Source organism: Cnephaeus nilssonii (genome assembly GCF_951640355.1).
Source record: "Cnephaeus nilssonii genome assembly, chromosome: 11".
Classification (NCBI taxonomy): domain Eukaryota; kingdom Metazoa; phylum Chordata; class Mammalia; order Chiroptera; family Vespertilionidae; genus Cnephaeus; species Cnephaeus nilssonii.
This window is the reverse complement of record NC_137082.1, coordinates 5,443,154-5,586,458: the sequence shown is the minus strand read 5'-3', so window position 1 is coordinate 5,586,458 and position 143,305 is coordinate 5,443,154. Positions and strand designations below refer to the sequence as shown.

The 143,305-nt window shown below is 47.4% G+C and overlaps 2 protein-coding genes across 4 annotated transcripts in view; one reads left to right on the top strand and one right to left on the bottom strand.

The window, feature by feature from the left end:
* The window catches only part of VAPB (VAMP associated protein B and C), a 61,185-nt gene extending 14,538 nt beyond the window's left edge, over nucleotides 1–46,647 (top strand). The window contains exons 2-6 of the mRNA XM_079785186.1: nucleotides 22,947–23,099; nucleotides 36,388–36,491; nucleotides 39,616–39,696; nucleotides 41,797–41,973; nucleotides 44,431–46,647. Coding sequence (XP_079641312.1) covers nucleotides 22,947–23,099; nucleotides 36,388–36,491; nucleotides 39,616–39,696; nucleotides 41,797–41,973; nucleotides 44,431–44,589 — 674 coding nt within the window. The 3' untranslated portion in view covers nucleotides 44,590–46,647. The remainder of the gene's footprint in view (nucleotides 1–22,946; nucleotides 23,100–36,387; nucleotides 36,492–39,615; nucleotides 39,697–41,796; nucleotides 41,974–44,430) is intronic.
* A 12,626-nt stretch (nucleotides 46,648–59,273) lies between these two features.
* On the bottom strand, nucleotides 59,274–109,764 carry APCDD1L (APC down-regulated 1 like). 3 transcript variants are annotated; one of them, XM_079783446.1, is made up of 4 exons: nucleotides 109,535–109,764; nucleotides 68,454–68,592; nucleotides 65,219–65,771; nucleotides 59,274–61,382 (listed from the first exon to the last, which is right to left on the bottom strand). In XM_079783446.1, the coding sequence occupies exons 1-4, from the start codon at nucleotides 109,581–109,583 to the stop codon at nucleotides 60,612–60,614; spliced, it is 1,512 nt and encodes a 503-aa protein (XP_079639572.1). In that variant the 5' UTR covers nucleotides 109,584–109,764; the 3' UTR covers nucleotides 59,274–60,611. The 3 variants fall into 3 exon arrangements, with proteins under 3 accessions (XP_079639572.1, XP_079639571.1, XP_079639573.1); XM_079783445.1 differs by lacking the exon at nucleotides 109,535–109,764 and having other exon boundaries at nucleotides 68,454–68,863; XM_079783447.1 differs by lacking the exon at nucleotides 109,535–109,764 and having other exon boundaries at nucleotides 65,219–65,714; nucleotides 68,454–68,863.
* Between the last annotated feature and the right edge of the window lie 33,541 nt (nucleotides 109,765–143,305).

The window sequence follows — 143,305 nt, the reverse complement described above, 5'->3', positions numbered from 1 at the left end:
CCCTCTGCACCTTTTTAACTATTCATCCTTGGAGGTTTCCTTTGTGGACCCATGACTCCATCTTGTCTGGTAGAATATAACATGACTTGTGCAGGGTTGATTTGGTCACCACTTACTAAAAGCTTCCTATGGGCCAGGCACTGAGTTGGGGACAAAGGAGGAGTCCTGGCCCTTAAAGTTCCCAGCCTCTCTGTAGTGTAGGAAGAGAGGAGAATATGGAGACCAGACGCTTATGGGCTGCCCACATTGGGAGCTTAGAAAAAGCTGTGTTAATTCCACTTCATTGTTTGAATCTCATAGAGAAGGTGACATTTGAGATTTGTGAGTTGGCGAGCTTATACTTGTGTTAGCTATTTTTCTATAAATGCCCATTTAATTCTTACAACAAGCCTAGGAAGTGGATATAGCTATGAATTAGAGGTGGAGCTGGAATTTGAACCAAGACTTATCTTGACTGCAAAGCCCATGTTCTTTATGTTGGCTATATTTTTTGCCTTAAAAGATGAGTGGGAGTTTGACTGACTAGGAAGGCCCTCAGTTGTCTTATTTATTATGTTGTTAGGAAGATGAAAGGAAGTCTGGAAATAGGATCTTGGGAATGGAGAAAGAGGATTAACCCTTTGCACTCGCTTGCTTTTTTCTTGATTCCTTTATTCTACTCAGGGTTTAATTTTTTAAATACCCCAGATTTTACAAAGCGTGGCAGTAGAATAAAAAACTGGAGTTTCTTTTCATACAAACTTATTTATTTGGATTTTTTTATATTTCAAATTATTGATACATTCAAAGAGTATAAAAAGAGCTGCTACCGATGCTAACCGTGTCAAGTCACACACGACATCCGAGTGCAAAAGGTTAAAAGAGAAATGAGACAAAAAAGAAAGGAGCTTAATTGTAATTGTAATCTAGTAATGGCCTCTTTGGCACTGCTTACATGAAGTACAGCGTTGTTATGGAACATCAGTGGCCCAGTGCACGAAATTCATGCACATTAAAGGGAATTAATTAGAGGAAATATTTTAATATTGCTATTTGCCCTTTCTCTATAATAGAAGTGTCAGAGATGAAAGAAAATTAGTAAAGTGCATATGAAAATCTTCCTCATGTCAGAGTCTGGGGTGTGCTGCGGAACCCAGAGTCAAGTCCCTGCCCACCCGCGTGCGCCTAAAAATCACGTGGGACCCAGACCCGGCCGGTCCCACCCCCGTCAAGCCCCACTGGGCGGGGGGTGCACCCTCAGGTCCCCCGGCCTGGCGCCGGTAGAGGGTGCAGCCTCAGGTCCCCCATCAAGCCCTGCCAGGTGGGGGGGTGCAGCCTCAGTTCCCCTGGTGCACCCTCAGGTCCCCCGACCCGGTGCAGGGGCGGGGGGTGTGGCCTGAGGTCCTCCATCAAGCCCTGCCGAGCGGGGGGAATAGCCTGAGCTCCCAGTCAAGCTCTGCGGGGCGGGGGTGGGGGAGCGCAGCGTGAGGTCCCCTGGTGTGGGAGTGTGTGGCCTGAGGTCCCCTGTCAAGCCCTGCCGGGTGGGGGGTGAAGCCTCAGGTCCCTCGCCCCGGCCTGGCGCCACACAGCCTCAGGTCCTTGCTGATCGCTCATTATGGCTCGTACGGGAACCCTGCCTTTGCTGTGGGCGCAGCCATCTTGTGTTATGGGAACCCTGCCTCTGCTGTGGGCGCAACCATTTTGTGTTACAGGAACCCTGCCTCCACTGTGGGCGCAGCCATCTTGTGTTATGGGAACCCCGCCTCGCTGTGGGCATAGCCATTTTGTGTTACGGGAACCCTGCCTCCACTGTGGGCACAGCCATCTTGTGTTATGGGAACTTGCCTTTGCTGTGGGCGCAGCCATCTTGTGATCACATGAGGGTCAATTTGCATATGACCTCTTTATTTTATAGGATTAGAGTGACTAATTGACTTAATTTTTTTCTACCAATTTCTGTTTTCCCTTAAGAATTTGTATCCTAATTTGATCAATTATGATTTTGTCATTTATTTGTGTTGAAAATTAAGTGCTAATATTAACACTATCTCCCCTTCTACCACCCTCTCACTACTTGAATTCATTTATTTCCTTGATGTCTGCCATCACAATGTGTTTTAACTGGGTACTGACTTAGCCTTTTAGTTACATCATTCAGCACATACACTAATAAAAGAGAAAGATGCAAATTGACCGTACCTTCATGATGCCCACCAGCCAATCAGGAGTGAGTATGCAAATTAACCCAACAAAGATGGCGGGTTAATTTGCATACAAGGCACAGAGCAGCCGGGGGTGGTGACGACGCAGGCGTTCTGTACTGCCCCAGCCACTCCGGGCCTCTGGGCAGTGTGGGAAGGTGGAAAGATGGCTCCAAGGCAGTGCCAGCAGCCAGGGGAAGGGAGGCCCATTCTGGCACAAATCTTCCTTCATCGGGCTTCTAGTTTATAGTATAGTAGGAAAAAGGGAAGGAAGGGAGTGGTACCTACCTGAGAACTCAGTATTATTATCTCCATTTTAGAAATTAGAGAACCTAGGCCCAGGACTTGGCAAAACGTGTTGATTTGCATCTCGGTCTTTCAGTTCCTAAAGCTTGTGTGCTTTATGTCATGAAGGGAGGCTTAAGTTTCTACCCTTTCCATCACTCAGAGACACTCAGCTGATCTCTTCAGTTTTGATTTCCTCTTTTGTTGGAGGGGGAGACTTGAACTCAGTGCCTCCTGGTGTTTCTTCCAGCTCTAGCTTTGAGAGGTTAGATTCAAGTTTAGTTTAGCTGAAGAAGAAAGATGGAAAGCCCCTGAGGACAGAAACGAGCTTGCATTTCCCATAATACCTACCTACCAGTGCTTTGCCTAGTGCAGTGGTCGGCAAACTCATTAGTCAACAGAGCCAAATATCAACAGTATAACGATTGAAATTTATTTTGAGAGCCAAATTTTTTAAACTTAAACTTCTTCTAACGCCAATTCTTCAAAATAGACTCGCCCAGGCCGTGGTATTTTGTGGAAGAGCCACACTCAAGGGGCCAAAGAGCCGCATGTGGCTCACGAGCCACAGTTTGCCGACCACGGACCTAGTAGGCTCCCAGACATTTAATTAACGAACCCTCTTGTTTCTGTTTAAAAGCTCACTGCTCTGTTAACCTTACCTGAGTATTTTTTGAGAGATTTTCATCCAGTTTTTTCTGCACCACCTCAAATTTTACAGTTTGTTTATCATGTGCATGTTTTATTTATGTCTTATTCTTGGTGTGCTTCATGTGGGATATAACTCAGGACTTGGTCATCTTTTCAGTGTTTGGTATGACCATTTGAAATAGAAGCATACACAAGAATAAAAAGAAGGATTTTCTGAAAAACAAAAGGTTTTTCCTTATGGAGGCTTATTTGAATTCTCATTCTGTTGGTTGAATTGATTTGTTGGCATATAAATGTATCGTGATGGACTGCTCTGAAAATCTAACTTCGTGCTTTTTGACCTTTTTAAAGTCAGACACTGCTTTACTAATTGGAAGAAGGAAAGCAATGAATCACTCCTTGGAGAATCTGCAGATGCACTCACTCAAAACTTCCTTTGCAATTGAGGAACAGGAGGATCCAGCTGACTGATGGGTGCCTGGTTGACCTCAGGTCTTACCCAGAGGATGGCAGAGGTGGAGAGATAGGAGATGTTACGTAGAGGAGTCCAGAGAACACTTGGCCAGTTCATTTGGGTTTTTTATTTTCTTATTTTTAAATGAATGCCTTTCCCTTTCAAAGCAAGATTGTTCCTTTCTTTTCTTTATGTACCTATAGGAGCACAGCACTCGGCAGTTAGTCCTCTGCAGTAAGCATTTGAGTGTCTTCCACCTTTAAAAAGGAATAATTGCTTTCTCAGTTATTTTGCTACTGCTGTCTCTTCCCTTCACTTTCCTTCTGACCCTGGCAAATTTCTGGAAATGGTAGTCTTAATCTTCATTTTCTCACCAACCATCCACTCCTAAAGTCATTGCCCAGGAGCTTAATGGATGCTTCATTACCACATCTGGTGTTGCATTTTTAGTCTTTGCCTTATGTGTGCTCTCTGTAGCATTGACACCTGTTGCCATTCTTGACACTCTTCCCTTCACCTCCCTAACCACTCTCTTTTGGCTTTCTTCCACCCATTTGTCACTTTTGCCCAGTTATCAAGTCCTGTTGATAATGCAGAGGGTTATAGCTTTTACCTCTCCCCCTTCTTACTCCTCTTCTCTTTCTCTTAGTTTCCCTGCCTCCCTGTCTTTTACCCCTTTGAGGAGCTCTTCTGCTAGTACCCCTGGCTTCTAACATCACTTAGGATGATCCCAGGCCTGACCCAAGCCCATCAATAGGCTTCATATGCAGCATGGCCCAAATTATACTCCTTACTATTCATTTTCCTTTTTCTCTAAACCCTCTCTTCCTGCATGTATCTCATTGAATGGTACCCGTACCTACATAGCTGACGAACTTAGAGACTTAGAGAGCCCAGGACTCAAATCTGCCCCTTGTTCCTTATCACCTTTGTGGCCGCCTCATTTTCCCCTGGATAATTGTAATAGCTTCTTAATTGGTCCTCCTGTATGAGTCCTCTCTTTCCTCCAGACTGATGACACTTTCAAATATGCAAATCTGAGCTTATCTCTTGCTTGCTTAAAATCATTAAATGTCTGCCCAGTACCAAAAGAATAACGTTTAAATTCTTTAACAAGACTTAGAAAGTCATTTGTGCTTGTCATCCTTGCTCTCTCCAACACTAAATGCTGGTCACTTTTTTCTCTTCTACAAACTTATGTTTTCATGCCTCCTCCCTTCCGATTTCAGAGTCAGAACTGCCTCCTCACCCCCTGTTCTTTACCTCTACCATTCCCATCAATTATGGTGTCTTGCTTTATTTGTCAGCCTATTTCTGGTGTCTTGAATTTCTCTTCTACTTAGTCCTTCCCAGTGTCTATGAACATGCTTAAGTTGTCCCTTCTTAAAAAGAGATCACATTCCTCTAGATTGTCCCCCCCAATTAAGCAAATGCCCAGTCTTCTACCACAACTAAATTTTTGGAAGCGATGAATCTTTGGTTGGTTGTTTATGTCTTCAGTTTCCTCTCAATTCTGAGACTTTACCCCTCTATTGAAACCCTTCTCAGTTCACCAGGTTTCTTCCTGTGACATTTGTCTTTGACTTTTCTGGTGAGCTGCCCACTTCTTTATCACTTTACTCTGGATGTTGACATTTTCCAGGCTTCTGCTCCATTTAACTACCTTCTGAATGTTACTTCATTAATAATGCCTTCAGCTCTCACTTCTACACAGAAAACTTCCAAATCTCTAGCTCTAAGCAGATCTTTTGATCTCTACACTTGTCTGCTTAGTGGACACCTTGCCTATCTGATTGTCATGAAATCACTTCAGACTTAACCTATTCTACATTTGCATCCATGGTTTATTTTCTTGTTCCCATCCAAAGAGTCTTCCATATCTTGGGAATGGCCTAGCATTAGGTGGGTAAGCCAGAGATCCTAAACTCATCTTCACACTCCTTCCTGTACACCTCTCACATCTACTCCGTCCATTTTCACCAGCGAAAATCCTGTAGTCTTTGCTTCTCTTTACCCCCTGCCATATCCTGAGTATAGCCCTCTCCCTTCAGGATTATTGCCCATGTCCCAGCTTTCTGTCTCTAACTTCTCCCTGCTTCCCTCATCCTTCACACTATCCTATATACAGTATTTAGAGTCATTTTTCTAAAATTGAAATTTGAGCATGTCATTTCTTTGTTTTAAACATTTATTGGCCGCCTAGTTTTTACAGGTTAGTGGTCAAAATTCTTAGGCCAGCATCAAAGCCTTTCAAAATTGGGCCATACTTAAAAAACAAGACAAACATACAATCTCTTTTAAACGACAATATTTACAAGCTGTTTAGAATAACACTCAGACACACACACACACACACACACACACACACACACACACACACACACAGAGACATGCCGAAAGTACCAGTATTTTATATTTTTAATCCTCACCTGAGGGTATGTTTGTTGACTTTAGAGAATGAGAAAAGGGGAGAGAAAGAAGCATCGATGAAAGAGAAACATCGATCAGTTGCCTCCTTTATGTACCCTGACCGGGGATTGAACCCACAACCTAAGTATGTGCCTGACAGGGAATAGAACTCGAAACCGTTAGGTGTACAGGACGATGCTGGAGCTAGCCATCTGAGCCACCATCCAGGCAGTATAGGTATTTTTACCTCTGGTTTATACTGAATGCCAGTAGAGGTGATGAGTACTTCTTTTTAAAGCCTATGATCAGAAAAGGGAAACCCATTTTCCTTCCTCACACCTACCTTCCTAAAATAATTTTTAATACTTTTCCTTCCATTTCCTCATACAGAGCTCATTGCCAGACTTATGTAGAGTTAAAATGGTCAGTTTTTACAATTTATTTTTGCTTAAGCTATATATATGCTTTTTAAAAGCATAAGCACACATGATTTTCCCCCATTTCTCACCTTCATTCACTTCCCTCATGCCCCTTATACTCTAACCATGTGGTGTCCCCTATAGAGGCCCTTTGCACTTTGATCACATCACACCAGGGCTTTTCTTACAGCTCAAAAGGTTATCTTTTCAAATACCAGGGCTTCCCTCAGTGTTCAGCTCTCTGCCCTCTCCACCCTCCTGTGTTCACATAAAGCTTCATATCTTTATTATAGTATTCAATGCAGTAAGAGGTAGTATACAATTATGCAGTTAAGAGTGTGAATTCAGGCCTGGCTGGGCAGCTCAGTTGGTTAGAGCATTGTCCTGATACACCAAGGTTGCAGGTTCAATCCCCGGTCAGGGCACTTATAAAAATCAATGAATGCATAAATAAATGGAACAACAGATCTATGTCTGTCTGTCTCTCACCCCCTGCTTTCCTCCCTCTCCCACTACTTCTCCTCCTTCTTCCCTCTCTCTCAAAGTCAATTAAAAAAAAAAAAAAGAGTGTGAATTCAGGGGCCAAACTGCTTGGATGTGGATCCTGGATCTGCCACCTAAAAGTCACATGACTTTGGATAAAGTATTTAACTTCTTCGTGCCTCAGCTTCTTCACCATGAGGTATATTGGGATGAAACGAGCTGACATGTAAAGTGCTTAGTGTAGACCTGCACTGTTAGATATTAACTAATGTCACTATCACTTGATATTTTTTTTTCAAGATAAATGTAACTTCAGAGCCTCAGTCCCGGAAATTCTTATTCATTAGTTCTGGATGGGTCCTGGAATGGTCCTCCAAGGACATTTACTGTTTTCCTAGGGTCTGGGCAGGCTCAGCAGTGTCATTTCTAGCTTGAGGGCCTAGCACAGTACCTGGAGCTTTCCTTCATCCATTACCTGTTGGATGCCTACTGTGTGCCAAGTATTGTTCCAGAATCTTGAGTGGCAGATGATAAAACTGACAAAACGTTTGCCTTGTGGAGCTTATCTGGTGTGGGGAAGATGGGTACTAAATAAAGGAAATATATATAACTGTGGTGCTGGATAATTGATAGGTGCCAAATGGAGGGGGAGAGGTGCAGTGTAAAGGGGTTTGGGAGTGGATTCTGTCTTAAAGAGGGTTATTGGGAAGGCCGTGTGTCTGAGAAGGTGATATTTGAACCAAGACCCTATATAAAATGAGTGTGCAAGTCGTGCACACATTTGGGAGAACAGCATTCCAGAAAGAGGGAAGGTTAAGTGCAAGGCCTCAAGGTGGTGATGAGCTTGAAGTATTTATAAGGGACAGCAAAGTCATTGTTCATGCAATTGAGTGATGGAGTGGTGCTATAGGAGATGGGCTCAGGGAGGAAGGAGGAATGTTCCTGGAGGATTCTGATCAAGAGTCCATTTTTAAAAGAACATGGCTGGGCCCGGCTGGTGTTGCTCAGTGATTGAGCATCGACCCAGGAACCAAGAGATCTTGGTTCGATTTCCAATCAGGGCACATGCCCGGGGTGCGGGCTCAATCCCTAGAAAGGGGGTGTACAGGAGGCAGCCGATCAACGATGTTTTTCTCTCATTAATGCTTCTAGCTCTATCCTCTCTTCCTCTCTCCCTAAAAATAAGTAAAATATATATTAAAAAATAAAAAGAACATGGCTGGTGTGGGGAGAGTTGGCTATGGGAAATGAGTGGGTGCTGCCATGTGTGGAAGTGGTAAGGCCACTGTAATAATCCAGCCCAAGAACAGGAGAGGATCTGGCATGAATCAGGGTGGTGGCGTGGGGAGAATGTGGTAAGAAGTGCTCAGATTCCAAATCGATTTTGACAGTAGAACTGAGAGAACTTGCTGATGGTTAAGTGTGCGGTTGGGGGAGGAAGAGAAGAAACTAGGGTGACTGCTTGTGGCCCAAGCTTAGGTGAATGGTGGTTTCTCTTCCTGAGATGGGAAGCAGTGGGTTTGGGGCTCGAGTGCAGTTTGGACATGATAAACTGGAGATGCTTAGTTCACCTCACTGGCAAGTTGAGATGGGGAGAGGGTCAGGTTGCGGATACAAATGTGGCAATCAGCTTATTGTTAGAACACAGGTACTGAGAGATTAGGGTAAGCCATTTCAAAGAGAAGGTATTTGAGCAAAATTTGAAGAATGAGTATGATTTCCAAAGGCAAACAATAGGGAAAATAAAAAAAAAATATTTATATCCAGGTCTCACGTTCTTTTCCCCTGGCTTCTTCTTTTTTTTTAAAAAAAAAATATATTTTATTGTTTTTTGTTTTTTTTTACAGAGAGGAAGGGAAAGGGATAGAGAGTTAGAAACATCGATGAGAGAGAAACATCGATCAGCTGCCTCCTGCACACCCCCTACTGGGGACATGCCCGCAACCAAGGTACATGCCCTTGACCGGAATTGAACCTGGGACCTTTCAGTCCGCAGACCAACGCTCTATCCACTGAGCCAAACCGGTTTCGGCTCCCCTGGCTTCTTGTTGAATTTGTTCAAAGGTTGATAACCTTTTTTCACCTTAAGCCACTTAGGTTCTCTCCTGAAAAGGAAGCCAGAACAGATTACATACTAACTGATAAGCAACCAAATTCCGCTATTCTTCAGTGTTTACAAATTGAAAATTTAAGTTGGGCCCTAGTGGTGAGGAATGTGCAGTGTGTTTTGCTTCACTTTATGCGTCTGCTATGAATTGGGATGTGTTGATTTTGGTGTGTGCACTTTCGTATGCTGTCTGTCATCTCTACCGAGCAGTCAACGTTTTGGGGCAGTTTTACTTCCACTGATAGTGACTTTATTATGTACTTGACACAAACTGTTAATTTATTCAGTCAAGTTAAAACCACAACTGCAGCCTTGAGAAATTGGGACTCTTCTTTTCTCTCGCATTAGTCATATCCCTCACTGGTGTCTGTCTTGACTCCTGCTTTGTCTGAAAAAACAAACACACACACACACACACACACACACACACACACACACACACCCCAAAACTAGTCATGCTTTGCCACTCTCCTATTTAGGTAGAATTTTATTTGAAGTAGACTATTGCTTATCTTTCTGTTTACTTTCATGATAACTATAATCATAAATTCTGCACAAATTTTGATCCAAATAGAGAAAAATTACTAGATATTTGTTAAATTCAGTGGGGTAAAGATTGTGCATTAGAAAAAATTCAGTTTATTAAGTAGTCTAAGATCCTTTTCGAGTTGATATATAAAATTCATACCAGTCAGGTATGCTTACCTTAAAACAATCTTAACCTATATACTATCATTTGTCTTTGTGCTGAAAAGGGGTAAGATGTATGTATGAAACGTCAGGCCTGGTATTATACTTTCAGCCATTTTTCTATTTAGAAAAGGGGTTGCATTAAAGAAGAATAGTCATAGATTTTACCTCTAGGTGGGTAAAGTCTTTTAGTCTTCAAAGTTCTTATAATAGATTTGGTTAAAATTTTAGGTTTGTATTTGTCTTGAATTAATAAGAACACTACTGCTCTATACTCAATGTAGGTACATTGGTTTTCAACAATTGCACAATTCAGGATCCCTGTATTTTATACATACAAGGCATTCTGGGCAAGTAGGAGTGTCTCTAAAAAGAACATTGTCTGGCCTGACCACATTTTAGTTCAATGGTTGAGCGTCGACCGATGAACAAGGAGGTCACAGTTTGATTCCCGGACAGAGCACATGCCCGGGTTGTGGGCTCCATCCCTCGTGTGAGGCATGCAGGAGGCAGCCAATCAATGATTTTCTCTCATCGTTGATGTTCTGTCTCTCTCCCTCTCCCTTCGTCTCTGAAGTCAATAAAAAATATATATTTTAAAAATAAGAACATTGTCTGGATCTTATGTAAACTACAGTTAGCTTCCTTTATTTGGAAAAAAATTTAAATGCTGAAAAATCCTACCTAATAATATCCTACCTAATAATAGACAAATATGCAAATTGACCATACATCCGACACACCCCACAAGCCACGCCCACCATCCAATCAGAGCGAGCATACAAATTAACCCAAACCAAGATGGCTACAGCCACAGAGAGCAAGGTTTCCTAGGTAACAGAGGAAGCCAAGCTTTCTGCCTGCCCTTGCCAGGCCTAAGCCTCCACTCAAGCTACAAAGTTTCAATTATAGAAGGTAAACAAATTCAAATAAATGGCGGCAGAATGGAGCTTGAGAGAGCAGGCCAGGGTTGCCAGCAGCAACAGGGGAAGCAAAGCTTTCCCCACACCCTGGCCGGGCCCACCCGCTTAAGGCAACAAAGTTTCAATTATAACCCCAACAGAAATGGCTGCCGGCCTGGAGGGAGCCCCAGGCTTGGCTCCGCTCCAGGCTACAAAGTTTCAATTGTAGAAGGAAAATAAATTCCAGATACCAGGGCCTCCACTTGGGTTGCCAGGGGGCGTGGCCGGCCCGCAAACCACCACAGGCCCCTCGCTCAGGCCACCCCACGCCCCAAGGGAACCCCCACCTGATCCGGGACACCCTTCAGGGCAAACCAACTGGCCCCCACCCCTGTACCAGGCCTCTATCCTATCTAATAAAAGAGTAATATACAGATTGATCATCACTGCAACACACAATATAGCTGCCCCCATGTGGTCAAAGATCCTGCCCCCATGTGGACACAAGATGGCCACCACAAGATGGCCAGCAGGAGAGGGCAGTTGGGAGGCACCCAGCCTACAAGGGAGGGCAGTTGAGAAGGACCAGGCCTGCAAGGGAGGGCAGTTGGAAATGATCAACCCTGCAGGAGAGGGCAGTTAGGGGTGACCAGGCCGGCAGAGGAGGGAAGTTGGGGGCAAACAGGCTGGCAGCAGAGTGGTTAGGAGGTGATCAGGCTGGCAGGCAGAAGCGGTTAGGGGCAATCAGGAAGGCAGGCAGGCAAGCAGTTGGGAGCCAGCAGTCCTGGATTGTGAGAGGGATGTCCGACGGCCCGTTTAGGCCCGAGCCTAAACGGGCCGTCGGACATCCCTTGAGGGGTCCCATATTGGAGAGAGTACAGGCTGGGCTGAGGGATAACCCCCCTCCGTGCACGAATTTCGTGCACCGGGCCTCTAGTACAGATAATATAATAAACACCCCAATACAGAATAACTAAATGTCAGCAACTTATTATATTTTGTTGTAAATCTTTAATAAATAAACTTCACTGAGAATGTAAAGACATGTCTGCCCTCCTTATCTGCCCATTCATGCCCCTCTCTTTTTTACCCTCCAGAGGAATTTAGTGTGAACTATTTCTTTTTTTTAATATATTAATTAATGCAATATTTTGGCATACTAGTATGCATCACTTAACATGTTTCTGAGACACATCTGTTTTTGAAATATAGATCTAGTTCATTCTTTTCAGCTGTATAGTACTTCATAAGAATTTAGCACACTTATTATTAATGAGTTCTTTATTCTGAATGACAATTGCTTATCTGTTAACATAAGCTACAAGTAAGTATCTTTTAGTTTCCTTGGCTGTTCTTTGCTGTCTAGCTTTATGTCTTTTTTGGGTAGCTTTCCTGAGTTTAATCTTGGATCTTTCATAGCACTTCCCACCCACTGGATATTTATTTATTTAATATTTTTATTGATTTCGGAGAGGGAGAGAGAGAGATAGAAACATCAAATATGAGAGAGAATCATTGATTGGCTGCCTCCTGCACGCCTCCCACTGGGGATCAAGCCCGCAATGTGGGCATGTGCCCTGATCAGGAATCAAACCATGACCTCCTAGTTCATAGGTTGATGCTCAACCACTGAGCCACGCCGGCCAGGCCACCCACTGGATTTTTACGCTGCAGTAGAGTGCCTTGTGATCTAGTTTTCCCACCTGTGTGACAGACTGAGTTTTATTTCTTTCTGCTCCAAAGGAACTAGGAAGCTGGAGAGCTGAAGAAGCAGTCTGAAAGGTTGGGACAGGCTATTTCAATCAGGCTGGCTTCTAGTGTGCCTTTAATGGCATCATTAGTGAGTATGCTTGGTGTTGATTTTTCTTGCTATAATAATGGGTGTGATGTTTCTCAGTTGCTGGCTGTCTCCTGAGGATACCACGGAGGTTGCTTTATTAATTTAGGATACATTACATTCTAAGATTTCTTCAGGAAAGTTATATGTCTATGTGAGGGTTCTTTATGTGTGGTTATTTCAAAATAAGAGCTACCCAATTAGGCTTTCTGCTGAAATATTGGAATCCAATGTTTGCCATTAAAAACACATTGGTTGCAAAGTTTTATTTGTTTCTAAAGCATCAATTTAATGTGTAAGCTACCAATTCAATCAAGAAAATAGATTAAAAAAAAAAACTTCTCTCAGTGTCCTTAATCTTGAATTTATGGCTATTTAAAGAGCATGCCCTCTCCGAATTTCTGTTACTATGACTTTTTTCTCTTCTTCATTTTTTCGAAGGGAAACTTTAAACAAAATTATCATCCTATCTAATAATAGAGTAACATGTAAATTACCATCACTCCGCTACACCCACGATTGGGCGGTGGGAGGCTGGGGGGCGGGACTCGGGGTGGCCTATCCGGCCATTGAGAGGCACGGATCCGCTGCCACTGAGGGGGGCTACCCTGCTGTTGAGAGGCTCAGGGGGCGGGACTCCCGCCCCCTGTGCCTCTCAACGGCCAGATCTGCGGCCGCTGAGGGGACCTGCCGCGGACACCCAGCTGTGCCTCTCAACGGCAGGGTAGCCAGGTGTCCGCGGCAGCCCCCCTCAGCGGCCGCGGACCATCAAAAGTGGGGGAGCTGGGTGCCTGTCTGCTCCGGCACCAGGCCTTTCAGAAGCCTCCGCCGAGCCGGAGGCTTCTGAAAGGCCTGGTGTGCCAGCAGACAGGCACCCAGCTCCACCGTGAAAAGCGAAAGCGTGTAGGGGACCCTACACGTGCATAATTCAGTCATGCACTGGGCCTCTAGTAGACTAATAATGATAAAAGCATTATTGACACAAAAGAACATTTTCAAAACCTTCAACCTGTGTACAAACAGCACAAATTTACCATGACTTGAGATCCAAGTTGTGGAGTAAGCATCTGTTCATAGGAAACGTGCAGAGTCAGAGTTGAATTGCCTCTCAGGAATCTCTCGTGTTCATTCACACTGCACACCTTTTTATTATGGAACAGTTGCACTGTTCTAAGCTCTGGGCATCCAGGGAAGAATGGGACAGGAATAGTCTCTCTTGTGAAAGTTTACTCTAGATGGGAACAAATAAAATCGGAGTTGATCCTAAGTCCTGTGCTGAAGATGAAAAGAATGATAATGCTGGTGAGGGAGCAACAGTTGTCTCAGTGATCATTCACCCAGAACTGGTTGTGCATGCAGGGGGATGCATGCAGGAAGAAGAAAACCATTGCTCAAAATAGAAGGATGGCATGGCCATCCTTTCATTAATTCAGCCAAATTACTGAGCACCTGCTCTTTGTTTGGCAGTGTTCTGGATGCTGATCATCTGTATTGAACAAGAGGGACAGAAAAGTATCTGTGTTCATGGAGATTCTATTCTGGAAGGGGAATCTATATATATAAAAAGCCTGTGTCCATAACACCATAACGACCAAACGACTGGTCACCAGGAGGTGCATTGATGGGTCTCCTGGCACGGTGGGTTTGGGATCTGGGGTCTTGTGTCGCATGGCCCACAGGCTTCGATCACAGCAAGGCTGGCGGCCGGTGGGTGGGCGGGGCCGCACAGTTTGGTGCGCTGGGCTTCTAGTACTTACATAAACAAGAAAAGAGGTAATGTGAGGGTTGGTGCATTGCAGATAGGTAGGGAAAGCAGGAAGCAGTAGGATATCTTTAATGAAAATAGACTGCCAAAGGATAAATTTTAAAGACATCTATAAGATATTCAACAGATTTTACTTTATACTGTCCATTTCCCCCATTTTAATATACTTTTCCCGTGCACAGAACCTACTGTATTGAAACCTCAAGCATAATTTTATTGTCTTAACAAAATCCATCATCAGCCCTAGGCTTCTGGAGACAGATTATTACCTTCTCAGAAGGTAATCTTTTTAGAGTTGAAGTGAAATATGGTTAACTTGTTTTTTGGAAGGTTTGAAGAAAGGAGAGATATTGTACCTAAATTTTGTTTGCAAGAGTATAAAATACAGCTCTTTTTATGCAGAATGAAAAAAAAATACTGTTGTGGAGATAATAACTTTAAGTTTATATCTGGAAAGCTGAGACCCGATAGATTATATATCAAATTGCTATATAACGTATTTGGTAACACATATAGTTTTGAGTTTTAAAATACTGTAGCTGCATCAGGAAACATATTACAAAGGAAGGGTATGTGTTTCTAACACCAGAATTTAATGAACTCTAAAAAAAGAGAAAATCAATCTCTTTGCAAAACAAAGCATCTTTATTCATTTTATATATTTTATTTATTCATTTATATGCATATTTTATATATATATATTTATATATATATTTAAAATGTTGGGGGTGCTACCAAAATATAACTAATATGAAGGCCAGATACTTTTTTCTTCCTCTTTAAAAAAATAGTTTCTTTTAATAGCAGTTTTAGGTTCACAACAAGACCCAGTAGAAAGTATAGAGAGTTCTTATATGCCCCTGACCCCACACATGCACTGTCAACATCTAGCACTAGACTGATATATTTTTTACAATAGATAAACCTACATTGACACATCATTATAATCCAAAATTCCTAGTCTACATTAGGGTTCAATATCGCTGTCATACATTCTGTGAGTTTTGACATTATAGTATCATGCAGAATAGATTCACTGCCTATCTATTTATTTTTCCCTCCCCTCTCAACCCTGCCTTTTCTAGAATGTTATATAATTGTAATTATACAGGATGTGGCCTTTTTTCAGATTGGCTTTTTAAATTTAGTAATATGCATTTAATATTCCTCAAGTCTGAACATGATAGCTTATTTCAGTGCTTAATGATATTTCATTGTTTGAATGTACCACAGTTTATCCATTCATGTACTGAAGGACATCTTGGTTACTTCCATGTTTCGGTAATATGAATAAAGCTGCTATAAACATTCATGTGCAGGTTTTTGTGTGGACATGTGTTTTCAGCTCTTTTGGGTAAATATCAAGGAGTGAGATTGATTGCTGGGTTGAATGGTAAGAGTATGTGTTTTTGTAAAGAAACAGCCAAACTGTCTTCCAAAGTGTCTGTACCATTTTGCATGTCCACCTACAATGGATGAGAGCTCCTGTTCCACATCCTTGCCAGGGTTTAATGTTCAGTGTTTTAGATTTTGGCTATTCTTTTTATTTTATTACTAGAGGCCCAGTGCACGAAATTAGTGTCGGTTGGGTTGGGGTCAGCTGGCCCCACCCCCTGGCCGAACTCATGATCGAGGCAACAGTTTGCATATTAGGCTTTTATTAAATAGGATTATTATTATTATTGATTTTAGAGGGAGGAAGGAAGAGAGAGAGACACACACACACCTCATTGTGAAAGAAAAACATCAGTTGCCTCCCACATTTGCCCTAACCAGGGTTTGAACCTCACCTGGGTATGTGCCCTGACTGGGAATCCAGCTTACCACCTTTTGGTGCGTGGGACGTTGCTCCAAGCAACTGAGCAACACTGACCAGTGTGATTTGGCTATTCTAATTGTGTATTGGTATCTCATTGTTTCATTGCTGTTTTTATTTGCAATTTCCTAATGATATGTTAACCATCTTTCATTTGTATATTTTTTCCCATCTGTATGTTTTATTTTCCATCTGTTTATCTTTGGTGAGGTGTCTGTTCAGATCATTTGCCCATTTTTAAATTGGGCTGTTTATTATTGTTGAGTTTTAAGAGTTTTTTTTTGTATATTTTAGATGACAGTTCTTTATAAAAAATGTCCCCCCCCTCCCCAAATAGTATGTCTTTTGCAAATTTCTTCTCTCAGTCTATGGCTTACTTATCTTCTCATTCTCTTGACAGTATCCATTACAGAGAGATGTTTTTAATTTTAATGAAGTAAAGCTTATCAATTATTTCTCTCATGGATTGTGCCTTCCTTTGGTGTTGTATCTGAAAAGTAATCGCCAAATCCAAGTTTATCTAGAATTTGTGTGTTATTTTCTATGAGTTTTATGGTTTTGTGTTTCATATGTATATATATATGTGTATATAAATGTGTATATATATATATATATATATATATATATATACACACACACACACACACACACATATATATATATCTTTTTTTAAAATATATTTTATTGATTTTTTACAGAGAGGAAGGGAGAGAGATAGTTAGAAACATCGATGAGAGAGAAACATCGATCAGCTGCCTCTTGCACACTCCCTACTGGGGATGTGCCCGCAACCAAGGTACATGCCCTTGACCGGAATCGAACCTGGGACCTTTCAGTCCGCAGGCTGACGCTCTATCCACTGAGCCAAACCGGTTTCGGCTATATATATATATCTTTCTAGTTGAATTGCTGAGTAAAAATAAAATTATATATTTACCCCTTAAAAAATTCTGTGCTGTTATTTACAAATGTGGTGATATGATATGCTTTAGGTTATACAGATAAGGCCAAGAATGAGTTTTGAGTTCACTTGGAGTTTTCACTGGTACCTTTTACGATTGTTGGGACCTGAACTCAAGAGCTTTGCTATAGTCTCCTCCTGCTTGGGTCTGAATGAACAGTTACAGAAAAATACTTACCCACGTAGAGACCGTGACATGTTTAAAGATTTGATGGAATACTTTTTCCATAAAATGCTTTTATATTTCCTGGTTGATAAGTTTATCTTGCCATTTTAAAAAATATATATTTTATTGATTTTTTACAGAGAGGAAGGGAGAGGGATAGAGAGTCAGAAACATTGATCAGCTGCCTCCTGCACACCCCCTACTGGGGATGTGCCCGCAACCAAGGTACATGCCCTTGACCGGAATCGAACCTGGGACCTTTCAGTCTGCAGGCCAACGCTCTATCCACTGAGCCAAACCAGTTAGGGCTAACTTGCCATTTTTAATGAAATTTTCACTATCTGGAACCTGAACTCTTACTGTTGAGAAGTTTGCTGGATTGTGACCTTCTTTCCTTGACCTTGAAACCAGCACTTTGTAATTCTAAGGCTCCATTTTTATAAGTAAGACTGAAAAATTGACTGTTCCTCTTTTCACTTTTAATGTGATGCATATTAGTGCTGACATTGTATGTTGTTTCCTTTCTAAGGTCTGTTCTAGATGTCTTACTGTCTTAAAATACTTTAAAATGATAATAAGTCAAGGCTAGGTGTAGGAAATACAGTAAGTCGAAAGGTTTTGTGACTTTTAAGTGAAATGATATATAATGACCAGTTTTACTGTGGGCTAATTGGTATGAAAAAGAGCTAAGTTCTTAAGGCGTTATAACGAAATAGTGTTGAGGACCTGCTGTAATTTATACTGTGTTTAGCTTTATCTAAATAACCTTTCAGATCATGTCCAGGAATTCAAACTCAAGTTAGTTAATGCTATTCATGAGCATCTATCAAACTCAAGAATTTTGACAGGTGAACATGCCTAATAAAAAGAACATTAGTCCAGTTGTTAAAGAGAAGAAAAATTAAAATTTAAGCAATAGTCCTAATTTCTTCCAAAATCATGTTGTTTCATTTTTTTAACCTCCCATTTCACATTTAGGTCCTTAGTTCCTAGTTTTGTATAAACATTATCTGAAATAAGGAATAGAAGATTAGAAAGAAAATGATTAAAAGTATGTGCTGGGGTTCTAGAGATACCTAATCATCTTTTTCATCTCTTAAAAGAAAAAAAGCCTAATTTTGAAAGGAGATTTCATTTGTAAAATTGACTCTGTACTTTATAAGCAATGTTTAAATTCATAGGTGATAAATATGCATGTTGGTATAGTAAAGTCCCATTTTTTACATAATGCTTTAATGGAAATGGCAGTTTTATGAAATGAAAGTGACTAGTAAAAATCTGAGTGATGTTCATAAGCCTTTACATCATTTTTATTGAGGTTTTTGTGTATTCTAATTCATTAATACAGGGGAAAAGGAGAACACTAACATGGTTTATTTCCTATAATTACTCAAATTGAATAGAATTTATTTTCAATAAAATTCTTAAGAGTAAATTGCCAGGGGTAGGGAGAGAAGGGTTGACCTGTTTTTTATAAAATGTCTTGAGTTTTACTCATGAGACTTTGCTATTTTACCAGTGATGTTGTTCACTTGCATATATTTTCAGTATATTTCCCTCCAGATTTTTACAAATTATTACCTATGTAAGCCCAAGAAATCCCTAATAGGATTGAGTATTGAAGAGAAATCTGGGATATTTATTTTATCCTGCTTATTACTACAAATACTGTCTTTTAATAATTTAGACTACTTCTTATGTGATGCATATAGGTTGAAACACTATTGAGATTGCTGTGTAATAAATTAACTGAGGTGATTTCCAAAGCAGTTTAGTATTTACAGTTACAATTGGTTTATTTTTTTGTGGAGTACCTTGGAAGAAAAGGTCAATGTAAGGGATAAACAAATACAGCAGGCCCTCAATTAACGTTGTTTTGTTCAAGGTAGTTTCAATATAATGTTGATGAGATGCCTCAGGAACTGAGCTCTTGTTTATATCAATTAGCCTGTGGCAAAATTGGTTTCATTATATGTCATCTTGCTTAAAGTGGCAGGACATGTCTCCGATGTGAAGTAAGGACTTAAATATACTTTAAAAATTTAGGCTCCCCAACTTCATGAAGTAAGGTGGGGAGGAGACACTAGAAATTGAATTGAAAACAAGTAAGTGTTCTTAATTTCATCACAATCTTACTAGCATGCCTTTGTTTTGCTCTCAGTATACTTTAAGCCACCTTAGAAAAATCGTGTTTCTTTTGTTCTGTGTGTAGGCAATTATGAATTCTTGGCATTTGATCTGAGGCAGAATTTTGTTGAAACTCATAACTTTAAGCTTATGTCTGGAGAGCTTTAAGACATGGTAGTTTATAACTCACCTTCAAATGGTCAGTAAATACTTTTTTTATCCCCAGGCTTTACATTTGCAAGCATATCCCTTTTTAGGTGAGTCTTTGTGTAGACACACATTTTTGCCTGTTTTTCTCTCCTTTCCCCCAGCATTGTGGGGCTACTTGAGCTGGAGCTATGCCAATGGAGTTCTTATGATTGGTGATTCTTAAGTGAGGGCCAGGGAACGTAAGTAGGGGGTGATAGTGCCTATATAGGTTTGTGTGTCGTTTGGGCGCGAATGCATGTATGTGTTTGTTTTCTTTGATCCCAGAAAACTAGAGTTGTGTTCAGCTATTCTTTTTTTCTTTCACCATTGCTGAAGTGATCTCCACCCGAAGCAAGTAGAGAGGACTTCACGGGAGCTCAGACTTTCTCCATCTTCATTATGAGTCAGACTGCAGGTTTTGGAGAGTGGTGAAGGGTAAAGTCACAGAGAGCCGCTGCCTCTATAATCCCCAAACACTGCCTCAGCACCATGTGTCCTGTTCCTCCCTTAATGCCAAGAACTTAATACAAGGATGGAGTGCTGTCAGCATCTGGCTTTCCTCCTGGTAGTTGAGAATCCTCTTGGGCCACAGGGTACCTGCCCTCCTGTGTAAGCATTTATTTTGCAACTAGGAGCCCAGCGTGTGATTCGAAATCGCACGGCGCCACCCACCCTCGAGTCGCCGGTCTGGCCCTGCCTCGCTCTCCAGGCCCTGTAGCAGCCGCGGCCGCTGCTGATCAGGCCCTCCCCTAGCGCAGGCGTGTGGAGGCCCCTGCCACTCCGCCCCCGACGCTGCTACGCGGGCAACCTCCTCCTGTCCGGTCCACCCATTGCGGCATCCTGATTAATTAGCATATTTCTCTATTATATATATTTCTATTTATATATATAGATAAGGAGATGACTTAGAGTGTAGAGAGAGGGTTGTTTGTGCTGGAGTCAGTAGGTCAGATGCACTGTCAAGGACTCCGCTTTTCTGCACATCTGGCCACAACTGCATTTACCCAATGCCTCCCTCTCACGGCTTCCAGCCTGACTCCCAGAGAGAGGGCTGAAGGCAGCACTTATTGGAAAGGTAAACAAACGGACAACTTCTCTTCAGGCATTTCATTGTTGGAGGTGTCATTGCCCATGAAATGAGAATAGCGTTCAGTACAAGTAACCCCAAAACAACCAGTAGTAGAGTTGGTTCTTTTTTTTTAATCCTCACCAGAGGACATTTTCTCTGTTTTTAGAGAGAGGGGGAGGGAGGGCGAAAGAGAGAGAGAGAGAGAGAGAGAGAGAGAGAGAGAGATTGTTTGCCTCCCACACACACTCCAACCCCAATCAGGGCTGGGGATCGAACCTGCAACCCAGGTACTTGCCCTTGATGGGAATGGAACCCAAGACCCTCTGGTGTGGAAGCTGACGCTCTAACCACTTACCCACACTAGCCAGGGCAAGCTGGTTCTATTTTAATGACACATGCATCCTTAAAAATGACCATCCTCTGTAAATAAATAGCACAGTAAAAACCACACACACAGAGGAAACTAATAAAAGCAGTAGCAGTTTTACACACATTAAATGGGTAGGAAATATAGAAATATTACAGTTAAATACGGCACTTTACCTCAAAAGACCTGATGTTTACCCATGGAAGTGGGCATCTGAGGAAGGAGGGTCACTTGCTATCGAGGGGACTATGGGAACACCAGGTGTGATGGGCATGGCTCCTAACCCAGAAGGTGGACAGAGGCATGGGTAGTGGTTGAGGTGTGTCGGAGGTGTGGATTTCTGTGTGACATGGTTCAGCAGGGTGCAATTTTCTGTGTTCACCTAGCGTTTCTTGCAGACAAAATCACGCATAAGCAAATGTGGAATTCATTTTATGCTCAGATTGTCCCCCTAATATGCACATCAATCACATTGGAACAAATTCACGGTTTCAAAATAAGCTTTATAGTAGAACCAACTGTAGTTTATTTAATTTTGGAATTGAGTTTCTCTTCCTTTTTTCCTTTCTATCATTATTGATTTCTTAATTTATATTTAAGTTGAGCCCATACCAGATTAATTTTCATACCCTGAGCACCTCTAGTGCAGAGAAAGCAGCCTGAGATTTTAATTTTGCTAGTGGTAATCTATGAGGTAGTTTCACCTTTGGTGAAGGAATCTCTGTATATCTGTGTCTATGTGTACACACACACACACAAAACTTTCCTAGATGGCTGGCATGGTGCCAGAGATAGAGAAACCGGGAACAGTATTATCCTTATCTTCACAAGCTTATAGTCTCATTAAAAAGTTGTCAAGTCATAGATTTAAGTGTCTTTGTTGGTTGGGTCTTCTTAGAGAACATCTGACAAAGCATCATTATGTATTCGTTAGTTTATGAAACCACACCCACACACACCTTCCCACCCCATCTCCTATATCCTTGTAAAGAGCTTGCCTAGAGGAAACACAGATGATGTTATTGATTTACATGGTGAAAAGATATAAATTTGAAAAGGACCTAAGAGGTCTCATAGTTCAAACTTCCCACCTAACTTCTTAAACCCAGTGGTCATATGTCCATGGTATATTGGTAAATGGGGAAAAAAAAGCAAGTTTCAGAGTAGTGTGAATAGTATGATCCCATTTTTGTTAATGTTCTCTCCCTGCATGCCTATGTATGTACTGTTTGTATGAGCATAGATGATATGGAAAGATCTCCCATATTGTTACCTCAGGGGACAAGGGAAAGCTTATTAACTTCCTCTTTATACATCTTTTATTGTTTGACTTGTTTTAAGAAGCATGTTTTACTTTTTTAATTAAAAAATCTAATAAAGTAGAAAATGAATAAATAATAATAAAATATACCCTTAGGGCACTGAGCTTTCTTTCAATCTTCCCAGTAGCCTGGGTAGTTAAAACTGAATGTGATGTTTCAGGTGTGGGCTGCTCAGCAGGACTATGAACTTGCTGTAGCCCAGATGTCATGGACTCTAGGGCAGTACCACTATATTGTTTATAGACCACTAACACCTCAAAGCCTTTCTTACATCTGCCACTTTGTGCACTCTACCATTGCACAGGTCTGGCCCTTTACACTCTCCCCTTGAGCTTTTCTCTTGTTATTGTGGAAATCAGTATTCAACATAGGTTAAGAGCTGGCCTCGGAGTCAGGCTGCCTGGTTGTAGAGCCTAATTACCACTAACTAGTGTTAAAACGTAGACAAGTAATGTGTCTTCCCAAGCCTCAGTTTTCTCATCTGTAAAACAGCAATAATCATAAAGTTGTGAAGGATGTTAGAATGCTCACTAGATGCCTGGTAGCAAGGTGAGAACATGTGAATTTTACCTGCTACTGTTAATGCATTAACCTCGGTTCATCTGTTATTTATGATAGTGAGATAGTTTTGGATCTCAAATCTTCCCTTAACCATATTCCATTATCCCTCCCAACCTCAGACTCTAAATCAGTCTTCTGGACTTTCCTCCTGAGATCCCCAATCAGTCTCTCTCTCTCCTTCCGTAGGTCCCTTCACTGATGTTGTCACCACCAACCTAAAGCTTGGCAACCCAACAGACCGAAACGTGTGTTTCAAAGTGAAGACCACGGCACCACGTAGGTACTGCGTGAGGCCCAACAGTGGGATCATTGATGCAGGGGCTGCGATTAATGTATCTGGTAAGTCCTGAGATTGGAGGCTGGAAGGGTGGACTAAAGAGGCCCCCTGGAGCCAGTGGGATTTCTTAAAGGTTGTGTTTGCAATGTAGCAAAATAAGATGTAGATTTCTCCCCCCAACCCTCCAAGCTTAGTGGGTCCCTCTCACCTGTTGTTTTTCCATAATTAATGCCTCTTTAGTTTAATGCTTACAGCCTTTGCGCCTCAATGCTTAGAGGAAAATTGCAGTGGTAACTTCAGACTTCAGAATGAGTTTGATTTTCACTCCCTTGAAATTTGCCCTTCGGCAATAAATAAAAAAGGGCCAAACAAACTTAATTTTACTTTGTGGGAGAAAGCTAAATGGAGTTATTTTCTTATTTAAGCTAAATGATTTCTGACATTAAGCTCATGTCATTTCCAATGACTGGTAACTGCACTTTACTGATTGTGAAAAGCTAAGGGAGACAGGGCTAAGGAAATTGGAATATATTCCAGGGTGTGAGTTTTGTTCCTGTCTGATGGGTTTTTCCCCTTCTGTCTGAGAGGGCATATATTTTCCAAAGTCCAACTTTTGAAAAGATGCTGGTAAAGTGCCCAAATTGGGAATTGAATTTCAGAATTAAGGAGATAGAAGTGATGGGTTTGACTTTAATGTATTTTAGAAATGGAATAAACTTTTAGCTCATTAGAACTTTGATCCAAGGATGCCTTTGTGTTTGTGAGGAGCTGTGTGGGCGTGTGTGTTTATCCTTTGAGTATCTTAGGAGACAGAGCCACAGCAGGCTCTGCATCATTAGAGGCCACTACTTGTTGGAAATGGGTACCTGGCTGGCTTTTTCCATGACAGATTTTGATTATGATGCATTTGGCTATTCACTTGACACCTGAAAGAAAATGATTCACTTCTTTGGAAAGATATGAGGTGTTTCATTATCTGATCATTTCTGCAAGCTCTTATTCCCTGCATCCATCGGTCTCTCTCATTATGGTGCGCCCACACCAGCTGTCCCCCTGTGCACTTCTCTCTGAGGCTGCAAAGCCTGATCTGGACTCTTGAGTCAGCTTATTATTATCTAGGAGAAGTCAGGAGAGTAGGAGCCCACATTTACTGGGGTTGTCCAACACTCTGGGCCTGCACACGCATTATCTCCTCTAACTTCTGTTCTCTGCCCTGTGAGGAGTGCACTGTCACCTCCAAGACAGACACTACTGGCTGTGAGCTCAGGAAACTAACAAGTAACAGTAGGGTGTGGATTATTCTGTCTAGCTCTAAAGCCCTAGCTAGGTCTTTGACCTGTAGCACCCTGGAGAATGGAAGTGGCCCAGGGTGTTGGTGTTTCTGTAGTCTTGGTTGGTTCCACAGGTTTAAAAACACATGAGTTTCCATTTTTCTGTTGAAATTAAGGGCAGCCTAATCTTTCATTCCCTTCTTTCATTGACTTTTTTTTCTCAATTTCTGTGCCCATATCAAATTTGAGCAAGATTGTCAGTAGATGAGAATTACCAATTTTCACAGTAACTGTGGGAGCAGCAACATGGTTTTCTGAATAAAATAGTCTCAACAGGCAGTTGTACAGTGTTGATGTTCTTTCTGATGTTATAAGTGTGTGTGTGTGTGTGTGTGTGTGTGTGTGTTTCAGAAAGATCCATCCCTCTCCGTCATAGAAATGTTTTTTAAAGTAATAACTAACCTGGGCATTTGTTTTGATTTATGATTACCTGCTTAAGGAAGACCAAGACATTGTGGGTGTGGCCTTCCTTTGGCAGATCACTGCATGGTCATCTAGAGCAAGGGTTGCCAACCGGTGGGAGGTCCGAAAGGTTGGCGACCGCTGATCTAGAGTCCTTGGGTGGTTAGTGGCAGAGCTGGTATTTGAAGCCAGGTGTCTTAGCTCCTGATCCAGTGGCTCTAAGCTGCCTCAACAGTTTTAGGGGAAGGTCCCACTTACAGCTGAATGCCAAATATAAAGTGCCCTGTTTCTCAGCATGTGATTTACTTGGTGAAAAGCAATTGAATAATAAACTATCTGTGTGTCTGCAAGCTTTCCTTCTAGATGGGAAGGATTATGTTTGCACATGGAAAAGGGCTCCTTGGTTTTTGTTTGATGTGTATTTATCTCAGTGATTGGGTGCCAGTGGGTGAGGTCAGATGTCGGTGCATTTCCAGGACCGCCCCACCTGTTGCAACAGGAGGCTGACACCCGTTTATTGCAATTTTATGTGCTGAGGGGCTACTGTATCATTAATCAGACATTCAGGTCTTGAGATAAAAGCACTGCACTTTTCTAAGGGTCCTGAGTGCAGCTACACAGTGACATCTTGGCGAATATGTGGTGTTTTCGGGTTTCTTTGGGGGAGAAAACATCCTCAAGAAACATCCAAAGGTCAACCTTCCCTTCTCCCAGGTGCACGTGTAGCCAAGCTTGGTCTCACCCGCTCTACTCAAAGATTTATTTGAGGTCTGGAAACCTGAATAGCAAGCCCAGTTCTGCTGTGTAACTTGTAGCTTGATCTCTGGCCAATCAATCAACCTCTCTAGGTTGCGGTTTTCTCATTTGTAACATGGAGAGTAGTATCTGCCTCACAGAGTATTTACCATGCTGCCTTAACTGTGGGCATGGTACAAGGGAGGGGTTCCACTAGCCTTGATGTAAACTGGCTAGTTTGTTGTAGGTGGATTGTACATTCTTGAATTGCTTTTTAAGAAATAAACTAATTCCATTTCATTAATTTTTTGACTTTTTCTAATTTCAATAAGAAATTTGTATTTTTCTTCTTTCTATATTCTTCATTTGTTTTATAGTGAAAAGCTTCTAGTAAATTTTCAGATATAATCTATAGAAAGGTGGCCATTGAATCAACTTAAAATACTGCCAGGACTGCCCTGCCTACCACGCAGAACGTCACAGCATACCTGAAGAGGACGTGGTCTACAGGACTTGTCTCACTCATCTGAAAAACTGTGGGATGTGTAGCTGTTAGGGAAGGTTGTAAATCACTCCTGGAGAGGGGAGTGGGCAGGGAAACAGAGCATAGAGCATGGAGCGTGGAGCTGGCCAGAGCGACTGAGGTTTTGAAGGCCCACGAACAAGGTTGTGATGTGGGAGCAAGAATTTCTAGCTGTCAGATGTTTTTCAGACACAACCTGTGAGGCTCTTCTCAGCTTTTAGAAAACCAATATTCAAGGGACCTTACTTTTTTAGTCAGAAGTCCAGATTCTGACCTTTTATGCTATTTTCTTTATAAGATGGCAAATCACTTATTAGGTCCTTTAAAAAATCCACCAACTTTGTTTTATAAACTTCAGTGGTAAAGTTATGGGTGGAGATAGGCATAATCTAAACTTTTTGTGCCAGTAGGTGGAAATGTGGGGGCATCCCAAGGGGTGTTTTGGAGCTGTCCACACGGGCCTCTGATTTGAATTCTTTCATTTACACTTTACAGAGGTACTCATCTCCTCTCATTCTTACAGTAGCCCCTGCAGGGGTCCATGCCTGTTGGATGAGGCATTGTAAGGGGGTAGGAGGGTGGCAGGTGTTTTGCTGTTTCCATTAATTGACCAGAAGGCCATGATTTTGGCCCCTTGTTCTCTGATACACACCATCTACTAGAGATGGTTTTGAATTCAACTCTGGACCTCAGCAAGATAGGCACACTTAAATGGAGATCGGAGAAGAGGATTTGGATCTCCCCCACCCCCCCGAGATTTTAAATGCAAGGAAAATAGAACTTTTTGAATTAATGAAGTGTTTGAAGCAGTGGGGGGTCTTCCCATTTGTTCTAGCTTTACAAAATTAAATCTATTTTCTGAACTGTCTAATGGGAAAATATTTTTAAGGTAGATAATTTCTGAAAATGTCTTTGTGGTAAGCTGTTAATGGTTGTGGATTTTTTTAATACTGCAGTTTAATAATGAGGGAGTTTTCCATTAATATTCCAAACCATGTTTGCCAGCGGATACAGCAGGTGAAGTGGTAAAATTATGGGCCCATCAAAAATACTTACGCTTCCTGTAATATGATATTAAGTTTAATATTTTTATAACCTTCACTGAATTCTAATTTCACTAAAGTAGCAAGCACACTTCCATTTGCAGTTCAATTATGCACATTGGTTGCCTGTGTACCAAGCAAATTAGAAATGCAAAATCTCTCTGTGTTAGGAGGGGCACTGGGAAGAGTCATTAAAGTTACCAGTATTTAGGTACAGATACACTTTACTAAGTATACCCTGGGAACTGGAAATGGTTGAGAGACAAACACACACAAATCTCCTAGTGTCTGAATATGTCATTTAAATTATAATTCAAAGAATCCAGGAGCAGTATTCAGCCCTTTTCAGCACTTATATCAGTCACATTTAAAGCATAAAGTTCTTCCAGTAAAATCCTGAGGACAGACAATGAATATCAGCAACTCTTCTTGGATGGAAACATTGGTCAATTAATGTAATTGGGTAGCATCACAATTGGTAATTAATTCTTTTAAGAGTTTGCTGACTCAGCGTGATGGAGCTGTTGGCTTGCCCTGGACCAGCCAACCTTGGCTGCAGCTTGTAGGTGACCAGCACCAGAGTGCAGTTGCACTGCCCCAGAGGAAGAAGTCAGGTGTTGTCTGTCTCCTGCTGATACATGGGAGCTACATTTGTGGGGTTTGGACATCTTCACAGCCATGTTCTTGTTCGTTTGCTCATTTGTTTTGGAATTGAAGTCTCTGATAAGAGAAACATTTTATAAATGGTTTTCATGAACCAGGTTTATTACTTTTAGATAAGAACAACTCACATTCATATGTAAAAGGTATCTTTAATCTTTTTCACCCACATGAGATTCTAGATTTATAAAAAAAAGGAAATTACCAACAAAAATTCAGCCTAATTGTGCTTTTAAATATTTTTTTAAAGTTTGCTGTAATATTTAAGTTTCTTAGGAAGAATTCACGGTCCAGAGTGAATGGAAAGGGCTATGAGAGGCGGCCACAGTGGGGGCTGGAAGGAGCACTACAGAGAGCAAGTAGGGAGAGTTCATAAATGACAGAGGGGCCTGGACTTCCTTAAGCATCAGGCAGACCGTTCTTCATGTTCCACTTGACCATTGTAAGAGACCTGGTTTATAGGTTTTACTAAGATAGGGCACAATGGGTGCTCATGCTCACAGTGCAGGAGTGACCAGGGAGAGGCTGTTATAGTCTACTGTACAGTGTTATGGGAGACAGGAAATAATGCTGGAGGTTTGGGAAAGATGTATATTTAAAAAATATTTATAAAAAAGGAGTGAGCCTTGTTCTCTGACCAGTGCCTGCATACGCCACATGTTATTTTCCAGTGACACTGGGCACATTTGTATCCATCTCTGCACAAATAAATTAGACTATGAGAAGTTGGTTATCTAAGACAGGCTAGCCTGAACTAGAAAAGACACAAAGACAATTCAGTGTTAACTTATTTATAAGTAGATAAATTAATTATTTACCTGCTAGACTCATAGTTCCATCCATAGGTCCCTGGATAGGCAGAAGGGAACGTAGTGATGTTTTCAAAACTTTGAGAATCCTAAAGGAAATAATAAATTTACTCATGATAGGGTACACATTGTAACCAAAATGTTGAGCAGCTTCACTTTTGGCTAGAATTATATTGCCTCATTGTGGTAACACTAGTTTTCTTAAGCTGATCATGAGCTATGGTTTGTCTCTGATTACTTTAAAACAGTGCAGCAGTGACTTCATTATTACACCATGAATGCAGTTCGGAAGAGAACAGTCTTTCGATATATAGGAAAGGGAAAAGAAAAAGGGACATCGGTGACCAGGAGACCGGAAACTGTGCCTTAGACAGTGGGTAGGATAGTGAGCAGCTCCAGGTAGTAGGAGAGAGGAGAAGCTGGCTGATTGAAGGTCTTTGTGCTGCCCTAAGGAGATTTCCAGAGGGAGCCACATAGAGGAGTGCTTGGAGCCACAAGATGGTGCACCTCCATGAACCAGTGGAAAATGCAGATTAATACCCAGCATGTAAACATCAAAACATAAAGTCCTGTGCTTGGTCTGACCAAGTAGGAAAGGCAGACCTGTAAGAAAGGAGCTTAGGAGTCTGAGCATCCAACAATGTCCACTTACAGAATAATGCCTGCTGTGGGAATGAGGTTGTGAGGTGGCATTCCAGCAGGAGCTGCAGTGTCAGGAGGTGCTGTGTGGCCTTTGTTCTCCGGGTGTGGTCCCTGGACCGGCAGAGTCAGCATCTGCTGGGAACTTGTTAGAAATGCATGTTCCCAGTCCCACTCCAGACCTGTTGAATCAGAAATTTTGGAGGTGGGGTCCTGCCAGCAAGCAGTCCAGGTGGTTCTGATGCATGCTGAAGCTTGCGACCCTTCCTTACAGTGTGAGTAGTGGGTTTAACTCTGAAAGGTGTGGTTTATTGAGATGTGAGTTGGGCAGGGGGACATGCCAGTCAGGGTCAATGATAGGAGGAAACTGACTGGTAATAACAGAATCGTTGGGTATGGGGGTAGAGGCAACACAATGTGCACACATGTTGGGCCGGCAGGGGCCTGCTGTAGGGTCGTACCAGGAGATCTGGGGAGAACCAGACTGAAGAGTTGAATTGATTGTCTTTGCCTGCACAATGGGAGGTTTTGATTTGAGGAATATCATGGTGGTGCCTAGGGTGTTTAGGGGGAGGTAAAATTTGTAGAGGTTATAGGGGTGTATAACTAGAGTAACCTGGTTGGGAGAGAAACTGCCAAGATCTCTGAGGGGGAGAATCCAGATGTCAGTAGAGGCCTGAGCTGAGATGGGTCATGTAAAATGAGAAGAGACATTTTGAAGATAAGATTCTGAGATTAAAAAATAATAAAGCGCACGCTGTGGTGCTTGTTAGACTTTTATTCATTAGCTGTTACCATTGTGGTGCAGATGAAAATGATCTGTGACGTGCTTGGGTTCTCATAGGAAGCTGTAATGCTGCATTTAATCAAGTCATCATTTCTCTGAGGTATGTGTGTCACTTGTGCATTAAGTAGCATATATTCTACATTTCTTTCTTTTGAAGAAGGTCTGGTCTTATTGATCCAATGTTTTATGATCCCAAAGGCCTTTTTTTTAACAGGATCCCACTGTTGCGATCTGTAGTACGGCAGACATCGTATCATAAAGTGTTAATGTGGGTGAGTGGTGACCGGGTCTCCAAGCTGTCTCCTGGTAACAGGCTTCTTTTTAATGTAGTATCAGCAGATACATTTTAAAAGTAGGATAGATGGTTCATTTAAGAGGGTTTTATCATCAGTGTCTCTGGTATTCAAGTGAAATAAATTAAGTTAATGGGAGGCTCTTTTATAGCCTGTCAGGGTAAAAGTACATAATTTCTGTCACAATTTGCATGTACGGAGCTGAAAGAACAAACGATTAACAGCATTTATTCTGTCATGTTCTCATAAAGTTCTGGCTAATAGGGTATAGCAAATTGAATGTGACATGAGATGATGGGGGCTGAGAAATACAAACTTTGGACATGAGTTGGAGGCCATGTTGAGCAGGATGGGTATACTGAGGCACAGCAGGGGTCATGAAGTTTTACAAAGTCTAAGTGGCCACCCGACCTCTTTACTCTTTCTTGCTGATTTGGGAGCCCAGAAGGAAAGGAGAGCTGGTCGGTGGAACACACCTTCTTTTCCACTTGCTGTTCGAGGCCGAAGGAGAGTGATTGCCATGAGGAAGGGTTATAGCCACCTTTACCTCCTGAGCTTCCAGTAAGTTCTCCTGCAGTTCAAAGTTTTCAACTCTGGCCAGCCTCCCTAGTGCACTGGGCACCCGTGTTCCTATTTCATGAGGGCTGTCTTTGCAGAAGGGATATCTGACCTGCTACCTTGGCTGTCTTCAGTGCTCCCTTGTGATTATTGCTTACCACCATTACACCCTGCGCACATTCTTGTTTAACACAGAGGTCTAAATGTAAGTTATACCCTCTCACAGGTCTTCCTGATTGACACTGTGGTGACTTGGCAGGTAGGGTATGCTAGCCTGGGGCTGTGCTGATAACATCTGTAAGGTCCACAGGCAGCAGTGGATCTCAGACGGTACCCTCTGCAGAGGTGGAACAAACAAGGTGGTTTGGTTAGAGGAGCGCAGGGAGCCCTATCCCTTTCCTGTAAGGGACACGTGCCTTCTGATACCACCGAGTCTCGATCCGTTCCAGAACTCAAGGCTGAGTTTGTGTGAAACTGCTCTCAGTTTTAACTGCAATTTCTCCCAAGCAGGGTACTAGACCGCTACCAGTGTCTTCACTATTCCACCAGACCATTTTCCTCCTGCCGAGCCTGTGAGGCAGCTTGGTGTAGGGTGATGGTGCTCAAACTTTCGTTTCAGAACCCCTTTATATTCTTAAAAATGGAAGACCCAAGAAGATTTTTGTTTGTGGGTTGTGTCAATATTTATCATATTGTAAATTAAATTGAGAAGTTTAAAAAATATTAATTCATGTTATAATCACATTAATAAATTAATTACATAAAAAATGTAGTGAGAAGACTGGTGTGATTTGCAAATCTTTTGAATGTCTGGCTTAGTGAAAGACAGGTTGGATTCTCCTCTCTGCTCTTGTAGTTAGTCTCTTGTAATGTGTCATTTTGATGAATGTGTATGAAGAAAACCACTTTTAAAAAATTTATATATCTTTTATGATTTTTTACAGAGAGGAAGGGAGAGGGATAGAAAGTTAGAAACATCAATGAGAGAGAGACATCGATCAGCTGCCTGCTGCACACCCCCTACTGGGGATGTGCCCGCAACCAAGGTACATGCCCTTGACCGGAATCGAACCTGGGATCCTTCAGTCGCAGGCCACCGCTCTATCCACTGAGCCAAACCGATTAGGGCAGAAAAACCACTTTTTACCATAGAATATGTAGTTGGAAAAGGGAAGAGTATTTTTAATAGCCTTTTCAGATAATTGTGGACATTATTCTTTGACACTACACCAAAACTTCACTTAGTGTAGTGTGGAATCTGAAACCACTGTTTCTCCAAAACACATTGGTCTCTCTTGCACTCTGATTGGATTATGCATTACTAGTAGTCCTGCACATGAATCTGTGCGCCAGTAGCTCTCTGCAGGGCTTGGCCGCTCCGCGCCCACTGCCCAGAGGCTCTCCGTGGCCCAGAGGCCCATCTGCGGCTGGGCGTGGAACACTTGCCTTGTCGCTGCGATTACAAAGTAAGCATTCCACCAGGCCGCTCATGCTGCCCACTCTCAGCACCCATCCCCTTCCCCCCCTTCCCCCCCCCCCCCGGACTGGGGGGGGACTCTGATGGGGCTGAGAGCACTGGGCGCCGCCATATTTGTGACAGAGTGATGGTTAATTTGCATATTACCCTTTTATTAGATAGGATTATGTTAGCTGAGTTTATACAGGTCTCCCAAATGTTGACACATCCTATATAATAAAAGGCTAATATGCAAATCTACCGAATGGCGGAACGTCTAATCGCTATGACATGCACTGACCACCAGGGGGACAGACGCTCAACACAGGAGCTGCCCCCTGGTGGTCAGTGTGTCAGAAGTCGGGCTCATGGCTGGAGAGCGCAGGGGCAGTGGCGGAAGCCTCTCCCACCTCCGCGACAGCGCTATGACCTCTAGTTTTATTATATAACATCAAAAAATCACATTCATGACTATTTCCACTGATCTCATAGAAAAGTCTTTAAGTACTTGGGAAACTGGGAAGCTCTTGGTGACAGATATAAATTTTCCAAGATTCTAATTTTTGCCTGGATTTTATCATTGACCACAGCTATTATAAGCTGTTTTCCTTGAATGGGTAGACTCGCTTCATTCCTTTTCAAGAAAACATCTGCCATATACCCAGATCTGAATAACCATCGTTTTCAAGTCCATGAGCTAGCATCCCCAACCAGACAGATGCACAGGAGCTTTTCCCAGAGAGCAGCAGTGCTCTCTGTGCGAGAGCTGCCATGTACTGTCAGGTCTGGGCGTGAGAAAATTAATTCATGGCTTCATCAAGGGCATTCTTCTGTGAAACTCGTCTGCTGCAATGCCTGATACGGAGACACCAGCACTGTCTGGTTCCTGCTCGGTGGCCAGCAGCTTTACCCCGGCGCTTTTGTGCCAACATCACTTAGTGTCAATACAATAGAATAGGCTCATACTATCCTGGTATTATCATGACTTAATGGGTCACCCAATGGGGGACCCTCGGGGTCTGTGGGATGACACTCTGAGAACCTATGGTGTGGGAGTCGGACTCTGGAGACAAAGCAGGTGTGTAATACTGACTGGCTCTGTCATTTTTATGCTGCCATGGGACCCGAGTGAGGCCACATGTTCTTTCTAAGCCCTGTCTCCTCATCTGGAGAATGAAGACATGGGCTTCTTCGACCATTTGTTGTGAGCACTGAATGGTAGAACTAATGAAATGGGCCTGTACAAATGGGGTTAGTACATAGCAGGTGCTAGAGAAGGTTCCTTTCCTTTCCTTCTTAGAACATTGGTTCTAGCCGAGCAGAGGTCTCTTGGCTGTTCTCTCACTTGCAATGCCTTGATGAAGGGGGAGCAGAATGGACAGGGAGCAGCAGAGCTTCCTGGGTTGTTTAAGCAGGGAGGTCTTAGGTTCTTTGGACCCATCAGTTCTATATGGATGACTTAGTGTAGTTTGAGCCAAAGAGCCAGCTTCTGAGAAAATTAGCAGTCTTCCTTTCGCTCTCATCTTCTGGGCTTTGGGCTCTTTACTGGTAATCCTGGTTTAGCCTCAGAACTCTAGGGTGGAGTGGAGGAGAAGGGACCCTTCAGGGGCCTTTCACAGTGGGAAAACCATCTCAAGGAAGAGGCAGCTTCTGCTACAAGACCTGTGCCCTGCTGGAAGTCTATAAGTGTAGTGTGGGACAAGGTTTTCCCAGCCAGAAAAATACTGGAGCATGATTTTGTCGCAGCCAAGCGAAACCCGAAATGCACAAAACCCAATTCCCTTCAAATTTTAAAAATGAACATTAATCTGACAGTGGTTTGAAGACTGTGGCCCACCTTCAAAAGAGGTCGACAGTTCCTGTCCAAGACAGATCCCATTGAGTCTTTAGTTTATCGTGTATTATCTTCCTTATTGCCCTGAGGGTGGGGGTGGGGACACACTATTTAGCTTTCAGAAGAGGTTGTGGTTTTGACCTGTTAGTGGGTTCAGTGTCAAGCCCGGCGTGTCATGGTGTTCCAGGTCTTTCTGGGAGAGCTCTTGCCCGCTCAATGGTGCCTGGTCCAGAGCTGCTGGCAAGGACTTTTCCAGGAGAAAACCATACCCTGATACCTGCAAGAATACATTCCGAGTGCAGTGGCCCTGTGTTTGAAATGCCCTTAGTTCTCGCTGCAGATCTTGGGTACTCAGGCTGAACATCCTTATTTTACTAATCTTTATTGGTAGCTAGACTTGGTATCATGTGTATACAAGCCCCGAATTTTAAAAAGCATTGCGCATGTATTAAATTTTGTCCTGAAGAAGTATCCCAGCAAGGTTTCCTGTAGCTCAGAGCACTCGGATGTGATGGGGGTAGCAGAGCTACCTGGGTGACTGTACACTAAAGCATTTAAATTGATGTCTTGTTAGGTTTTAATAGACTCTCTCTGTCCCCAAGATAGAAAGGACCCCTGTACCCAAAGATGGATGGGGATCTTTGTATTTCTGTTCTCCATCATGTGTGGTTCTGTGAAGTATGCGATGGTGGGCCTGGGGTGCAGGTGAACCCATCTCATATTGCAATGACCAGTGTGGCAGAAGCGGGGCTGGGCTGCACTCTGCTGTTTGTCTTCTTGACGTTGTGACCTTGAGCAAGCCAGTTCACTTTGTTGAGCTCCAGCACCTTCATATGTAAACTCAGTCTTAGGACACTTGCCCCTTATGTGCTGCAGGGGTTGGTTGGTTGTGAGGCTTCAGAGGAAGGGCTGAGAAGCCGTAAGATAGGGTTCAAGGCAAGAGAACACTGAAGAGTGCCCAGAGAAAAGGTGAAAGGTGAAAGCCTTCCTCAGGTGGAGGAGGACAGAGCCTGCCCTGTCAGAGGACAAGGGGCCAGTCCCTCCTGGTGGCTGTGAGGTTGGCTCTGCCGGCAGACCACCTGCATTTTAGTGCTCACGTCTCCACGTGTGACCTTACCGTGCTTCCGTTTTGTCCTCTGAAAATAGGTATCAAAATAACCTCCGCAACAGTACCTGCCCTTAAGGATTACATGGATAATAATAGGCCGAAAGTCCAAGCCTGGTTTCTGACTATGGGAAATGCTCCGTCATGTTAGCTCTTACTACCATTAGGACCACAGTAGGCTTTCCCCACATGCAACAGTGTTTTGTTTCAGAGACATAACTAGATATGTGGTGTAGCCAAAGCCTGGTAGCAACCACCATATTTTAGAGCAGCCGTCATTTAACGGGGTAGGTCCTCAGGAAGCCAGTCAGAACAGCGGGCACCTCAGTGCGGTCGGTGAGTGTGAGCCTTTAAGGGAGCTGTTATGTGAGATTCCTCTAGGCCAGTGATGGCGAACCTATGACACGCGTGTCAGCACTGACACGCGTAGCCATTTCTGATGACACACGGCCGCATGCCGAGGATGAAACATTTGCTGCTCCTGAGGATGAAACATTTGCGACTAGAGTCTTGGAGTTAGTTTTTTTCTCAAAGTGACACACTACCCGAGTTATGCTCAGTTTTTTGGCGAAGTTTGACACACCAAGCTCAAAAGGTTGCCCATCACTGCTCTAGGCCCTTTGGAGAAAAGGGGCGTATCCATGCTGTGAGTGTGCTGCTTGTGATGAAAAATTTACAACATTTTATTGGCAAAACTATATTTCAAACAAAAACCTTGATTACCTTGCTATGGGAAATAGGACAGAGAAAAGCAAAAGCAATTTCTTACATGTCTTGGATTATTCTATTTTAGTTCCTAAAGAGATTATTTGGGTGTTTTCTTGAGCAAACAAGCATGTGGTGTTTCTACCTGGTTTACCTGTTCTGTGAGGGCTGTAGGAGACATTGTTGTCAGGTGTGCGATCAGTGGACCAGGATTCAGAAGCCCTGGGTCCCAGCTCTGCCACACCCTGCTGTTCGACCTCGGGCAAGTCACCTAACTTTTTTGGACCTCAGGTTTGAGACCTGAAAAGTGGAGAAGATGCTGGTCATCTTGCCCTGCTCACTTCACCTGGGGCATCATGAGGCTCAGTGAGAGAATCGGGTAAATTGCTTTACAACCAAAATACAAGTATTAACAAATGGCTGCTGGTAACCAAGTTCTGACCCTCCTAATGAAATATTTTCTTTCTCAGTGATGTTACAGCCTTTCGATTATGACCCCAATGAGAAAAGTAAACACAAGTTTATGGTTCAGTCTATGTTTGCGCCAACTGACACTTCTGATATGGAAGCAGTAGTAAGTACTGAATGCTTCTTACTTTTTAGTATTCAATGATTAGGGACAGAATTGTGGGTGCATGCAGTTCACAATATGTTAGAATTGTTTTAAAGGGGAATGTTGTTTCCAGGGAGGTTTTTACTCTGGCTGCCTTTATGGTTTTCCTAAAAGCTTTGATATTTTACATTTTATGTAACTCTAGAATACTGTTCTTCTTTGACTTTTGTATCTCAGTTTGCCTCAGCAATTCCTTGTTCTGATGGATTGTATCTTGAATGGTTTGTGGGTTCTCTCCCTTTCCTCCCATCTTGTGCCCTACAGAAAAGGGCACCCATTCATTACCATGTCTCTCCCACTTCCCCCGCCTTTAACCACCCCCCCCCCCGGAACTCCCCCCCCCCCCCCTCGAATTCAGGGGGATGTGAGCAAGGTGAATACTAAATGTCCTCCGCCCTTAAGAGGTTTGTTCCCCCCTCCCCCCCTCGCTTGGTCCTGGTAAGCATGATTTAAAAAAAATTTTTTTTTAGGTTCTTGCATTTTTTTTCTGCTTAAATGCATGTTTAACTAATTTTGGTAAAAATAAGATGATTTCATTTTCATAAAATAAATGATACGATATTATTGATTTTGCTGGAAAAAGGGTGTAATGGAAATTCCAAAAGTAAGCTTGTTATACACTCAAATAAATGAGTAGGCCTTTGGTGCTGTGAGTGTGAATCACAATATACAGAGCAGCTTCACCATCCATCGCACCGGCCGGGACAGGTGTCTGGTCCTCACAGAGTGGGAAAGAAGGGCAGATTGCCTCAGTGTTTCCATCACTCCAGCCTGCCAACCCAAACTAAGAGCTGCAGTCATCCAAGGAATGCCTGCAAGTTTGAGTTAGCTGTGACTCACACTGTCCTGTGGTTTTCTCTCTCTGAGTTTGATACTAAGGGCTGTTTCACACAGCTCACCTTTGTGTCTCAGAATCACCACACAGCCTTTTCTACTGGTCTTGGAAAAGTAAACCGATCATCTTCATGTGTTTAACTTTGGGGCTGTAAATGGAGGAGAAGCCACTATTTGGGGGTTTGAGAGAGATCAGTGATAATGGGCCATCTTCCTTTGCATAAGAACAATTATTGAGGCTACTTTTACTTCCTAGAACACGATGTGTCATTTCGTGTTAATTTATGTAATCAAGAAAATGTATGGCAAGTATGAAATAAGGAATATCTGAGAATATGTTCTATTTGGCTTTTGTTGCATGGCTTACTAAAGAGAGCATGGGCTTGGGTGTGGAGCTGAGGTCTCCCTTTTACTAACACTGTGGCCTTGGGCGATTTCATTAACTCTCTTGAGGGTTTGGTCACCTGTAACATGGGGTTAAGGGCCTGGTTGATGGGTTGTCATGGGATGAAATGTGCTCTGTGTAGAGAGCACCTGGCAGTGCCTGGCTCTGTTTCATCTGCTGTCACAGGTCTGGCACTCTCTATAGTCACGGTGAATCTCACTTCTTCACATGGTAATTTTTGTACCAGTTTTAAAGATGTTTATATGAAATGTGCATTGTAGAACTTTTGGAAATACAAAAATGAAAAGTTACCTGTAATTTGTTATACTTGACCTAACCACTGTTAATGAATGAAGCCTTGAGCTTTTTTATTTTATTTTAAAATATCTTTCTTTTTATTTTGATATACAGAAAGTTGAAAAAATGGTACATTAACCACTCATATCACCTTTACCTAGATTCACCATTTAACATTTGCCACATCTGCTCCATTTCTGTCATAAGCTTTCTTTTCTACTGAACCACTTAAGGGTAAGATGCAGACTTCACCCCTAAATGCTTCAGAATAAGGCCAGTCTTCTATACAGCCACATACTGTTATCCCAGCTGAGGAGTTAACATGGATCATATTGTCCAGCAGAGAAACACACGTTACAGTGTTTTTCAGTTGTTCCCCAATGGCCTTTAGTTCTAGTCTGGTAGAGTAGTCTGGACCTTTTTAGTTTTTCATGACTTTGAATTTTTTAGAGTCCAGGCCAGTTGACTTGTAGAATGTCCCACATTCTCGATTTGTCCAATTGTTTCCTCATGATTAAATTCAGGTCAAATGTTTTGTGGCAAGAATATTCCATATGTGATGTCATGTATGTATCATTTCAGAAGGCATTTAATGCTGATTGTCCCTCTGTTGGTGACACTAAGTTTGATTACTTGGTTGCAATGATGATGGCCAACTCTCTCCAGGGTCAAAGCACATTTGCCCCTTGTGGTTAATAACAGAATCTGTGATGCGCTGAGTAAACTGGTGCTTGGACTCAGCAGCAGTCCTCTTCCCAGCGGCCTTAGCATCCAGTGATAGTCCTGCTCGATGCTCTGACATGCATGTTTGCCCAGGAGCAGACTCAGAACATCGATGTTGCATCTTCACTGACTTTCTGTGGATTTCCCATGAGTGAAATGCTCCTCGGTGTCCTGTGAACGGCATGCTGCTCCACAGAGAAACTGCCAGGGTTTATTGGCAGTTCACACCCTGTTGTCTTCATTCTTGGTTCTTAGTACCTGTGTTGCTCCAGCTGCCCCTGCCTCTTGGTCCTGGGGCAGGGCTGGGGGAGTCTGTTCCTTCTCTGCATTGTAACCTCTGATGGACTGGGCTGCAGTTCTCAGAACACCCGAATCCCATTTTCCACTTCCAAAGGAGGAAGAGTAAACCAGGAGTGCAGCATCCCAGAACAGGGTTTAGCCAGGAAGCCACCTGCACCAACAGACAGACGGAGGAGGAGAGCAGCAGAGGCGGCTTGCTGGTTAATGTGCCCTGTTGGTAGTTGGCAGCATGGATCCAACCATCAGCCATGGTCTTCTCTCTTCTAAGTGCTTCCCACAGACTAGCAACAGGGGGGCATTGGTTGACTTTGAGGAGTTAGGCAGCAAGACTGGGATTTGCGAAGTGTAATAAATATTCAGGAAAGCTATTATATTTAATCTTGTCATGTTGAAAATATTGAAATCTCAGCAGACTTAATTTCTTTATTTGATATATATCAGGGCTTTCTCATTAAGAGTATTTTTCTGAAATTGTCAGTTATAGGAAGAAAATTATTCTTCCAGCAGCTTTATAATATCCTGATTATTAAATTTAAATTGTTTTAGTGGAAGGAGGCAAAACCAGAAGACCTTATGGATTCAAAACTTAGATGTGTGTTTGAATTGCCAGCAGAAAATGATAAACCAGTAAGTATATTTATAGTTAACAATAATTGAATGTTGCAAGCTGATACTTATTTGCATACCATCTCCTGCAAAACCAAGATTTAAGTTGGCAAATTATTTTCCTCTTTCTGATGCATAAAAAAACACTTAAGTCAACAAATAAGTGAGCCCCCACAAAATCAGCCTTTGAAAGACTTGCAGAGAGACAACTAATTGGAATAATTTTTGCCCTTGCAAAGTACAACCTGTTGGCTGTGGAAATGTTATAAATCCCAAAGAGCGTCTTTGACTTGGCAGAGTTATAGGTCGCTCTTACATGGGGTAAGACTAAAACAGGGAATAATTTGCCATTTATCATGGTGCTTGACAGACAGGTGTTAAGCACGTAGGGTCTGTTGTTTCACAAAGAACCTAAAGATTCTCCAGTCTGCTCTTTCCCTCAGCACCACCTCTCTATCCCATAACCCCACTTCCTGCTGCTGTCAAACTTGCTTTTAGAGGTGGGGTCTCCACTTCAGACTAACATGGGGGCCCCATACTCTGCTGTGGGCTGTCCTAGGCCTTGTAGAATGCCTGACTTCTGCCCACTAAATACTGGTAACTCTTCCTAGTCCTGACAACCGAAAATATCTCCTGACATTGTGAAATGTGCCCCCCCCCCCCCCCCCCATTGAGAATCCCCTGTGCTGTCTGAGGGGTGAATCCAAGGAATGGCTTCTCCCAGGCTGCCGCTCACTTTTCTCTCTGTATAAAACCGAGGGATTGGCCTGGCATGGCCCTTACTTGATTCCAGTTGAAGACAGAAGACTGAAATGCTAGTATGGACTCCCTTCAACCTAGTCAGAAAAACTTAAATTGTATTAAAAACACAATTTGAAGCCTAGGCAGAGGATTAGCTACCCTGGCTGTTAATAGCTGAGACCTTCTGAGAACATTACCCATAATGACCTCCAGGAATGCTCTGGATCTGTGCCAGAACTACTTAGTATGTTCTTTCTGCACAGTCACTGACATGATCATTATTCTGTTTCTTTGAATTGCACATTATGTCCTGGGAAGGTCAGTTTTGGAAGTTGTGAGACCTGTATTCTGGTCCTAGCTCCAGCGCTGTGATACATTAGCTTTGTAGATTGGGGCCTTGCCTTATTGTGCCTCACTCTTCTCATCTGGAAAATAAAGGCTGGAGCTAGATAGGTCAGTAGAGTTAGATGAGTAGTTCTAGGTTACTACTTGGAACCCCACCACCCAGGACAGCTCTCCCCAGTATACCTGAGCCTCTACGCCAGGGATCCTCAAACTTTTTAAACGGGGCCAGTTCACCGTCCCTCAGACCATTGGAGGGTTGGACTATAGTTTTTTAAAAAAAACTATGAACAAATTCTTATGCACACTGCACATATCTTATTTTGAAGTAAAAAAACAAAACGGCAAAAACACCCGCATGTGGCCCGTGGGCCGTAGTTTGAGGACGCCTGCTCTACGCCACTGGCTCCCCCTTCTATCCTCTCCCTGCCCTCTTCCCCCCCCCGCCCCCCACACACACACACACTGACACATCCCTAGTCAGTCTCAAGATGATTCCATAACACAGGGAAATGGGGGGGGGGGGCACATGTGGCTTTCCCAAATTGAAATATTGCAGACACTGCACTCATTCCACCTTCATCCCAGCTTCCAAACTCTTAAGTTTATGAACTAAATGCCCCCTGTGTCCTCCCTGGCCTCCCACCCCTGCCCAGCCAGTCCTAGGATGTTCAGATCTTCACAGTGACAGTAATTTGTGGGTAAGAGTTCCTACGCTTGCACAATTACTGCATGCTAATTTTTGCATGGTGGGAGTCTGATGGTACCATACATACAGACTTTTCCTCCTCCTCGGAAGCATTAGTCTCGGCTGGACTTGGTTATTTGCCCTTCTCCATAATTTCTGGGACCCAGTTGCTTTAGATTATTAATATTAAGAGACTAGATGAAGTGATCCATTTTTAAATAAACGTGACATCTTGCAGTGTGGATGAAAGGCTGCCACGTATGGTGTTGCTGAGAGCTACTTTACTTTGCATAAAAAAGTCCTTTATTACATAGTTGGTGACACTTGGGCTTTCATTTATTTCTGAACAGCATGATGTAGAAATAAATAAAATTATATCCACAACTGCATCAAAGACAGAAACATCAACGGTGTCTAAATCTCTGAGCTCTTCTTTGGATGACACTGAAGTTAAGAAGGTGATGGAAGAATGTAAGAGGCTGCAAGGCGAAGTCCAGAGGCTGCGGGAAGAGAACAGACAGTTCAAGGTAACAGCATTTCCTTTTCTGATAACCTGAGAACGGGGGGCTTCTTCCTTCTTCCCTAGGATCTTGGGGAGGGAAGTTGATGAACCCCTGAATTCGTAGGCTTGTTTGTATTTGCACACTTTTCTCCCAGAGAGTAATTCCATAGCTTTCATCAGTTTCTCAAAGAGGCCTTGAACTTCCCTTCCCCCCATCAAGAACCTGTGTCTATTTAAACTCTTGTCCCCTGGTTTAAAACAACAACAACAAAAACTCTCACCCTCCATTAGTTTAAATTGAATATTAGAGATAAAAAATAAAGCAGCAGTGGTTATGTGGAATTTACCTTTTCAAATCCCATTTCATCGCCACTGGAGGAGAATCTTTTTTGAAGAGAGTAGATACTGACCTCTACTCCATTTTAACACAGGCATAATTCTGACTTTTGAAGATTCTAAATGAATCTGAACATAAAGCCCTCGTTACACTATGAGCATGGTGATGAGGTTGGAGAAGTTGTCAGAGTAGATAGGTGGAGATTGTGGAAGGAGAAACCCGTGACCAGCCATGGGCAAGACGGCTGGCATTGGTGCTAGAGGGTCAGGCTACACTGGGTGGTAGAGGAAGGGGGATGGACACTGCTCCCGCCTTGGAGGCCTGTGGTGGTGTGGAAACAGACTTGAACTAGCTCTGAGTCTAGTGTGTGCTAATCACAGCATCTCCTGGACCTCTTTCCCAAAATACCTCTGCAGCCCCTTCCAGCTTTAAAAGTGTGTCTGTTCTAGACACAGTAGTGAAGAAAACACTTCTGATCATTTGATCAGAGGAACTTTTGTTGCAGCTTAAATTTTGAAGCTGTGCCACCCAAGCATGTAATAGGTTTTCGCTCTCTAACTACCACAGCACTCGGTTCTCGTAACAAATTCATTTACGCCAACTCTTCTCTTTTATTCTGACAGTGTGGTCGGTCTAAAACTGTCAGTGCCTGGGAAGCGGCCCTGTCTTCTTTCCCTGCAGAAGTCTTCATTGGCCTCATGCAGTGGAATAAATTAGGAAGCTGACTTTTTACTCTTTGGCTAAAAATCTCTAAGATACGCCTAAAGCTTCTTCTTGAGTATATTTCTCTTCAGAAACAGAGTTCTGTGCCATTTAAAGTGATAAATAGGTAGAAATAGCTTCTATATAAACCCAATAAAATAAACGCTGTATTTTGCTGTGCCCATTTTTTTTTTTAGTTAATCGAATAACACTGGTCATTTATCACACTGTGCATTGATATTGGCCATGTCCCACGAGCAGAATATCTTTAAAATATTATCAGGCCAATCTTGACATTAGAAGATTCTTTATCCTGCCAGACACTGATTTCTTGTTTTGTGTTTTTTCATTCTTTTATTTGGCCAACAAATTTCCGGCCCTACCGTGCACCCAGCACTGTGGGTACAAATGGGAGCAGTCCTGCCCTTGAAAAGTTACCTGAGAACAGGGATAGCAGTGAGACATAGACACAAACTTTGACATAGACTGACAGGCAGTCCCACAAGTACAGGGAGAGTTGGCTTGGTAGGCTGGCTGCCGCTTGTCTTCAGGACCTGAGAGGCACTAGGTGGATGTGAAGGCAGAGAAGGAAAAGAAGAAGGGAAAGTGCAGCTGGCATGTGGGTCCTGGGATGAGCAGGTGGATCGTTAGCCAGAGTTCTAGCTGCAGAGTATGGCTGTGTGGCAGATAGGAAGGCTTTGGTGCGGGCCTGGGACAGTGAAGGAGGAAGAAGGGCCGTTCCTTGCACACTTGTTGGCGGAGGAAGGTAGCCAGGTACCTTTATATACAGGAAAAGCAATGTTGCCTCTTCAGTGGGAAATCCATGCACCAAGTAGAAAATATTTGAGATGCATGTATCAAGTTTAGTCACATTTTTAATATTCCAAATTCATGTTATTTGAATAATGATAATCCAGCAGTCTACATGTAACTCATCAAATACCCACTCTGTATACAGCTCTGCATTGGAAAGTTTCCAGGTCCCCTACTTCCAAGTTTCTTGTGATTTTTATATTCCTACCTTGAGAGGTACCTATCATTTAAAAAACTGATGACTTCATTAGGGAAGCCTGTTTAATAGAGGAAGGAAGGACAGAGGGGTTGGGGTTGGATACAGGTGAAGAGGAGCTGCTGGGAGACATGGCCAAGAAAGTGGGTGTGTCCAGACTAGACCATCTTAAGAGCTTTTTTCTGTAAATCATGGGGAACCAAGGTGTGCCCTGCTTGGATTTGTGGTGCAAAAATATATAGGATGTATGGAAGAAAAGAGGGGCTTCTGATATTTTTTATTGGCCTCAAATCAGCCCCCTCCTAGGCTTCAAAATAAGGAGGTTGGACCACATCATGGGGTCTGAGTGTGGGTGTGAAAGCCCCCTGCTAAGCTGTACAGCTGACTACGCTTCTGGTGTGTGGATTGTCTGAAACGTGCATTTGCTCCCTCAGGAAGAAGATGGACTTCGGATGAGGAAGACGGCGCAGAGCAACAGCCCCATTCCTGCGTTGGCCACAGCAGGGAAGGAGGAGGGCCTCAGCACCCGGCTGCTCGCGCTGGTGGTCCTGTTCTTCATCGTTGGTGTCATCATAGGGAAGATCGCCTTGTAGAGGCAGCATGCGGAGGGGGGTCATTTGGATTGATGGATCCGCCGTATCATGGGATTTAAATTTATCATAACCATGTATAAAAAGAAATTATGTATGATGACATCTCACAGGTCTTGCCTTTTAAATTACCCCTTCCTGCGCGCCTGCGAGTGCACCCATACACAAATGTAACACAATGTAACAATCTTTTAGAAAGATACAAATGCATAATACATGATGGGGAAAAGAATGATCTTTGTTAATGACAAGGGAAGCCATGATTAAATGGTAATGGCATGTTGTAAATGTCATTTTAAACATCCGTAGCGTTGGTCCATGTCGCTGGTTACCTCTCTGAAAACACGACTCTCTTCCTTGCCTGGGTGCCGGCCCGGGAGCCAGAGCCCAGCGTGGTGGGAATACCATCCCTCCACAGTCAGCCCACGCTGCTCGCTCGCTCCCAGGCTTCTTGTCCGTGTGATGCCCAGGCCATCAGTTCCTTGGGACTGATGAGCAGAGTCAGCCGCCAAGAAGAATTGTGCTGTGGTGGCATGGGCAGGGTGCTGGACACGGGTGGGCATGGGCACCGACTGGCCCATACTTTGGAAGGAAAAGCCAGTGCTTTGTTCTCTTAAAGGGACCAAGCTAAATTCCTGTTGGTTCACGTCGTGTGATTGAACTGTATTCCGAGATGTTTAATGCATATTTAACTTATCTAATGTATTTCATCTCATGTTTTCTCGTCACAAGATTATAGTTAATGCTGTGGCCTAAAAATCACCTGTGCTACCTAATGCCACAATTGAAACTGGCATTATGGCCAGAGGGCTGTGGGCTCTGCATACGCATATACAGACGTGCGGTTCATTTGAATGTTGGAGAACAGCAGCCAGGAAGTATTTTCCTGTGTAAAAAATTTACAACTGTCAGAGGGAGGGAAATTTGCAGTAGCAACAGTAAACTCGATTGTACCCTTTTTAATGGAGAAGAGCAGACGATCTTTTATATTGTTCTCACTGCCCGCCCCTCAGCCAGCACTCACACTTCCAGCACAGGAACCACAAGCATGGTCCTACAGGTCCAGCTGGGGATCGGGCAGTGAGTCAGGCAGCAGAGGGTTAGGTGAGGGAGTCAGCCGCTGGGGCAGGGAGGGGTGTGTGAGGGCTCTCCAGGTAGTCCGTCTAGCACGTGGTAACTGAGAGTTTGACTGTGGAATCATTTTATGCCGTAAAAGACCAACCCAATTCTGTTTTGACTATGTAGCATCTTAAAAAGAAAAAAAGTAAAATAAATCCCCAAAATTCAGAGTTTTTTTTGTCCTTTTGTCATATTTGCTGTATGCAAGGAATTATTATTTTTATCATCACCATTATTATTTTGTCATTGGAAGGTTGATTTTAAAATGTACCATACCCATGAGAAAATATGTTTAATTACACACACACACGCACACACATTTGGGGTGTTGGCTTCAATTGCGAGTTTAAAAATAAAATTGCTGCACATCGTAAGCCCCGGTCTTCCTTGCCCTTCGATTGCTTTGCCTGCCTCTCAGGGCAAAGAAACCTTCCCTCTGGTTCCAGCAGAAGAGAAGAGACTAATGGGTCTAGTGTGCAAGTGGGTCTAAAAGACAGATTCATCACCAGGAAGAAGTTCTTAGAAGCCATATACCCTGAGTCCTCTTCCCCCAAGTCTGGCTGGGCAGCATGGCCCGAGGTTCTGGCTCTGGTGATCCAGTCAGGACCTAGCTGGGAGGCGGGAGGCTGGTTAGTCAGTAACTTCCTGTCTTCACAGTAAGGTCACTCTGCGTCCTGAGTACGTCCTGAACCTGTCACACCGGTTGCACTTGAGCAGGCAGCCATGGAAGGCTGCCCAGTTGTAAATGAGTCTCTGTGGTTTTTCCATGTGGGTTCTGGGAGTGAGCTGCAAGGCGTGTGGCCTGAAATGTGTCAGGTGTGGGCACCACAGCAGACTAATCCTGTAGCCTCCTGTGCCTTGCCTTGGAGGGAAGTGGAGTGGTTAGGAAGGCCGCAAACGTCCCGTGGCTATGGAGAAGTGTCTGCACGCTCTTAAAGGACATGGCTGTGTTCCAATAAAGCTTTATTCACAAAAGCAGTTGGTTGGATTTGGCCTTCGAGGCTGTAGTTTGCTGGTGCCTCCCTCCCTAGGGTGACTAAGTTCTTAGAAAGAGTGCCTGAGAAGCCTGTTTTGGGTCTTTGAACGTGACAGCGTTTCGTGGACATCTGGAAGCAGGTATTCAATTTCTTAAGAGTATGTGGGCATTTTGTAGCTAAAAATCAAAATTTTAAATCCAGAGTTGTCTCTTTTTTTTTTCTGATTAAACATCCTGTAAAATCTCCCTTTTAGAGGTTCGAACTTGGGGAACATGTTACTTTGTGGGACTTTTTGGCTGAGTGGGAGAAGGAAACTCCCCAGTGAGGGTAGTGGCAGGGAGATTGGCTGTTCTCTGAATGTCCTGGTCAGTAAGGAATGTGTCAGAAGGGAATGAATGTGTGAGGGAGCCAGCTCTGCTAAGGTTCAGAGGCCACTTGAAGAGCCGTAACACTCAAGAGCTTGGCCCTGGAGAAACGCGCACATTTCGGGGGTCTTTTCTGGAAAGGGAAACTGAGAATAAGGCAGAGAGACATGGATGTGCGCGGACCTATTACGTGTTCTGTTCTGAGAGGGTGGGAGTCAGAAAATTGGAATAAACTGGCACAGAACGAGGCTGACGTTGGTTGAGGTGCTGGCCAGGAATAGAGCTGGGCACTGCAGGCAGGTTGGTCGCTGGTTCCGTAGCACCTCAGAGCCTGATGCCCTTGTTTTAGAAATACCCGCCATGCAGCTCGCAAGTACTGAGATGTAAGCAATAACAGGGTGCCATAAATTTTTATTGATCGAATTTTTAAATGGATAATTTAAGCTCCCTTGGCACGATACAAAAATACCACTTGAAGAGAGCAGACTGTAAAATTTGTAGGTGTGAGGATTGGCTTTAATTTTTTCTCTCCTAGTTTGCATGTTTTCCCTCATTAGTCTTTCTAAACTGCTGGCACCAGCAGTAATAAATACTGATAAAATCAAAATTGATTTTTAGCAGTGGACAGTTTATGCCTAGAGAGATGGCTTATACCTAGCTTATACCTACATAACACAAAAGGGGGAAAATGAAGAACCTCCAGTGATCCGTGTAAACCTAAACGCTTTCAAACAAATTCTAGGAACAGAATTGCTATCAAAAGATACCAGTGCTGGTGGTGGCGAGTCAGACAGAACTGAAGGCAGTGATAGCTCAGAGCTAAATAGCCTTTCGAATTAATTTGAAAACAAGCTGTGTGTGTGTGTGTGACATGTACCATATGTAAGTAGCTTCGCATTTTTCCAATGGTGCCTATATTGTTTGCACACACAAATCTCTATATTTGCAAACTCTGAATCTATGCCAAAATGTAATACCATTTGTCATTTTCTGTTCCTTTTCTAGAGAACTGGCCCATTTACAAAGTTGTTTTGTTTGTTTGTTTTTTTCTGGTGTTGTGAAATTCTTGGTTTACAAGAGAAAAGTAAGGAGAAAAATGTGACATGGGCTGCAAAGTCACCTGAATACTGGAATGACCTTGACCTCTGAGACTGAGCTGGCAATGGCCTTGGATCCCAGAGCAGCCTCCCCTCCCCCTTTTCTTTGAGCCCATCTGGCTAGAGGAGGAGCAGTAAAACTATGGAATGAATCAAAAGTTAGGAGTCCTATTTCCAGTAAGCCCGGGCTGAGTTTGCTGTTGCTGAAATGGAGTAGGACTTAATCCTAACTGAAGGGTACCTGGGTGACTGGTTCACAGTACGAGGATCCGATCAGGCCCTTGGAGCCCACATGTACCCCCCCCCACCTCCCCCCCCCCCCCCGTGAAGGGCCTGAGTTACTGGGACATTGTCTCAACCTCAGAGTCACACAGGTGACCTCAGGGAAGGCTGCGGTGAGCTAACTCCCCATCTCACACTGGTGGTATACACCTTTATGCATCTGCCACCCTCATACCTTATGTAGTTGCTTTATGAGAAAGTGGCTAGAATCAGGACTTTCCTTCTGATGGTTTTTGGTTTTGGAACTGAACATACGTCAGACAGAGAAGAAATGCGTTTCCATCTTCTGCTTCGTGCTCTTGGAAGTGAGTCTGAGGCTTCAAGGACGCAAATGAGCAGTCTGTCTTGGGAGGGAGTGAGGAGGATGGTGGCCCAAAGTAACTGGGAGCCAGGACAGCTCATTAGAATGGGCGCCACAGGAGAGGCCTGCCAGGGTTAGGAAACAGCCGGCTGCCGGTCTCAGCTCTCACGAATCAGGTTGCATTTCTCTGGGAAATCGCCAATGGGAGCCAGTAATAGCAGGCCCTAATCCGGAGCATTGGCCCGGAGGCAAACTTTGGAGGCTGGGAAAGTAAATCTCAGGCCAGGTTCCCAAACCCTACTCTATCCGAGTCCCACCGGCTGCAGACTCAGCCTCTGAGAACATTAGTTGGGGTGCATAAGGCCACCCCCAGCTCAAGTCAAGGGACTCAGACCTTCCTTTGAGGGGTTGCTTGACACCACTGACAAATAAGGTTTTGTTTTAATTTATTTTCATTACAGAGATATTTTGAAGAATTTAGAAGGCGTGTGCTCACACCCACGGCTGTGCATCATAGTTAAAAGTGAAACCGTGGAGGTGGATGAGAGGCTGCCCCATTAATGTAATTACTTCGGATTTTTTTCTTAATGGAATTAATTCATTAGAAAATGTTGGCATCCGATCCGTAGGAAAGGAAGACAAAGCTAGCAACAAAAATATAGCTATTATCTCACTTGCCATAAATATTTGCAATTATGATACCTTGGAATGCTGCCACGATATGGATTGCTTTGATTAAAAGATGTCAGTTGAATAAAACAGTACTGGGGGATAATAGTTTTCTGCTACTAGATAAATGCTAATGTTTATTTTTAAACCCGGAAACATTGATCCTGTGACAATGCCCCATTACAATTACTTCATTATCCCAAGGGGTTGATGTATATTTAATCATTTGGCTAATGGATGTGAGTGCTGTCCTGAGGCGGGCTCCCTGTCCTGCGCACCCGCTTGCATTCTGATGAGCGGCAGGACCCCCCCCCCCCCCCCCCCCCCCGCCAGCCCGCCCCGCCCCCGGGCTGCTCAGGTGGGGCAGCTGCAGATGGGGCTGCTCAGGTGGGGCTGTGGCTCCCAAGCTTCGTTTCACTGGTATCCCAAGCCAGGTCTGGCTGATACCAAACAGATTACCCTTTATTTTCTGTTTCCCTTCAGTAAACACCGGCCAGGGGAGACAAATCAGCTATCTTAACACAATTTCATTAAGGCTCCGTGCTAACAAGGACGCTTCGCCTTTCTCGGTTGAAGCTGATGATCAATGAGCTTGTGTGTTGCTCACCTTGATGTGATGGCTTTCCATGTAACACCCAAAGGGCTGGTTCTTTTTGCCTGCATTCCCATCTTTCTTTAGGATTTCAGAAATAAACTAATTTCAGCTGCTACCCTCTCGTCCAGCATTCATTTAAATTTTTTTTCCCTGTTGACCCTTTTACTTGGAATCAAAGATCAGAATTGATTGTCTAATTCTGAGACCACGTGGAGAAGAACTGCTTCTTGCTTTTCCTCATTTACTTACTCATTCAGCAAACATTTATCAGTTCACCTTCTCTGTTAATTACCGTGGGAGATGCCAAGAAATTAATCAATGGGAGTGATTGGTTTGTGGTTTTCATTTGTAAGCAATAAGGTGATCCAAGCTTATACGTAGACTAGAAAAATGCATTTTGCTCTCATTTCTGTTGGTAGTGTTTCCTCTTTAAAGACCGTTTATAAACTGCTGCCATTTGGAATTTCCTATAAGAAACTCAGAATGCTCTCTTTAAATGTTCCCTTCACCTCCCCTCTCCTCTTTGAGTCAAGAAGTATTTTAGTACGTCCTGCTGTCCTCCCTTCTTTACATCCTTCTGTCTGTCTGGAGAGATCTCCACAGCGTGTTTTCATTGTGACTTCAATGTACATTAACATTTGGGGAATTTAGTGTTTTAAGGATGTCTTCGAATGCTTTAGATTGCATATTTTTTCTTTGATGTATTTTAAGTTGTATTTCCTAGTTGGACATGGGATTCATTTTAAAAGTTGGTGCAGGAAAGGATTCTCCACTGTGAGACATCCTGGTTATTTGATGTGTAATCGGTTGGAGGTTTTCTGGCTTGACGTGGCATTTGCCAGAGGGAAGGAGATGTATTTCCACTGTGTCCAAATCCAAGGAGACATGCACAGCGTGCTCTCACATGTTCCGTGGCAGCCCGAAGAAGCCTGCCCTGCCCAGGCACAAACTTTGGTACTAGTAGTCTCTGTATTATGTTCAATAAACTGTGCTCTGAGCGTATTTAAGGGATGCTTCAGTGTAAAATTATTTTGAATGGATGGCTTAAGAGCCTTGAGATGTGCTTTAGAGAACATTCTAGAGCCCATCACTACTCTTCCACTGCTGCTTAGGAACAGAAAATTGGTTTAAATGAAAGATTATAGGTATTTTGCGCCAGAAAACAGACTTAAGAGATGGCTTAGGTCAACGTCCTCATTTTCTGATGAGGAAACTCTTGCCCAGAGAGCCATAGCTTGGGGGCCAGGCCTCACCCCACTCTTACTGGGTGGGACACCTGTCAGAGGCTGCAAGGTGGGGTGGTCCCTGTCCTAAGCAACAGTTGACAGTTTCAATGTCACAATGTTATCTTGTTGACATATTAGTGGAAAAATTTTAGCTTCTTTTGTCAAAGTACTACATGCATATGGTAAGAATTCATGCAAGGCCAAGGGGCAGACAGTACAAAGTGAGCTTTTATCTAAGCTCAAACCCCCTTCCTTTCTCCAGAAATTGTTGGTTTACGTGTTTCTTGTTTGACTCTCTCTAAGAGATTCTCTGAGTACATATGTCTGCATGCACACATGTCTGTGTGTGCACATGTGTCTGCGTGCGCATGGCCATTGCGTTTTCCTACAAGTGGCAGCATGCACTACCCATCCTGTTGTTTGTGTTGCGCGTTGACTTTGTATGTTAGAGATATTTCATATCCGTGTGTTTGCTCAGTGGCACTGTAGTTCTCTGTGTGATGGGCCCATAACTCACTGAGCCAGTCCTCTCCTGGGGGCATTTCTGTAGTTTCTAGTGTAGCTGCTGCAAACACAGCTGTAGCAAACACCCCTCTGAGCGAGAATATCCGGACAGTTCCTAGAAGTGGTTTAGTTTGTCTTCCAGGGAGGACGCACCTACTCCTGGTCCAGGACCACCGCATCCCAGCCCTTCCTGCAGGCTGCGTTGTCTGCTTTGTTGTCTGCTTTCCGTGTCTTTGCTCATCTGAAGAGAGCACGTGATTGCTTAGCTTTAATTTGCATTTTTTTTTTTTTTTTTTGCATGAGGTTGAGCTGCTTTTCATATGAGTAAAGGCCACTTGAACACTCACGAAGATGTGGGGTGAATAAGGTCAGGGAAACAGGCTTACCACACTCAGGGCTGATGACAGAGCACAGAAACGAAGGTTCTCGGCATATTCACATGTGGGCACAGGGATCCATGTTATCCTAGGAATCGGGGTCGAAGCTAAGGGGATAGACATGGGTTGGGCAGAGGGAAAGAAGTAGCCTCCACAGCCAAACCCTGGAGCTCCGACCCGTGCCCTGGACCAGCGAGCTCACGATTGTCCTCCTCCAAATGCCTGTGTCACACTTGTGTGCGGGGCTCCTGTTGACTTGTGTTCACAGACGACACAAAAGAGGAGGCATATTTGGGCATCCCAGACACCGGAGCTTCTATAAGGGGGGCTGAAAATGGTGGTAATCTTTAAAGGGTTAAAGTCAGAGCTGTGACAGAGCGTTTTCTGAACAATAGAAGGAGCTGTTCTAAAGAAATAACCGCACTGACTGGCCATTATCTGTTAGTGCACCCCCTGAGGATTTGCAGGGTCCTGTGACAGGTGTGACGTACCCCATGGGAAACCCCCCTCCGTGGGGTCACGCTACTTGTCCTAAAGGTGACTGAAACATAGACAGTATCGCAGAGTAGTCATCCAGTTCCTGCGTGAGGAGGGGAGGGGCTGCTGGCTCACAGCCAGGGCCCTGCCATTGTCGCCCTCTGGGCATTCCCTCCAGTGTCTTCCTGTCTCAGACATTGACAAGGAGCCCAGTGTGCACAGACTCTGAATGCTATCTTGTCCCCTTAGCTGGCACTACCCACTTGATGGCACAGCCCGCTTGAGGGCACCCGCTCCCTCTCCACCCTGTCTGCCCCCCAAAGTGTCAGAAACCTCTTACCATGGTCCACCCTTGACTGGATTGAAAGCAGTTTGAGGGGAAGTTCTAGGTTTTGTTGTCGGATTTGATTTTGTACTTTTAATTTATTTTTTACCAAAGCATTTCATGTGTGTAGTATAAAAAGCCAAACACAGTTGATTCTTAACAATACAGGTTAGGGGCAGGGACCCCCATGTAGTAAAACAAAAAATCTGCGTATAATTTTTTTTAAAAATATATTTTATTGATTTTTTTACAGAGAGGAAGAGAGAGGGATAGAGAGTTAGAAACATCGATGAGAGAGAAACATCGATCAGCTGCCTCCTGCACCCCCCCCACTGGGGATGTGCCCGCAACCAAGGTACATGCCCTTGACCGGAATCGAACCTGGGACCCTTGAGTCCGCAGGCCGACGCTCTATCCACCGAGCCAAACCGGTTTTGGCTGCGTATAATTTTTGATTCCCCCCAAAACCTAACTGCTAATAGCCTACTTTTGACCGGAAGCCTTGCCCTTGCTGATACATACTTTGTATGTCATATGTATTATAGACTCTGTTCTTACAATAATGTAAGCTAGAGAGAAAAACATGCTATGAAGAAAATCATGAGGAAAAGAAAATACATTTACAGTATCCATTGCAACATTCACATGTAAGTGGGTGTACCCATGTTCAAGGGGCAGCCATAGTTCTAACAGCTCATGATGGAAACCAGCATCTGGTCTTCATCTCGTGAGAAGCGGACATTTAGCACTGTTTCTTCTGTATTATCCTCTATATTTCTGAACAACATGGCTGTTCAAAAATATAGAAGTGTTGACTTTTCACTTTTAGATATTTATCCATTGTTGTCCTCCTAAGGAAGACAAGGGTCTAGCTCTAAGAACCTTTTTCTCCACCCCATTGAAAGCACACTGTCCTTTCCTCTGCCTCTCAGAGGTGTTTTTTGGCCATGTCAGTATCCTTTTGCATGATCAAGATTCCCTAAAGTATTGTTCACAGCTATGTATGTCCTATGATACATTCCCCTTTTATACATATCCATTTCCCCCCTAGGGTTGCTAAATATCAGTCTTTTTTTGCATTGTTTCTTATGGATCTATCATAAATTCAGCCCTAGACCCTGACAGAGTGGAAATCTCTTGAGTACATTCACACTTCAGCAAATCTGTGATTTTCATGTTTTTCCTTAGAAAGGTCATTCTGGAGCTCTGCATTCTCTTGTAGACTCATTGCTCTCTGGACCTTTCATTCACTCTCATTTTGGGAACTCCCTTCTTTGTTCTCTTCTGGGTCAATCCCCTGTTTTCTGGATCTCTGGCTTCATTTTGTTTTACTACCTCATTCTGGTGGAACACATCCTTTAGCAGGTTTCTGAGAAAGGGGTGTGTGGGGGGCAATTTTTCTGAGAACTTGACATATCTGGTCCTCCCACCAGGTGCATAGTTGTATTAGGTATAAAAATATAAAAATCAAGGTTAGAAGTCAGTCTGAGAATTTTGAAAGCATCATTCACTGACTGTCAGCTTCCAGAGTTGCCCTTAAGAAATCTAATGACATTTTAATTCCTGATTCTTTTAAAAAGAAATTTCTAGAGGAAATTCTTCAGCTTTAATTTTCAACTTTCTTTTGATTTTCTTCTATTATATTTATAATTTATAATTTGCAAGGATTCTTTCCTTTCTAGTTACTATTATTTGTTTACTAGAGGCTTGGTGCCTGAATTCATGCACCAGTGTGGTCCCTCGACCTGGCCTGTGGGATTGGGCTGAAACCGGCTCTCTGACATCCCCCAAGGGGTCCCAGATTGTGAGAGGGTTCATGCCATGCCAAGGGAACCCGCTGGCATGATTGGGGCTGGGAGGGGTGCAGGAGGTTAGCCAGCCGGGGAAGGACCACGGGAGGGCTCCAGGGCGTGTCTGGCCCATCTTGCTCAGTCCTGATCAGCCAGACCCCATCAGCAAGCTAACCTATTGGTCGGAGCGTTTGCCCCCTGGTTGTCAGTGCATGTCATAGTGAGCAGTTGAGCGGCCTTAGCATATCATTAGCATATTACGCTTTGATTGGTTGAACGGACGACCAGACACTTAGCATATTAGGCTTTTATTATATAGGACGGCAACCTGGTCTTGGTAGTTATATAATATTTTCTTTTCACTGAAGAAATTGTAGTTCCTGCCCAGCTGGCATGGCTCAGTGGTTGAGTGTTGACTTATGAACCAGAAGGTCATGGTTCGATTCCCAGTCAGGGTACATGCCAAGGTTGTGGGCTCGATCCCCAGTGTGGGGTGTGCAGGAGGCAGCCAATCAATGATTCTCTCTCATCATTGATGTTTCTCTCTCTCTCTCCCTCTCCCTTCCTCTCTGAAGTCAATAAAGAATTGTAGTTCTTGTGTTATTCTATAAGTTCTTCTTTGTTGTTCTCTAAGAGGGACTGAAAAATTGTTGTGGTCTTTAAAAGGTTACCATTCTTTTCACTGAGAATAGTATAGTTATTGTTGCTCTATTGCTTGCATTATCTTCTACCTACTAAGCACTTTGGACTAGGTTGGTGTCTTTATCATTTTGGAGGCTTTCCTCCAATGCCTGTGACCTTGAATGTCCTTATGTAGAGTGAAGCACTAGCAAGCTGATGGGCACCTGCACAGGTGGAGATGGGATAGGAATGGTGGGTTTCTATAACACACCTCCTAAGGACTTTCAGTATCTGTAGTTGGTCTACCTGGGGCTCGTTTCTCTACAGAAGAATCTTGGCCGCCATCTCTCAAGGACAAGGCGGCCATGCACCCTCACTTTTATGTGTAGGGTTTTCTTCACTACCTCTACTTTCAGCTTGAGCCTTGCCCTGGAACAGTTTCCTAGTCCAGAGATCCCCTGGTTAAATTTCTGGTTTCTTACAGGGGCTAGAGACAGGGTTTGGGGTAAAATTACTATTGTATACTTTGAACGAGTCCTCCTATTTTCTGCCTCCCTGCTCTTCTGTGGTTCAGGGGCCTGGGCTGCCAATCCCTGGGCCATTGGGGAATGAGTGGACCTGCCTCAAGCTCTGCCTCTCAACCAGCACTTTTTTTCTGCTTTCTGTGATCTGCTGTCAATGATACGTTGTCCATCAGCTTTCCAGATTCCAGAATTTTGTTGACATCTCTTGTTGACTATGTTCTCTTCTTCTTTTGTGTTTATCCATATGATTTGTGCCTTTTTAGTATGTTCCTGCAATTTAATGAGACTTCAGAAGGAAGGAGAGGTAAAGTACTAGTATATGTTCCATTGGCCACTTTAGCCAGAAGTGTGGAATCTTCCTCCTCAGGCACCCCGTTCAATACCTGCCACATGTTGGTGTTCCGTTCATATACGTGGGTCTTATTCAACTGGCACGTGGATTTCAACAGAAGTAATGACCACTTTTGTTTTTGCTCCTGTGGAATTAAAAATTACCAAATAGCCGAAACCGGTTTGGCTCAGTGAATAGAGCGTCAGCCTGCGGACTCAAGAGTCCCAGGTTCGATTCCGGTCAAGGGCATGTACCTTGGTTGCGGGCACATCCCCAGTAGGGGGTGTGCAAGAGGCAGCTGATCGATGTTTCTCTCTCATCAATGTTTCTAACTCTCTATCCCTCTCTCTTCCTCTCTGTAAAAAATCAATAAAATATATATTTTTTAAAAATTACCAAATATAGGAATAAGAATAGTAGGTTATTAATCCCTGGGAGATAAATACTATGTCACTGGGAAAAGTCCCATACTCACTGGGAGGTTCTCTGTGTAAAGCCTTCCTCTTAGGACACATCGTGGATTCCTCTTGAATCTGTTACTAGTGATGGGCCTTCCAGGTGCTGGGGCTGGATGGCTCCCAGAATCACCAGGTTGAGGCCCAGGGTCTCCCAGTCTCCCCCACATCACAGGTTCGAGAAACCCGAGATGGACCCTTGGGGGTCCCGCATCAGGCTCTGTGGTCTGTTCTAGGACGGCAGTTGGCCCAATGCCCTTCCTGAAGAGCCTGGCTAGCAGAACATAGGCACCCTCCAGCTCCTAGCTCTGAGTTCTGTTCTGCCCATCTTATTAAAAAAATAAAAGTAAGGAAGATAGAAACATCAACATTCCAAGCCAGTATTTAGAGTATGTGGTTGTCACCTTGATGCCCGAATTCTGAGCCTCCAACCAGTACCCGGCATTTATTCATTCAGCCAGTGTTTGCTGAGCTCCTATTATGTGCCAGCCACACACTGGGGGTACAGTGGGGAACAAGACAGACATGGCCACTGCCCAGAACTCGTTCTAGAGGAGAGAGGCCGATGAGGAAACAGGAAAGGAACGAAGAGGGACTTTCACTGACAAGTGCTGTGGGGTGAAGATCAAAGGGGTGGGAAGGGGCTGAGTGGGGGTGGCTGGCAGAGCTTCCAGGAAGAGGCAGAGCCCATGCAAAGGCCTGGGAGGGCCCAGGAAGTATTAGGAGTAGCAGGGAGCCCCCTGGCTGGGGTGGAGGGTGGAGGTGGGAGGGGGTCAGAGGAGGGTCTGTCTGAAAGCTAGGTTATTCCTTGAGTGTGAAGGCAGGTAATTTACTCCTGTCCTCACTTCCACCTAATGGGTCCTGTGTGTGACAGGAACCCGGCTCTCAGTCACTAAGCTCGCCAGCAGACTGGAGGTGGCCTTGCTACCCAGGGTCAGCCCGGAGGTGGGTAGGCCTCTCCCCGCAGGGCTGCACTAGTGGCCCTGAGGCGGCCCTGACTCGGTCCCTGTGGGAAGCCGCTGCCCCTCCCTGCAGCTCCATCCTGTCTGAGTCACCCACCCCAGGAGACCAGGGCGCAGTGGCAGGGTCCCCGTCACGCCACCGCCAGCCGCTCTCGGCACCGCTGGGAGATTAAACACATTCGCTTAGAAAAAGCAAAGAAATAACTTCTTTTGATAACCAGCATCTGTTAGTTAATGGGCCTCTGAGAGCTGTATACAATTTAAACTTTTTATTAAAAAGAAAAAAAAAAAGCTCATTTACTCTCCTGGGAGCTTACGCTGTGAAATTATCAGCTGCTCGGCTTTTTCCTTTTAAACGTGACTGAACATACAATGGAGAACATTAATTTTGTTTTGTTTTGTTCTGAACGAGAACTGTGGGTTTTACTTTCCTCTCTTTTGATTAAAGTCATCTCGGCTTGTATGTGGGGGAGCCAGACTCACGGTGGGGAGCCAAGAGAGGCCCCTGAGCCCCCAAACCCACGCTCCTTATTTCAGCCCTGAGCCTGGAGCGGCCTCCAGCTGTGTTGTTTTCTACCGGCACCCCTGGCTTCGGAACCAAGAAGCCCCGGAGGGGAGGGGCCTGGGTCCAGGTGGCTGGGCCAGGAACCTTCTCTTCCTCAGCACGGCCTCCCAGTTGGGTGGCTCACGCCACGTCCCGCAAAGCAGCCCTGAATCACTTCCCCCAAATACAGTCCAGGAATCCCACCCCTGTCAAGGGACTTGAACCCCCAATGCCAGGCCAGAGGAGGCCCAGCTGCTGGTGGCCTCGGCCAGCCCCTTTCTCCCGAGCCTGACATGGGCAAGAAGCAGTCACACCTCACCCACACTGTCGGGCCGCCTGCCAGGGATGCTGTACCTGTGGCAGCAGTGACCTCCTCACAGGTTTCAGTGCGGATTAACTGGCGCACTGAGCTGCCACTGAGTGCCAGGCACTGCCGGACCTGCTCGGAAAGGTCGCAGTGCCGGACTCAGTCCTTCCCTTTGACATTTGTGGCAGAGGACCCAGAGCCAGTAAGCATGACACAAAGCAACAGGGTGATGGATGGGTAGAAGACAAGGGAGGGGAGGAGGGTGCTCTCTGGGGATGCTGGTGGTGGGTGTCACCTGAGGAAGTGACATGTGGTCTCAGGCTTGAATGAGAAGAAAGAGCCAAGCTTATAAGGATCTGGGGGAAGAGGTGTTAGGCAGAGGCAATGGCACGTGCAAAGGCCCTGTGGCGGGGAACAGCTTGCTGTGATCAAGAGGAAGAAGGAACGCAGGTGCAACCTGAGTGGGGAGGCAGGTGGGACTGCGCAGACAACGGTGAGCAAGAAGTTGGGGTTTCTTCCGAGTGTCCTGGAAGCTCTAGAGCTTTAACCAGGGCTGGCCATAGTGCGGCCTCGAGGTGCAGAACAGCCAGCCAGCGATGGCCACCACTGGTCTCATCCTCTTTCCGGAAGACACTTCATTTCTCTAGGATCATAATCCCCTTGGTTGATTTTAATAACTGGTGAGAACATTTTTCAGACTGTTTAATTTTATTAAAAGATTCAAATTTGATGATAAATGGTGGCATGTTTGCCTCAAGCGTTAGACACAGGACTCACTCAGCCGTGGACACGTTAGCGCCACCCACCCTCCTCCCCACGAGGGCCCCCCCTGCCTCTCGATGCAGTCTGAGACCACAAATAATTACTTCTTGTGCTTTAGTAAACATGCCAGGCACACTCGTCACTCTCTGAGACCCACAGACAATATGAACTTGGTGGTGTGTGGGGTTTTTTTGAAGAAGAATGGGTAGATAAGTTAGAGCAATTTCAGCAGGCTGATTGAACCCCACACAATCTAACGGAAGGACAGGGCTTCCTTCTGAAAGCGTCATTAGCCTCACAGACAATTGTTGTTCGAGATCCGTGACAAGAGCCAGAGATAGGAATCGGGTGGAGGAAGGAGGGGGTGCTTCGTCCGCACCGAGTCCCGGAAACCCTTGCGCCCACCAGGATGCCAGTTAATGTCACAGTGTACAGACGCGGCCCTGGGCCACAGGCAGGCCTGGAGAGGCAAGCCTGTGCCCACCTGGGCGGCAGCCTCCGAGCAGAGCGCAGGGGCGCAGTAGCGTCTCCTCCATGTCTCCACGCAGCCGCTACCTGCCCTCTCCCTGGGGCGGTCCCGGAGACACATTCGGGTTTGTTTTCTCCCTCCTTGTCCGTGAGGCACAGGGAATCTTGAAAACAGAGAACACCTGTGCAGGGCTAATTACAGAGCGCGTGGTAATGCCGATATCATTAGTATTAATTACTTTCCCAAGGCTGGGCACACCGCTTTCCTCCGAAGACCTGTTCCCGGCAGCCAGCCCAGCATGGTGGGGGCAAGGGCCGCCGCATTCCTGGGCTCAGCTGGAACACGCTCGTGCGCCGGAGGCTGCGTTTACCCCCACGCGTGGACCGCTGGCGGCCTGCCTGGCAGAGCACGGGCAGGTGCACACAGACGCCCCCAGTCGGGATTCGGGGAAGCTGAGTTTCCCCAGAGACCAGCCTTCTGCCAGAGAGCCGAAACCGAGAGCCTGAGCGGCATCTGTAATTCACGGTCTGAGTGTGTATTGCTAACTGCGGATTAATGATCTTGAAGGAAACTCCCTCGCACGGGCAGACCCTCACCCCATTGCACAGAATCCCAAGGGCACAGGGAATAAGGGGGGGGCTCTGTGGTCCAGTCCCTGGTGCAGGTCCTCGAACTGCCCACGGAGGGTGGGAGCCAGTGTTCAAAACTCCAAGCAATGGACATCGCCGCGAGGCCCAGGCTCGTGGTCACAGTCGCTAACCCCCCGCAGTGTGCGCTCCACAGGGGCTGCTGCATGCAGGGGCTGAGCCACCAAGACGCAGGCTGAGCTGACAGTGGCAGGGCTGCCACCTGTCTGTGACGGAGAACAGGGCAGGAGGCCTTCCTCACAGGTAGGTGGGGGGTCTGCGCTGGGCTGGAGGCCCCGGGGACAGCTGGTGTCCCGATCTCATAGCCGCTGGAGGAAGGCCAGCCCGAGAATTAGGAGCAGAAAGGGGAGAGGGGCCACTGGAGGACAGCACCCCCCACTGGCGAGGGGCTTCTGCAGCAGAGGCCCATGCTGGGGGGGCTTGGAGAAGTCCCGGGCCGCCCCGTTACAGAGCACCAGGGGTGCTTGGTAAGACGTGGGGCGCTTCTCGGGGGTGTCCGGACTCGAACCGTCAGTGGGCCTTTGTCCGATGAAGAGCAGGCTTTGCCCGAGGGGGTCTTGCTCCACCTTGAAAAGCTCATATTCCACATGCGGGAGCCTGATGCCCAGAGGCAGGCACCCATTGGTGGCTGTGACATCCCGTTCCGATCCCAGGGACCAGGCCCCTGGACCCCCGCAGCTGCTCGGCTCTGAGGCATTGAGCATGGCCGTGGTGACCTGGTCCATGGGGGTCACACGAGCTTCTGTGACCTGGAACACCAGCTCGGTACCACCGAGGACCTTGGCGGATGGCGTGCCCCTGGTGTAGCGGCCGGCCGCGTAGACAGTGAAGGTGGGCTGCTGGCAGGCGGGGTCTGAGAAGTGATGGTAGTACCCTTCCCAGGAGCGGCTGTGCCCGTGGAAGGTGAAGAGCCTGGTGAGGAAGAGCACGGCGGGGCGCACCTCGCACCCGGGGCTGACCCACTGGCCGCCCAGGTGCAGGGGCAGGGCCACTGGGGCAGGCAGCACGGGAGGATGGTGCTCGTCGGAGCGGGCAATGAGGCTGCAGGCCGGGCAGGGGTGAGCATGGTGCTGAAAGAGACACACAAAAGGCAGTGATTGTCCCAGCTGGAGAAGTCAGGGTGCACTCGGGGATGGTGTGCCATGGGGCCTGCCCAGTGGTCACCCATCACTCTCCACTTCCAGCCTCCAACTCAGTAGCTACTGAGCTCTTCTTGGACCCTCTGGGCCTTTGCACCTGCTGTCCCTTCTACCTGGGATCCCCCAGAACATAGCTTGATCGGCTCCCCGTCCTCTAGGACTCAGATCAAAGAGGGGCCTTGGGGAGACCTTTCCTGACCACCATGCCTAGGCATCCTCAGGGCCTTTCTAGTGCTCAGAGACCTGTCATTCCCCCCTCCCTTCTTTCCACCCTCCCCTTCATTAGATCGTAAGCTCTAGAAAGCCGGGACTGTCTCTGTGGCTGCTCTGTCCCCAGGGCCTGGCACAGTTCCTGGTCACAGCAGGAACAAATTTGCTGAGTGATGAAGGAATGGATGGATGGATGGATGAATGGATGAGAAATGGAATGGAGGTGCCCTCTGTCCTGGGATTTGACAGAAGTTGTTCTTTCCCACCCCTGCCTGCTTGGTCCTAAAATTCGGCCGTGAAGGTTTATTGTAGTTTCCTTGCCAAGGAGACTCTCTACCCTTTCATGCTTCTAGGTGCCCCTGAGGGCCAGGAACTGTGCTAAGCATGTCTCAGGCAACGGTTACATGTTAGAGTAGCAGAAGCCGAAACCCAGTGGACCAGGCGGCCCGCCAAGGGTGTGGCAGAGATGCATTGAACCCTGTCGGTCAGACGCCATCCTCTTTCTATGCAGAAAGCCTCATGCCCCTCCCAGGAGTCTGGGTCTCCATGACCCGGTGGAGAAGAGAGACTGTCTCCAGAAATTTCACCTTGGAAGGTGAGCAGGCACCAAGGATGGGAATACGCCTGCCTGCCGAGCCCATCGCTTGGAGCCCGTGCTGAGGAGATGGCTGGGACATTGCAAAGACGCACAACAGAGACGTCACTGGGGTGTCATTTACAGTAGGGACAGCCGGCCACCCCGCGGTGTCAGGTGCAGCCACAGCTCTCCGTAACCCGGGCTGTGAGTTTCCTCTCGCGTTGGCCTTATTTACAGTTTCCCTGCCTTACGGAGCCTCTGGAGCTGGGTTTACAGGGAACACGCCGACAACAACCAGACGCTAAACCGAATTGCGAGGGAGTAGTCAGTCTTGTTGTTTTTTTAAAGGTAGCTGCTGCCCAGAGTTTAGTCCCGAGCATCGTTCTGAAAGGTGAATCTGCTCGGCACAGCCACTTGGGACTAGCGCACACCTGCGTTTGCAGGGTGGGCAAGGGCAAGGGCTTCTTGGGGACCCAGCTGGGAAGTCAGCTTCTTGTCTTCTTCTTCTTCTTGCAAAAACAAGAGATTTTCACAGATTGCTCCTGGGTGACTTTCGTGCCAAACAAGTGGTGTCTGGGAGTGCTGGTTTGGAAAGAAAATATTGGATGATGGGAAATATTTTTCTTCTTTTTTGGATGACCACATTATAAGCTTATTATTTATTTCTACAGTAAATCTAAACTTGCCTTGATTTCCATAATGTAGAAAAGTAATTGGTTTTGATTTGGGGGGTTTTGACTCAGAGTATTTGAAGGTGCTTTGAAATATTAGTAAATGATGGCAAACCGGTTTGTGCTGGGTAGCTAGTGGAGGGAGGGCATGGCAGTGCGGCTGGTGAGAGCCCGCTCTAACTTTGGCCTTTCCCCCGAATCCTGGCTGTTGTCATGCTGGTGTGTGTCCCCAGAACATAAGGCATTACAGCAACGTGATCCCAGGGCCGCTCTTCTCCCCAGAAGGGAGCTGCCTTTTGCAGACAGGACACTGGGGATGCTGGCTGCTAATTTGGGGCAAGCGTTTTTCTGCGGAGCCGAAGCCGGTGGAGACCCTGGCGCCCTTATAAGGGGAGGGGAGAAAAGGCCCGTTCTTCCCTGATGCTCTTCAAGGGGCTGAAGGAAGGGACCCGCCTGTCAGTCTCCCTGGCGTCATTTGGCCGAGGCCCGGTTGCCTGTGTTCATAAACAAGCCTCCAGCCAGCAGAATGCGCGGATGCAGGAGCCAGGCTCGTCCTGGTTCAAGCCTGTTACATAAAGTTATTTCTCAAACAGCACATAGGGCTTCTAATTAACCCCAGAGGGGACACCAGGCTTGGATGCTCTTGGTTGAGTGCTGGCTGATTGATTAGGATTCTATATCCAGGCAATGAGTTTGGGGATCAAATTGGTTTGAAATTAACTTCTAAAAATGTTCATGTTTACCATCTGGTTGGGTCGTGGGCAAGGCTTGGGCCCCAGAGAGCACAAGGTCACGACTGATCCGTTACTTAGGGACATACAGTATATGCAGCATCTTCTTTGAAATCTTCTTCCTTTTTTCCGGAGAGGGGCCATTTCATCTAATGTCCGTGCATCTGGTGCTCCTCATCTCGGCAAACGTCCTGGTGCTCTGCCTCTGTCATATTGCAGGCGGCACCGGCCACACGGGCTGGTCAGGCAGCAGAGGGCCGGAGGCTGTCCGGAGCCCAGCCTGGGAAGACATGAAAGTGTCCTTCTTGGCACCAGGGGTCCGTCCTCTGTGTGCAGGGTTTCCCTAATGAGGTGGTGGGCTCCGGTCGTGACCCCGCCAGTGCCTTCTCCGAGGAAGGAGTAATGCCAGACCGTCCAGAACAGTGGTCGGCAAACTCATTAGTCAACAGAGCCAAATATCAACAGTACAACGATTGAAATTTCTTTTGAGAGCCAATTTTTTTAAACTTAAAACTTCTTCTAACGCCACTTCTTCAAAATAGACTCGCCCAAGCCGTGGTATTTTGTGGAAGAGCCACACTCAAGGGGCTAAAGAGCTGCATGTGGCTCGAGAGCCTCAGTTTAACCGACCACGGGTCTAGAACATCAGCTGCCAAAAAGGGAATACTTTTGAGGTTAGGAAAGAACTCAGGCTGGTTTTCAGATTATGAGAATGTCTGGTGCTTTCTTCTTTGCTCCCCAAATCCTGCCTGGGGAGAAGAGGGGTGGGCTCAGCCCCAGGCCCCCACCTTGGGGTGCTCCCAGGGGTAAGAAGTTGCCCCACCTGTTTTCATTCCTGGAGTGTCTAGTACACAGTAGACACTTAATACTTGCTGAATGATGTGACAGTTGCCTACGGGCTCAAAGAGCACTTGACAGGGACACCTGACCTCATCCGTCCCTCCATCTACTTTTGAAGGATGTTCCTTGGGTGCCAAGTTCAGACATTCTCAACCTGGAGCCCTAACCTTGACTTCCTTTTTACTAACCTCTAACTCAGTGGTTTTCAACCAGTGTGCCGAGGCACCCTGGTGTGTTGACAAAATTTAAAACATGCAACACCTGACTATTTAGTCGGGGGTACTGACTTTTTTTCCCTTAGATTGTCAACAGCCAACACAACAATAGCTGTTAGGTGTCAATGAGTCAAAATTATACCAATTTTTTTCTCAGATCAACAAAAAATATCTTTTTTGATGTGCTGCGGAATTTTAGCAATTAATTTATGTGCTATGAGATGAGAAGATTGAAAATCGCTGCTTTGATTGATAAAAGTTAACGTTTCTTCTCACTGTGAATGTAGACAGCAAACCCCTGCAGCTTCCAGAACCTCTGACTTTGTTGCCTGCCTCATTTTAACATTAGTAAGGATCCTGGAAACTATTTACACTCATCACTACTTTGAAATGAAGGGAGAGTAAAGACTTCCTGTGGCCCACAGACCGGGGCAGGGAAGCGTGAAGGCCCTGGGCAGGAGCAGATCAGGCAGGGCCTGCTGGGCTGTGGCTCCGAGCTTGCCCTCCCAGGGTCCACACTCACCAGGGCGCTCTGCAGCGGGCGCTGGTAGCCGGTGGGCCGGTAGTGCCACCTCTCTGCCCAGTTGGTGTGGATGTCCCCCAGGTACAGCTCCTCCACCAGCCGGGGCCTGGCCCGGGGCTGCGGCTGCAGGCGGCGCTGCACTCGGACCAGGCTGAGCTCGTGCATGGTGAAGCCCAGGGCGGCCGTGCAGTCCCGCTCGGCCCGGGCGCTCAGCAGCTCGTACAGGGCCCCTGACCCCCAGGCCTGGGCAGGGGGCAGCTGCTGTGCACAGTCATGGCTGGCCTGGGTCCGGTTGAGGCGCCTGGTGATGTCCAGCAGGGCGTGGCGGCTGTGGAAGACGATTCCCACCTTGTGCAAGCGGTAGTCGGCCTCAGTGGCGCCACGGGTGACCCAGGAGGCCCGGCGTAGGCGGACCTTGCCCTTGATGACCAGGGAGTGGGCAGGCTCCTGGCAGAGGGGGTCCTTGTAGTAGAACTGGTAGGCTCGGAAGAGGCGGCTGGGGAAGAAGGTGTAGGAACGGGTGAGGAACTCGGGCCCAGGTCGCACCTCGCAGCTGTGGGGTGGGAGAGACGTGGTGGGCAGAGCAGTGAGAACCTGCACCTGAGCCCCTTTCTGGGTGGGTCCCGCCCCAAAGCCCCCATTGCAGACTTAGCTCAGGCTGTTGGGCCTCTACAGCCTCCGTTTCTCTGAGTGATCTTAGTGAGTCCCACTCGGGGGGCCGGGCCCTCCACTCAATGCCTGTGCTTTGGCAGAAGCCCTCTCTCCCCTTCCATTCAATCCTATCACCTCCTTCAGGTGACACCATCCCTCGGGGCCCCCAGGGTCCCGGGGCCCCAGGGAAGTGCACAGGCCTTGCCGCTGGGAGACCTGCTTTCACCCACTCTGGGCCTCACCGGGAATGTGAGCCAGGATGAGGCCCAGCTCCTGTGTCTGTGATGGGGAGGCATCAGACCCACAGTCACGGTCTCCGGACAAGTCCAGCACGACAGCCAGACCGGAGGGGTGCTCACCCTCAGGACCTCTGTGCTGAGAGTTCTGGAGGCAGTGCCCTGCCTGTTCTCTCTGCGCTGGATTCCTGGCACCTGGCCCCGAGCCCAGGACCCAGGATCTTCCTTGGGTCCGGGCTGCGGGACCGTGATGAGCATGGATGGAGGCGCTCAGATCCTGTCTCTCCTCGGCAAGACTGGCCTCCCCACCAAGTTTTACCCATGCCTGTGCCAGGCTGTGGACCTAGCCGAGGTCAGCAGACATTAAAGGTTCAGATCATGCATATCATTGCTTTTCTGGGTGGTCTCTATGGCAACTACTCAAGGTTATGGTTGTAGAGCTAAAGCGGCCAGAAGCCTATGCAAGTGGGGACATGGCCGTGTGCCAATAAAACCCTATAAACACTGGTGTGGGCTTGCCCTAGCCCCCAGGCCCCAGGCCCTATTCTGCTGGTGGTGAGGATGCGCACGGGGTGGGCTTGGTGCTAAGAAATGCTAAGTGACTCCAGGACTCATGTCACACCTGGGCTGGGACTCTCCCCCCAAGGGCTCAGTGGGGTGCGTGGTGGATGAGTCAGGGAGAAGAGCAGGCAGGTGCCCCCTCCCGGTGTTCCTCGGACCAGGGGCCGCTGCCCACCCGGGGCTCAGCCTGCCCGACCGCGCTAAGCAGAGGTGCTGCTGGAGCCAGTGTGTCTTTAACGCAGCCGCCCTTCCTCCCAGAGAGAGCAGGCCGGAGCCTCCGCGGGCAGCGGACCTAGTGAGAACTCAATTATGCCGTTTGGTTTTCATTGACTTTCTTTTCACAGTTCCCTCCCACTTATGGCAGTGGCTCTGCTCCCCATATCCAGGACGATACTGCGCTTCCCTTAAAAACAGAGGACACGGAGCGGCTGCTCACTGTGATCCCGTCCCTCAGCGCAGCTGTAAGGATAAAGGAATCTGTGTAAGTGACCAAGGCAGGGCGGGGCAAAGGGAAAGTATAAGGAAAGTGCCAGGAGAGTTAAACACGAAGAAGGACGCTCACACGCCGAGGTGGCCTCAGCCCTCTCCTCACCCGTGCCTCAGACAAGGCCAGGGAGGGGACGGTTTGCCTAAGGGCTAGCAGCAGGTCACACTGGACATCTCGGTCTCTGCACTAAGACTGTCTGGGACGTACAGAGGGGAGCTTTCTAGGAAGAAGGTTCTAGAAGTTTCTAGAAGCACTGTTCCAGAATGCAATTGGCCCCAGGGCAGGAGCAGCCAGCAGGCAGTCCCTACCCTTCCTGAGCCCCAGTTCTGTCTCAGAGTGACCCCGGCCAGTGGTGCCTGGGTCCCCCCGGACTGTGGAGTTGGCTGAGAGCCTGGGAATGCATCCAAAGGGGCTTTGCTGAGCTCCAGGTCCTCCCTCCACCCAGAGCGATAGCAGATGTTTGGCATCTCGCTTCTCGCTGACCTCAGAAGGTGCATGGAGGACACAGAGAGCCCATCCAGTCCCTGCTCCTAGAATGGGACTGGCTGGAAGGGGCTGGCGGGAGAGGAAGTGATGTGCTAGGAGTGGAGGAGGCCACTGCCTCCCTTCTCTTCATCCCCGCATCAAGAGGGAGGACCCCACAAATGAGGGCAGAGCACAAAGCCCATTGCCCCAGAGAGCAACAGTGCCTGAAGTGGCAGGCCAGCCTGCAAGGTTAGAGAGAGAATTAGACAGGCAAGCAAGACATCTGAGCCCTCTCTAACCCACCACTTCCTGCCTCAGGACCTTTGCACCAGCTGTTCCCTCTGCCTGTCTCTTCCCCTGGCTCTCTGGATGGCTGACTCCTCTTCTTTCAGCTTTCAATGGAATGGCACCACCTCCGAGAAGCCTTCCCTGACCACTCTCACAAAAACCCTCCCAGGTCACTCACTATTACATCCTTGTTTTATTTCCTTCATTGCAGAGCTTAGCACCACCTCGAGATTGTGTTACTTATTTCTGTGTTCACATGCTTAGAGCGTGTCCCACTCTGTACTAGTTCATTCTAGGCACTCATTAAGTATTTGTATAGTAAGTGTTTGATGTGTTCAATAGGTGGATTTCGTCCAGTTGCTGCTTGTGGCTGGGGCATGAAGCCCAACATGGCGCCTGCCTTCCAGGCTCCCTCTGTGGTGGTGGTGGGATGGTGGATAAAGCTTTATGCCACAGGTAGCAGGCCTCTTAGACAATAGGACAGCGAGGCTCAGAGAGGAGAGTCTCCCAGCTCAAGGGCCTGAGGTCAAGGTGACATGGATCTTACCCAGTGGAGATCCAGGGTCCCTCGAGGCGTGGAGGCAGCAGTGCGGTGACCGGAGCTCTGCTGGTCAGGGGCTGCTGGCAGCGCGGCTCCCAGCGCAGATGGCCACCCCCTGCTCTCCTAGCCGCCTCTGCGGCATGGGCTGCAAAGCAGACAGACCCAGGGTTAGGGTTCCGGCTCTGCCCAGGTGCTCCACCTGCCCCAGCTGCCCTCCCACCCCAACCTCCACCTCTGTCCCTCCCGGGCATCCAGCTCCCCCTTAGGCTACCCCAGGCCCCGAGACAATGATGGGGTGCCTAGAATCAGCCTCTCGACTCATCTCCTGGTTGTGACCACCGTGGAACCCAAGCCTCCTGCAGGGAGACTGTCCAGATTCCCAGTCACTGTGCTGAGCCCGACTCCCGCAGCCCAGACCCTGCGCAGACTCGCCTGCTGTGGCTGGGCACGGCCGGGGACCTGAGGGCCTGCACTCCCGGACGATGGCACTGTCCGCCGCGGCATGGGACTGCCACCCCTCCACCAAGGAGCCCAGGTCCCGCTTGACCTCTGCCGTGTGGAGCAGAACTGTGCCTGCCCCTCGAGGCCCCTCACGCACGGACCTGCCTCGACCAGGCCTCGTGCTGTCTGTCTCCACCTCTGTGGGCCCCAGGCCAGCACCCAGCACGTGTGTGGTGGGTGCTGGGGCCGACGCCCATGCCCACAGAGGTGGGGTGGAACCGGAGGCCTCTGGGGGGAGGATGGGTGTGAACAGTGGGGCGGGGGCCTCAGGCCCTTCTGAGTGACCCCCAGATGTGCTCATCCTGTGGAAACCAGCCAGGTCTGGCCGTGGGACTGCTCATTCTCTTCCAGGAGCTGCTTGGAGGCGAGAGCCCGGGGCCTTCAGCTGCTGAAGAGCAGTGATCCCGCCAGAAACCGTCATCTCTCCTCCAAGCCTGGCCTTGACACAGCCCAGATGGCGGGATGCTGTGGGAAGCCTGGCAGCAAGCGGTGTCCAAATATTACAGCAGCGGCGATGCTCCGGGCGATTGCCCCGGACCGCTGGCGCTGCTTCTGCAAAGGGCTTTCCAAGGTCCTCTTCCCACCCAGCCTGTGGCCACAGTGGGTCAGGGGCTCCGGGGCCTGGCGGAGATGTCGGCCAGCGGGGGGGGGGGGGGGGGGGGGGCAGGCCCTGGCGGGAGGCTGGGGCCAAGTGAAGCAACAAATGAAGGATGTGTTCTGTCCCCTTCCCCGTCTCACGTTCACAGCTTCTCATCGGGGTCAGGAATGGCAGCAGGGCCAGGGGTGGGGGCTGTGGAAACCTGGGGACCACACCGCCCCTTCGCAGGGCACCTGGTGTCCCCACATGGACCTGAGGGCCGTGGTTGCCGGCGGCCTCTCAGGAAAATGAGGCAGAGTGGAACCCTCACTTCCCTGGAGGTTGGGAGTCTCATCCGGAGACTCTCGGGGTCCCCAGTGGTTGGTTGAGAAAGCTGGAGCAGCAAGAACGGTGGTGACGATGACAGTAACCGTGGCGCCTATTAACTGAGTGTCGTCGCATCTGATTTTATACATTATCTGCCCTTTCCAACAACCGAGGACACGGGCGTCAGCCTTAGCTTCCTTCTCAGCAAAATGGCTTAGCTTGCCTGGGGCGCATGGGCTGCCCAGCTGTGACAGAGCCAGGGTTCAAGCCAGGTGGTCAGACTCCGGCCCAGCATCTTCACTGCTGCTCATCTTGCATGGCAGGCAACGGGGAGTGGTTGTTTTCAAGACTTTGTGGGATGCAGGGTGCTCCACAGGCAGTTGCTGAATGAATGAATGAGTGAACGAATGAATGAGTGAAGGAAGGAAGGAAGGAATGAGTGAATGATTGAATGATGGAATGAGTGAATGAATGAATGAATGAGCAAATGATGAGTGAAGGAATGAATGAGAATGCGGTGCAGGCCTAGGTCCCTGCTACCTTCCTGGTTTATCCTACCACTGATTTATTGGTTTTAATCGGCCAAGTAGAAGGGAAAACCTATAGCCAGCGGCCAGGACAGTGGGGTCCCCACATGGACCCGGGGGCACAGGGCTCCCGAGAGCTCTCAGGGCCCCTGTGCTGGGCGATTACATACCAAGGGGAGTCTTGAATGGGAGGAGCCTGTGGTGGTTCTGCATTAACTGGGACACAGAGAAATTTGCGGGGATGGAGCCAAGACATTGTGGTGGGTGGGCATTACAGACGGGCCAGGCTCTGGAATAACTGTGTGGGGAGTCCTGAGCCGGATGCACGCGCCTCAGCGCCAGCAGCTCGCACCTTCCGTCTGGGGAACTGGGCCCCGTGTTCAGTTCTGCGGGTGGTGTGAGCACCACTGTGCCAGCGAGGCCCTCCCCGGGTTGATTTGGGGAAGGGATGTGAGCGAAGGGCAGCAAAGGGCCCGAAGGGTCCGAGAGTTTGCCGCTGAGCTCGCGTCTCAGCACAATGGCCGGTGGCTCTGAGGGTGGCTCTGAGGATGGCTCTGAGGGTGGCTCTGAGGATGGCTCTGAGGATGGCTCTGAGGATGGCTCTGAGGGTGGCTCTGAGGATGGCTCTGAGGGTGGCTCTGAGGATGGCTCTGAGGGTGGCTCTGAGGATGGCTCTGAGGGTGGCTCTGAGGGTGGCTCTGAGGGTGGCTCTGAGGGTGGCTCTGAGGATGGCTCTGAGGGTGGCTCTGAGGATGGCTCTGAGGGTGGCTCTGAGGGTGGCTCTGAGGATGGCTCTGAGGATGGCTCTGAGGGTGGCTCTGAGGATGGCTCTGAGGATGGCTCTGAGGGTGGCTCTGAGGATGGCTCTGAGGGTGGCTCTGAGGGTGGCTCTGAGGGTGGCTCTGAGGGTGGCTCTGAGGATGGCTCTGAGGGTGGCTCTGAGGGTGGCTCTGAGGGTGGCTCTGAGGGTGGCTCTGAGGATGGCTCTGAGGGTGGCTCTGAGGGTGGCTCTGAGGGTGGCTCTGTTCCCACAGGCTCCGCTTCTCCAGGAAATGTTTTCTGTTCCTAAGGAAGCGCCGTCCCCCGGCCCCTCTCGGAAGGCACGGCCCTGGCTCCTCAGGGAGCGTGCTGCCGAAGTGGTTTACTTCGTCTTGTTTTTCTGTGAGAAATTAGGATTCAATTAAGTCGGGAGATGATGTGATCCGATGAAGTCTCCCTGCATTCAGAACATGCACACACAAAATAGAAAACACAGCCGGAGGGGCAGGGGGTGGGGAGGCCGGAGAGGCACAGGGGGGTCGACGCTGATGGAAGGAGACTTCACTTGGGGTGGTGAACACACTATAGTGCGCAGAGGATTATCATAGAACTGTACACCTGAAACCTATACAGTTTTATTAACCAATGTCACCCCAATAAATTCAATTACACACACACACACACACACACACACACACACACACACACACACACACACACAGAGCTTTGTGGAAACACCCGAGCGAACATGACATCTCCCCTCAACCGTGAACTGTCCACGTCAAGGTTGCAAACATTAAATTAGCTGACTCGAAATGAATACATGAAATTCTCTCAGCTGCAGCTTTTGAGGGAGTCTTTGATTTTCTTGTCTTCGCTGTCTCTTCTTCCTTTCTCTCCCCTAGAAAAGTCTTAACTAAAGAAGCGGCGGCTGCAAGCAGATGGTGCTGGGGGCAGGCTGTACAACTTTTCGCAGGGACCTGATAGACTGAATTAAACGCATGGGCCAAATTGATTTTTATCAACCATGGATTTTTAATTAACAGTGGTGTCCACTTACTGCCATCCATTATTTACTGTTTACCCACTAATTAAAAATTACGCTGCTTTTGCACTCATAAGAGCAGGGACATTTGAAATTAGATAGCATCGTTCAAATCACCTGCAGAATTAAATCCAGAGCGCCCAATTGCTCAGACCAGGCTGCTGGGGTTTAAATGCCATCCACTCTAGCATGGTGTGTTATTGTGAGTCCGGAGCCAGGAACAGGCTTCCCCACATGGAACCTGCCTGGGGCCGTGAAGGGGATGGACTTGCTAAACCTCTGCTGAGGCCCTTGGCCTGGATTGTCTCAGATCAGCTGCCATGTCTGCATCATGGTGGGGAGTCTCCCAGCTTCCCGGGGAGGTGGCCTGTCAATGCAGGGATGCCTGTTGCCAAGTGCCTGCCGTTGCTAGGGACCAACAGCTGTAATTTGCACAACCACCGCTGATGGAGATTCTGTCAGTGCCCCCATTTTGCAGATGAGGAGACTGAGGTTCAATGGGTTGGAGGGCCTTGGCTGGTGTCCCTCTATCCCAATTCAAAAATAAATCTTGGCCTGGCCGGTGTGGCTCAGTGGTTGAGCATCGACTAATGCACCAAGAGGTCACCAGTTCGATTCCCGGTCAGGGCACATGCCCGGGTTGCGGCCCGATCCCCGGTGAGGGCCATGCATGAGGCAGCTGGTTGTTTCTATCTCTCTCTCTCTCCCTCACCCTTCCTCTCCTCTAAAATCAATAAAAGGTAAAACATATTTAAAAATAACTCTTGGTAAAATATGCCTAACATAAAATTCACCCTTTTAGCCATTTTAGCATGTACAAGGAAAACTCAGTGACATTTAGGACGTTCACCATCACCCCTGTCTCATCCCATCTCAGAACGTTTTCATCACCCCAGAAAGGAACCCCAAACTCACTAGGAGTCACTCTGCATCCCTCTCCTCTCAGACCCCGGCAACCACAGACCCGCTCCTCTGTGGCCCTGCCCCTCGGCACTTGTCCAGGAGCGGGATAGGAAACGCGCCCTTTTCTGATCTGATCTTCATAACACCTGTCAGGTGGGTGCGGTCCTTCTCATTTCACAGAGGAGAGTGGAGGCCTAGAGAGGTTTCTCACTCAGCCCCACCATCCGTGTTTTTTCCCAAAGAAAATGAAAAGTGTAGGTCTGACTTCACCGGAGGAGGGTGGGGAGGCGGCCTGGGGTGTGAAGCCGAGCAGACGGAGAAATGGCAGATCTTCACACACCTTTTTCTCGGCTGTAGGGGGTGGGCAAAAAGCAAAAGCAGAGCACTGTCTTTCTCTCTTAATTGGCGGGTCCGAGGTTCCGGGAGGTGTGCCGGTGAGTTAGGTGCAGGGGAGCGCCTTCATCCCCGTGCCGCATTGCTTTTAGAGGGTGTGAAAAGGCAGCCACAGCCCGTGGCCAGCTGTGCTCTCGCCACGCTCCGAGGACAGGGCTGAGCTTTGGGAGGGGGTGGGTCTGACCTTGACTGTGAAATGTTAAGTCACACTTGCAGCGAATATTATTTAGTAAGTAAAGGTGAGTGGTGAATGGCCTGAGGGGGCCTAGAATGCAGAGGGGCAGGCGGGAGGAACTGGCACCAAGTCACGTCACCTCGCGGCTGCCAGGCCTGGGTTCGCGGTAACAGAGCACCCAGACTGGGTGACTGAGCACACAGGTCCGAGACCAGGCGTTTGAAATCAAGGTGTGGCCGGCCAGGCTCCCTCCCCAGGCTGACTGGGAGGCTCCTTCCCGCCTCTGTGGCTTCTGGTGGCCCCAGGTGGCCCTTGGCTAGTGGCCACGTCACTCCAGTCTCTGCCTCCATGGCCACATGGCCGTCTTTCCTCTCTGTCTCCAGATCGCCTTCTCTTTTCCCTGTGGAGACCCCAGCCCCCACATCGGTATGACCTCATCCGAGTGTGATGACCTCTGCAAAACCCTCTTTCCCAGTCAGGCCACACTCAGAGGTGCCAGGTGTAGGATTTGAATGTGTCTTTTGGGGACACACTTCAACGCAGGGCCATCCAAAGCCCAGCCCTACCCCCCAACCCCCAGCCACCCCTGTGCATTCATTCCCTCACCCACACGGACAGTCTACAAGGCGTCATCTCCGGGGCGCACAGTGGCAGCTTGACCCGATGCTGGAGATGTTAATTTCGAGCACTTTCGCAAGGAGATGTCTGTTAGTTCTCTCCACTGTTTAATCACCACTTTTCTCTTTATAAGTAAGAACTATCTTATGGGGATATATTTAGCAATAAAGTAGGTATCTTGTTTTTTTATTATACTCCCCACCCCTAATTTTAGTATCTATTGATGTCCATTGATGATTCTTGCTTCCAAACATTATTCCTATGGTGTTTTCCAAATGTCCATTCTCTAGACCTGTCATTCTTTCTGAATTTATTGGTTGGAACTGTGCCATAAGGGAGCACGGTCCCATGTCCCCACTCATCTCTTTAGTCAGTTATTTGTACTAGTCTGAGCTCACAGATTATTATTTCACTTTACAGGTTACAGTCTGTTGCCATCATTATTATTTTGTGGCTCAAATTGTCCCCAATTTGGACATTGGGAGTTTCTGCAGCTCAGCTCCTGTTCTTTGCACATGCGCTTATCATTTTCTGTAGCACTTCCTCAATTTCTGGTGCCAGAGGGTCTTCCAGGCTCATTCTGGACTTTCTCTGCCCCAGCCCTGGAACCAGCCATATCCTCCAGAGTCCTGGTTCTTTTCCTGGAGAAAGGTGTTTAGAAACCAAGATCTGGGTGCTAGTGTGCTCACCGCTATTGAGGCGTCTCTCTGGGCTCTTCCGATTTCTCCCTCCCAACCTCCCCTTCTTTCTTCCTCCCTTCCTTCTTCTTTCCTTCCTTTCTCTTACTGCTCCCCCTACTAGTTTGCCGACTCCACGAGAACAGGTGCCATCTCTCTTGCTCATTGCTGATGCCCCAGCACCTGGTACACTCCTAATGTATGCTCAGTAAATATTTGTTGTGTTAAAATGTGGACAACACTTAGAACAGCACTTTCACATAGCGCGATATGCTAGTTATAATTCTAGTTATCATTCCTACTTGTAATTGAATGAGTGAATGAATGAATGAATGAATGACTTGTGCTTTACCAAACCAATGCACATGACTCCCTTGTTGACACTCCCGCACTCCTTGGGAGTTCCCCTCCTAAACATCGGCTGGCGATGTCCATTGGGAAAGGAATGGCTTGAAATGGAAGGGGAGAGAGAAGGCTCGCAGCTGTGAGATCGCTAAGAATCTGGCTGAGGTGGAAGGTGGGCAAAAAGGCAGCTCCTAGCGGGCTGGGGCTCAGGCAGATCCAGGCAGGTCGAGAGGAAGGAGAAGTTGATGGAGGGAGATGGAGGTGTGAGCCTCAGATCCTGCTGAGAGCTTCCAGTATGGGGTGATCCAGAATTGGTGCTTTGCTTTAAGGCCTCTGTTGACCCTGGTAACCTGCTCCAGCCAAACCGAGAGCCTGGGGTGGTGTTATACCCGCAGGGAAGGCTCCTGCATCCACAGCACACAGCTCAGGAGAAACCAGCTCTGTGAGGCACCAATGTAAGCCTTCTGCGTGACGTTGCATTTCCTAGTAGCCACATTTTTTTTAAAAAAAGCTAAAACTTGGTGAAGTTAATTTTAATGATGTTGTATCCAGCCCCAAATATTATAGTTCAACATGTATTAAATATGAAAACTAATGAAATACTTTATATGTTTTTTTTATACGAGTCTTTGAAATGTATTTCCACTTACAGCCCAACTCAATGTAGACTGGCCGCAGCGCAGGGGCTGGGGGGCCGCGTGTGGCTGGGGCCTGAGCGGTGGGTGCCACGTCGCGGGTGCCGTCCTGGAGGCCTCCACACCGGCTTCTGAAGGCCGCTGGCAGTGTTTTCGGGAGAGAAGGCGTGATGCAGTGAGTGAGGCTCTGCGCTCTCATCCCCAGCGTTAGCCCAAGCAGCCCCTACCCTTTGCTCCGGTTTGTATATCAGGATCCTAATTAAGATCTACTTTGGAAAAAAAGAGAGTGTTCTCTTGGTTAAAAAAAAAAAAATCTGAAACCCTCTGGTTTATTTCAAAATCCTCAGCTTGAGGTAATTCACCGAGAACGTTTGGACATGGAACCTTGTGCACATTTTAAGTAAAAAGTAACCTAAAAAGTAACCTGTGGACCAGAAGCGGCTGCCTCACACACGGCGACGTGGGGCGTGGTGGCCCGCGCGGCGCCCGCCAGCCAGCCTCGGAGGCCAGCGCGGAGGTGGCAGCTGTCACCACGCTGCTCCAGCGAAAGATGAGCTTTCCGGGGAAGTCGTTGCACCACAGGCACGCAGACTGTCCCTTCCAGCTCCCCCGAGAGGGCCGCAGATGGGCACGCCGTGACAGTGCCAGCAAATCACAGACCCACCAAGACCAACTCGGAATCCTAAGGAGCCTGAGCTTCCCCTCTGGTGTGACCGCGGCTCTGCACTCTGCCCACGTGGCCCTCTGGCCACACCGGCATCTCCTCGTCCATGTCATCGGAGGGTCTTTGTGTTCCAGGCCACGGGTGGGGAATGGGCTTTGCGTTGTGTGCTCTAGAGAAAGTACATTCCACGGCGGCGTGCCGGGACTCTCCAACGTGCTCTTTCCGGTGAGCTCGGGAGTCGAAAGTTGCCCCAAGGAATCCGGGGCCTGGCTGCCTGGAAAAGCAGGGTGAGAGGCAGGGGCATCAGGTAGCGACGTGGGCCTGTGGGAAGGCTAGTGAAGAGACGTGGTTTCTTTGTCACTGCTGCTCCCTTGCTCCACGACCTGTCCCAGGCCGGGCTGGACCCAGGGGTCGGTGGCAAAGGTGGGCCCTGCTTAGTGCCACCCGGAGAAGGCGATTCTTTTATGTTTGCATTTTCCAAATTGAAAACCTTTTTTTCAAGGGGAGCAGCTGGCCATGTAGACATCTCCGCACAGCCCGTGCTGAGCATTTCCTGCTGAGGGAGGAGGAAGCATTCAGCTCACAGAATGGGAAAGGAATGGGGGGCTTGGGAAGAGGGTCTGGCCCACCAGGCCGGCTCATCAGCCAGGGGTTTTTTTTGCTTGTTTGTTAAGGAATGTTCCAGCACAAATCTGTTCACTCAAAACTCTCCCCGGGCCCCACGATAGTGCTAATTACGCCTCATTCTGGCTGGGCCTTCCACCCAGATGAAAACTGGGAAATTCCAGCCAAAGACCAGCTGTTTTCGAACAGCCGGGGCACCAGGGTGATTGATGGGAGGTTTTCCCTTCCACCCAGATGTTCTGGTGTCTTGGAGACAAGGCCTTGTTAGCTCAACTTTAGCTCCTGTGTTCCCAGATCTGCACGTTGGCCCTTATATCTTCATATTTTTTACCAAATTTGGTCAATGCTCTCCACTGATATGTTCCATCCGGTGCTCTGAGGAGTGGAGCGTGGGGGAGTCGGGCCTGGATGGATGGAGCATGAGCTTTCCAGTGATTTTGGACATACCTGGGTCTCTCTAGGGGAGCAGTTACCAGTCAGTATTTGCTAAACAGAACATGTGTCTAGAATTCTCCCATTGGATTGAATCCTATTCACTCTCTTGGCAGAAGACTGAAGCTTTCATTGTTATATAGAACAGGAGTTTGGCAAGATAATCACAAGTTTTGACACATTCAATAAGAAAGAAGGCGCTGTGTGACTGGTGATGGCTCCTGGAAGAGGGATCTCGAGGCACATCGAGGAGCTTAACTCTCTATGGGGCCGTGGGAGCTAGTTCTCCACCAGATCTCCCTCGGAAGGGCCAAGAACCTTTTGTCCCGAAGAGCTATTTCGGTTTCGAGGAGAGGAGGATGGAGACTGGTGGTGGCCCTTGAGTGCCTTTGGGTCTGAGAAGTGCCCAGAGGTGTCGGGCTCACGGGAACAGCGTTGGGGCAGGACACCACTTATGGGGCTGTTCTGGGGAGGCTCCACAAGGGGGACCTCTTGAGCTTTGGTTGGGGTGGTTAGGCACTGGGGCGAAACCCAGCACCACCTCCTCCTGCCTCAGCCTCCAGCCCAGGGCCTCCAGCTCTCTCCATCCACCCTGACTTCGGCCAATTGGGAACCCACGGAAGGCGGGTCTGGGGCCCATGCTCGCCTCCACGTGGAATGGCTGTTTCCACCCCCACAGAGAATGTCTTTGGAGACTCAAGGGCGAGGGTAATGAGGTCGCCCAGCCTTGCCTCCTTTCAAGGGAGTTTGCAACACAGAACAAACACTCCGACTGGAACCACAAGAAAGGGCATCTGGGGAGCTTCATAAACAAAAACAAAACGCCTCGGCTCCTCGGGCCTCTCCCCAAAGACGCTAGAGGGGCCTCGGGTCAGCCTCTACAGGAAACACGGAGATTTTAAATGCAAGGAAATTATTGTAATTTAACAAATCAATTTTTCCTACACTGTGTTGAGATTAAGTTTGTGGTCTCTCTCATACATTCAAAATAAGGAATTTCCCCGGAGTGCAATTTTGTGGGAAAACCGACATCATGTTTCGAAAAAACCCATTTTGTTAGGAGTCACCAGATTTTATTTTAAGAGAAATGGTAATATTTAATTATGGCATTATTTTACCGTCTAGAAAATTAATGTGCTTTCAGAGTTTCCGGAGAAAGGCTGGCCGTAAGTCCGGAACCCTGTTTTTAAATTACCATACAAATAGAATCCCAAAGACGCAAATATTGGCTTAAGTGTTGCAGACAAGGTGCAGGAAAACGCGCCGGCTTCCTAAATGTTAAATAAACAGGCTTGTAATTCTTGCCTCTCCAGCGACCCTGGACCCGCGCTCCCGTCCAGGGAGAGCGAACACAGCTCGGGCAGCGCAGTGCAGGCTGGGTGACCCCTGAGGATTAGGCACCGGCTTCCTTTCACCATCCCAATAATAGCCCACGCCGACTTCCAACAAGCCGCGGGTAGGTGTTGGGATTGCCCCACCTTACAGACCAGGAAGCAGAGTCTGAGCGTGCCCAGCTCCTGCCCCTCGAGTGGGCAGGTGGAGAGGCCCAAACTCCAGGGCAAGTCTGTGACCTGGAGACTCCAGGCTCCTGCACACACAGCCTGGCCGGTGCCGGGACGTGGGCTGAGCACCTACTGTGCACCTGCCCCTGGGGTGGCAGACATGCTGCCGCAAGGGCTCCGATCTGAATCTGAGGGGCACGGTGGAGCCCGGATTGTGCTGCCGCCGCTGGTCCATTTGCTGGAGGGACAGGCAAGGAGGGGCTCGCTGCCTCTTGAGTCTCACAGGCGATGAGCTGCTTGACAGGTGGAAGAGAGCCGAGATGGGTCCTCACCCGCGGAGGCTGCGAAGCTGGCAGGGAGGTGTGAAGAGCAGCCAGCCGGGAGGCATAATGAGTCCTGTGCTGAGGGCACCGAGGGTTGTCGTGGGGAGGGCTGGAGAGGCAGGGAGCCGCGGGAGGCCTGCGAGCCACTTCGGGGTCTGGAGTGTTCTTCAAACAGAGGAAGCCGTGCGGGGTGGGGTGGGGGCGACAGCCAGTGGCCCTCGGAAAGGCTGTGCTTTCCAAAGGGCACCGTGCCGGCCTGGTGCTGCTGCCATGGCCCCAGGGGCACATGCTGGCCGCTCACGGTAGGTTGAGTACACGTTTGTTCTGACTCAGTTCGATAACGGACACATTAAGCCTGGATCTTGTTAGCACAAGGCTGATGCATACAGGGACAGGTTATTTTTAAAATAAGTGAAAATGAGTTCGTTGGTTTGGAGAGAAACAGTGACCCAAGGACAGTGGTGCTCAGATGTGACAGGTGGTTGGGGAACAGAGCTTTAAGGCCCTGCTGGCTTGTGTTCAGGATGATCCAGTGAAGGGGGGAGCTCAAGGCCCCCTGTGGGAGATGACCTCCGACCCCCACCCACAGGCAAGGCTGGGACAGGAGATGCGGAGTGAAGGCAGGGAGGAGAGGGTGAAGGCAGACGGGCGCTGGGGGCATGGCGGTGCCCCTCCAGAGACGGAGAACTGGGAGTGCAGTGTTAGGGGTGAGCTATTGGAGGACCTAACAGGACATCCAGGAGGAGCCGTGGGAGGGACTGGCCTGGAGCCACACATCTGTCCACAGGCCTCCCCGAGGCGAGGACAGAGGGTGGAAGTCAGCCAGACAGGATCCTAAGGAAAACGCCTCCAGGGAAAGGCAGGCCGAGGCTGGGAGGCCCCTCAGAGGGGAGCAGGGTGCTGGGAGCAGGGCTGCAGATAAGACCCGGCTGCCACTTACATTTGATTTCCAGATAAACAACACTGTTTTAGTATCAGTGTGTCCACATATTGCGTGGATCAGTGTAGGCGTTTGGAGAAGGGAGACAAAACCAGAGGGATAGAGAGATTGTGTTTTATGGCTTAATTATTATTTTTATGTAAGTTCTTTCATGCTATACACAGGGCAGGAAAAAAAAGAATCTGAAAATACAGAAAAGCATGAAGGTGACATAAAAGCTCGCCCACAGTTGACTCCCCCAAGTGAATTGCCATTACCCTGCTGGTACACGTGACCCTTCAGATTCTGGAGTCTGGGATGCCCAGAGGGACTCTGGTCCCCTTTGAACATCCATCTGGCCCATGGCAGACACAGGTTACATTTTTGTTGAATGAATGAATAAATCATCTAGACTTTTTTCCTTTTTGCACACACATACATGCATGTATCCAGTTATTTTTTTACACATATGGGATCATCCTATGCATGTCATTCGAAGCCCGTGTTTTGAACTTAATCATAGGTGTTAGAAATCTTTGAGGAAGGTTGGCTTTTGGGGACCACAGGAACTAAAGTGTATTCACAGCCTTTGAGGGAGGGGCCAGAGGGCACAAGGCAGTGGCTTGAGCGAGGGATAAAATAGCCAGGGAGGCAGTGCCCTCGTCAAGAAAAGCCCAATGAAAACAGGCTGAAACCTTCACACAAAAGCAATCCATGCCTTGCAGTGGAATTCTCCAAATGTATTAAAAAGGTGTCAAATGAAAAGTGAAAGTAGCTTTCTACCCCAGAGCCCTGGTTTCTCCCTCGAAAGTGAATTATTTTAACAGTTCCTTGTGCATCCTCCCAGAAAATAGTTTCATGCCGATCTCTGCATATAAATGTATATGTTTTTTATTTGGCTATTAAAATTTTTTATGAATGCAATCTTTCTATACACATCGTCCTGCATTTTGCTTTTTATGCTTAAATTATCAGTGTGATCTCTCCATCTTAGACTTAGCTCTTCGTGGAAAAGACAAAATAGTATTCCGTGATCTAGGTGAATCTTAATTAGTTAGCCAGTCCTCTGTAGATGGTCCTTTAGATTGTGGTCAATTAAAACAAAAATTTTTTGTTGTTGCTGTTGTTACATGCAACAATATGTTGGGCATCCTTTAAATGTATTTTGGTGTAAATTTTGTGTGTCCTTTGGAGATATTCCTAAGAAAGAAATTGTGTTTGCATTTAATAGATTGACAAACTGAAGCAAACTGCCCTCCAAAAATGCTGCTTCAGGTGACCGGCAACCAGCAGCATACGAGCATCAGTGTCCTCACATCTTTGGCCGCACGGGCCTTTATCAAACATGAACAGTAGGAGAGAAATGACAAATTAATGCAAGTTTGTAGCTAATCACACATTTTTTGTGTCTAAAAATAAGTAACCGAAGAAGCTGATTCTCTACTACCTTGGATCCATACTCTCCTGTGTAGTGTCCCTGCCACCACTCTGGGTGAAACCGCCATCATTGCTCACCTGCAGGACTGACATGGCCCTCCCTGTTTCTCAGCACCCACTCTGCCCCTGTGACCCATTCTCCACAGAGCAACGACCACGATCTTTGAAAAATGTAAGTCAGCATCCTGCTTCTACAAAGTGTCTCCGGGTATCTTGAGGGACACCCTCGCTGCACACAGATAGATTTGATGTGAGATGCAATTGCTCAGAAAGGAGAGAAGCTCTGAGCTCCCTGGCCCCAGCGTGAGCCGGAGTAGGTACCGGTGGAGACGCTCCTGGGGGCAAATGCCAGTGTCAGCATTGCGTGTGGTAGGAGGCTGGCGGGGAGCCGGGGGTTAGGGTGGTCCCAGGATGCCCGTGCCCCTTGACTCCTGTGAGAAGCAGATATGAATGCTTTCCTGAGAAAAGCACAATAATTTTAGGCTTCGAGATTTTCCATGGATTAAGAACAATCAGCATGAGTTCTCAATTAAAGGTCACCAAATACACAAGTAACCAACCCACTATGGAGTGAGAGTAGAAAGAAAAAAAATTATATCCCAAGAGCATCAGCTATTGGAATTATTTTAAAGGAAAGTGTGTTTGAAATGGTTAATGAAATAAAATATGAAATTTAAAAAATATGAACAACAACCATAAGCCTATAAAAATGACCAAAAAGATTTGAAGAAGAAGCAAATAGAACTTTAAGAAATAAAAATATAATCTACGTATATATAAAAGGCTAAATGACCAACCATCCGACCATCTGACCGTCCAGCCGACCAACCAGCTTGTACATATGACGCGCACTGGCAATTTAAAAATAAACGTTGACTCGTGCATGCGCGATACATATAAAGCTCTTGCTGGTGCCAATCGCACGCGTGTTTCAATCTGTCATTGTCAATCATAAACTTGATTGTTTTCATTGGCATTCTGAAGTTGAAAGAAAGCAGTGGTGGTGACAGAATATGTCTGGAGACCAACTATTGGCACAATACACCATTTGAGTGATGATTCCATCAATTCAATGGCTGATGCTAAAGAGGAAAATTTTCCCATCAAATTTCTTAATAGTATTTCTCCTTCGGGAATGCCATGTCATAAATTAAAATTGAAAGTAGGTGTAATCACCATGCTACTGTGAAATCTTAATAGTAAATGGGGTCTTTGTAATGGTACTAAATTTATTTATCAAAAGATTGCAAATAGAAGCTGAAGTATTAACAGGATCTGCAGAAAGGAGAGCTTGTTCTGATTCCAAAAATTGATTTGTCCCCATCTGACACTGACCTCCCATGTAAATTAATTCGAAGATAGTTTCCTGTGATGCCAGCATTTGCGATGAATATTAATGCAAAGTGTCTCCTAATATTTTGAGGGATACCCTCACTGCACACAAATAGGACAAACTCTAGACAGAATAGGAATATTCCTACCTGAACCTGTTTTCACACATGGTCAGTTATATGTTGCTTTCTCTCGAGCTCGAAGAGTGTGTGACGTTAAAGTTGTAAATACTTCATCACAAAGGAAATTAGTCAAGCACTCTGAAAGTGTTTTTACTCTTAATGTGGTATACAGGGAGATATTAGAATAAGTTTAATTAATTTATCAATCATTGTTTTTATCAATGTTGTTCTTATATCATGTTTTTGTTGTTTTTATATCATGTCTTATTGTTATATCATGTTGTTATTGTTTATTTATTAATCAATTTATATATTATTTTTATATGCATTTTACTAATTTTTTTCATCTCTGACACTTCTATTATAGAGAAAGGGCAAATAGCGATATTAAAATATTTCTTCTAATTAATTTCCTTTCATTGTGCACAAATCCATGCACTGGGCCACTAGTTGTTGGTATAAAAACTTACTAGTAGTGGTTGGATCATAGGGCAGATTAGATACAGTTGTAAAGGGAATAATTGAACTGGAAAATAAATGTAAAGAAATTACCCAGAATTCAGAAAAGAGAGGAGGTCAAAAACTAAGGAAAAGAGGTTGAAGACATAAGAGCTATAATGAGAAAGCCTAACTATTATCTCTTAGAAGGCAAGAAAAGACAGGGTAGAGGATAAGCAATAGGTGAAGAAAAAGGGTCTGATAATTCTCCAGAAGCAGTAAAATACTCCACACAACTGGTAGCAGGAAGGACAGAGAGTACCGAGTGGGGTTAATAAAAATAAATTGACACTTGAACCTGAGGAGCACCAAGGTAAAAAGAAGAGAAAGAGCCATCAACCTAGATTTGTGTATGCAGCCAAATAACCTTTCAAGCACAAGGGTGAAACAAAGACAGTTTCAGATAAACAATGCTGAGAGTGTTTACCATGACATCACAGGACTTCATGAAGAAGGAAGTTCTGATTTAAAGAAGCTATAATGAGGGAAGAATTTGAAATGTTGTAAATCTAAAAATTAGGATAAATGGATAATCTCTAATTTTGTGGGGGTTCAAAAAAGGACATAACTAAAATACTGGAAACAGCATGAAATTTGGGAAAGAAATGATTAGTGTAAATTAGTGTGGCTTAGTGTAAATTCCTTCCATTATCAGGAAAAGAGTTATGATATTACCAGTAAGATGTCATCATTTGATAGGTAAACACTAAACTAATAGAAGTATTGTATAACTTGTAAACTAGACATAAAAAGTAATAAGAATAAACACAACCCAATTAATGCAATAAATATTTTAAAAATCAAGAAAGGAGGAGAAAGCATTAATAGCACAATTTGTAGAAAACTAAAAAGATGATTTAAAAAATCTGGTTTGCTTGCCATTAATGAACATGATCAAATTGGATTTTTTAAACTCCTGATATATGTTGTTTACATACTTAATGCATAAGGACACAGAAAGGTTGAAAGTCAAGGGATTGAAAAGCTTGTACTTGCCAAATACTAAATAAAAGGAAATTGATATTAGATAAAATAGGATCTACTATTGGAACCATTAGTAGGATAGAGATTACTCCATAAAAGGTCCAGTCTGCTGGGAAGATATATTCATCAAATAGCATCAAAATATGCAAAGCAAAAATATCTATAAAGAGATATTGGCATATCCACCATCATTAAGAGAGATTTTAGCACAACTCTTTCAATTATTTACAGGTCAAGCAGACAAAAGGTCAGTAATATGCAGAAGACTTAAAAACACAAAAAGCAAATAGAATTCACTTTATATCTGGGGTTATACACACAGGTACATATGTATGTGTGTTGTGTGAGTGTATCTACACAGATATATGTAAAATACTGTACCCAACAATTAGAGATGCACATGCAACATTTACGAAAAATGAGTATACAGTAGGTCATAGGATAAATCTCAAAAAATTCAGGCCCTGAACAGTTGGTTAGAGCTTCATCTTATACTCCAAGGTTGTGGGTTCAAAGTCTGGTCAGGGCACATACAAGAATCAACCAATGAATGTGTAAATTAGTGGAACAATAATTGATGTGTACATGTGTATCTCTCTTTCTCTCTCCCTTCCTCTCTCCCTTCCTCTCTCCTAAAGTCAATAAACAAAACAAATTCAAAGAATTGGTATTACACAGACCACATTTCTGACCATAATGCAACTAAATTAAAAGTTAGAAATAAAAACATTTTAAAAATTCTATGTGTTTGGGGGTTTAAAAATCTTCTAAAACACTCAGGCATCAATGAAGAAATAAAAATAAAAGTTAAAAATATACAGAGCTTAGAGCTAAGCAGAAAGTGAAGTGAAAACAGTATATACCAAAATCCATGGGGTGTGGAAAAGGCAGGACTTTGATGGAAGTTTATACGCTTATAAGTTTATATTTAAAAGAAGAAAGTCTGAAAATTAAAGATACTTATTCCAACTTAAAAAGTTAGAACAAGAAAAACAGAGTAAGCTCAAATAAAGCAAACAGAAAGAGATAATAAGAGGGGGGGGGTGCGGCGGCGCAGACATTAATAAAATGGAAAACAAAGCTATAAAATAATCAACCAAGCCCAGGTGGATTCCTGAAATCCTTAATAAATCACATAAACCTCTGGTAAGACTGGTCATAGGAAGGAAGGAAGGAAGGAAGGAAGGAAGGAAGGAAGGAAGGAAGGAAGGAAAGGACAGTGTGTAGAAGAGAGAAAATAATGTTGGGAATGAAAGGGGACATAACTACAGATTAAAAAAGATTATGATGCGCACACACATACATATATTAAATATATATATATATATATATATATATATATATATATATATTTTTTTTTAAATCCCCCCTTAATAAACAAAAAACAAAACAAATAAAAATTCAGGCCAGGTGATTTTACAGGTGAGTTCTACTAAATTCTAAAGAAACAGGTCATTCGAATTTTACACAGACTTCTAAAGAGCAGAATGGAAAGAGTCCTACCAAATCCTCTGTGTCTTTTACCAAGGCCAGATCCAGGTTTTGTGGAGCCTGAAGTTTGTTCAATTTGGAAGACCCTCTTAAGAAAAAAGAGTGAAAATCCATACAAAAATTCAAAATCAGCATAAAAATAAATATTGATTTATAATGAGAAAAAAATGCACAAAAATTTACAAATCCTATAAAGTTGACAAAGATCACAAACATAACCAAACCCAGAAAAGCAGCGTAGTTTCTCAGGCAGCTGCTTGAACCCTTCCCACGTTTTCCGGTTGTGCAGTGCCTGCTGCCTTCCTGGGATACAGGCTCTGTGGTTTCATTTTCTCCGGCAAGAGTAGAAAGTCCACTGAAAATATGTTTGGTTACTGACAAAGCGGTAAGTTTGTTCAGCTGCCCAACTTATTGTTATGTTGTCATACATTTTGGGGGTTGTTATCCAATTTTGGAGAACCTCCACCAAGTTCCTCCCATATGGGAGCTGAGATGTGAAAGAGCTCGCTCTGGCCGGTCCGTGCCCTGTCTGTCCTCCACCGGCGTGGTGTTGGTGGCTGGTGCCAGAGGACCCATCCCAGTGCCCTTTCACATCACGGCTCGGGGGAGGCACTCAGTGAGAGGTCAGAATGTTCCAGAAACGAGCCCCACCCACACCTGCTCAGGTGGTTGTAACTTCACTGCTCATCCAAGTGACTGGAAAACACACAAGTGTACCTCACTAAGTCAGATCACTCCCACTCCACCTCTCCTTGAGCTGGGACCCTAATGCCTGTGTCCCTCTAATGCTTTACAGCAGGAAGAAAGTGATGGAAGGAAGTCAGTGTGGAAGGGTTAGGGAAAGAGGGAGGAGGCTGTCTCCTACTAATGTTAAAATACCTCAAGTTTTCTTTTTCTTTTCTTTTTTCACTTTTTATTTTTTAAAATCTTTATTCTTGAAAGTATCAACCAGGCCCAGGTGGATCTCTGAAATCCTTAACAAATATGTCCCTCTTTTCCCCCCATAGACCCCCTTCAGCCCACCGAGCCCTCCCCTGTTCCTCCCTCCCCGCCCACCGCCCCAGGCCCTCACTGCCCATTGTCTGTGTCCATTGGCCATGCATATATGCATACAAAGTCCCTGGTTGATTACCTCCCACACACTCTCCCCTGCCTTTCCTCTGGGATTTCCCACTCTGTTTCAAGCTTCCATGTCTCTGGATCTACTCTGCTCATCAGTTTATTTTGTTACTTAGATTCCACATATGAGTGAGATCATGTGATAGTTGTCTTTCTCTGACTTATTTCACTTAGCATGATACTCTCCAGGTCCCTCCATGCTGTCTCAAAGGGTAAGAGATCCTTCTTTTTTACTGCTGCATAGTATTTCATGGTGTAAATGTACCACAGCTTTTTTATCCACTCATCTGCTGATGGGCACTTGGGCTGTTTCCAGGTCTTAGCTATTGTAAATTATGCTGCTATGAACATAGGGGTGCATATATTCTTTCTGATTGGTGCTTTGGGTTTCTTAGGATATCCTATAGAATAAAAGACTAATAAGCAAATTGACCAAATGGCGGAACGACCAGTCGCTATGACGTGCACTGACCACCAGGGGGCAGACGCTCAATGCAGGAGCTGCCCCCTGGTGGTCAGTGCGCTCCCACAGGGGGAGCACTGCTCAGTCAGAAGCCGGGCTCATGGCTGGTGAGCACAGCAGCAGTGGCGGGAGCCTCTTCTGCTTCCACAGCAGTTGGACATCACCCCTGAGGGGTCCCGGACTGTGAGAGGGCACAGGCTGGGCTGAACCCCGCCCCCCCCCCCCATACAGGATTTTCGTGTACCGGGCCTCTAGTATTCCTATAAGTGTGATCACTGGGTCAAATGGCAGTTCCATATTTAATTTTTTGAGGAAACTCCATACTGTTTTCCATAATGGCTGCACCAGTCTGAATTCCCACCAGCAGTGCACTAGGGTTCCCTTTTCGTCACATCCTCACCAGCATTTGTTGATTTGTTGGTGGTAGCCATTCTGACAGGTGTGAGGTGGTGATACCTCATTGTCCTTTTGATTTGCATCTCTCGGATGAATAGTGACTTTGAGCATTCATTCATATGCCTCTTGGCCATCCTATGTCCTCTTTGGAGAAGTGTCTATTAGGTGCTTTGCCCATTTTTTAATTGGCTTGTTTGTCTTACTTTTGTTAAGTTGTATGAGTTCCTCATATATTCTGGATAGTAACCCTTTATCAGATGTAGCATTGCCAAATATGTTCTCCCATACAGTGGCTCCCTTTTCGTTTTGATGTTTTCTTTTGCTGTGCAGAAGCTTTTTTATTTTGATGTAGTCCCATTTGTTTATTTTCTCATTAGTTTCCTTTGCCCTAGGAGATGTATCCGTAAACATATTGTTACAAGAGATGTCTGAGATTTTGCTACCTATAGTTTCTTCTAGAATTGTTTCACAATTTACATTAAATCTTTTATCTGTTTTTACTTTATTTTTGTGTATGGTGTATGTCAGTGGTCTAGTTTCTTTCTTTTTTTTTTTTGTATGTATCTGTCCAATTTTCCCAACACCATTTATTGAAGAAACTGTCTTGACTACATTGTTTGTCAAATATTAATTGAGCGTAATGGCTTGGGTCAATTTCTGGGGTCTCTGTTTGGTCCCATTGATCTATATGCCTGTTCTTGTGCCAGTGCCAAGCTGTTTTGATTATGGTGGCTTTGTAGTATAACTTGAAACCTGGTATTGTGATTTCTCCTCCGACTTTGTTCTTCTTTATCAAGATTGCTGTGGCTATTTGGGGTCTTTTTTGGTTCCATATACATTTTTGGAGTATCTGTTCTAGATCTGTGAAATATGCTGTTGGTATTTTAATTGGGATTGCATTGAATCTGTATATTGCCTTGGGTAGTATGGACATTTTAATGATGTTGATTCTACCAATCCATGAACATGGAATATTCTTCCACTTGTTTCTATCTTCTTCTATCTCTTTTTTCAATGTTCTGTAGTTTTCTGAGTACAGGTCTTTTGCCTCCTTGGTTAAGTTTATTCCTAAGTATCTTAATTTTTTTTTTTTGCAATGGTAAATGGGATTTGCTTGTTTAGTTTCTTTTTCTGAGAATTCATTATTGGTGTATAAAAAAGCCATCGAGTTTTGGGTGTTGATTTTGAATCCTGCTACATTGCCAAAATCACTTATTAAATCTAGTAGTTATTGGTGGAGTCTTTAGGGTTTTCTATGTACAATATCATGTCATCTGCAAATAATGAGACTTTTACTTCCTCCTTTCCAATTTGGATGCGTTTTATTTCTTCTTATCGCTGTGGCTAGGATTTCTAGTACTATGTTGAATGAGAGTGGTAAAAGTGGACATCCCTGTTTTATTCCTGTTCTTAGGGGAAATGGTTTTAGTTTTTGCCCATTGAGTATGAAATTTGCTGTAAGTTTATCATATATAGCCTTCATCATGTTGGGATATGCTCCCTCTATTCCTACTTTGCTGGGAGTTTTTATCAAAAATGTGTGTTAGATTTTATAAAATGCTATTTCTGCATCTATTGATATGATCATGTGATTTTTGTCTCTTAATTTGTTTATGTGATATATCACGTATGTTTTAAAAATATTTTAAAATATTTTTTTTATTTATTTCAGAGAGGAAGGGAGAGATGGGGAAAGAGAAATAGAAACATCAACGATGAGAGAGGATCATTGAATAGCTGCCTCCTGCACGCCCCTACAGGGATCAAGCCCAGAACCTGGGCATGAACCCTTTACCAGAATCAAACCTGGGACCCTTCAGTCTGCACACTGACTCTCTATCCACTGAGCCAAAGCGGCTAGGCTGCATTTATTGATTTGTAAATATTGTACCAGCCTTGCATCCCTGGAATAAATCCCACTTGATCATAATGTATAATCTCTTTAAAATATTGCTGGAACTGATTTGCTAATATTTTATTGAGGATTTTAGCATCTATGTTCATCAGAGATATTGGCCTGTAATTCTCTTTCTTTGTAGTGCCTTTATCTGATTTTGGAATTAGGGTAATGGTGGCCTCATAAAAAGAGCTTGGAAGTGTTCCTTCCTCTTGGATTTTTTGGAATAGTCTGAGGAGTATAGGTGGTAGTTCTTTGAATGTTTGGTAAAACTCCTTTGTGCAGCTGTCCCGACCCAGGCTTTTGTTTGCTGGGAATTTTTTTTATTACTGCTTCTATTTCATCAGTTGTTGTTGGCCTACACAGGTTTTCTGATTCCTCCTGATTCAATTTTGGGAGATTGTATTCTTGTGTGAATTTGTCCATTTCATCCACATTGTCCAGCTTGTTGGCATATAGTTGTTCATAGTATTTTCTTATAATCCTTTTATTTCTGTGGTGTCAGTGGTTACTTCTCTGCTTTCATTTCTGATTTTACTTATTTGCGTCCTCTCTCTTTGTTTCTTGATGAATCTGGCTAATGATTCATCAATTTTGTTTATCCTTTCAAAGACCAGCTCTTGGTTTCATTGATTTTTTTTTTTAGTATTTTTTTTTTTTAGTCTCTGTGTCATTTATTTCTGCTCTAAATTATTATTTCCTTCCTTCTGCTTACTTTGGGATTTAATTTTTGTTCTCTCTTTTTTTTTCTTTAAGTTGTAGCTTTAAATACTGTATTGTTGATGTTTCTTGTATTTTTGAGGTAGGCCTGTGGTGCTATGAACTTCCCTCTCAGGACTGCGTTTGCTGTGTCTCAGAAATTTGGGGTTGTTGTGTGTTCATCTCATTTGTTTTCAGGAAGTTTTTGATTTCTTTCTTGATCTCATTGGTAACCCATTCATTGTTTAATAACATGTTATTTCATCTCCATGAGTTTGAATGTTTTGGGGTGTTTTTACTGTAGTTGATTTCTAATTTTATTCCACTGTGATCTGAGAAGATGCTTGATATGATTTCAGTCTTCTTGAACTTGTAGAGACCTGTTTTGTGTCCTAACATGTGGTCTAACTTTGTGAATGATCCATGTGCACTTGAGAAGAATGTATATTCTGCAGCTTTGGGATGAAATTTTCTATAAATGTCTATTAAATCCATCTGATCCAGTGTGTCCTTTAGAGTCACTATTTCCTTGTTAAGTTTTTGTCTAAAAGATCTATTCTGTGAAGTCAGTGGGCTGTTAAAGTTCCCTACTATGACTGTATTGTTGCCTATCTCTCTCTTAAAGTCCTCGAGAAGTTTTTTATTTTTTATAATATATTTAGGTGCTCCCATATTGGGTGCATATATGTTTACCAGGGCTATAACCTCTTGTTTGATCAATCCCTTTAGTATTATATAGTGACCTTTGTTGTCTCTTATGATGGCCTTCATTTTGAAGTCTGTTTTGTCGGATATGAGTATTGCTACTCCAGCTTTCTTTTTTTTTCCCCATTTGCATAGAGATTTTTTTCTATCCCTTCATTCTCATCCTGTGTGTGTCTTTTGTTCTGTGGTGGGTCTCTTGTAGACAGTATATAGTTGGGTCATGCTTTTGTATTCATTCAGTTACCCTATGCCTTTTGGTTGGAGCATGTAATCCATTTACATTTAAGGTTTTATGGATAGGTACTTAATTATTGCCATTTTAATTATGATGTGTCTGGGCATGGGCCTGTTTGGGTTCTTCTTGCTTGGGGTTCTCTGTGCCTCCTGAACTTGGTGACTTTTTCCTTTACCAGGTTAGGGAAATTTTCTGCCATCATTTCTTCAAAAATGTTCTCTCTCCCTTCCTCCCTTTCTGCCTCTTCTGGCGCACCTGCTATTCAAATATTGTTACATTTCACATCGTCCTACATCTTCTTTAAACTGTCCTCCTGTTTTTTAATTGTTTTTTCTTTTTGGTTCTCTGAGTGAGTGATTTTTTTGAACCCCTGTCTTCTAATTCATTGATTTGATCCTCAGCTTCCCCTAATCTGCTGTGTATTCCTTTCAATGTGTTCTTTATTTGTGCTGTGTCATTCTTTATTTCTCTTTTCATAGTTACTATATCTTTTCTTATGCTGTTGAGCATCTTTACCATCATTATTCTGAACTCTGTATCAGATAAATTTTTTACCTCCATTTCATTTATCTCTTCTTCTGGAGAATTCTCTTGTTCTTTCATTTGGTTGTTGTTTCTTTGTTTCCTCATTTTGGCTGTCTGTTTGGGTTTGTGACTCTGTATTAGGTAGATCTGCTACACCTCTCAATCTGTAGTGGAGGACAGTGTCAAATACTGTTTCTGACTAATTAGATCAGGCAAAGATTCAGATTCCAGATGCCACCACCTCTGCCTACAGGCTGATAGGATTTTGTCTTAAATTGCCCCCAGGCAATCTCCCATAGTTGTGGCAAGAGGTTTTTTTCCCAATAGGGTGGGGCAATTGCTTCTGCCAGGAGGCTAATTTTTATTCTCATTCTCTTAATGGGCCTGAGCAACTCTGCACCATGGGGTGGAGCAAGGTATTTTCCAATAGGGTGGATCAACGGTCTTCCTCCCAGGCAAGGTCGCCTTTATAGCAAATGTCTGCATGAGAAAGATGACTTCCACAGCGCGAGGGAATGACTTAGCACAGGAAACCTGGGTGTCTGTCTTCTGAGCTCTAACCCCAAAGCCCCTGATCCTGGCTTCTGGTCACACAGCTCCAGTTCACTCTGCCCTCCCTCTGTTGGAGCACAAGGTGGGTGGCTTGACAGGCAATTTTGTGTATTGTCCCTTTAAGAGAGTGCCTGAATTTCCAGTTGTCTCTCCCAGGCAGGCAGTAACTCTGCTGCTTTTCACAGCCAGATGTTATGTGGGTACCCTTCTCAGTTCTGGTGCTCTTTACTGGGGGGTCCCAGTGTAGGGGTTAGACCCCAGAGTTCTCAGTGGCAATCCCCACAACTGAGATATCTCTCTGGAACTTCAGTTGCTGTCTGTGTGAGCCCGGCCAGCCCTTTTGCACCTCTGCCCCTCCTACCAGTCTCTATGTGTCTCCACTTCCCACCCTCAGTTATCAGGGTTCTCTCCAGCAAGTTTTCTTTTGATCATTCAGGAAGTTGTTCTGTATTTTAGTTGTAATTCCAATTTGGTCCTGGGAGCATGTCCATGCAGCATCCACTTACTCTGCCACCATTTTTAATCCCCTACCTCATGTTTTCAATGACTAGGAGGTCGATGTCTCTGTGAGCACCTGGCTCTGGGTCCTGCCCCCTCCAGGTTTGACAGGACCATCAGGAGAGATAGACCAAAGCCTCTGGAGGACAGTGTGCAGAAGGAAAGTTACAATATAGTCACATTTATGGTCATGGTCGCCTAAATCCTAAATAAAATATTAGCAAATGGAAAGCAGTAGTATTTAACAAGATCATGCAGTGGGCCCATGTTGGGTCTGTCCCAATAAGGCAGGAGGGCTTCAGATCAGAAAAATCTATACTAGTAAATGTTGTTGGCCACATTCACAGATTAAGAGAGAAAAACCATACCATCTACTCATAGCTGCAGGAAAAGCATTGGCTAAAATCCCACACCCATTAACCATTTAAAATAAATCTTATCCAAAGAGAAACCATTTGAAAATATCCTTATCCTAATTTGAAATATGTCTTATTATAGGCATCCCCCAAATTCCTACATTAGATGGTAATTCTTCAGGGTGACATACTGAATGTCTTAGGTCAGGAGTAAGAATGGTGCCATCATCAGAATGGACATCAGTTTCTTTCAACATTTACTGAAGGTCCTAGCAGTTCGGTAAGAAAAAGAATAGGTATAAGGATTCAAAAGGAAATAATATTATCGCTATTTGTAGATGATATAATTATTTATGTACAAAATTCAAAATCTACAGAAAAATTATTAGGAACAATAAGAATGTTTAGCAAGATGTCTGTATAAAAGAAATCTCTGTAAAAAAATCAATTATTTTCTGTAACAGCAGCAAATTGGGAGGGGAGATACCATTTACAATAGTAGTAAAAAGTATAAAGTATTCAGGAATAAATATAATAAAAATAAGCAAGACATATTTGAAGAAAATTATAAAAATGTATTGAAAGAGCCCTGGCCAGTGTAGCTCAGTGGTAGAGTGTTAGCCCATGCACTGAAGGGTCTGCGTTTTAATTCCCGGTCAAGGACACGTACTTTGGTTGTGGGTTCATTCCTGGCCTCAGTCAGGGCACATGTGGGAGGCAACCAATTGATGTGTCTCTCTTACATCAATGTTTCTCTCTCTCTCACACACTCCCTCCCTTCCACTCTTTCTTAAAAAAGAAAAAATCAATGGAAAAAATATCTTCAGGTGAGAATTAACAAAAAATGTATTGAAAGACATTAAAGAAGATATAAATTAATGAAATGGATAGGAAATATCAAGAGGTGTCTGTTCTCCATTGAACTAATCCATGATGGATTCCAGTCAAAATCCCAATACATTATTTTGCTTTTTGTTTTTCTTAGGATCTTGTCAAGATGGTTATACAATTTATATGAAAGAGCAAAAGTATGAGAAATTAAAGAAAAATAAGATATGGGGCATGCTGTATCAGAGATCAAGATTTATTGAGAACAGGAATAATTGTAGCATTGTATATTTCTTAAAGTGATAAATTGACCAACAGACTAGGATAGGAGCTCAGATATTGACTCACAAAATTTATAAGGTTGGTGTATGTCTGGGCTGCTGATCACTGGAGAAGAGATGCCTGTTCCATCAGCAGGGCCATCCAGTTGGTCATCCACATGAAGAATTAAAGGAAATTGGACCCTTTCCTCAACCATACTCCCAAATCAATATCCAGTCGGTAAGACTTCAACATAAATGGCAAAATACTAAAGCTTTTATAAGAATGTAAAAGAATATCTTAATGATCTCAAGATAACGAAAAAAATTTTTTAAACAAAATGCAAAGAATGTTAACACGACATTAAAATTAGGAACTTCTAAAAAAAATAAAATTAGGAACTTCTGTTATTCACAAGACGCCGTAAAGAGAATGAAAAGGGAAGTGATGAACCAGGGAACGATGTCTGCAGCCCACATAAGGGTTAATGCACAGATGTGTGAAGAAGTCCTACAAAGCTTACGGAAAAGACCAACAATACGGTGGAAAACCAGGCACAAGTGAGCCTGTCTTCCACGGAAGAGTTAACGCTGCGGAGAGCTATTCACATCCATTAATAGTCGGGGCCATGCAGTTAAGACCCAATGAGGTAACATTTTGACACTCACCACTTTAGGAAAAATTGTGAATTCTAACAATGCAAGTGCCAGGGGAGATCTGTGGGATCCCTGTTGGTGGGAGTGGACAGGACAAGTACTTTGTAAAACAATCCTTTAAAGTAACTTTATAAAAGTTTACAGGAGCTTGCAGACATTTTCTGGGACTCACAGGTAGAAATACATTTCAACATCAGCACCTGATATGTACGCCTGCATGTGAATGTACACACACACACACACACACATACACACACATGCACACACACTCACACATGCCTGCACACCACATGTGTGATGGAGGCTTCAGAAAGTAATATAGGCTCTCCCTAGGAGACCTCCACTCGGCAGCATTTCTTCTTGTTCACTGTCTGAGCCTTGCAATGTGATTTTCTGACCCATGAATAGAGCCTGACTCAGACTTTATAACTCTTGCCCACATGTTCCCAGCGACAATTACTAGAATGCAGGTAACAGCCTTGCTTATAATATCTCCAAACTGGAAACAAATGGAATGTTCACAGAGCGAAGCGTAGAAAAGTAGCCGGCAGCTTCTTTCCACGTTGGAATAGTATACAGCAGTGAAAAATGGATGACCTGCAGCCACACACAACGACATGCACACATCTTGGGAGCATGATATGGAGCGACAAAGTCTGGGCTGGAGGAGAGAGACAGTGTGCAATACCTTCTATGGCTCAGGAATAAGGGCGGCTGGAAGCTCCCCGCAGGGCGCACATCTCTGGCACAAAGCGGGAACGGTGCACACACTTTAGGAAGGGCAGCACATGGCAGATAAAGATGCCAGTAGTGCCGAAGCCGGTTTGGCTCAGTGGATAGAGCGTCGGCCTGTGGACTCAAGGGTCCCGGGTTCGATTCCGGTCAAGGGCATGTACCTTGGTTGCGGGCACATCCCCAGTAGGAGGTGTGCAAGAGGCAGCTGATCGATGTTTCTCTCTCATCGATGTTTCTAACTCTCTATCCCTCTCTCTTCCTCTCTGTAAAAAATCAATAAAATATATTAAAAAAAAAAAAAAGATGCCAGCAGTGTTTGGGTCGTGCTGTGAGAGACAGGGTCACAGCTGTCCATTTTATGTTCTGTTTCAAAGTACACATATTTTTGTAGTCATCAAATATGTAATAAGGATCGACATTTGATCATCCTGTTCAAAACCCTTCCCATTTCAAAGTCTGACACAATCCAGTCTTCACCTGTGATTCCTCTCTTTTATCATTTTATTTAAAAATATATATATTTTTATTGATTTCATAGAGGAAGGGGGAGAGAGATAACATCAATGATGAGAGACAATCATTGATTGGCTGCCTCCTGCACGCCCCTACTGGAGAGCCAGTCGGCAAACCAGGGGTGCGCCCTGACCGGGAATCAAACTGTGACCTCCTGGTGGACCCTCAACCATTGACCCGCACCCGGGAGGCTCTCATCATTTCCCCAGCACTCTGCCTACCAGGTGCCCTGGCCTACTGTAGTTTCCTTTGATCACACCCAGGATTGGGCTGAATGTGTGTTCGCCCCAGAAACAAATGTTGAAGCCCTACTCCTCTGTGGGATGGCATTGGAGGTGATTAGGGTTCATGAGGTCAGGAGGGTGGAGCCCCAGGATGGGATGAGTGCCCTGTTTTCTCAGTCTGCACAAGGGGGTCGGAGGCTTTCTGTGGGCAAAAAGCCGAGTCCTGTGTCATTCCTGTCGTAAAAGGGAACAAGAGTGGACCCTGGCCAACAGCCCCAGCTCTCCAACACACTTCGCCGCGCACAGGGCCCTGGGCTGAGCCGCAGTGCCGCCTCCCTGCTCTTGTCCGGACCCCCGCCGAGTCCACCGCGGGCAGGGGGCCCGGCCCACGCTGCTCAGCGGGGCTGCCGGCCGCCTCCCTGGCTCGGGCCGCAGGGGGCTGCGCGGAGGCGGCCACGCGGGCTCTCCGAGACTTTCTGTGAGCGGAGGGGGCCGGGCATTTCCATTTGGTCCCGCGTCCCCCAAAGTTAAGGAGTCAGGTTGGTTTTCTGACTCTTGAAAGGAAATGTGAGTGTGTGCGATTTCTGCTTCTATTTAGCAATAACCGTGGGAGGCACGCGGCGGCCTAGCCCTGCTTTGGGGGGGCGACCACGTGGCTGGGGGGCCGCCTCACGGGCAGCTCACATGGGCGCTGGCGCAGGGCAGGCCGCTCGGGTGGGAAAGCCTGGCCTGCGCCCCTGAGGTCAGGAGCCGGGAAGCCCCGTGAGACGGGCCCTGGGAGCCTGTGGGGCTGCCCAGCTGGGGGCCGCGACAATGACGCCCTTGGCCGGGCTGTCAGCCCTGGGGGCGGGGGAGCGCACGGGGCCTCCCAGCAGTGCGCGGCCACTGCACCTGGGCGGGCAGGAGGGGAGCTGGAGGGTGGCACAGGGTCACCTACAGGAGCAGCCCTGCGGTGACCCCCTCGCCAGCCCACGTCACAGACGAGGAAACCTGGCCACGGGCGATTCACTCTGTTCGATTCCAGAACAAAGCTCCCCAGGCGGGGGCGCCACCAGCGGGATTGGATTCTCCCCCAGTTTGGAGGCCGAACATCCCAGACCAAGGGCCGGCAGGGCTGGTGGCTCGGAGGCCTCTCTCCTGGGCCTGCGCCTGGCATGCACCGTCTCCCGTGTCCACATGTCTTCCTCTGAGCGTGTCCCCTTTTGACGAGGACACAGTCCTCACGGACAAGGACCCACCTAATGACCTCATTTTAACCCCATCCCCTCGGAAGGACCCTGTCTTAAGAAGGACACACTCCAGGGCCCTGGGCGATAGGACTCCACCCTCTGAATTCGGGGGAACAATTCCACCCCTAACATTGACTCAAGCTCATACCGCAGGTGGGGAGCAGGGTTCCCTCCAGCCTCGACTAATACATTCTCATTATTATAAAGAATGCGAGGCAGGCGAGCGATTCCCTCGGTGCCCTCCCACCGCCTCTCCCCTTCCCAGCAGCAACTCATATTATTAGTGTGTGCATCTTTTCAGACGTTTATTTCTACGAAGGAATATACATAAATATGCGCTGCGGCAGAGGGGAGGCTGTTTTTAAAATAAAATTTAAATCCCTGTTACGGTGAAAAACCTGCCTAATGAAAATTATGTTTCAAAATAGACTGAGGCGTTCTTTGTGCTAAATATGGTGTCCTTTGTCTCATTTGCAATGGAAAAGTCCCTTGTTTAAAAAAATACATTATTAAGAGGCCTTATAATACAAACCACATTTTCCAATTCAATAGCGTCCAAGGTCAGCCAAGCAAAGACAATGTAAACTCGCTGCGGAAGTGTCTTGCTCAATAATGAAATTTGTTCGGAGGGCAGCATTATAATCAGAGCCTGGTACAAGCTGCTGAAATGGTAGCTCTGAAATGAGCCCCATTCAGTAATTGGGAGCCTATTAAAGCAGCTTACGTGCAATTTCAAGTATTGCATTTCCTGATTAACAAGGATATAATTTCTTGAAGGGGGAAAAAAAAGAAAAAGGGATTCTGTTTATGTCCTTGGTTTCCTTGAATTGGCCCTTGCGTGAAGAAAGGCCACAGGCCACCGGTCTAGGCAGAAGCTGATGAGACACACTTGACCAGGAAGAGGAGCCTGAGGGCCAGCAGAGCTGAAGGAGGAATTTTAGGAGGATCTGTCTTTACTGGCCACCCGAGTTCTGTTTGGACCTGGAGACCAGCTGAATCCACAGCTACTGTCCCTGATGCCCAGGGCCTCCGTGCCAGCCTCCCTGGTGGCAGGTCCTAAGCTAGTGTGGTTTGTAGAGATGCCTCGTCCTCCTTTGGGCCAACGCCCCTTGTCCTCCGGGGCCGGTGCGCATCCTCTGCAGCCACCAGCCACTGTTGCTGTGGGCCCTGAGACCCCCCTTTCTTGGAGTCTCATCTCTGCCATGTGTCCATCTGGCTTGCCTGTCCCCACCCTGGCATCAGAGCCCTCTAATTCCTCATTTCTCCCACCTGCTCTACTAAACTTTCTGAGCAAATTATCTATATAAACAGGGACTATGTTTCACCCTCTTAATATGAACTCCAGCCCTGAGTGTGGCTCAGTTGGTTGGATGCCACCCCATGCACCAAAAGGTTGCTGGTTCAATTCCTGGTCAGGGCACATGCCTCATTGCGGGCTTGATCCCTGGCATCAAGCAGGGGACAGCTGATCAATGTTTCCCTCTCACATCAATGTTTCTCTTTCCGTCTCCCTACCTCTCCCTCTAAAAATAAATTTTTTAAAATCTTAAAAAAAAAGAACTCCAGTAGTTCTGGCCTCAGATCCTCTGGAAGCTCTCTGGCCATGAATATGCAAATTCCCAGTGATCTAGGTCTTCCTTGAAGCCCTTATAGGATTCTGGAGCCTCAGGGTCCTGACCTCTCTCCCCTGTCCCCGTCCACAGCAATAATGAATACCCTGGATGCGAATGGACATAACTGTCCACACGTAACCTGGAACTCTGATTTCTCAGGAAGTCGGGTTGCCCCTACACACCCTCAGCGGCAGAAATGCACACACACAGGCACCGATAGTCCCTGAAAGCTTGGGGTGGGGTTTACTCGGCAAATGCACCTAGTCACTCAATCACAAGATCACTACTTTCTCTGAGATTTCAATTGGTACTTTAAATTCACCCTCTCCAAAAGGCAGATGAAAATGCAAAAGTATTGTAAGACTGTGGGGAAAAAAGCAAGTCCAACATTGGTCATATAAAAGCCCAGGTATTCTCACTCACCAACAAGTTGGCTTTCATTTCATTAACTGTGGGATGCTGTTTAAAAGATTGTAGCCCATCAGAGTCTGGTTAAAACTCCTGGGCCAAACAGTAGACTTAAGTTTCAAACTATCTAGAAACCACACCCAACCACCCAAACACATGTTAAAACAACTAATTGTATATTTCAAAGAACAAATAATTTCGTTTTACTGTGGTCACTGTGATTCCAAGCTAAACACATTCACATCTTGCTCTCTGTTTTTACGCATATTTTGGGGAAGGAGTGGGGTTGGGTGTGAGCTATTGCTTTTCTTCCCATCCTAATATATAAAAACCCAGGGTCCATAATGACTGTCCGAAGGCTCAACCGAACACTGGAAGTCAGTCCTGCAGTCAGTGCTGGGTTGCCATGGCGACCCAGCATTGACTGCTGCCAGTGTGGGAGCTGCGACCCATCACTGACTGCTGAAGGGGCTGTGGATCAGGCCCGGAGAGCGGCCCGGGGAGTGAGAGGCAGGGTCTGATTCGCAGCCTCTGTGGCAGCTGTTGATCAGCCATTGCCTCTCTCTCTTCAGGCTTCATCAGCAGCCACGTCTCTGTTTCTCTCTGGGCCTCTGCGGGGGCTGCTGATCGGCCCCGCCTCTCTGATCAGGCCCGCTGATAGGCCCAGAGACACTGACTGGCATAGAAACTGACCAATCAGAACCAAATCTGGGTGAACTGTGAGGAGCCAATGGCTTTCTAGGAGGCAGAGCTTTTGACACTGACTGGCATAGAAAATGACCAATCAGAACCAAATTGGCTGGCAGGGGAGGGCAGTTAGGGGTGATCAGGCAGGCAGAGGCAGTTAGGGGCAATCAGGCCAGCAGGGGAGGGCAGTTGGGGGCAACCAGGCCATTGATGGGGGGCATTGGGGGCAAGATCAGGCAGGCAGAGGCAGAGGGGTTAGGGGCGATCAGGCAGGCAGGCAGGTGAGCCGTTAGGAGCCAGTGGTCCCAGATTGCGAGAGGGATGTCCGACTGCTGGTTTGGGATCGGGCCTAAACTGGCAGTTGGACATCCCCCAAGGGGTCCCCGATTGGAGAGGGTGAAGGCTGGGCTGAGGAAACCTCCCCCTCCATGCACGAATTTTGTGCACCGGGCCACTAGTTTTTGGTATAATTTAACACTCAGGTTTGAGGAGGGCAGCTCAAGTTTTTAATGCACTTTGAGCTCTGAGGTGAGCTAACCTCAGTAAAACATATATACTATTTAGCTAACAGCTCAGAGATCATGGTCTCAAAGTGGACACTGGAGGCGTACTGACCAGGTGCTTTGGTTGCAAGCAGCCAAAGCCATGTCTGACACATAAAGCTAAACTGGGCTTCCGTGGAAGGGCATGGGTGCTCACTGATCTAAGAGGTGCTCTGGGGATCTGGCTGGTGGAAGTACCCTGCAGTTTCTCCGGGACTCCCCTGTGGGCAGGATGCATTTTAACTTCTGGTCATTGACATAAGATTCCAGGTCTTGGGGCAAACATCCTGTTTGCTCAACCTGAGACTCATGCCCCAGGTGGAGGGGAGACACCTTGATTGACCATCCTCCAGGATTTGAGTCAATGAAGAAAATGTTGCTGCTAGCAGAAGGGAGTATGACATTACCTATTGCTGACATCTATCCATCCACAGCTGTGTTCTGGCCTCAGTCACCCTATCAGGACTCCAATTCCTGGTTCTGAAGCCCCATCCACTTGACTGGAGACAAGGCACCTTTGGCATCCCCTCAGGGTTCTGTCTAAATGTCTGGATGCGTGGGGCCCTGCTCTTCCTTAGATCAACACCAGGAGCAAAATTTGTCTAAGACCATCTCTCCTGCCCAGGACCCCTGATGCCATCCTGGGTGATCCCACTCCTGACACCAGGATCCAACCCCTGCAGTCAGGTCAGAATTCCCAAGCCCCAGTTTCCACTATTTCTCTAACCAGCCTCTTTTGCTGAGGTTCTAGCAAACCTTGGGGATTGCATGTCTTGGAGATTATAATCTTGGTGACAGCAGAAACCCAGCCCCTTTCCTTGGAACCCACATCCCCAGATGGAACTGATCCTGTAGGAATACAGAAAAATCATATAAAGACAAAGAGAGAAATCACCCATAATCCCACTTCCCACTAATTTCTTATGTTTTCTTCTAGGTTTTTTTTTTAAAATAAGGATGCCACCCTCCCAATTAAAACATATTTGAAATCAAATGTATATACACTGTGTTTCTGTTCTAACATTATGCCAAAATTATCTTCCCATTTCATTCAATATTTTTAAATATATAAATTTTTGTGGGTGCATAATTCCCTCAAAATTTGTTGACATCTTTGCCTTACATTGGGTATTTAGGTTTTGGTCTCCTGGTCTCCCTTTCCTCCCTGGGTCCTTGGTCATGGCTTGTCCCTGCCCCATCACCTCTCAACTGTAGGCCAATCACCTAAGTTCTTGAATCTCCACTTCCCAGAAACACCTGATGCCTTCCCACCCACCAGAGGCAGCCCTTCAGATACAACACGAGGAGTTGTGGGCTGAATTGTGTCCCCTCAAAAGATACGTTCAAGTCCTACCTCGGAATGTGACCTATTTGGAAATGCAGTTGTAAATAGTTAAGATGAGGTCCCACTGGAGTAGGGTGGGTCCTAATCCAAGAGGACTGGCGTGCTTATAAGAGGAGAAGACACACAGGAGGAGGTAGCCATGGGGCACTGGAGGCAGAGACTGGAGTGACTCATTGAAAGGCAATGCAATCCTGACTGTCACCTGTCACTGAAAGACAGAGTAAAGACACACAGTGCCAAGGCCTTTTCGCAGAAGCCACAAGAGGAAGGACTCTCCCCCATGGTTTCAGAGGGAGCTGGCTCCATGACACCCAGATTTCGTTATTTCCAGAACGGTGAGCCAGTTCACTTCTGTTGTTTTAAGACATCCAGTTTGTGGCACTTCGCACAGCAGTCCTAGGAACAAACACAGATATCCCAAACACGTGGTGCCCTCCCACCCACTAGTGGGGGCCCTTTGGCTACATCCCCAGGCAAAGGCAGCCCACGCCCCCTGGTGCCTTTTGTAGCAGAAACGTGGGCATCTGACGTCCTTACTCTGCGCCCCGTCCTCCGCTGACCCTGTCAGCCACCACTTCTGACCCTGCCCCCCGCCACGCTTCTGTGCCTGTGGCCATCCCTGGGAAGCAGTGTATCTTGGTCCCAAGATCAGACCCCACAGAGCAGTGTCCTGTCACCTTCATAATGATGTAGTGACACCTACCAGGCACCCGCTCTGTGCCTGGCACCGTGGGCATTCACCTGCTCCTCACAGCCACCCGTGGGTAGACACAATTTGGCAGAGGAGGAAACTGAGGCCCAGAGGGATTAAGTAATTAGGAAGCCAGCGGAGCAGCTGGAATTAGAATGTGGGAAATTGAATTCCAGAGCCCAGCCCACGCAGCTGTCTTTGCAGATGGACAATTAAGATCCTTCGCTCTTCAGCCCCTCTCAGAATCACATTTAATTGAGGATTTAAGACTGTTCCTGTTAGCATGCCTGTGGTCTCCACACTGTGATCTTCCGCCCTAAGTCACGTTATGTAAACTGTCAGCCGCGTGCCTCAGCGCGTGGGTATCTTCTGCTGCCCACACTTCGTTCTAAACCGGCTTCTTTCCAACAGGCAGCGGGGCAGGAGGTCCTTGCCTGAACCTTGAGCTGAACTTTCCAGGAAGGGCAGTCGAGGCATGAAGCTCGGTGGCCCACAAACCTCAGTCCCTGGGCTAGCCAGCTGGAAGATCCTAAGCGCACGGTCTCGCCTCTGTCTTCTGTAACACGGTGCCAATTGCCTAGGAATGTCACGGGCAGAACCCGCTGAGCATAGTGCCTGGGCGAGGTCTCTGTCTCACACCCCACGTGCAGCATTTATGGTAAGACCACCTGGCCATCTATTATCCCTCGGGAAAAAATGTACATTTAGCTCATTGCCACTGCGCGGGGTTCACCGGAGTGAATGTGAAAGAGACGAGGAGCAGGGACGCCTCTCAGGAAGCTCGGGGGAACCAAGGGCAAGCTGGGAACAACTGCACCACAGATGGAGGCAGCTACTTTTCCATATGTAAAGAGCACTAGCAAATCAATAAGAAGAGATTCTTTAAGAAGTCCAATATAAAAGTGGGCAAAGGGTATGACCAATAGGAAAACCTGTACAAGGGGCTCCTAAAAGTAGAAATAGACGTTCCTCTTTGCTCATAATGAAAGGAAGGAAGTCTGAGCATCACCATTGGCAGGGTTTGTGAAGAATGATACTGACAGGTGGCGAGGACGCAGGGCCACCCGTGGGGGTGTTGACTGCACTCCATGTGGAATGGAGGCTCGCGAAAGACTTTAACACACGTGTTGCTGCAGCAGTTCCACTGTTAGGAATTCACACCCATATTTGCAGGTGAAGGGGAGCCTGAGGGCAGGGAATGGTGTTCTAAGCAGAAGGAACAGCGTGTGCGTGTGTGCGTGTGTGCGTGTGTGTGTGTGTGTGTGTGTGCAGGCTGTGGTGGAAAGGAGGTGACTTGATGGACAGCCTGACACTTCCGTGTGGCTGCGTCACAGTGGCGGCAGCTGGGGGTTGCCATCTTCTCTGAGGAGTCTGTGGGGATGAGGGCCTAATGGGGACCCGGGAGCCCTGGGAGAGAAGGCTTGGGAGAGAAGGGAGGGCTGAAGGGAGGGGACAGGCTGGGGATGTGGCTGAGCTGAAGGAGGGTCTGGCTGGGACTGAGCCCCACACACCCTGAGCGACTCTGGAGGTGGACTTGCTTACATTCTATACCCTGACAGCAGCATCTTAAGCCTCCCAAACGGCCTCCAGAGGAGCTGACGTCCTCTGTTAGACCAGAGGACGCCTCAGGGGAAGTGGTGGGCAGGGGCGTGGGCCTGTCTTCTCACCCAGGTGGGCTGTACGGGGGCTCCCAGGGCATCTCGCCAGCTGCTGAGTAGGTGAGGCGCTGAGCGGGTGGGACAGGCGGTGGGACAGGTGAATGCTGGCACTGCATTCGGGGCGAGGGGACTGGGGACTACGATGGCAGTTGAAAGCATGTGTCTTGGCAGGAGGAGGTTTGGGGCTTCTAAGAATCAGATTGTTTCAGGGCTGGAAGCAGATCTAGGTGACTCCCTAGCCAGCGCTACTCCCACAGCACCCGGCTCATTGTCGGATACCTCTGGTGATGGGGAGCTCACGACCTCTAAGCAGTGGACCCTCCATTGCCCTTGACAGGAAGTGCAGTGCCCCCTGTGGCCCTCATGGCCCCATGACTGAGCCCTGCCAACCTCCTGGCCTCTCCACCCCTCGCCCCTCACCCTCTCTCGGCAGCCCCACTGGCCTTCTCTCTGGTCCTGAGCGCATGCCAGCCCCTCTCCCTGTGTCCTTCCTCCGCCTTCCTCCTTGTTCACGTTTCAGTCCCTCATCACCTTCCACACCACCCGGCCCAGGCTAGATGCCCCGGGACCTACTGGGCGGAGCAGCCGCTTGTCATGAATTGCTCACTTTAGGTTTAATCGTCCAATTTGACTCTGACGTCCCTGAGGCCAGGGGCGGCCTCCCTGTCCCTGTATTGGCGGGGCCTTACCCCAGCGAGGCGCACACGCAGCGCGCCACCCAGCACGCACTCCGTGGGTCGAAAGCCAGGTGGGCACCGCTCTGGTAGACATTCTTCCTGTACCCACCTCACCCAGCCGAGCCGTGAGCCTGTTGCCACATTGTCCCACAGGGAAGGAAGGAGACAGGAGACAGGGTGCGAGGAGTAGCTGGCCCACTCCACAGGGACAATGATGAGCTTTGTCGCTGTCGTCAGTATCATGACAACAGTCACGGTGCTCTTGGGGACACACAGAACATCGAGGGGGAAGGTGACCACCCAGAGCCTCCACTGGCGGCGGCGACTGAGAGCGGCTGCCCCTCTGCAGGCTGTGAGCTCATGCCGGTGGCGCACGCAGGGCCACAGGGTTCGGGGTCAAGTCCAATCCCAGGCACCCCTTCACCCCTTCAGCACCTCTTAAGGCCAGTGACGTCACCATTCCCAACTCGCTGATGGGGACACAGGCTGAGCTTGTCCCGGTGACGGGTAACAGGCCAGGCAGCTTGAAGCTAGGGTGGCCCCCAGGTCTGTCCAGTCCCTGGGACGTGCCCTCCAGCTCTGCAGCTCACAGAGCCGTTGGATTCAGCCCCATCCCGCTGGCCTGTGGGCACGGAGGTGGCCCCCTCCCCCCTCAGCTGGGAGGCTGACATTCTCGGGGACACACCTTCCTCCCCCTCCCACTGGGCACCTCACTTCCTGGGTCTCAGACAGCTCCCCTGTATCAGAGCCTTTTGGAAACCATCAGGTTTAAGGAGCCACCACGCTCACGAGCCCCTGCAGGCTGACAGCAGGGCCTCCAGGCTGTGCACTAGCCTGGGGCGGGGTGGGGGGTGGGGGGGTGGGGGGGTGGGGGGGGCACCTATCTTAGAAGTTTGGTCAGGGGCTCATTCTGGCTTCCAAGCTTTCATTAACATCGTTAAGTTCCAGTGCACCCACAGATATTGCTTCTTGGGTCGCTTCTAACTGGCCCACCGCCCAGATGGTTTTGAAATCAAGGAAGCTGCTCTGTTTGCCTGGAGCTGGGTATTCTGAATCTGGAGATTATAGCTCCGGTCAGAACGATAAGCGAAACAGCTGGCCGCAGTGACCGCCGGGCGAGGCAGCAGGAGAAAGTTTCTGCTGATAACTTTCTTTATTTTAAGTAATTAATCCGATTACTGATCTCCATTCACTGTTGATTTTCGGAGGAGTGTACTTAAGTTAATTTTCTTTCCAGTTTTTATTCTCGGATTCAAAGCGGAGCCCCACACTGACAACTAATTTATTATGGGCTAGCCTGTGATTTCGTTCTAGTTAATCTGTCTCTAAATGATAACTTGCCATCGCAAAGTACATGGTTGAAGATAAAAGCAGGGCTGAAATTAGACCAAAAGAAATGAGAAATAAAAAGGAGCAGTGGTTTCTCATTCCCCGCCCCCCTCAAGCATAAATTGCCGAGTAAGGAGATTTTTAAAAGCCAGAAATTGCTGTGGCGTGAACCCGAGCTGGGGCCGGAGCTTTGGCACGGGCGCAGCTGGCATCTCAGGGCTTTGCTGCTGGGGGTCCCTGACCGCACTTACCCACTCACGGCCAGACATTCACCAGAGGACATCCTCAGACACAGGAAGGAGCGAGAACAAATGGGAAAAATCAACGTCCAAATTGGAAACTCTCTTGGGGTGCTGTTTTTCTTGGGCCCCCACTGTACCTTTGATTTCCTGATTGCTCAGAGCAAGAATAACAAAATCCATCCGACCTGGGGATTTTGACAGATTCATCGGGAAAGCTACCAGTTGAGTCTGATGTAGCCGTACCGTGGTTTTCAACCAAGAGTACCCCCGCCCCCGGGGGACATGTGGCTGTGTCCGGAGACCCTTATGGTTGTCATAACTGGGAGGCGTTACATTGGCAGGTAGTAGGGAGAGGCCACGGATGCGGCTAAGCATCCTACAGTGCGTGGGGCAGCCCGCGGAGAGAATGGTGAGGTTGAGCAACCTTGGCGTGTGCTCACATATGTGTGTGTGTGTGTGTGTGTGTGTGTGTGTGTGTGTGTGTACTCATTGTGGATTCACTTGGTGGGGCTGTTGGTGTGTCCTCCACGTTTCTGGAACCGGGGACAGGAAGCAGGCACGCCTCGGCGCAGGTACCTAAATTATGTACGTAGCTGAGGATTAACTGGGTTCTGTTTCCTTTCACCAAAGCAGCAGGACCTTGCTGCCTGGTGACGCAGCCCGTGGGAGACGTGCTTGTGAGGAAAGTTCAGTGGAAAACGCTGCCCAGGCAGCTCTCGTGGGGTCGGCGCCCTCCTAGCGTCTGTGTCTGGACCAGGGCCCACGGGCGCCTCCGCCCATCGGGCGCTCCCTCCCGGGTCCCCTCCTGGGCAATCTGTGACTCCCATGGCCAAAGGTCGCCAAGGAGCAGCGCAGCGGGACTCCCTGAGAGCGAGTGCCATGCTAGACTTCCAGGGATTTTATTGGCATGAGAAGCCCTCGCCAGCCAGAGAACAGGGTGCCGTGCCCTCTGCGCACTGCTGGGGACTCCTCTGCAGTGGAGGGCCCGGCGACCTCTCACCTCCAGCCCGTTAAATGCACCCTTTGGATGGATGTGTCTGTGACTCTCAAACTGCTCCCCCACCCCTCCCTTGACTTCCTTCAGACCCTTTCATCTCCCCTCCATCTATGGTGCTTAGAAGCTGGAGGTGGGGAGAAGACTCATCCAGGGGCTCCTGCAGGCAGACCTGGCTTTGCTCCGTGACTGTCAAGGAGCAGAGAGCGCCCGGTGGGACCTGGGCATCTTCCTGCGGACCTGACAGCCCGTGGCGCCTGGCTGCGCTGGCTGCGTGCTCCCCGGTGCCAGGAGCGTGCCCTGTGCTTCCCCGCCCGCCTCTGTAGGCCTCACAATGAGCCTGGAGGCGGAGGGCTTTGTGAGCCCATTGGACAGACGAGAGGACGTTGGGCTAAGAGCTGATGGCCATGCCAAGGCCGCACAGGTGGGCGGAAGCTGATCTGGGCTTCGGAGCCCGGTGGTCTGACTCCAGGGCCAGAATTCTTCACCCTTCACGGTGTGAGCGAGCTTGGGGTGAGCGGGGGCTGGGCGCACTGCCACGACTATGGTGGTTGGCGTTTGGCCAGTGGTGGCACACCACGGTCCGTTGGCATTTGTACAGTTTTGCCCCTTCCCCCCCTAAGAAGCACCAGCGAGCGAACGAGCAGTTAGTCCTGTCTCCTCTACGGGGGTCCTGGGGTCCCTTGGCCACCCTCTCCCATCCCCCCACCAGCCTGGGCCCAGGTCACTGCACCCTCCCCTAACTTCTCCCGGCTCTGCTTCAGGACACAGCCCTGAGCACCCACAGGTCCAGGATTCAGTGGGCAAGCCCAGCGCTGCAGCCCTGCTATCAACACGGGGGGCGGGGGGGGGCTTGTACCTTGCCGGGGGTCTCAGTGGACCTGGATCCTCCTCATCTTCTTGGAGGTACCAGTCCCCCTGGACCCCCACCCCAGGGGTCACTCCTAGTGCCTCCAGGGGCACGGAGGGCAGAAGAGTGCACACTTGGCGCAATGACACCCTCCCTCCCGCAGGGCCCAGGAGGAGCCTGGAGCGCAGCAGGTGCCGGCCAGGTGAGGCGGGGAAGGGCTAGCGGAGGCAGCATCAGCCACGGGGCACAGACCCCGGCGGCAGTCCCCAAGGACCCTCGGGAGTCAGACGGCGAGCTCCCTCCCTTCCGACCTCAGGCAGCGAGCCCGCAAGGAGGAGAGTGACACCTACCTCCCAAAAGCATCAGGACCCAAGCGTAGGGGAGCATGGCTGCGGGCATCCCGTCGGGGCTGGCAGGACGGCCTCGGCACCTCCACAGCGCGCGGAGGGAGGCGGGGCGCGGGGCTCCTGGGCCGCAGGGACACTGGCGCCCGGCTGGGGTCCTGCGAAGAAGTTGCAAGGGCCCTGCGCCCCCCTTGGCGCTCACCCTCCGGGCTGCGGATAGTTGTAAGTCGAGCTGCGCACTCATAGGTCCAACTTGCCAGAAGAGGTGGAGACAGCCTCCGGCGTCGCGCGCTCCGCTCCCCAGCGCGGTGCGCCCAGCCCTCTGGCCTGGCTCCTCCTGCCATTCGGACCCCCAGCTGACCCCTTCCGTCCCCTGCCCCTCACCTCCCCCAAAGTCTTCGCAGTGGGCAAGACCTCCCTCAATCCGCAAAGTGCACCCAGGCAGGCTGGTCCCTGGAAGGACGGGGGCGGGGGAAGCTCTTCTGAGCCCCGCTGGTCTCTGACCCTTGAAGTTTCTACTCAGATCCTCTGGGAAAAGTCTCTGACTTGGAGCTCAGCTAGGGGCACAGGGAAAAGGGCCAAACTGGCGCCCAGCAGCCAGCGTGCTCTGTCATTAGCCTGCGGGTTCCAGACAGCATCCAGGCCAAAGTGAGCGCCGACCAGGGCGGCTCCCCACCCTCCTGCCCCAACTCCTCCTCCTGCCACCACCTCCCAGTTCCCATCTGAGTCATTTTAGGGTGACAGCCCAGAGGCAGCTGGATGGAGGAGGACAGACAGCATGGCCCCAAACCAGTCACCTCTGCCCCCCCCACCCAGGTCCCGGAGCCCCCAGGCAGTTCCCAAGTGGCAGCAAGGCTTGAAGGAAGGTCTGAAGGAGGACGCCATGAGTTATTGGATTTATGAATGAAGATGAGAGAGAACCACTTGGATTGGAAAACATTTAACCGGATTGTTCCTATCTACATGGGCCATCTGGATAACTGAAGGGAAGCTGTGGTGGATGGGGCTGAGGCTGGAGACATGTAGATCTGGATGTCTGTTTTCATTGTGTTGCCATCAACTGAGAGAGGGAGAGGGAGAGGGAGAGGGAGAGGGAGAAAGTAAAAAATCGGGGGCGGGGGGAGAGACAGAAAGTAAGGAAGAGGAGAAAGAAGAGAGAGAGAACAGGAAAGGGAGAGTCAGAGAGAATAAGAGGAGAGAGATGGAGATGCCCCTTGCTGAGGGCTTGGGGATGTGGGGCCTGGCCTGTACCAGGGTGCCCAGGCAAGCTGCCAGCCAGCCCTCTGACAGGTTATAGATCCAGCTGCCCGTGCTTGTGGGCTGCTTGCCTCTGAGGGTTGGGAGACAGCACCCGACCTTCTGATCCTTGTGAGAAGCTTGGGTGAGGCTCTCAGGGATCCAAGAACCCAGCCCGAGGCCGCTGGGCTGCCCTGAGCACTCCTCTCTAGGGAGCAGAAGCGCAGAGAGTGGGAATGGGGCCACAGCGTGATCTTCCACAGGTGGAAATGTGAGAGAAACGATCAATTTCCTTCCTGAAAATGACATTTCTTTCCTGGTCTCTGAGTTGCTGAGAACAGCATGAGACAGGAGGGGGCCTTGCTGAAGTAGCCCGGGGCCAGCTCCCCCTGGCAGACGTGCCACATGTTAAGCTCTCAGGAAAGGGCAACCTTTCGGGGCCGGGGAGGAGTTGCAGAGGGTGAATATAATCGCATAATCAGGACTATCCGTGGCAATTATGTGTCTTTAAATTTGCAAATAGTGCGGTTACGGATAGTTTTAAAAATTGTGTCCATGACTAAGACGCACTCTCGGGATTCTGAATGAAGGGTGTTGCTGGGCTGGCGGGGGGTGAGTATTCACCATGTGGCATGGGGAGTGGGTGCTACATTGACAGCCCAGGTGAGGTCACAGTTCGGTACTTCACTCAGTTACTGCTATCCACAGTGAGGAGGTCCTTATAAGGTATGATGAATCACTGCATTGACTTGTAAATAGGAGGAATTGCTGATAATTATGGAGAAGTAGGAAGGATTGTTAGTCCCATTTTACAGAACCAGGAAACTGAGCTCAGAGAGGTTGGGCCACTGGTCCAAGGCCACACAGCTGGAAGGTGGCAGAACTCCCCAGGCCCCGCCTGTGACCAAGATGCTCTGCGTCTCTATGGGGTGCCCTGTATCACTGTGTTGTAGTTCCATTTTGAATCTGAAGATTTTATTGAAAAACTAGAAGCCCAATGCACGAAGATTCATGCTAGAATGGGCTTTCCTTTCCCTGGCTGTCCGCACAGCCTTTCTACTCTGGCCCAGCCCCTTTCCGCTCCAGCCCCGCCTTCCCACACTGCCCAGAGGCCCTTAGAGACCAGGGGTGGGGCAGAACACCTGCATCGTCGCCATGGTGACAACGCAAGCGTCGGCCCCCCCCATCACTCAGGGCCTGTGTATGCAAATTAACTGCCATCTTTGTTAGGTTAATTTGCATATCACTCCTGATTGGTTGGTGGTGTAGCGGAGGTACGGTCAGTTTACATGTTTGTCTATTATTAGGTAAGATCCCATTCTATCCGGCTGATGTGGCTCAGTGGATTGAGCATCGTTCCATGGACCAAGAGGTCCCAGGTTCGATTTCTAGTCAGGGCACATGCCAGGGTTGTGAGCTCGATCCCCAGTAGGGGGTGTGCAGAAGGCAGCCAATTGATGTGTCTCTTTTATTGATGTTTCTATCTCTCTCTTCAATTAAAAAAATATTTTTTTTAAAAAGGAAAGAAAGGCCCATTCTATAACAGCTTTTCTTCAAAGAGTTTTAGGAAGGACAGGGAAAAGCCCACTTGCAAAGTGCCTCCTAAGTCTTAGCTAAACCCTGCAGTTGAGACTGAGAGTTTCTGAAAGGGGGACCCCCCCCACACCCATCTTCGCACTTCTGATGGAGTGACCCTGGGGAGAGTGGGTGAAGCGAGGTGGGGGTTGGAGGCCACCTGGTGTAGCTTGTCCTTCTCCAGGTGAGGGAATGGCAGCACAGGGCAGGTGAGCTACCTGTTCCGAGGCAACACAGATTTTACTCCAAAAAATTTAAAAAGCAAAGGAAATGAACAATCATGTTTGAACAAGACTCTCGTCTAGTCATAAGGAGAGCAAACAAAAGACAGAGAAGGAACCTAAGCTAAAACTTATTTATTGGCTTCAAACATATATTTATTTTTAACCAAAAAACCCCGAGACAGTTCTGTCCTGTTGTCCAGCCCTTGCATTTTGCTGGAGAAATACGCTCAGTTCCGGCCCTTCCTGCCTCCAGAACGGTCACGGAGGACATTGGAAATGGTGGTAATTACAAGCTCATCTGGAGGAGAAGCAGATCGTTCTTGAGCCCTGACCTGCTGGCCATGACTCACGTCCATGGGCACTGTGGCATCTTGGCCTCCAGAGCTGGGCTTTTCTGGGTTGTTAATCGCAGGCACCCTCCCCCATGGTCAGAGCTGCAGGCTAGGGGGGCACACAGGGCCGACTTCTCTGGGGCCAGGCCCAGCCTGTGTGGGGGAGGTGGCCGGGAGCCAGATATGGGTGAGAGGGGAGGCCAGCCTTCCACCCTCTGTGCTAACCCCCCTCAAAGTCGGGGGTGGGTTTGTAGGCAATCGCTGCAGAACAGAGCCTCCTCCTCCCTCCCCACCAAACGCCCTCCTTGTTCCTGTCCCTGTTAAGTGCACATGGGAAGATAGCTTGCCCCAGGAAATGTTGCTATAAAATGGTTGGTTTCCTCTGCTAGTTATCAGGGGTGTCTGATCAAAGAAATGGTGCCCAGGCCTGGTTATCTAATAACCAAATAAATATCCAGGCTGGTTCCCGGGTGGGAGGGGTGGGCAGGGCTGCTCTGGATGAAGTTAGGGACAGGCCAGAGTGGGCGTGACTTCTCTTGGTGACAGTTGCTGCCTGCAGAGCACCATGCTGGCCAGGGCAAAGTCAACCAGATCCTCTCTACCACCCCCATGTTACAGATGGAGAAACTGAGGCAGGGAAACCGTGTTCCTGCCTTCCAGAGAGCTTGTGGTCATGGGTAACTGACACTCATTTGTCCCCTGTGTTAAGTCCCACAGTGTCAGTCTTGCTCTAAGTTATACCACTGCACCCTGTGCCTAGTACATGCCTTGTGTGTAATGGGACTCACTACACAGTTGCTGAACGAATGAATGAACGAGCAAACAAGCTACACAGAATGAGCACTGGTTTCACGTCGGAAGACTTGCTCTCAAATCTAAGGCTACCAGTTAGCGACTCACCAGGGCCAGAGCTAGGGTGAGGCACCCAGGGCTCAGCTGGAAGGGGCTGTCACTCGCAGGCTCACACAGGTCCAGAGTGGGTGCGTGAACATGAGTGCCCCTTCGGTTTCTTTCTAGGTAAAATGGGGTGGTGCCTCTGCATCTGCTATGTAGGATTAAGAGGACAGTGTCTGCAGAAGTGGGCATTGGGTGCAGGAATCAATGTTCTCAGGCCCTGAGACACACAGCTGGTGTGAGATGGAGCCTGGGTGAGAACCTGGTCTGGGGCTTAAGTCTGGCTTCTCGGACTGACTCTAAACTGCCTGGGTCCTGATGGCTTCTTGTGCACCTGCCTCTGGGGGAGGCAGGTTGTGAAAATATCATGGGCTGCCCAGAAACTGCCCCCCCCACTAGTCCTCACACCTGTCTCAGTCTTCTTGCTCCATCAGACTGTGTGTTTGGGGGTGGGCAGGGCATTCAAGGGCTTACCCTATCATTTGGCATATAGGTGGTCAGTTTTGGGTGGATGAGTGGGTAGGTGGATGGATGGTAGGAGGATGGTTAGATGCATGGATGGATGTTGGGTAGATGAATGGGTTGGACAGATGGATGGATGGATGGATGGGTGGGTGGATAGGTAGATGAATGGATGGATGGGTGATAGGAGAATGTACAGATGGATAGATGGGTGGATGGATGGATGGATGGATGAGTGGGCAGGTGGATGGATAGCAGGAGGATGGACAGATGGATGGATAGATGTATGAATGGGTGGATGTATGTGTGTATGGATGGATGAATGGGTAGATGGATATATAGATGTATGTGTGGATAGGTGGATGAGTGGACAGGTAGGTGGATAGGTGTAATGATTAACATTTCAGTTGTCACAGTTGTTGTTCTGGGTGGTGCCCAAGCTGAATGGCTTGTTGATTTTATTCTCACATTTATTAGTTTATTAGTAAGATTTCATTAATGTATTAACTCACCCTAGATTACCAGTCCCCAGCTGTGGAAATGCATCATTGTTCCTATACTCAAGGGCACCACACAGGTGGGCCAGGTGTTCCCATGTGGATAGCCACAGTGCCAGCATGGTGGCTGGGTGCCTACGCTCGATGCCGAGTGACGAACAAACACCTGTTATGTGGCCACCAGGCTTGCTTGCCTGGGAGGTTTGGGGTCGGATTTCTTTTCAAATCTCAGGATCCCCTGCCCAGCCTCTCTGACGGATGCCAGGGCTGGCACTCTTGGGCTGTGTGACTTAGGGCCACCTCGCAGCCTTGTTGCTCATCTAAGAAACTGAGGCTTCTCAGGTGGTTTGGAGTAGGATCTTAGGAGGTAAAACTCTTAGTGTGGGGCCTGCGGTGGGATGTCCTTGTAAGATGGTAGCCATTCCCATTCCTGATGAGTCCCCTGAACACAGAGATGTGTGGCTCCTGGGTGCCCCAGACCCTGAGCACCCAAAGATGTATGGCATCCCAATGTGCACCCCCATCAACTGCCACCTGGGGTTGTGTGCTGGTTCCTCTGTCCACAGGTGAGGTTTGGTGCATCCTCCAAGGAGCAGGTGAGCTACACTCAAGGAGACAGACAGAAAGCTGGGCTCAGCCCTCAGGTGTTGGAGCTGGGAGGCCTCAGGATCTGTCACTTTCAAATGCTCCCTTGGGGGCTGGCGCACGACAGACACTATGATTTTCAGTGTGTGTAGCTGAGGCCACACATCAGACGTGTGTGAGTGGATGCCTTTAGGAGGGAAAGAAGGGATGCGGGCCTGGGGGCTCAGGGGAAGGGATAAAAGATAAAATACAACAAAGGCAGGTCCTATCCAGACTGAGGTTATTAGCACACACAACCTCAGTAATAGCATTACAGCTTTCTGCACCCGAGGTCCAAAGAGTAAGATGAGCAAAAGGGAAGGAGCATCCAACTGAGGCACAGCAAGAGGAGAGATTGCTAAGGTGGTGGCTGGGTGTCACGGGTGTGGGAATCGCTGACTCCTCCTTGTCCTTCCCTCAGACCTCGGTGCCTGGACCCAAGGCTGTGGCACACGTCCCACCTTCTCCCAGCTCAGCAGCAGGCCGCCTTTCCAAAGCCATCAGCCGCCCTACCCATCCCCCACCTGGGTGGCAAGAAAAGGTAAACCTATTGTGATGATTCCTCCATTCTGAGAGACTCGTTGGAGGATAAAAATGAAATAAGAAACGTTGGGGGACGTGCGTGGCTTCAGACTATTGCTTTTTTTTTAAACAACGAAGGTTATTGTTACCCCCATTATGAAAACCAGTATATTTTCAAAAGCACAAAGTTTGATTTCTCTCCCATGATACAATTCACCGTGCTCCTGATACGCTGTCTGGAAAGCACAAAGGAGGAAGAGTAAAAATGAAAGTCACGCGTAGTCCTACCTGCGGGACGAGCCTGCTGACGTTGGGGTGGAGGGCGCTTTCTCCACTTATTTGTATTGTTTCCAATCCATGGTCAAATGCAATAATGTCGGTGTCTGAAAAAACACGGTTTCCCCAGTGTCGTCTTTTGGGTGAACTTCCCAGCCTTTAAGGAACTGTCGGGTGCAAGGAGGCAGAAGGACAGAAAGCGAAGTCATATTCTCTTTTTGGCCCAAATATCCTGCACATTGAGTTTGCCTCCTGTTTCATTTGGTTTGAGCCTTTTGCCAGCTGTTAGGTAGCTGTTTGTAAACTTCCCTCTGCTTCCGATTTCAGTCTGGAAGCAGCAAATCGATTTTAAATGAAAATACCTTAAAGGTATTGTTGTTTGGAGGTTTAAAAATCCATACAAAGGTTCCTGCCCCTCCCCGCTATCAACTGCCACCTGGGGTTCTGTGCGGGTTCCTTCCGTCCACAGGTGAGGTTTGGTGCATCGTCTGAGGAGCAGGTGAGCTACGTTCAAGGTGAACAGACGGAAGTCTGGGGCGGGAGAGCTTATGGGTGCTCCGGGCACAACCCACGCAGAGGACCTTGCTCATTTTTTCTTTCCTTCTTCTTTCCCCCCATTTACAGTTAACATTCAGGGTTCCGTCTCCACCCTCTCTCTTGAAATGGAATTTTTATCTCTCGATTCGCGCTCCCAGATAAAATCCCTGTTTATCCAGTCGCATGAATAATTGATAAGCTCCTTCAGACTAGCCAGGAGCAACTTAGCAGTCTCGCCTTGTGCCTGGAACCCTGGCAATTTCCGGAGCGCCCACCAGAGACCTTTACACGGTTTCTGCTTGGAGTCCACCAACTTTCTGTCTCAGGGCGGGGGGTTATCTCTTGATCCAGATTCGGGGGTCACAGATTAGGGGCCCCGTATCCCAGGGTTGGGGAGGAGGGGCGGGGGAGGGGCAGTCTGCGGCCACTTAGATTTTCTGAAATGGTGTCTGTGACAGGTGTGGGTTCTGTTGGGAGCCTCCCGCCTGGGGTTTCAGAGTTCATGGCATTAATTAGCTCTAATCTGTTCCCTGATAGTTTAAACCAGACCCAAGATGGGAAGCCTTTTTCTTTCCTACATATTTAATGGCTTAATGAGATAACAATGAGAACCTGTGTTTGGGCTCTTTAATTCATTTGGCTCCCTGGTCGTGTTTATATGATAAAAGCGGTGGGGTGTTATTTATGTGCTTAGCTGGGGTTTATCCTTTTTAAACAGGTCTGGACAGCTAGCTGTTATACTTGGCTCATGCCAGCAAAAAAAAAAAAAAAAAAAAAAGGAATTTATGGACTGCCCTGCAGAATGTCCCAGTTCTTCCAGGCCAAGGTGAGCATGACGTGGGGGGTGCTGAGGGCGAAGTGCCCCTAAGAGAAAGGGGTAAGGAGCTGTGGCCTGCACTCGGGGTCGGTGAGGCTGTGCCTGTGCTTTGTGGCTGGAGGGTCCCCATCCTGAAACCTGTGGAGGGGAGCGCCGGTGCCGTGGGGCGCGGGCCTTTGCGTTCAGCCCCTCACATTTGTCAGCCACAGACGTCCATTCAGGCTCCTTTCCATGTGCGGGAGGGGAGAGAACATGAATTGGAAGCTGATGGTTTTTTTCTGGCTGGTTCCCCCAAAGCTCCAGGAAACCAGAAACATGCCGTCACGTTCAGCAAACGAGTGAAAGAAACTGCAAGCAGATGGGCCTCCAAAGGCCGAGCATCTGGGGGAGGACAGCCAGCCAGCGGACAGAGAGGGGCCTCGGTGACACCGGTGGGTGAGTGACCTGCTCTCCCTGTGACATTCTCAAGCCGCGCTTGTCATGGCTCGGACGTTGGTGCCTGCTGGCTACAGGGAGAGGGGACCAGAAAGGGTTTCTGGGGTGACGTGGCCCAGACCTCAGCCTGGTCGAGGAGGGCAAGCTGGGGATGTTTGTGTCTCATGACTGGCCCCCGCAGACCCGGAGCACCCGCTGGTCCCAAGGTGGTGTGCGGGGGCCCTCCCCTGCACCCCACCTAAGCCCACCGACGCCTGCCATGCCCAGGGCTGTGCGGTTCATTGGAAGGACAGTGTGGTGGGGCCGACGCGCTGTTCTCGACAAAAATGCCATGGGGGGGTGGGGGTGGGGAGGACAAGTGGACAATGCCCCCTGGGCCTCTCCTTGGAGTGGACCAGGCAGGGCTGCAGGTGCCGCGGCCTCTGCTGGCGGGCCGTGCGCCATGGCGCCTCAGGCTGGCTTCAGAAGCATGCTGCTCAGACCGCACTCATGGTCTCCAGGATGTTGTGAGGAAATGGGAAGATGCGTGCAAAGCCACAAGCCGGGAGCTTGGCGCAAAGTGAGCATTGGGTAATGTTGGCTCTCGGTGAGTGACCGTGACAATGACGAGGAGGAGGAGGAGGCAGGATTTTAGGAATCAGGAGTCCTGGCTCCAGCCCAGCCAAACCACTGACCACTGGTGTGGCCTCGGCAAGTCCCTGTCTCCCTCGGGACGCAGACTGTTCGTTTATAAACCATCCATGTGCATTGGAGGGAGGTGAGAAGAGCCAAGTGCGGCTGGTGATCATGAGAAATTGATACCCTACCCACCTCCGGTCCCCTGGGGTGCAGGGTTCCTCCCTCCCTTTCTTCTAATTCCAGCATACCTGGTACAGAGAACCGGCAGAAACCGGAGCGCAGACCCCGCACGCCTTGCGGTGCGGCCTCCGCTTTGATCATTCATTCAGCAGCCACTGGTTGGGAGGGTGGGGAGGAGCCCCAGGTGGGAATGGAGTGAAGATTTGGGCTTTTCTCTGAGCATCACAGCACTTGGAAAGTCTGTTCTGGTCCTTCGAGTCTCTGAAGGTTTCTGGCTCCAAAGTCCGCAGAGAAAGTGCAGATTTCCTGTCAAGGAGGGAAGGTTAGCGCTCTGCCAGGCGGTGGGCCGCAGCGTCCATGCTGCAGTGGGGGACAGGGAGGCCGTGAGCAGGCCTTCTGTTCTGCATTTAATTCTCATTGCCGCTTTGTTCGAACTTCACTGACCCTACCGTGTAGGTTGGTTTCTGGACGTTCTGTGTCGCTCCATGGGCCTGGCTGCCGGCCCTTTCTCCAGCACCACACTGTCGGGACTACATGGACTTCAGTCCGTCTGGGAGTCGTGGATACTAGGATTTGATCCTTTTCAAAATGTGTTCTTTTATTTTAACTTTATTCTTTTTTTCCCAAAAAAATTGTTTTGGTTTCTTTGTCTTTTGCCTTTTTATATATGTTTTAGAAGCAACTTGCTAGTTTCCACTCAAAATCCTGCTCACATTTTTATTGGAATTGTGTTGGCTGCACAGATCAGGTTTAGAGAAATTGACATCTTAATCTTGTCCCGTCTGTCAACATGGCACATCGCTCCATTTATCTAGGCCTTTGATTCCTTCTTCACTGCTCTTTGAATTCCAGCATAGAGAGTTTGCCTGTATTTTGTGAGGTTTATACCTAAATAGTCAAAGGTTTGGAGCTATTGTAAATGGTACCTTAAAATATTTTAATTTCGAATTGTTCATTGCTAGTACATAAAAATACAATTAATTTTTATATATGTGCTTGTTATCCTGTGACCTCATTAAACTCACTTTTTAGTTCTAGTAGCTTTTTTACAGATTCTTTGGAATTTTTTGTAGATAATCATGTAATCTACAAATAGAGGCAGCTTTGTTTCTTCCTTTCCAATGTGGATTATTACTCCCTCCTTGACTTATTGCACTAGCACAACATTGCCTAGATGTGACCAGCCCATATCCTGGCCTTGTTCTTGATCTTCAGGGTAAAGCATCCAGTCTGTCACCATTATGAATGAGGGCAGTTGTAGGTTTTTTTATAGATTCCCTTTATGAGATTAGGTGTCCATTTAGTCCTTGTTTACTGATAGTGTTTTTTAAATCATGGATGTATGTTCATAAAATGAGTTTCCTGCGTCTCTTTGTGATGATCATTTGATTTTTCGTTAGTCTGCTGAATAACATTATTTTTTGAATGTTGAACCATCCTTTCATTACAGGATAAATTGCACTTGGTTGTGATGAATTATTCTTTCTATACATTGTTGGATTTTATTTTTCTTGTATTGTTAAGGATTTTATATTCATGAAGGTTATTGGTCTATAGTTTTCTTTTAAAAAATATATTGTTGTTATTTTATTATTAATTATTATGATTATTATTTAATTCTCACCTGAGGATATGTTTTTATTGATTTGAGAGAGAGAGGAAGAGAGAAAGAGAGAGAAACATTAATCTGTTACTTCCCATACTCATCCCTACTGTGATTGAACCTGCAACCTAGGTATGTATCCTGACTGGTAATTGAACCCACAACCTTTTGGTATACTGAATGACACTCCAATCAACTGAGCCACCAGCCAGGGCTAGTTTTCTTTGGTTGTAATGTCTTTGTCTGATTTTGGCATCATGGCGTCATTTCTGTTGTCTTCCGGCTTGCCTAGCGTCTGATGAGAAGTCTCATATAACTCTTATTTTTGTTCCTCTGTATGTAATGCATTTCCCCCCTTTGCCTACCTTTGATTTTCTCCTTGCCTTTAGTTTATAGCGGTTTGGATATAATATGTTTGGTTTTTGTTTAATCTATCCTATTTGGTGTTCTCTGAGCTTCTTGGATCTGTGGTTTGATGTTTGTCATTAGTTTTGAAAAATGCTTTTCATATAATATTAATTATTTTAATTATTTATTTTAAAACATTAACATTGAAAGACAGAAACAGCAGATTAAAAAATGGAGGCAGAGTAAGTGGATGCTGCTCGAAAATGCTTCCAGGAACAAACTGGAATTACAATTAAAATACAGGAAAACTTCCTGAATAATTGGCAGAAGACTTGCAGGAGAGAACCCTGATACCTGAGGACCAAAAATGGAGACCACATAGGGACTAGTAGGAGTGGCAGGGGTGCAAAAGGGCTGGCCGGGTGCCCACAGACAGCAACTGAAGCTCTGAGAGATATCTCAGCTGGGAGGGGGGTTGCCACTGAGAACTCTTGGATCTAATCCCCAAGCTGGGCCCTCAGCAGAGAGCACCAGAACTGAGAAGTGTATCCATATAACATCTGGCTGTGAAAAGCAATGGGGTTGCTGTCTGCCAGGGAGTGACAGGTACCCTCTTAAAGGGCCAACACACAAAATTCCCAGTGGAGCCACTGACCTTGTGCTCTGGCAGAGGGAGGGTGAAATGGACTGGAGCTGTGTGAGCAGAAGCCAGGATTGGGGACTCAGGGGCTAGAACTCAGAAGGTAGACACCACCAGTTTCTTGGGCTGAGTATTCCCTAACACAGCGAAGGACCTCTTTCTGAAACAGACATTTGCCTTGCCTGGGGGGGGGGGGGGGGGCGGGGCAGGGGGGAGACAGTTGACCCACCCTATTGGAAAACACTTTGCTCTGAGGCCATGTAAGAAATTAAAAATAACAATTAGACTCCAGGCAGAAGAAACTGCCCCTCCCTGTTGAAAAAAAACCTCTTTACACACCTGAGGATGATTGCCTGGGGCAATTAAAGTGGGAATTTTATCAGTCTGTAGGCAGAGGCGGTCTCTGGTGGCTTTGAGTCATTGCCTGATCTAATTAGTCAGAAACAGCTTTTGACACTGTCCTATAGTAGAGATTGAGAGACATAGAAGATCTACCTAATACATAGTCACAAACCTAAACAGACAACCAAATTGAGAAGACAAAGAAACAACCCCCAAATGGAGGAACAGGAGAATTCTCCAGAACAAGAGATAAATGAAGCAGAGATAAGAATTTATCTGAAACAGAGTTCAGAGTAATGATGGTAAAGATGCTCAACAGCATGAAAAAAGATAGAGTAACCATAAAAATGAACAGAAATAAAGAATGACATAACACAAGTAAAGAACACATAGGAAGGAATACACAGCAGATTAGGAGAGCTGAGGATTGAATTAGTGAATTAGAAGACAGGGTTGAAAAAAATCACTCAATCAGAGAACCAAAAAGAAAAACCAATTAAAAACCAAAAGGACAGCTTAAGGGAGCTGTGGGACAATGTGAAATGTAATAATATTCGAATAGTGAGTGTGCCAGAAGAGGCAGAAAGGGAGGGAGGGAGGGAGGGAGGGAGAGAGAGAGAGAGAGAGAGAGAGAGAGAGAGAGAGAGAGAGAATTTTTGAAGAAATGATGGCCGAAAACTTCCTTAACCTGGTAAAGGAAAAAGTCACACAAGACCAGGAGGTACAGAGAACCCCAAGCAGAAGAACCCAAACAGGCCCATGCCCAAACACATCATAATTAAAATACCAAAACTTAAAGACAAAGAGAGACTCTTAAAGGCAGCAAGAGAAAAGCAAACTGTTATCTACAAAGGAGCTCCCATAAGGCTGACACCTGATTTCTCATCAGACACTCTACAGGCCAGAAGGGAATGGCATGAAGTACTCAAGTTAATGGAAAGTGAGGATCTGAGACCAAGATTACTATATCCAGCAAGTCTATCATTTCAAATAGATGGTCAAATAAAGAACTTCCTGGACCAAAAAAAAAAAAAAAAAAAAGGCTAAAGGAATATATCATCACCAAGCCAGCCAGCATTAGAAGAAATGCTAAAGGGACTGCTGTAATGAGAAGAAGAAACAGGGAGAGAAAACTAGGCATACAGAATTAAAATGGCAATAAATAAGTACATATTAATACTAACCCTAAATGTAAATGGATTAAATGCTCCAAAAAAGGCAAAGAGTAGCTGAATGGATACAAAAACGTAACCCAACTATATGTTGTCTACTAGAGACCCAGCTCAGAACAAAGAGACACACAGGATGAGAGTGAAGGGCTGGAAAATTTTTTCCATGCAAATGGAAAAGAAAAAATAGCTGGAGTAACAATACTGATATCTGACAAAGTAGACTTTAAAATGAAGGTCATCACAAGAGACAATAAAGGTCACTACATAATACTAAAGGGCCTGACCAAAGAAGAGAATATAACCCTGGTAAACATATATGACTCAATATAGGAGCACATATTGTTGTCTATCTCTCTGTTAGAGGACTTTAACAGAGAGCTAGACAACAATACAATTATAGTAGGGGACTTTAACAACCTGCTGACTTACCTGCATAGATCTTCCAGACAAAAACGTAACATAGAAAGAGTGACTCTAAAGGGCAGTCTGGATCAGAACAATTTAATTGATATTTATAGAACATTTCACCCCAAAATTGCAGAATATACATTCTTCTCAAGTGCACATGGGTCATTCACAAAGATAGACTACATGTTAGGACACAAAACAAGTCTCTACAAGTTCAAGAAGATCGAAATCACATCAAACATCTTCTCGGATCACAGTGGAATGAAATTAGAAATCAACTACAGTAAAAACACCCCCAAACATTCAAACACATGGACGCTAAGTAGAATGTTATTAAACAATGAACAGGTTACCAACGAGATCAAGAAAGAAATAAAAAATTTCCTAAAAACAAAGGAAAATGAACACACAACAACCCAAAATCTCTAGGACACAGCAAAAGCAGTCCTGAGAGGGAAGTTCATAGCACTACAGGCCTACCACAAAAAACAAGAAAAATCAACAGTACACTATTGAACCCTACAAGTTAAAGAACAAGAAAAAGAACAAGAAAAGCCCAAAGTAAGTAGAAGGAAGGAAATAAAAAAGATTAAAGCAGAAATAAATAATACAGAGACTAACAACAACAACAACAAAAAACACATACGCACAACAATACAAAAAAAATCAATGAAATTAACAGCTGGTTCTTTGTTGTTGTTTTTTTAAAATAAATCTTTATTGTTCAGATTATTACAATTGTTCCTATTTTTCCCCCCCATAGCTCCCCTCCACCCGGTTCCCACCCCACCCACTGCCCTTACCCCGCCCAACCGACTGTCCTCATCCATAAGTGTATGATTTTTGTCCAGTCTCTTCCCGCACCCCCACACCCTTTTCCCCCTGAGAATTGTCAGTCCACTCCCTTTCTATGCCCGGGATTCTATTATATTCACCAGTTTATTCTGTTCATCAGATGTTTTATTCACTTGATTTTTAGATTCACTTGTTGATAGATATGTATTTGTTGTTCATAATTTTTATCTTTACCTTTTTCTTCTTCTTCCTCTTCTTAAAGAATTCCTTTCAGCATTTCATATAATACTGTTTGGCAGTGATGAACTCCTTTCGCTTTTTCTTGTCTGTGAAGCTCTTTATCTGCCCTTCAATTCTTAATGATAGCTTTGCTGGGTAGAGTAATCTTGGTTGTAAGTTCTTGCTATTCATCACTTTAAATATTTCTTGCCACTCCCATCTGGCCTGCATAGTTTCTGTTGAGAAATCAGCTGACAATCGTATGGGTGCTCCCTTGTATGTAACTAACTGTTTTTCTCTTCTGCTTTTAATATTCTCTCTGTCTTTTGCCCTTGGTATTTTAATTATGATGTGTCTTGTTGTGGTCCTCTTTGGATTCCTTTTGTTCGGGGTTCTCTGTGCTTCCTGGACTTGTAAGTCTATTTCTTTCTCCAGGTGGGGGAAGTTTTCTGTCATTATTTCTTCAAATAAGTTTTCAATATCTTGCTCTGTCTCTTCTTCTGGCACCCCCATAATTCTGATGTTGGTACGCTTGAAGTTGTCCCAGAGGCTCCTTACATTATCTTCATATTTTTTTATTCTTTTTTCTTTTTGCTTTTCCGGTTGGGTGTTTTTTGCTTCTTCGTATTTCAAATCTTTGACTTGATTCTTGCGATCCTCTAGTCTGCTGTTGGATCTCTGTATATTATTCTTTATTTCAGTCAGTGTATGCTTAATTTCTAATTGGTCCTTTTTCATATCCTCGAGGGTCTCACTAAATTTATTGGTGGTTTCTAGAAAATTCTTGAAAAACCTTATAACCGTGGTTTTGAACTCTATATCCAGTCGTTTGCTTTCCTCCATTTCTTTCATTTGTGACCTGTTTCTTTGTCTCCGAATTTTGGCTGCTTCCCTGCGTTGATAGAGTGGCTTTGTGTGCTAGGTGTCGTATAGGGCCTGGTGGCTCAGCCTCCCCAGTTACCTGAGGTGCACACTCTTGGTGCACCCCTTTGTGGGCTGTGTGCACAGTCTTGTAGTTAAGCCTTGATTGTTGTTGGTATCACTGGGAGGAATTGACCTCCAGGCCAATTGGCTGTGAGGATCACCTGTGTCTACGTTTGGAGAACTTCTGTGCTGGAGACACCCTTATGGGGCAAGTCTTGCTTCAGTTGGGCTTTGGTGCTCACTGAGTCTGCCCCCTGAGTGTATCCCTTATGGATCTGAGGAGTTGTAATCTGGATGGTCCCACTCTGACCATTGGATACACTGGCTCTTTGGATCTCTAAAGAGGTGCTAATTTAGCCTCTGCCTGAGGCCACCAAGCAGGAGCTATGGAGAGATCTGCAGATTCCTCTTCTTTGTTTGGGGTTTGAAGGTGCCCAGATAAGGCCCAGCTGTGAAGCAATGCAAGCTGCTGTGGGGCCTTGGGCCTTCTTTTGGATGTTCTGGGTCTCTCTGACCCAGCTGCAGTTTTTTAGGTAATTTTAGATTGCAAAGGGCCAATCCATTCATATGCAAAAGCCTCTACGCACAGCTTGGGTGGGGCTGAGTCTCAGGGAATCAACAGGGCAGAGCAAACATCAATGGCTGATCCTCAGCCATGCCCTAAGAGGCTCCTGGGTCTCAGTGTCCCACGGTAATCGCTGCAAGCACCTCTGAGAGAAAGCTGCCCTTGAGTTCCGCCCGATGCCAGACAGTCCAGTTTCTCCCCATATCAGTCTGGGTCCCCAGAGTCTCACCGGAAATGGAGTTCAGAGCAGTCAGGAGCTTGTGTCTCCCTCCTGATTTAAAAAGACAACCGCGTCCTCAGTTGCCAGCTCTTTCCTCTCGTGCCTACGTACCTCCGCACTTTACTTCCTCACCTCCTCTGAGTCTCAGTGTGCTTTTCTCTTTCCTTCTAGTTGTAGAATTTCCACTCAGCCAGCCTTCCTGTGGTTCTGGATGATGTTCGTTTTGTCTTTTAGTTGTAGTTTTGAAGTGGTTGTGCGAGGCAGCAATTTCAGGTGTTTACCTATGTTTTCTCCTTGATTTTTTTTTTCTTATTGTTCCTGCTCTTCTGTTGAAATTACCCATGTGTTCATTCATGGTGTCTTCATTTCCACTAGTGTCTTTAGCATATTAATCATAGTTATTTTAAATTCTTGGCTGGTGCTAGAAGAAGTCATAAAATACAATAAATTCTTGTCTGGTAATTCCAATATCTGTGTCATAGCTCAGTCTGATTCTGTTGATTCTTTTTTTCTATTTACACTATGTTGTTTTTTTCTTCCACTTCATTGTTTGTTTTTCTTTTTAAATATATTTTTATTGATTTCAGCGAGAGGAAGGAAGAAGGAGAGATAGATAGAAACATCGATGATGAAAGAGAATCATTGATTGGCTTCCTCCTGCATGCCCCCCAACTGGGGTTCAAGCGCACAACCAGGGCATGTGTCCTGGTCGAACTGGGAATTCCTAGTTCATAGGTCGATGCTCAACCACTGGGCAACACTGGCTGGGCTCCCACTTCTTTTATTGCTTCACAATCTTTTTATTGAAAGCCAGACATCTTGTCTATGTAGGACAATAAAGACTGAGGGAAATAGTTTTTATGTCTGGAAATTGAACATGCTTTTATTTCGTCTAAGCCTTCAGTGTGGGGAGTTGAGTTGAGTCAATCTACTTAGGAGTTCAGCTAGGTTTAGGTTTTGTTGTTGCTATAGCTACCCTTAGTGCACCTAGCTTCAAAGTCCTCTTGTGTTTGTTTGTGTTTAGGTTGGGAGCTGGTTTGCTACAGGGTTTTCCTAATGTCGGCTCCATCTTCAGCTTTAAGCCTTCCCTTGTTATTTGCCAAAGAGAGGGGTTCTCTCCACACTCTTGCCCTTCTTCCAGCAGTAGTTGCTGCTACTGGTTATTCATGCTGGTTTGGCTTGTGGTATGGGGTGGGGAGCATTGTTTGTTGTTCTCAATAGACCTCAACCTCAGCCAGGAACTGTGTGCTCCTGTCCAACCTTCAGGTACAGGTTTGGGCTCAGAATGTCGTCCGGCCCACCCCACCCCACCCCGGGAACAGAGGTGGGCTTCTGCTGTTGTTTCCTTCAGTCAGCTGCATCTGTTTTCACAACAGTGCCCTCAGAGTACCAGGTTTATTGCCCTTCCCCTGGGAGTTTTAGGGGAAAGAGGGGAGAAGTTCCCAGATGGGGCTTTGTGTTGTTCCCATGGTGGCTGCTGGTGCCTCCTCCAGGCCTACATTGACTGGGAGGGAGCGTTCTCAGGATTCTCACCCCACCCTTTCCTGTCATTTTGTGAGCACCAGATCCGCCAGGGAAACAGACCTATGTATATATGAATTCTTGTATCTGTGGCTCCCAGAAGTCATATTTTATCTCACTAGCCCACACTCAACCTTTAGCAATTTAAGTATTTTAGCTTATTTTTTTTTCTATTGGTGTTCAGTGGTACTTACCCCAGGAAAGCAAGTCTCTGGGTCTGTCTTTCCCTAGGTTTTAGCAACCTCAGCTCTCTACTGGATTAAAGAGAAGTAGCACAATATCAAATTCTTTGGCTTGTTTTTCTGTTGTAGTAGTAAGGATGGGAGTAATTCTCTGGCTTGTTTTTCTGTTGTAGTAGTAAGGATGGGAGTAATTCTCTGGCTTGTTTTTTGTTGTTGTTGTTGTTGTAGTAAGGATGGGAGTGATGCTCTTTCCAGCCTTCTACATCTGAAGCTGTCTGACTTCTTTTAAAAATAAAAATTTGTGTCTGACTGGTGTGGCTCAGTGTTGAACATGGACCCATGAACCAAGAGGTCACTGGTTCAATTCCTATTTAGAGCACATACCTGGGTCGTAGGCTTGATCCCCACTAGGGGGCATGCAGGAGGCAGCTGATTGATGTTTCTCACCAATGTTTCTGTCTCTATCCCATTCCCTTCCTCTCTCTCTAAAAATCAATAAACATATTTTTAAAAAGGTATCAGTAAAAATGTTTTCCTTAAATAATAAGTTAATAATGTGAAGGTGGTAGGTGAAATGGCAAAATGGGGAGGTGATAGGTGAAGGTGTGATCTGGGGAAACACTGGGTTAAGGACAAGAGCTTTGGTCTATGTGACCCTGGCAAAGGGACTCTATCTCAGTGAGTCTCAGTTTCTATTTTCTCTTTGGTACCATGGAGATCAAATGTGATCTATTCCAGAGGATTGGAAGAGCTAATACATAAAAAGAGCTTGGCATGGGGCTCAGCTCATGTTAAGTGCTCAATAAATGCTGGCTATTAATTTTCATAGATCCGAAGACTATCTTTGCAGTACAGAGTCAGTTCTAGATGCACACAGATGAGAAATGAGTGGGATTTTTAATGTGTGATTCCCAAGTCTCCTTGACCTGGCTCGGTGTGTGTGTGTGTGTGTGTGTGTGTGCGCGCGTGTGCGTGCGCACCTGCTTGTGGTATGTGAGTATGAAGCTCTGATGCAATTCTGTGAAGTAGGTTCACCCCCCCACCATGGACGCATATCCTAGGGCAAAAGAAAATGTGTAGATCAGGAAATATTTAAAGAGAGAAGAGAGAGTGGAAGGACCCAGCCCAATGCTGGGCATAGAGAAAGCTCTCAGTAAACACTAGCAAAAAAATAAAAAGAGAATCTGCAGACAGAGAGAGGGCGGGCTGGCGAGAGACTCCCCTCCCCTCCCACTTAGTCTCACTTTTGTCAGCCATCTGTCTGCCTGTTGACCTTGGGGAAGACCCTTGACTTCTCTGAGCCTCAATTTCTCATCAGCGAGATGGTAGAGATCTTTGCTGCCCTCACTTACCTCCTGTAATTGTTATGAAGTTGAAACAAGACAATGTCTGTGACCGTCTGAAAACTCTACAAACATAGAAGGCATTAGTGTTAAAAATGATCCCTCAAATCCATTCTGAAAGGTTGAAGGATATGTGAAAAGTAGACCTTGGGGCCTCCTCAATTATGGCTTCAGAAATAGTTAAGGTAAAGTCAGGCAGCCAGTGATCAATTCTTCTGGAAGTTTTTTTCCCAAGGAGGCACTCGAGTTTCTGTGGCTGCCTGACATGTTTCTTAACAAGTTATCTCCAACTGGAGAAACATCAGTAGTTGTCGAGGCCACAGTTTGTCTGGCTGATTTATACAAATCGGTGAAATAATATCTCCAGCCCGTTCTTTGATCTTGGTTCGAAGCAAGTCAACTCCAACACTCGTGGGAGCCTGAAGGAGATCCTTCTTATAAATGTGTCCACAAATCTCTCCCGATGCTCAGGGTGAGGCCTCCGCATGTCGCTTCAAAGGCCTCATCCATCACGACAGGCGGAATAAAAACTCGAGTTATGCTTTATTAATCTCATTGATTGCCACCCTTGACCCAACTCAACCCAGATCTAACTGCAGCAGGAATTCTAACTCAGCTTCTGCTCCTGTGGAACTCCACCCACTCCACCACACCCCTTGCTACCCCAGCCCAGTGGCCACACTTCTCCTTAGTCAAGAAGGAGGATGGGTGGGAAGGAAGGTTCATGAGACCGAGCGCTTGGTGGGTAAGGTGCTGGCTCTGCAGGCCCTTTGCCTGGGTTTGAATCCCAGCTCCAGCTTAGCTGTGTGACCTTGGGCAAGCTACAGAAACCTGTCCCTGCCTCAGTTTCCCCACTTGTGAATGTAATTGGTAGATTGGTCAGGGTCATACTGAAGAAACAGAACCAGTAGGCGATCTATGAAGAGATGCATGTTTAGGCATTGGTTTATGGGGTTGGGGGCTCTGGCAGGGAAGTTGAAATCTGAGGGCAGGCCACCAGGCTGGAGACCTCAGACAGGAGCTGAGGCCGCTGTCACAGGTCGAATTTCTTCTTTGGAGAAACTTCAGTCTGCTCTTCCACTGATTGGATGGGGCCCCCTACATTATTGAGGTTCATCTTTATTTAAAGTCACCAGTGGATGCTAACCCATCTACAAAATGCCTTCACAGCAGCGCCTGGGTTCGTGTTCGGTAACTCAGGACTGTGGCCCAACCAGTGGACTCTGGATGCTGGTCACCAGCGATGGGGTAGAATTGACGTGATGTGTAGAGGAGGTATCATGTGACTAGTGGTTAGGATGGGACCTGGCAGAGAGGACGTACTTCACCAATGTTAGCAAGTGTTACTGCTGAGAAGGCTAAATGAGAGCATACTCACAACGAGCTGGCACATGGTAAGTGCTCACTAAACATTAGCTGCGACGGTGTCTTTAAAATGCCACTCACTGCATATGTATTGAGCTTCTGCCGCATGGCAGGCGTTGTTAGGTTGGGATGTGCTGACGGGGCCTCTGGTAACCAGTAATCATGCACACTCACAGGCACACGCGTACACGTGACTGATGATAGATGGTGACTTTGCAGGGTGGCATGAGAGGACCTGTAGTGATGGGGCTTGGGGAGGCTTCCTTGGACATGTGATTTTGGAGCTGAGGTTTGCAGGATGAGAGGAGTACGAGGGCATGGGTGGTGGGGCGCAGGGGGCAGGGCCATGGGGCACATCCCCGGAGAAGGAGAAGGATGGGCACAAGCACAGGCCCCCTCCAGGGTCCAGGCGCTGCCGCCGCTTCCCAGACACCACGTGCACTTCGAGTCCCCCTCCCTGTACTTGATTGTTTTGATTTTATATTTGTAGTTCTTTTCTTTCTTAGGCTGCAAATAATTAAGATAATTGCTTATTGGCTCTATTTCCAAATACCAATATTATTACTCCTAAAAACCATTTAAGATTTCTTTGCAGTTCTTTTTAACCCACCAGGGAGGTACATCCCTACCAGTGGGTTTTAAAATCACTTGAAATGGTTTTTCTCTGATTGGTTAAAGCAGGAGTAGAAGAACCTTTTCTTTTCTTTTTTTTAAAATATATTTTATTGATTTTTTACAGAGAGGAAGAGAGAGGGATAGAGAGTTAGAAACATCGATGAGAGAGAAACATCGATCAGCTGCCTCTTGCACACCCCCCACTGGGGATGTGCCCACAACCAAGGTACATGCCCTTGACCGGAATTGAACCTGGGACCCTTGAGTCCGCAGGCCGACGCTCTATCCACTGAGCCAAACCGGTTTCGGCAGAAGAACCTTTTCTTAAAGGCTGGAGAGCCCAGGGACAAAGTGGCCCCTCCTGCCAGAGGCGAGGAGGACGGGTGGTGTGGCCACATAGGCAGGGTGTCCGGTTTGGCCCTCCGCGGCACCCCCGCCGCAGGTCCCACCCTCAGCCTGTTTCCCACAGCAGCCAAAGTGATATTTCCCTCTAAATCGAAACGGATTGTCATCCAGAAAAGGGCTTCAAAGAGTAATCAGAACGCACGCCTCTGTGGGACCTCAGCTGGTCCCGCAGTCACCTCCCTGCTGGTCTCAACACCCCTCTTCCCCCCGCCCCCCCCCCCCCCCCCCAGAGAACCATTGTCTTGACACCCAGCTATTGTTTCATTTTGACCACTTTAGAATTTTCTTTAAATGGAGTAACTTAGTTGGTACTCTTTTGCATCTGGCATCTTTGCATCACATTTAAGAAATGAGACTCAAGGAAACTGTTGTGTGTGCAAGCATTTCTTTTATTGCTTTGTGTATAGTATTGTTGATGAATATGCTGTAATTTATTTATCCATTTTGCTTGATGGGTGTTTGCATTGTCCATTTGGGGCTACTACACACAATCCCGTTCTTGCACGCGTTCACTTCTGCTGGGCAGAGAGGCTTTCCCGTGATGCCGGGCGGTTTGGTTTTCACACGGATCGCTGCCCAGCCTCCAAGGCAGTGGTCCCGCGCTGTGCTCCCAGCAGCCCTGGGTGGGAGGTCACCGCTCTCCACCCTCGAAATACTTGCTGTGGTCCAGCGGTTTCGTGTTTGTTTTATTTTGCCGTTCTCTGGGTGGGTAGAGTATCTCACTGTGTTTTTAATTTGCATTTCCCTGATGGCTAATTAGGTTGAGTCTCTTTTCATGAGCTTTTAATATGTCCCCTGCGCTTCCTGCAAACTGGTAGTTAGCTCTCAGCTCTAGAAGTTTGAAGGGATTCGCATTAGATTCTCTGGCGAGGCTCTTTCAGAGGCAGTACTGCATGCTTCCCGCCGCAGCGTCCTGGGGGGCAGCGATGTCCGCCTGTCTGTCTGTCGGTGATGGTAACATTGGCCAGGGGCTTCAGGTCTGGTCGGCCTGATGCACCCATGACAAGTGCCCATCAGCCTCTCACCTCACGGTGTTATCAGCCCATGATGGTCATTACCTGAATCCATTACATCACGAGGGGTTGCAAAATGGTGATGTTCAATTTTTATTATTCTTTCTGCATTTATTAGCTGGAATTCTTCTGTAAAGAAGAACATTTCCTCATTATTTGACTACCCTGAAATATAATTGGTATAGGAAACGCAGGATAAATGCTTAAGTCTTTCTGTTTATTTACCAGTTTTCAGAATAATGAGGTAAGTTCCTAGCAGCCTCCAAAGGTGACGAATGAGTGTTCTGTTGTAAATTTAGGAATTATTATGGACTCGAATTTTAACATACTTGGTGCGTTCTAACGAGTTACAGCGTGTTCTTCTTGATGTTTAACTGCCTGTCCTTGTCCAATGGGAGCCTTTCCCAGCTGTTCGCTGCACCCTTCGGACCCGCCCCCCATCTCCCGGAGCCTTGCTGGCCGAGGGAGAACTGCTTTCTAGGTGACAGGATGGTCCAGGCCCATGTTGTTCCTGTCCTGTTCCAGACTTGGGAGCAGACATTTCTCCAAGGAGCCCTGGTTCTTTTTGTGGGAATTAGAGACCCCTGTCTGGGTGGCGTGGGTGCTCAGTGCGACCTGACTCATCACTGTTTCTAGATTGTGTCCGTGGACAGAGCTGGGAAACGGATACAAGAAAGAGAGACCATGTGAATTGTTTTCATATCAAACTCAGATGACAGGGTGTTGTTGTTTTTTTAACTTGATTACTTTGATTATGTTTGTATTTTTTCTTATACAAATATACAGTTGCTTATTGGCTGTGTGTATGTGTGTTTCAAAATAACAGTAACATTACTAACAATATTATTATTCCTAAAAGCAGTTTCAAATTTCTTTGTAGTGTTTTTGTTCTGCGAGGATGTACATCCACAGAGTAGATATTTCTAGCTTTGCAGGCCATAGGGTGCCGTGTCTGCTGGAACTGCTTAACCCGGTGGCCCAGAGGCAGCCACAGAGGCAGGATGTGAACGAGGGGGCTGATTCCAGCAAAACTGCATTTACAGCCCGGCCGGCGTGGCTCAGTGCTTGAGCATCGACCTATGACCAGGAGGTCATGGTTTGATTCTCGGTCGGGGCACATGCCTGGGTTTCGGGCTCGATCCCCAGTGTGGGGCATGTGGGAGGCAGCCAATCAATGATTCTCTCTCATCATTGATATTTCAGTCTCTCTCTCCCTCTCCTTTCCTCTCTGAGATCAATAAAAATATATATATATATTTTAAAACGGCATTAGCAAAAGCAGGAGCGGGCGGGGCTGGTCCACGTGCAGCAGCCAGAGCTCGCTGACCCCTGCTTAAACCACCAACTATGAACAGGTTCATCTGTTCCCTCTTTGTTTGCAGTTATTTTCATGTAAGTGGTTTGCTTTTTCATTTAAACTTTCTTTGTTTTATATTTATGGGAACAATTTTGTAGTTTTAAAACCAAAACTATGAAGCAAGGTGCATCTGGAAAACTCTGGCGTCTCTCGATACCTTTTGACAGCATCTCTGAGCTTTGCTGGGCAGGAGCCCCCTTTGGCGGCTCAGTCTCCTGGGGGGGTGACTCCCCTCCAGACAGGATCTCGCCCTCTTTCCGTTTCTGACGGTGGTCCTGGTTCTTATTGCTGATTCCCATCCCCCTCTCTGGCACACGTGATAAATTCCCGGCTCCCACTGGCTTAAGCAATCGATCAACAATAAACTGGCTTATTTCACTGGGGAGCACAGGGTTAGAATGGCTTCAAACCATGTTGGATTCAGGTCAACACTAGCCTATAGGTTCTTTGGTATGAATTTGAGGAGGGGCCCCCTCTGAGCAGACATAGCCCTACGTGTGCCCTCCCCCACCTCCCGCCAGAGCACCAGCTCAGACCTTTGTGCAAAATGGAAAGAGGCGCCCCTGCAGGTGTGCAGCTGGGTGAGCAGCGGGGGCCGGCGTTCAGTCCCGCCCTCCGCGGGAAGACCCGTGCGGTGCAGCCTGCCCGCTGTGCGGGGGCCAGCGTGGTCTCGGGCCTGGGGTTCCTCTGGAGTGGCTCAGTCTCAGAAGGCTCTCCTTTTTGGTGTCAACTGTGATTTTCAGCGGTACCAGCCTTACATCCTGCCGGTTTTCCAACCCCCTCAGAAAGAAGGCATCTCATTCCAAATAATGGGGCAGGAAATCATTTGGAAGTGGATGAGCAGGCTGGGCCGCATGCCCGTCCCTGGAGGCAGGGAGTGTGGGTGGGGTGCAGAGTGACCTCATGTGAACTTCTTGGACTGAGAACCTTCAAAGTAAAATTGAGGGGGCTATTCCTAGAAAAGGGGTGAACTAATTCTAGGCAGGAAAAAACGACCAGGTGACCTTGCACCCCCTATGGCGTCCATTCACTCCCAGGGACCCCTCTGCTAGCTTTATTCTGCTGTCTGACAAGGAAACTCACCCCCCATGATGTTCCTCCCTGCCCGGCAAACCCGTCCAATCAAGCGAGCGTCAGACACAGGTCTGCATCTGTCCTGCGCATAGTGGGCCTCCGTGTTATGAACAGCCCCTGCCTTTAATCAAGAAGGAATTACGCAGTGGCAAGGCATTACAGTTTTCTTTTATAACCGGCTCGTTTGAAAAAGAATTAATTTCAGTTCGTCTCTTAAGCGAGGGAAGAGGAAGGAGCATTGTGCAGCGTTTCCTGAAAAGTCCTGGAAGCAGGCAAGGGGCCATTTTCCAGAATCCCCCCCCCCCCCACACACACACACCGGGGAGCACTGGTCTTTGTCCTCCTGCATCGCACGGCCCAGGGAGCCCAGGACGCTTCTCAGCTTCTCCTGTTGCAAGGAAGGGGCTTGGATCAGGGACGAGGCTGGCAGGCTGGCGTGGAGGCGGGGGTTGTCACGAAGGCTGAAGCTTTCACGCTGCGAGGAGGCCCCTTCCGGCGCCCACCCTCCCCAGCCTCGGTCCGCTCTCTCCATCCTTATTTTCATTTGAATCAGGGCTTGTGTTGGGTCTCTGCCTGAACATTGATGCGGGGAGTTTTGAAACTGTAATTTATCATGGATGAAGGCTTTATCTCTGGCTTGTGCTCACAACATTGGGGTTCTAATTTCCACCCCAGGACCAGTTCCCTGTGGAGCGGGGCCAGCCTTGCCTAACCTTTCTCTGGGAGTTTCATCTCCTGGAAAATAGACTTAATATCCACTCTGCTCACAGTGACGCAGGAATTAGTCACTGTTTTTCAGAGTGCAAACCTCATACCTTCACCAGCACCAGGCAATTCCACCAATAGCCCCAAATTACACCGGATAGAATGGTGCTGATGAGCAGTGTTTATGATCAGTGCTTCCATTGTGAGCTGCAAACTAATACTTATGAGGTCGCCCCTGATTCATAAATCCAAGAAGCTGTCATAGTCACGGCAATGAGCGGGGTGCAGCGCGGAGGGCCACTAGGAAACACCCCCACCCACCGCAGCCTCCTTTCCCGGCCGGCCAGGCAGTCACATGGAAATTCTAAGGTCACCACGGGCTGTGGCTTCATCCCTTTCAATTTCAGGCTGTGATTAATCTCTTCTGATGTTATTCTGTTTGAAAGGATGATCTCAAACTGGCCCCAACAGAGCCAGCTCTCTGGGAAGGGGAAGCTGTGAGAGAGGAGGGAGCTGCTCACAGTGAAGCAAGGGCGTCAAACACACTGGGTGGGGGCGGGGGTTCAAGGCTGCAGGGGACACAGAGAGGCCCGGGCCTTAATTTATGGCTTAGAAACGAAGGGCTGGTGATTCACGACCTCATTTGGGGTCTGACTCCATGAAAATATGCCCTGTGCCTGGAGCTGCCAGCAACGTGGGTCCCTGCAGCCTGCAGACCCCACGCAGCCTCCCCTCCGGCTGGAGACCCCGTAGACGGTCTGCAGTGAATTTGTGAGGTTTCTCAGCTTGAGTTTATCTGCCTTCTGAATTGTAACTAGTCCACTAGAAAGCCCTTCGGCCCTGGCCAGTGTGACTCAGTGGTTGGAGCTTCGGCCTGCACACCAAAGGGCTGTGAGTTCGCTTCCTGGTCAAGGGCACATATCTGGGTTGCAGGTTCGATCCCGGGTCCTGGCTCCGGTCAGAGTGTCTTCAGAAGGCAGCCAATCGAAGTGTCTCTCTCACATCAATGTTTCTCTTTGTCTCTCTCTCTACCCCCTCCCGCTCTCCCTTTCACTCTCTCAAAAAATAAAATAAAATAAAATAAAATAAAATAAATCAATGGGAAAAATATCCCCAGGTGAGGATTAACAGAAAGCAGGAAGGCCCTTCCAAAGGCAGGGTCTTTGGTCCGGATGGTTTGATCTCTAGGGCCGGGTTGTGCAGCCGCAGCGCTACTGGCAGCTGGGCCTGGGTCCTTCCAGGTTGTTGGTCGCCCTGGCCATTGCAGGGTGTTAGCAGCAGCCCTGGCCTCAAACCACGAGGTGCTGTTAGCAGCCCCTCCTCCCCCATGGTGACAGCCTCAGATGTCTCCAGACATTGTCAGATGCCTCCCGGCCGAGCCGAGGGGGGTAGGTGGGGGAAGTCGCCCATAACAGTTCGTGAAGCTGTGCAGTCCCTGAGCCCTTCCAAGGCTGCCCCTGGGGTCCTCTCCTGTGACTGGGGGGGGGGGGGGGGGGGGGGGAGGGGTTAAAAGCTTGGAGACCTCTGGCTGGCACAAGGCCTGTGTGCCCAAGGAGAGGGGAGGCGCTCTGACCCAGGGGCGCCTTTGTTTGCCTCTGCACACACTCTCCTGGACAGACGTGCTCCCAGTCATGGGACCTGGCTCCCAGGGTCCCTGGGACGGTGGCTGCAGACAGGCGGCTAGTCGGCTCCCCCACACTGCCTGGAAGTGGCACGACCTAAGCGAGCATGTAATCACCAGCTCGAACCCGCAGCCGTGGGCCCTCATTTCAGGACATGGGAGAAACGGCCTTCGAAGCTCGAGGAGAATGTCAGAGGACAGGGACTGGGGGGCACCAGCCTCGGGTCCTTGTCGGCGGCTGGTGCTATCTCAGCTCTCCAGGTGTGAGGGAGCAGGACCCCACAGCCCAGTCACAGGATGCGAACTTGAACTTGTAAGCCCTCCGTAAGAATCCAGGCAGTCTTTCATCCGGAGGCCTCGGTCCCCATCGTCTCAGACAAATTAAAACACACCCACACTTTACTTTCACTATAATTTATTTGCAGTAAAAGATATTTGAAAGGAGTTTAATGATTTTGCTTCTTAAATTATCTGACGGGGGGGTAATTCATCAAAGTCGCAATTACCTGTGATTTTCCTCACAACCAATTGCATCCTTAGGAATTCTTGCCACTGTTTCCTCAAATGTAATGAAGTTTTTATGACTCCTACATCATGCACACCGCATCCAACGAGCAGCGAGGAGGCCTCGGTGCCGCAATTGGCAGGCGCTTAATGAAGCATTTATTAATTTGGATTTTGCTGCTTTCCTGTTGAATTTCGAAGTCCATAATTTCCCTGCACGCTGCACGGTCGTGTCTAGGCCCTCGGAAGGGCCTTGCTTCAGGCTCGGGGAGCAGCCGGCTCCCGAGGGTGAGGCGGTGCCCTGGGCTGGGGGGGCCGTGCTCCCGGCCTTCGCCCCTCCCTGTTTTCTCTGGCTCCCGTGCTCGTGGCGGTGAGATAAGTTGAAACATCTGGAGACCCACACGTGCAACCTGCAGACAGCAACCGCGGGCCTTCACCCCTCGCTTCTTGATTCATTTCTTGGACGTCAGCTTTCCGGTCAGCCCTGTGCTGTAATCACGGGGAGCTGCTGACCCGCCGGCCCGCCCCGCGCCCCGCCACGGCACACGAAGCCTGATGGCGGGGTGCAGGCCAGTCGGAAAAGCCCTGAGAAATCAGGCGTAATTGGGCGGCGTTTCCTGAGAAGCTCCAACCCTGAGCCCCACATGGGACTAGCCGGCATTTTATTTTGTTTCACACGAAAAGGGACCTCACAATTATTTCCCCCTCACAATTATTAACAGTGCGAGGGTCACACTCCCACTGCTCTCAGGGCGGGGGCCTGCGACGGGGAACGGTTTCCTCCGTCCCAAGGCGAGGGAGCGTGTCTGCTCGGAGCTGATGGTAATATTTAAAGATATCAATAGGTTCGGGGCAATTAAAAATGGGCATGAGTAGCTTTAGGCTGACGTTATTGATGCCCGGTGATCAATAGTGCTATTTGTACTCGGATGGCTGGGTGAGAAGGAACCGCAGGAAGCTCTGGCCACAGCGTGGGGAGAGAGAGGAGAGAGAATTAGGGATGAAAAGCCGCTGTAAGTCCAGGCCGGCAGGCTCAGGGCTGACGGAGAGCTTTGGGTGATGGAGTGCGTGGGTTTTCATCAGTGCGTGCCAGGACAGGGGATTACACCTGCCGCCTCGGAGCCCGGGTGCAGGGAAGCTGTTTATAACAGAATGTGGCTGCGGATGAGTTTGCATCTTGGGATCCACCAACTGCTTTAAGGGCGAGCTCCAGAGCCACCATTTGTTTTCAATAGCTTTGACCCAGCAACGCAAGAAATCCCCCCAATTGCTCTGTCCAGGGTTGTTTGTGTAAAAGGGATTTGAGAGAGAAAATTTCATAGATTGGGGCACAGAGCAGAGCTGGCCCCACTTTCTGGATGAGCCATTTGGATGCTGGTTATTCCAAAACCATCACAGCTCACGTTTCCGGGGGTCGGGGGGCTAATGACACGCAAGGGCATCGCCAAGGCTACTCACGTCCTGTTTATATTGAAATTCACAACAACAGGTTAGACTCCATTCTCAGGCCTGTCTTGCAGACCTGTGCCCTCCAGCAAGGCTGTCCTTTGCCAAGGTCGCCTCACGGGTGCAGCTGGTCCACAGCGACAGGAATCGCATCAGATTTCAGACATAGGACCCCCCAAAAGTGAATTATCTATAATAATAAAAGCGTAATATGCTAATTAGACCGGACAGCCGAATGACCTTCCAAACATCCTTCTGGACCACCTTCCAGATGAAGCCGGGGCAGCGAGGGCCGAGCCCCTTGCATGAATTTCGTGCATCAGGCCCCTAGTTTAAGTAATAATTTTCTGTATGGATTGCATGCTGAAATGATACCATTCAGACATATTGGGTTCCATAAAATTATTATTAAATTGTACTTTTTTGTTGTTTTACCTTGTACTTTGCTTTTACTGTTTAAAATATCGGCTGCTAGAAAAATAAAAATAAAAATTACCAGTGGGGCTAGTATTATGTCTCTTTGTTGGTCTAGAGGAAGACATGAGTCACAGAGAGGTTCAGCAATGTGCCCAAGGTCACACAGCATGCTAGTGGCAGGGCCTTTTAGAGGCTACCAGCATGACCCCCAAATGGGAACGTGTACATAGGTCTACTCTTCTTGATCCCCTTTTTGTCATTGGTCCTCCATCCCTGCAGACCCTGGTTGAATTCAGAAGTCCTTTCTTCTCTGTTTCCCCAGCTGGGTCTCCGGGGGGTCGATCTTTGTGGTTTTCCTCAGATCTCAGATTATGACATTCTCAGTTTTGTGCCCTGGCACATAGTTGTGTAATGTGAGGAGGGGAGCACCAGTCTCTCTCTTAATGCTTATTTAATGATCTTTAATTAGTAATCTTGTCATATTTCAACCTGCAGTTGGTTCCTGAGGCTGTCTGCTGCAAAGATTTTTGAAAAATCCAAACTTTATTCTTTGCCATCGATCCACGTGGTTAATGGGCCTGAGAGGAATGCTTTCCTCCATCCTTCTACCTCGGAACGAGAGGCTGGGGGACACCGAGCAAAGAGGGCCGGCATCTGATCGCCACCCTCTGAGAGTAAGGGAGGCCAGACTCCGTCCAGGTTCTCGTTTGAGTCCCTGCTGAGTGTCCACCCGCACGCTGGGGTCCTGGGGTCACCCGTGTTCTGGAATCATCTGTGCCCTTGTGGCCATGGGACCCTGACATTGATGCCTGCCCCTGACGGTAAAGTGGGGGTTGGCCAGCGGTCAGCACAATTTCCCACGTCCGGTGCTCTCAGGGCCCCTTTTGCCTGGGCCACCTTCATGGAAGCCTGCGCTTTCCTGCTGCCAGGTCTCCACTTCCCGGGGGCAGGGTCCTCCTCGGGGGCAGGGTCCTCCCCGGAGTGGACGGCGCAGAGAAGGGGTCTGTGCTTCAATGCTACGGTCAGGCTCCTCGGTGGGAAAGACGGGGCAGGATTCAAAAACAAGATCAACATCAGCTACCCCTCCCAGGACGGAGCTGAGCGCTCACCTCTGAACGCGGCCAGCTTTGCCCAGGCAGCCCAAGAGGGCGGCCACGCCCAGCTTGCCTCTGGCCCCTCTCTGGGCATTTAATCAGTGTAGCTGATGAATTGAAACACACCACAGAGTGGCCGAGGACCCCGGCTGGCGGCCTGCCGCCTCATCCCCGGCTGTGTGCCTCGAGGCCAGCCCCCGCCCCCTGAGCCTCAGAGCCCTCTTCTGCAAAACGAGACTCCTCATAGCTGCCCTGCTCCCCCCGAGTCGCTGAGAGGTTCCAGCAATGTAGAGCCAGTGATAGGAAAATGTGGGCAAGCAGGAGAGAGTCATTTAAGTGCATGCTGTTACCATAATTGCCTTGCATTGTCTGTGTGTATCTCATCTCCCCCATTGGAGGCGAGATCCTTGTTGATAGCCACCAGGCCTCACCCCTTCCGATGGTCCCACATAGCCAGGATAGTGCTGGACGCATGTGATTTCAGGTCAGTGACAAATCACCCCAAAACCTGGCCAGGTGTGGCCCAAAGGTTTTCTCAATTAAAGCCGAGCAGGGGTGGGAGGCTGCACTGCAGGCCCCTGGCAGTACCTTTGGAATGAATGCATCTGTGAATGAATGAATGAATGCCAGGTGGCATTGGCTTGACGCTCCCAGCCACCTGCTTTGGACGGGAGCTGTGAACTCAGCCACCTCCGCTCAGAAATGATTTCTCTCTCTGTCCTTTTGGTTACGCTTCCTGCGTCCCGCCTTGCCCTCGTTCAGGTTTCTATTAAGTAGTCAAACATAATATAAAATTGCCCGCAAAAAAAGATGGTTCCCGGATTAATTAATCTTCCCTTTACGTAGGGAGAGACATAACAGAGAGCGTAAGATAAGAAAAGAAAATGAAATTAATCTTATACTTTCTATGGCTGCCTGTTAATTTCAAGGTTTCCTGCATCCAGGCGTCTGGGCTCCGGCTCGGTTTCTCCATTGCTCGGTACTTAAATGAAACATCTTATTAATCATTTCCCGGGGAATGCTGTGCAGCCAAGAGGAGGGCAAGAGGCATTCCGGAGCCACCGTGAGTTTATTTTTATAGTAATGCATACCTTGTAATCAGGTATGGCCAATACATCAAAACGATAAGCCAAATGTGTATACCATCTCACACCGCTGTCGATAAATCACAGGAACACTGAGTTGCTGGATCCATTCTGCCCCGACACCAGCCTCTCCTCGGAGGAGAGATCTGAGGATAAACGAGCAGGTAACCAGGGGATAAAACTGTCCGAAAAGTTTCGAAAAAGAAGCTGAGCTCTGCCCATCACGAAGATGTGTTTTTAATTCCGAAATGACCGGGCTGCAACTCAGCAATCCTGAGGACAGGCAGGGCAGCTCAGCCACGGGGCTGAAATAGATGGTGAATGTCTCTTTGTCTGCCAAGCCTGCATTCTCTCAGTTTCCAAAATGTCCATTAACCCCACGGGACATTCCAGCTGACCCCTCACCCCACCGAGACGATGTAAATATAATGATTAGCCAATCCGTGCCAGCATCAAGGCTGCTCGATGCTCCTCTTCGCTGAGAAATGCATTAGCTCCTGGCAGTACTGTCCAGAAATTAATCCACAGACAACCGAGCGTCATTACCATGATCTGCCCTGGCTGGCGGCTCTCGGTGAGTGAATTTAGGGATGGAAATAAGCTATTTCCACCCACTTTATCATCCAGAGACCTCAGTACAGAATGTGTCTCTGGTGAGTGCTGTTATTATAACCTGTTTCTAGAATTGCTATTACTCTTAATTCTGCAGAAACAGGCTCCTACCCAAAGCCATCAGCTGGGTGCCTTTAAGTCTTAAGATCAGCCTTTAATCTCCACTTTGAAGTTGTTGGCAGAGGCGGAGAGTTTTATTTCAGCCGATGACTGGATGTTTTAATTTTGTTAAGTACTGATCTATTTCCTCCCTAACGCCAGGCCCGCAGGCCGGAGGCTGCGCTCCCAGTGGAGTCCAGGTGGGCGACGGCCCTGCACGCGGGCCAGGTGCTGTTGCTGGTTTGGTAGGACGACGTGGGGTTTAGAGACCCACAGGGGCTCCCCCATGGGAGCCGTCAGGGCCAGCACAAGTCACTTTTCAAAATGCGAATGAGTGAGGAGCGAATCTGTGAGTGGCAGAAACCTCCAGGAGGATGCCCTGGCCCTCCGAAAGGAAACCTCTCTCCAACCCTACCATGAAGCCCCTCTCCCTGGCCCCATCTGTGTGTTCTTCCCACCCCTTCCTCCCACCCAGCTCTTCCAGCATGCCCTCCCCCGCCAAATTCCAGACCGTGGTGGCCCCCAGACTCTAGCGCCAGCGCTCACCTCCCTTCTGCGCCCCAGGCCCACGCACTGGCCATCCTGCTGGACATGCCTCCCGTGGTGGCCTCCCTCCCCTGCCCCCATGACGCCCTCTCTGTATCTGAAACCTTGTTCTGACTGTTTTGGGGGCCTGTCCCCCCTGCTTCCCCATGGGGGAATTACAGCCTGCCTCCTTCGAACCTGGGACTTGTCTGATCCGGTATTTATTACCCAGGCTCGCTCCTGATTCCTCAGGAGGCGGGCGTGCCACTCAAAAGGCAGGGCCTGCTCCTGCTCATTTGAATTTCCCCGCAACACCTTGACACACAGTA

Coding starts and splice junctions, on each gene's coding strand:
- APCDD1L (XM_079783445.1), bottom strand. CDS start 68,698: ATGCCCGGGAGGGACAGAGGTGGAGGTTGGGGTGGGAGGGCAGCTGGG. Junction 65,772..68,453: donor GGACCCTGGATCTCCACTGG/GTAAGATCCATG, acceptor CCCACCCCACAG/CTGCGAGGTGCGACCTGGGC. Junction 61,383..65,218: donor GCCCGCTGCAGAGCGCCCTG/GTGAGTGTGGAC, acceptor TGTCTCTTTCAG/CACCATGCTCACCCCTGCCC.